The following is a 143,669-nucleotide window of genomic DNA, read 5'->3' as shown; positions in this document are numbered from 1 at the left end:
ATAAGCCCATTAGAGTGTGAATTTTACCAATCAAATTGGAGTGTCTAGTACTAACAAATGCTAGCATTGGATTTTATTGCCGTTTGAGCCCTCCTGGTGCAAGCCTTATGGACTATGTGGTCAAGCTGTTAACCATTACATTGACAGGCATGCACACGTTTCTACATCTGGCCCTCTGCAGCTCTAACACACCAAGCCAATTACATGTTGTTGTTCTTTTTGACATATAATGTTTTTCGTAATCAGATAATTGCTCTACCCTTCAAAACTCCCCCTTCAGAGTGTTTTTTCTCTCTCTCTCTCTCTGCATGCATGCTGCTGCTGAAATGCTGTGCCAAAACTGCTTCTTCAAAAAAACAATGTCAAGAAGGAGGAGGCTTTTCTACATGTGCTGCATTCAAGCAACATTGCTTTCAGGACGGTGTTCAAGACTTTGCAAGGACTAAAAGTGAATTGATGGGAGACGGAAAAATAACAATTACTGGAAACCCTCAACTCAAAATTGTACATGGTTCCACTTTGAAAAGTGAGCACACATGGAGAGGAGGTTTCCTGAAACATGTACTCCATGACTAGAATCTGCCAGTTTCTAAATACTTGCATGTGAAACGGCCACAAAGTATGCTGAAGGTGTCAAAACCTTGATGAAGGGAGGAGATCTCCTGATTGAGTCATGTGGTTGCATATTATCCCTCAAATCAACCAGCATGTGCTCTGCACTCACATCTGCACAGAGCACTCAAATGTACTGCCCACCACAACTCTGCCATTTAGCCCAAAATACTGTACTTCACACCCTCTTAAGGATATAAACGTTATTGTTGGAAGACCTATAAATGAAATGTGATCTAACAGTCTTTAACATCAGACCTGCCATCCATTTTAACTGTCTGAAACATTATGCATTTATGGAAACATTTGCAGAAACCTCAGGAATCTGCCCTCCCATGATTAAGACATTTCCATAAAACTACATGCAATCATGCCTTGTCTTTACGCAGCTGCAATGCATATGCAGAAATGCAGAATTTTACGAAAAAAAAATCTATATAATAGCAATTTAATACAGATCCCTCTATCGTGCATATATTCTGCTTTGTTGAAGTCCGCTCATTATGAGCAATTGCCATCTGCACATAGAGCTACCCAGTGTCTGGGATAATTGTACTGCTAATTGTCATGTGGTGTCTGCTCGTTGCCAAGAATAGACAGTGCCATGTGGCCCTGTGTCTTGGGGTTTGTTTCTGGCCTTGATAACTTGATAGGGAAGATGGGAGGGCATTGGTCTCACAGAATTGAATTAAACAGTAAATAATGTTTGTGTTTTTGTCACGATTTCCTGTTTGTTAGTTGTCCCATTCAGGGTTTATCTTGGAGCGTTTTCTCTCTCACACACCTCTACCACTCTGTCTCTCTTAGCACTCTCCTTCCCTCACACACACACACACACACACACACACACACACACACACAGGAAAGAAACACTGTCTATTTTATGCTCTACAGATGAAACGCATTAGCGAATGCATGGCAAGGGACACTGAGGGAGGGGCAAAAAAGCCTCCTCAGTTCCAACGACATCAGCATTTTTCTGCAAATTTGCAATTAGTCTTAAGGGCCAGTGTAAATTAGGTCTCCTGACAAATGAGCTACCGGGACAGGACATGAAGTTTCAATAAATCTGAGGGGCTGCTCAGGGCATTGGTGTCCTTTTACTCTAGCATCAAGAAAGAGTCCCAACAGACAGCAGGGGGAGATCCATGGAATAAGCCCAAAGAGTACTCCCCACAGGGATTCATATGCCCAAACTTCTGACTCTCCCCTCTCAAAGCTCCACGAGGGAGACCACTCCATGGGAAAGAAAAGTATTTCATGATGGAGATGTGAGAAGGGGATGGGTCTCGAAAGCCCCGATAAGGAGCCTCTTAATGTGGGTAAACTAGCGCCGGTGCCTGTGTCTACACCCATAACTTCATGGATGAGACCACTTTACGCTGAGACACTGAGAGTGAGAGTGCCGTGGTCCCATTCAGGGGAGTCTAGAGTTGCGTCTCATCAGTGTTTAAACATATTAGAGCGGGGCCTGCACGGTTGCTGATTTGATCTGCTGCCTCAGAGGGAAGACGTAAAATATAAGGTTTTACTTTTTAAAGACTGAGCAGTTCTCTCACCATGGTTATTGATGATGAATCAACTTACGCATTTGGCCATTGCACAGGAGGCCTTCTGGACAAGTATGACAGTTAATGGAGTTGGCTGAGGAAGCTTGAGCAAGGATCAGGTTCAAACGGATTCCTAGTTACAGTCCGTTTAATCCAATTGGACAAAATAACACGCCACAATAAAGTGCTGCTTAAGGTCGAGAAATGCGTTTAAACGAGAGGCAAACTGATGACAAAGCGAGGGAATGTAGGATGGGACTGTGAATAGCATTAAAGCCCCATTTGTCTGCATTACCTGTATGGAAGGGAGTTGAGACTTCCTCGAGAAGGAACAGTGATGGGAGAGTACAATAATGTGGTTGCAGGAGGGACTGCTTACTAGGTTACACGCAGATGAAGCCCGAGATTGAATTGGGACACTTGGAAAGTACAGATTGAGACATCTGCCTCATGTTACAGTGCGATGCGTACAGTATCACATTATGTGACCATGTACTGGCTATTAGATCGGTTTCATGGTGCTGGGGAAGGAGAGGTAGCAGTGCCTCAAGCATTGGGACTACTGAACAACATACTAGTGGTTTTGTCAGGCATTTTAAGTAACATCTTATCGAATTCACCGCTCAGAATAGGACACCATTCAAGTCAAGTCACTGTATTGAGTTCACCTCAATTCGCCACAATTCATTTTTTTAATTTAGCTCACTATTGCTTCGTCTCCCAAGTGAACAGAAAAATGAGAAACCTTTTTTTGAAGTTGTGGGCTCAGTCCCATTCTGGCCACTTGGCCTTGCCCTACACTCTCTGCCTCTGTTTGCATGTTTGCTTGGAGGGTTCGGCAAAGTAAGTGGCATCCCATCAGTTTCTGGGTTATGGAAGTGAACTGTGAAATACTCCAAGAACGCATCTGCTCCGGTCCTTCTTATGATACCCCAACTACCCTCAAACAGAAGTGCAAACATCCGCGAATCAACAAAAACAAAAACTTTGTCGAATAATATTTAAGTCCTACACAGATATAGTAAGGTTTGGAGAAGATCCAGATATCCTCAGTCATAATAAATCTGTATTCCACAATAAACACTGCAACACGACAATAAAGCCTTACTATGCAGCAGTAGATTGTGTCACATTCAGAGGAAAATTGGGACAGATTAAGTCAGTATCTGAACAAAGGGAAGCAACAAGGGAGGTAGGTAGTGAGATGAGAGGAAACACGGGGACAATATGTTGAATCAAAGATAAGTATGTTCTTCCTCTCCAGAGGAAATTATCTGCAGACCTGCACTTCTTGGCTGCTGCTGAGCCGGTTGTGTTTTGCAGACACTATTGACACAAAGCAAAGCTGATAATTAAATTACATGTGTTGTGGCAGTCCTGAGATACTCTGAATCATTAGCACATGTAGGGGGAGGAACGAGGCAGTCGCGAGAGGCAGCGTGCACGCTCGGATCAAGTTTGCCGGATTCTACGTTTCTGTCATGGGCTATGTAATAAAGCTCAACGACAAACAAAGCGTTAATGATGGTAGTGTGAAACAGAAAGGAAGCTGGTGATTCCAGTAAGCCTTCCCTTCTGATTCGCTGACATCCTTCCTGGACTTGGTCCCACACATCACTTTCAGGAGGGAGAAATAAAAGAGGCAAGGGAAAAGATCAAGAGTTTTCCAGTTTGGCGTCTGCCCATCCATTACAACTATAAAGTCTTTCACACAATCCCTTTGATGCGCATCACTGATACGTGCTTCGGGGGGCTTGTACTGCTTGCATGGGAACAGTCTATCTCAGTGACAGCTACACAAGCTCTCTACGATCACACCAGCACACATGAGCATGCACACACAAACATACACACCGAGTTAGGCAGCTGCTTAAAAACATTACATCTCGTTTGATGTGGAGATAGAAAATGTTTCCAGACAGCAAATGTCTTCAGTGGATCTGTATGATGCCATGTCCTCTTAATTTACAAAAGACATTTAAATGGAACTAACAATCCATTTCTGCAGCACATTAACCTGCAGCTTAGGGATGAAATCTCTCTCTCTGACTGTGGGCTCACCAGTCCAGTCCCTGTCCTAATTGAGTCAGCGCTCCTCTGCTGCTTGGACCTTATCGTATCACGCTTTATAATTGACCTGCGCTGCTTCATAAGACAATGCGCCAGGAGCTTGACAAAAGTTATTAATTTTCACTTTGTCCAAGGCTCTGTCCCAATTAGGTCCCCTGGCTGGGGCCGACAGGGCGGCTAACGTGATTACAGGACAAGCTTATTAGTCTGCAGCAGCATCGAGGAGCGGGAGGAAGACCCTAAATGAGAACACACAATGCAGTGGGCGATTACTAGAAGGCAGCAGCCCACTGGGATTGTTCTATTCTGATCTAATACGCACCTTCATACTCACCATATTGAATATTTTAGAATGTATCCTTTTAATATCATGTAATCGTTAATTTACAACATTTTGGTAAGATCATAACATGGATCTTAAATAAAGAATCTATGAAATATATTTCTTAGTCTACCCGGTCCTTTCCGAAGGTAAGCAGCTGTAACCGGGAGCTAGGCTGCATTAAGCTGCGGTATAGTCACAGTGAGTCTAGGGGTTGGTTAAGGAGAAACCATGCGAGCCAGTGCTCAGTGAAAGTTCACCAGATGCCAGGAGCAATGGCATCACTCCAGTCCTGACTCCCAGCCAAATCACTCTCAACTGGGAAATGAGTGGACAAGCTGAAAGGGAACCAATCGGACCCAATTAAGTATAATTGCTCCAAGTCCATCACAGCTTGGTCTGAAGCTTCTACTTTTGTTTTCTCCACCACCTCAAACACAAGGGACCAAATGAAAATAGTAGCTACTAAATTCAACAACAACAAAAAAGACAGAATAAAATGGTGGACTTTGCTGTTGTGTTCTGTTTGATACACCTATTCATGTATGGTATCTATGTGTCCAATAAGTGCAAGAAAGAAGAAGACATCAAGGATTTCAGCAAATTCTGGTTCCTCAAGCGTCCTGAAAAGTAGCTGATGCTACTTCCAAAGAAAAGTCACAACAGCAGCATGTATTCTGAGCCCCCTTTCAAGTTTAGTTACAGTGCTGTCATGTTCAATCAAACGAGGCTTAAGACGGGAGAGATTTGAAGCCTGCTTGTTGAAAAGTGAAAAATAAAGGAGTAAATCTTTAGATGGCGACTGCAATAGCCCTGAGTGGAAAATTACTACCGCACAACCATGCCCGTGGGGGCCATTTTAATGACAGCTCACAAAAGATTGGCTTCACCCACCACGATTAAGGTTACCCTTCATGATCAGAGGCAGAGCAATACAAACAGTTAGTCCAGGAAAACAAGAGAGAGGTTTCACACAGAGACACCTGCCCACTCAGCAACTCCTTGTACAGTTTCAACCATGGGGCCTCGCCTGTAGCTACCTGGCTAACAAGTCCAAAGTCCTGTGTATGATAGGAGAGTGACAGCGTCCTGGCAAGCTATACCTCTCTCTGATTAATATTTCATCTTGGAGCTTTGGCCCTAAGATGTATCATGGTTGTCTGAGTCTTCGATGACTAAGTGCTGAGACTACAAATCTAAGGACTTCAACGCTATTTAAAATCTGTCTCTTGCTACTTTTTTTTGACAGCTTGTCAAATGTTTTCACCAACAAGGAAAAGTGCTTTTGCTGCGGTGGTCACTGTGTTTTAAACCTGATGGTCATATCTCATATTCATTTTATTTTTAAGCAACTGTATGTATTCAAATTAAAAAATGTAGAGGTGTGTCCATAATATTGTATTAAAATAATATTAGTTGAAAAACAACCGAATAACACAGTATAGTGGAGAGATAGAAATCACAAATTTGACCCACTTATAATTTGACTGAAGATTCTGGGCCACAAATGTCACGTCTGCAAAATGAATGTTTCGCTCTGCCCTTTGCTCATTCATCATTGGAGGTTTACTGGCAGAACTCTCGGGGTAAATATTTCTCTTATCAGATTTTCCTGGCAAGCGTGCCTGGTACAGAGAACAATTTATCATATCCACCAACAGCACAACATAATGAGGCATAATAAACAAGGCGAACCTTCATTTGATTATTTTCATCTTGTGGAAAAACACATTTCTGAGGGTTCGAAAAAATGTCCTGTTCAGGGACGCAGCGGTGAAAACTGTGTCTCTGTTTAGTGTCCTGGCCTGGCTCGAAAGAAATACGATTAAATGAGTGTGAAATCAAAAACACTGACACACGTGGCTGGGCTCTGCCGTGTGCATGCTATTATTTGGCGGTCTCTAAATGTGTATCTCATTCTCAGACATGGGACATGTCTTTGTGAAGTGTCTAGCAATTTTTTTTCACCCAAATGTTTTATGAAAATATTTACCCCTGCTGCTCTGTCACTTGGAGAAAATGAGAAGACGAGGATGCGCAATCAATAAGCAGCAAAGGCAAAGTCCAATTATGTAAAAGTGTAAATTATAGATTTGGTGTGATGCCAGGGACATGGACACTCTATTGCTCTCTTGCTCATACGCGCTCTCTCTCTCTTTCACATGCAAACAGAAGCAACCAAGAAGAAAATATGAAATTCTAATGTTTTGTGCCACAAGCTATTTCAAGTGCAGTGTGACTACATGGTGTACTGTACATGTGAGACCGTATTCAAATTTGGACTCTTCAGCATTGGGGCGCACATTTTTGCTGAAGGTTTATGAAAAATGCATCTATTAATTCATTATTTCGATTGAACCTGTATTATAAAACCCAACACTGAAACACAACAGTGATTCTGTCTGCCTCAAGTTTCTATTTCCATAATTTAATTGAGGTCACAAAAGCAGCTTTGAAGAAAGTCAAAAGTTATGGGGCAAAAGCTTTGCCATATGTTTGCATTGACCTTTAATTTTGTGAAATATGTGTTACACAATCCTCAGCTTCCATGGGTCAACCTCAATGATTATTCACAGCGAAAAAGTAGCAGCTGTTGACTCTGACAGCCACATTCCTCTCTAGCCTCCTGCGTTTCAATTTGTCTTACAGCAAAAAGCCCTTCCGTTTTTAAATACCAAGCAGGCCTTTTTCCCACACAGGTCCTGCTGAGGTGAAGAATCCCACTCCTGCCACCACAACAGCAGATACGCCAGGGTCTTCTGAGAGGTTAAAACATTCTGCCGATGTTGGAGGAGGAGAGATGAAGAGAAGGGGGAGGGAGGAGGAGAGGGTCTCTCTGACAGTCAGAAAACAGTCAGAAAACAGTCCCTCACAGCGTTCGCCCCAGCCTCTGCTACAAAAAAAAAACACTTGAATTCCTAACAGCGAGTGCCAGGTGGTCACAAGATGAATTCATCAGGGCAATGCATAACGCAAAAGGCAGAGATTATCACATTGCAGCAGCCCTAGGGCCATGGCAGCGCAGGCTGATTGGAGACATGGAAGGAGGCCCAAGAGAGGCGCTGGTCTTCCCTCTGGCCAGCGGAGAGGTGTCGGTCCACTCCTAGGAGAGATGGAGGAGTAAGGGAGAGAGGAGGGAGGGGGTGGGTGGTTCAGAGTGATGGTTCACCTCGCTACAGGCAGCCCTCCCATTGGGGCAGGAGCAGGCTAGGAGAGGCCTGAAGGCCACACACACACACACACACACACACACACACACACACTATCATTCTGCTTTTCAAAAGACGCAAACACACAATGATCTTTTCTACCAGATCCTTGGCAAGATTTTTTTCTAGTCATGGGACTTGCAGTCCCAAAAAGATAAGGGTTAATATCAAACAAGAGTGCTTGTGTGCTTTGCAACTGTAACCCTGCATTGTTGAATAGTTAAGTCTGAGTAACTATACTGGTAACTCTGTGTGTGTGTGTGTGTGTGTGTGTGGGTGTGTGTGTGTGTGTGCGGGGTTGTCAAAGGTGATGGAAATCAAGAATCATCTACACTGTCCAACAACACAATGTAAAAACAGATACTACTGTCATTCAAGAGCTCATCAAAATGGCCATAAGGGAGATGTGTAAAATCTAAAAGCATCAACACTATGTCAGGGTGAGAGTAATATATTCGGTTATCTGCAGGGAAGAAGCGTTATGTGCAAAGAGTCAAACTGTTTCACATTCATATTGAATGTTGTACATGATAGTCCGTGGTAAATGGTTGCATGTCAGTCATTTTACATTATCATTATATGATTTGTAAAATGCCGTCTGAACATTTGTTTCAGCAGACACCAGTACCAGTAACTCAGACCAGCTCCACAGAACTGTTTTTAAAACTGCACAATAAAAGCATTGATCATATTTAACAGGTTGAAGTACTATTTATTTCTTGTTCAAAGCAAAATGAAAAGAAGAATATATATACTAAAAAGCATTTGGGTCACCTGTGTCTACCATATGCACTGCATTATGAATGTAGAGAGAGAAAGTGCGACAATGGATGAGTCTAATTATTAGTCAAGTAGAAATAAGCTGGTGTTATTTGAATAGTTGGTTTTTGGAAATTGTGTTACGTGATGGCAACAAAAAAACAACAACTGATTCACAGGCTGAATCTCATCATATTGTGACCAGTCTGACATTAATTGTACTTTGACAGTGCCAAAGTACCATAAACATGAACATAACATACTATATCACAATAGCCACAGGATATGATTCGCCACATATCAATCAGGGCCTGTATGTTATTGTAAAAAAAAAAACATTTATGTTGTAATTTCCACAGCTGCTAAAAATACATTTTCAAGATTTAGGCAAGTGGAACAAGCGACACTATGAAAACACTGAAAGGACTGTAAATTAAACGTCATATCATGGCTGTTATAGCGCAGCATCGGGCCAATTAAATCAAACATTTTCTTCTCTTTTTTCTCAAAATGGTTGATTTCTTATTTGTTGTAGTTACATGAAGGATCATTAGGTACCCTAACTGAAGTGACGATTAAGTGAAATATCATGAAATGTTGCGTCATATTAGACTAGCCAAATAGTCTGATTATAAAAATGGCTCAGCCTAAAGGAACATGATTTTAAAGCAGCTCTTTTTTTTTTTTTTTTTTACATGGAACTGTTGTGGCTGTTCATTTGAGGTAATTAAATACCATAATGTGTATACTGTACATGCATAGTTACACCGCACAATAGTAAACAAATAAATGTGTCAAGTGTGCCTCTCAAATATCCAATATTTATGGAACGTAATGTACATCATTTAACAAGCTGCTTATGTATCGACGGAAGTTATAAAAGAAAAAAAACTGACCTAAGCGACTGACCTTTTCAAAGCAACAATCAAATCCACCAGCTATTTGTATGTCGCTGACACTTCCACACTGTGTTGTTCACTTTTCTGTTCGTGTTTCTTTCTCTTTTCTTATTCTACATAAATTATTGACTGGCTAATTTGGTCTGCTGGCCCTGTGAGACACTGCAGCATCGGCATGACAGCTTTATCTATTAGACTGAGCCCAATGACAGCCTTGTTCCGGCTGCGTGTGTGTGTTTGCGTGTCTGTGTGTGCATGTGTATTGTGCCTGTTCATCCATATTCGTGTGTGTGTGTGTGTGTGTGTGTGTGTCATGTGTCTGTGTGTCAGTGTTGCAAGTGGGGTGGGGGGTCAGGCTCATTCTCAGTTGCATTAGCACAGGAGCAGGACTGGGACACATCAACATCTTAATCAATATGCGAGAGTCAATTACTGAGGAAGCGCGTGCTTAAGCAAGATCTGATTATTGGGTTCATGTTCAGTCCACCAAATGGACCGAATCAATGCGATGCGATATGTGCTATATATCCCCCCCCCCCCCACACACACTCTCTCTCTTTCTCATCCCTCCTCCTGTCACCTCACCCTGTGCTCCCGCTCCACCCGCTGTCCCCCACCCTATCACATTCCTCACGGACACTTGAGGAAAGGAAGGGGAGGCTGATCAAAGTGACAAAGAGGAAGGATTTATGCTCTGTTGCGGCATCTAACAGGACTGCGCTGAACTTGTCCAGAAAGCACAAGTGTATTAAGATGAAAAGGCTGGCGGAGCTTCAAGCTCCCAACGACCCTTTAAATAAGTCATATTTGGACAAGATTTATGAAGATAGAAGAGGGTAAAAAAAAACCCTGTGAGGATCATCTTAGGAGGATATTTGAATGTGCTCACTCCTCTGTACTAAACCAAAGCACACTTTATGGTGAACGTGGGTTTCAACACGCTGCATCACTGAAAACTTAATCACACACTTTTTTTTGTGTATTGTTTCAACTGTGAATTTTGTTTCAAGTGTGGATTTGAATTTGTCTGCTTTTGATGCTTGCTGCTGATTTTTTTGGGAGCGTGGTGGTTTCTGTTGCTTTTCATCATGTCATTCCAGCGCTTTGTAATGATATCGAGCATTCTGCAACTCCTCTCAACCACCCCAGTTCAATAACGAGTGAAACACTAGTGCGGAGAGATCTGCCTTTCACTGTAGTATTTTCAAGGGCTTTGTCTCTGAGTTTTAGATATGGGTGGGTGTGTTTCTTTTCTCTTTTCAACATTTGGCTGTCATATTTGCTTTTATTGAGGATTCCGTTTGGTGTGCTGCTCCTGTCCATAGCCCGTCAACCTATCAAGACGGATCACACAGTGGGTTTGCCGTGCTTCCCCACACTTGCCACACCTCAGGCCCCTCCATGGCCGGGAACCCCACCTCACTGCCGGACCACTTCCTTATTTACCCGACTGAAAAATGACACCTGGAAGACTGAGGACACAACAAAGAAAAGAGTGTGGAAAGAAAAGAGTGCGATGAGAAGCTGGGTGGTAGAGAGAGGACCAACAAGGCAAGAAATCAATAGCCCAGAGATTTTTAACTAAGGTTTTTTTTTTTCTCTCACTCTCTGTCTTTTTTTATCTCGTAAGCTGCCAAACATCACCAGTGAAACTTGCACGAGGCAGTCGTTGCCAGAGGGTGAATCATAGCAATATTGATTTGATTATGTAAAAGCTCGGTGGAACCTCAAGCCAGATGCAGAAATAACTCCTCACCTAGGTCCTGTGGGAGAGTACACACACTGGTTTGGAGGAAAAAAGAGAGAGACAGAGAGTTGAGGATGAGAAAAGAAAAAATATATATTGTTGAGGATAAAAGCATAATTACTGCCCTCATAGCTCAAATACATCTCTTACTTTCCAAATTGCTCTTCCTTTTGTGGCCCCCTGCCTCCTGTTCTGCAGTCTTGCTGAATGATAATTAAAACTGCTCTACTGTACTGAATTAGGAGCTGACAGTTATGAACTCTGCAGAAGAATAGGCAGCGTGCTACCCTAGTTGATCACATTTGTGTGTGTGTTAGCGTGTGTGAGTTTTCCCAGACAGCACCACAGCTGATAGAAAAGAAGGCTAAAGAAAATGCAGAGCGTCCTTGGATTCTGATCTATGGCACCCTCTTCTGGACCCACTATCTCTGACTTTCCTCTCCACAGAGAACACAACAAAACTTAATGATCTGCAATACTTTTCCTATGTTCTTTATGTAGAAATAAGTTAAATATATTTCTCTATTTTTAATAAGAGATGGTCTAAAATTCTGCTCAGACCTAGGCACGCATGTAATCTCATATAATGTGCAGTGTAATCTTTCAGTATAACAAGCAACAATCATTTTGTAAACATGACCATGAATTTGCTGTTAAAGGAAATTCAAGGAAATAACATTTTACAGACAAAACTTCTATAATGATAATAGAGTTGTGAAGGGCTGCGAAGGATTAAGAAACTCCCATACAGGATTTGGCGACTAATTGCTGGCATACATAAAGCTAGGTTGGACTGAAAACGCTCTTGGGCAGGCACTAATTGGGCCACCTTTTTTACAGTGATGGGAGCCACTGATCCAGCGGTCTGTCTATAACTGCCCTAAATTATGATTCCTGGAATCATAATTTCCTGGACTGGAACATTGTGGTCAGCTTCATAATTGGCCTGGGCTGGTATCTCATGTAAAATACTAATCAGATCACATGAGTGGTGGGAGTGTCTTTAAAGGGAGATGGGGTTTCACAGAATCTATTTGAGCGTGTGATTAGGTGGGTACAAAATGGGCCAGAATAACAGATCTCATTAGACTGGACTGTATGCCTACCCTCGCTTTTTTTCCACCTTCCTGAGCATTTTACTCGTCTGGACTTCCTGTGAATTTTAAAAAGCTGCGCTTGTTGATACTGTAATGCAAAGCAGAAAGGTCTGAAATGCTATTGTACCCTATCGTCCTGCGCTCTCTGAGGGCTCGTACAGTACAAGATAAAAACGAGGCACAGACACAAAAGAGCTGTTGTTTGCTTCCACTGTTAAAGAACAATCACTGTGTCTTCAATACGATTTAATGGTCATTTTAAAACCTTTAAAAAAGACAGATTATTTTAGACTTTTTCATGGGTTTATTTTGACATAAAATCATTTCAGAGTTCATTTTATGAGTCATGGAAATGACATGTTTTCTGAGGTCGAAGTGACTCGGTACTCACCTTACTGTACTCATGTACAAGGTCTTCTATATTTTACTCTTTGATGTACCGTGACTTTTTCTTGTACACTGGCACTTCTCACAAGCTCCCGGTACTGTATGCTCTGAGTGCATCGACCATCCCTCTCTCATATATTACGCTACTTTTATACCAGCAACGTAATATGTAAATGTGTGGATTGGACTTAATCCCGGCCTTGGCCATTTTCACACAGTAGTAAGCCTGCTGTGAGTATCAAAGCTTGCACGTTTTTTCCCACCTCAAGCACTGCATGTTCTCTTCTTTTTACACATTATTATCTTCAATAAAGGTCCCAAACAGTATAATAATAATAAAAAAAATATGGTCAATAGCATAATGAGTATGAAGACTTCAACTGACCAACATGGCACATCACACCATATCATTTGTCTTATTTTGACTTTCAATTACTGTAAACAAAAACAATTAAAACAAAATCTGATTGTATTTATTTTTTAACATTTTTGCAGGGCCTCTTTACTCTAAAAATATACACCTGAATCCAACATGGTTTTGGGTTTTTAAAGAAAATTGGAAAAGCTAGTAATTTAAACTGAGTTTGCCACCAATTGAATTTCTCCCTCATTCTGGATGATTAGGTATTAATGTGATTTAGTGTGAAGGAATGCATGGTTTCATACCTAACTGGTATCGACTGCATTAAGGGTAAACATCAATTCCAAATGCACATAATCATATTACCTGACTAATCAGCATTGATTTTCACTCGGATCAAGACAATAGAAAAAGGTTGCATGCAAATACAATAAAAAGCATTTTAACCATGAGAAACAGTGGAGAAAGGGAATCTGAAGGACAGATTGCACTTGAGGTTTGAAGTTCAGAAATGTGAAAATCTTCCTTTGTTCAAGCTGATAGTAATGCCCAGACTCCTCGCTCTAATCTATCTATTACTGTATTCAGGTAACTTTTGTGAGAAAGGAATCCTCCTGTAGCAGCGACTCCTTGCTATTGCTTGATAATAAACTTGCAGCTCTTAATTAAGGTCTGTTTCAGTGAGAAGCCCTCGCTCCAGTAAGCCCCCTCTTCAGAATAAGGATAATTCCCATTCATTTGGAGGATCTCTTAATGATCACTCCCACACCAAACCCAACCTCCAAATAATACCATGCCTCAATCAGCATATTCCACAATCAATTCTAAATGGATTTCCTTTGCTGCTGATTACTTTAATAACTTCAACGTATCTATTAGCAAATGGGCATGTGAATCTTTGTGATGATTATCATTTAGCTATGAAAGGGGAGGGGTGTAATTGAATTAGGGTCGAATATTGCTTCGCTCAATTATGGTCCATGTTCCTTTTTATTATCCAAATTGTTGTTTTAATATAGTCCAAAAAAATGGGAGAAAAATCACTTACAGATTACAATGTCAGAATATGTTGTTTGTGCTGCTTTGCCCACAAAGAAAAGACCACTTTAATGTGTTATGTGAACCAATCTCTAATTAGATCAGTGGTGCTCCTAAGATTTGAGCTCTGCGAGGGCTCGCTTACTCCAGTGGGTAACACACTGTTCTAATGAGTTCTGAGCCCAGCATATAGACATATTTTACAAGAAGCTGAAACCTTGGAGGGAGAAATGTCTTGGATATAATCTCACCCATCTCAGATGTGTTACAAGCTCTGAATACCTGTGTGACATATCAATTGGAAAAATGGTTCTCAGTGTTCAAATTCACTGTTTTAAAATCAAGAGTTGATGTTGAATTTGAGTGTTGTCGGCGTACTATTTCAATGCAAGCGTTACACAAATTGCATATATTGCTGACAAAATATCAACTTTCGGATAAATAAAGGCCTTCAAATCTTCAACAAAACATGTGAAATAAAAATTAAAGTCGGTGTAGATGGAAAAAATCATCATCATCATTACTAGAAAAGGACACTTACCGAGGACTCAACATTAACGCATCAACCTCACCACATACATACACAGTAGTTGCATTCGTCATTCCTTCTAAGCAACTGGAGAGTGTCATAAAATGTGCATTTGTCATGGCACATACTGATTTGTCAGGGGACCATCATTCATAGTTCATAATGCTCGCCCTCCGTCTGCCTATCCAGCAACGTTAATGTTGTTTAAATGCCCAATGGAGCTGCACTACACCAGATAGCATCCATCTCCACCAATCAGTCAATCAGTACCTGGGCGAGCCCCAGAGAGCCTCTGGATTAGGTCAGTTAGGATGCTCTCTGGTCTAGTTAGTGGATTAAGCCCCTCTCTCAAAAGGCTCAATAGAGCGAGTCACACAAGAAAGGTAGCGTAGCTGAAAAGTAGTATTTCCTCTGTAACGTATTTGTGTCTTGTGGTCTACAATGTGTTCTTAATTCCTAGGACAGATGTAATTGTTGTACTGTTGGCTGACAATTACAATTGCTCCACACAGGACCAGATGTAATTCTGGTCCTGTGTGGAGCAAGTCTGTGTTGTGTTACACTTCATCACAGAAAAGATGGGAGAAATAAGTTGGATTTTAAAAATGTACCACTGCTGCTCTTGGACAAAATATTCTAACCCTTGAACCTGAACTGTTATAATTTCTGAGATCTTTATCATATCAACTCACAAGTTACCCCGTCTGCTTCACTTCCCTGTGGAATAAACAATTATTGTCATGAAGCCACTTGGCTTTCTTTCAAGGGTACATTTGTACCATTTAGGAGTATAGCATTTTCAAGAACCTTATTGTCTACTGCTCCACGTATCATGAGCTTTGTGGAGAATCCCGGAAGAAGAACGTTTCTAGATAGGACACGCAATTCTTCTGGAGAAACTCATGGGGTCATTGACGGTGCACAGGCTTTTTCCCCTGACGCATACATACAGAAATTAAAAACACTGCAAGGAAAAACAACGCTGCAATTAAAGGCCAATTCCCCTCATTTAAAGCAAAATAAAAGCACTGTACAAATGGCAATAAAATGCAGATAATGACCTCAGGATGCCAAAGTAATATTTTTTTTCCCCTTTTTAATTGTAGTTGTATTCGCCCTCACCGTTTCATGTTATGGGGTCGGGCTTTTTAAACTTTTCACAGCTGTGTGGAAGGGTAGGGGACAGCATCCCGAGGCGCTTTCAGGCCCTGGTGAGGGGAGTCACCGTGCCAGCTCCCAAGACTTGGATTCATTAGCCGCTTTAGCAGCGCAAACATTACCTTAAATGGTGAGGCCATGTGCTGGCAAGGACCCACTCTCGCCTTGTTTCAATTACATGGAATCAAACATTGCAGGTATGCTAGGCACAGGGTCTTTGTTGAAAGAGAGAAAGGGAGGGAGAAAGTGGTTTACAAAGCCCTTGCCCTCCTTCGCCTGTGAAAAGCGGCCTTGTTTTATTTGAAAACTATTGTACAACAAAAGAAAGTGGTAGTTTGGCAAAGAGTTGTGTTTTCAGTAACAATGTGATTTCTTTTTTTCTTTAACAAAGCTGTGCTAACTATTATAATGCAGAGTTTTATAGTGAGGTCCCTTTGATTTTACGTGACTTGTTAAAACTTCTGAAAAGATTAGAGTTGGATTATACGTGTCACTCCCAACATGTATGTGTTCCATTATTAATCTCGGACTGATGCTCAATATGCAGAGCAGCATTCTGGCTGCATTGTTCTTGGGACTCCTGGAGTGCCCACAGCTGGTGCCAAGATAAAGCCTTGAACCTTTTTCCACCCTACACCACTAAACAGCTCTAATGTGCTCACACATGTACTAGGAGTCTTTACAGGTAATGAGGTCACTGCATTGGAAAGGGATCATGAAAACATTTCTATAATGTGACCCAACTGGAGAAAATTAGATGGTATGGCAAGTCGGCACACTGAAAAACAAGAAAACTCCCATTCACATAGAGGGTAAGGTGCAAAGCTGAGGTGTTCCAAATATATAAAAATGGCAGCCAGGTTTATGATAAGGTAGTTAGACCACTACAGCACATACAGTTAGAATATTATGTGTTTGCACAGCCAATCTAATGTAACAATCTGCAAAACAAAGCACTCTATAAAGCAAGATGAAAGATTTCTTTTATCTGTTATACATTAACTTGGACTGTCTTTGGAATGAACTACTCCATGACCATGCCAAAGTCAAGAATACTCCCTACTGCTCAAGCATTACTCTTAATCTGCCTGCGTCACCCGCAATATGCAGTCCCAAATAGGACGAAAGCCAATTTAACAAAAGATACACAGACGAGCATTTATCTTTTCCAAATAATACTGTAAAACATTGCTACGTGCAGATGGGTAAAACACACTCAATTCCAACCTGGTATCACTCTCCAATCGATTGACAGGACGTTAAATACAAGGTGTAAAAGCGAACTTTTTACAAAATTGTATGCAAATACATTAAAATTGTTGTGAGCCTTAGTGTGGCTGTAGCAAAAATGGCCCAAAAGTTGTAAACCACTCATTGTGCTTGGAGGAGGCTGTGCGCAGATTCGCCCAATGCGGGCACTCCTCACGCATGCCAGGCATACATAGTACTGCGTGGATTGCGCGAAGTATGTATTTTCTGTGTTTTGGAAACAATCTCTGTGGCTCTGCGCAAGCCTTTTAGCAGACGTTTAAACTGGCATAAGCAGCCATTTGTTTGGATAAGCGGGTGTAAAAACAAAATAATCACTGACTAGGGGTCTTCCCTCGCCGACACATCATTTTTACGCATCCCAACATCTGATTGAGTAATTTCATAACTTACTCACTGGGCTGTCATTGATGTATACTTCTAATTTTAAAGCTGTGGCCTTTCCAGAAATTCCTTCTATGTGAAGAAAACTATGACAATAGACAAAATATGTAAATGTGCTGCTTTTATGTGGAAGTCACAGCAGTGCTGTAAAGACGAGAAAAGCTGAAGTAAAATCTGGCAGCAGTGCTGAAGATTCACATTTGTGATTCCCTGCATTGCAGACATATGCTGTACGACATTATATTCAAACGTGTTAATTTTATGTGAGCAAAGCACGGCTATGACACTGTTATAAAAGTTTATAGAGCGTCTTGTCAGCTCTTTAGCAACATCACTTATACCTCACCATGCCATCCAAAATCAATACAATATTTTTCTCCCAATAAATAATGTAGGCCAGAAAAAGGTCCAAATGCACGCATCGACAGTTGGCTGCAATTAGGGGGCGGCGGCAGCAGTAACTGATGACAGTCCCTCCCTCCCTCCCTCCGGCTCACACGAGATCAGCAGAAAATGAAGACGCGGAGACCACTTTGTCACCGGCTGAGGGTGGACCTGGAAATGACTCCTAATGGAAAAAGGGCTCCCTGAGCCGCCACTGCATCTGCTGCTCCAAGCACTTTCTACGGGCCGATGGGCCAGCCCCAACCAGTTTCCAGCTCCCTTTATCTAAGCCTTTAATATTCTCTGGGCAGCCAGCAGCGACCGCAAGCTGAGGTCAGGAGGCAATGGTAGCTGAGTGTATGTTTGTGTCTAGTCTCTACACATTTGTGTGTGTGTGCGTGTGTGTGTGTGTGTGTGTGTGTGTGTGTGTGTGTGTGTGTGTGTGCATGCTGTGAGAGTGGACGATAGCAGAAAATACTATTGATACCAGACTATTAAGATTACGGGAAATGATAAAAGTATACTGTTGTGATGTCAACACCAAACAACATAAATGCAGAAGGAGGAGCAAGATAGTAGATGAATTTAAAAGAAACAAGACTAAAAGACTAGCCATGCCACACGTCCCTGTATGGCTGCAATGCTTATTTATCCTCTGTATGGACTTGAATCAACTTTCATCAACCAGCATGCTAACGTGCTAAACTTTGAATGCTACAATGCAAGTTAACAAGTGAGTTAACCACTCAAAGCGCTTTAACACTACATGTCACTCACCCCATTCACACCCATTCATGAACTGATGGCAGCAGCTAACATGCAGGGTGCCACCTGCCCATCAGGACCAGCTAACTCATTCATACCTGACACATGCACCGCAGGGACAGCCTACGGGGGTTACGTGTCTTGCTCAAGGACACATCAACATGGACTAGCTCGAACCGCCGATCTTCTGGTTGAAGGACGACCCTCTCTACCTCTGAGTCGGCCCTAAAGTGGGAATGGTCGATAACACAGCAGTGGTGTGTGTTCACTTCGGCCTAACAGAATTTCCTCATTACACTAGCCCACAGTGCTGGGTATAAGAACATGATTAACTCTTAGCTTTTGCCTATGACCTAAATTACCCTACTTCTCACTTGATTTATTACCTCGGTAAACATTGTTAAAAATTACTTTATGGTCTCAATTGCTAGTTTCAAGTCTTCTTCAACACAGCGTAATATTCATTTAGTAAATTGTGGTCCCATTTAGAGTAAAAAAAGACGATAAAGCTGGCTTTGCTTTAGGGCACGGCTACATTGTGATTGACAAGTTGCTACCACGGTGTTGGCCAGCCTGGTTGATTTTGTCTTAAAACTTTAACCCTTTCACGGTGTGTTGTCAGTTCATGAAAGTTAATTATAACTGTTTTGGTTGCCTAAAAAGTAGTTTTTCAGCTTTCCGTTGTACTTAGCTCCAGCCTCTCATGTCACTTCGGGTTGCCGAAGGGGGATAAAAATAAGATAGCAGCTGCCATAAACCAAGATGGCGGCTTCCAAAATGCCGAACTAGAGGCTTCAAGACCGCAGTCCACAAACCAATGCCTGATGTCACGGTAACTATGTCCACTTCTTAAACTTCCAAACTACAAAATCATAAATCTGGAGTTTAAAGGTTGGCATGTTAGCCTGCTATGTTGGCATTAATCTGAGAAATAGAAACAACATTATTCGTTTTATAGGTATATTGAGTATTGAATAGGTTACGGTTTTGACTTGTTGGTGGCGCTAGATGAAAAGTCAGGGATCAGCTAAACTATTAGGATTCAACTGCTGTGGACCATGAATGTCTGTACAATATTTCATGAAAATCCATAAGGACATTTTATTCTGGACTGTTAAACAAACAGGCCGACGAATGTACAAATCAACCGACCTATGTTTCCATCCCAGAAGCCATGCCAGTAGCCTGGCACAAAAATGAAGGTACTGCCGGATAAAACTGCTCCTGTCACTTGGGATGCTGTGTATACTTTTTCAGTTTTCAAGACATTTTATCTTACTCCTCTGGCTCCCAAGCATATTACTCTCAAAGGACTTTTTTTTAGCTCTTCAATTACTTCAAGAAATTCTGTGAGAGATAAAAGTAAGTACCGAAGCTGCCAGAGATTATGAGGCGCACTTGTAGCACCGTACACGCTACATTCTGGGACTAACTTTCTAAACAGGCTGCTCTGAGGGGGTGACAGAGATAGTAGAACAGAGCCTCCCTTTGTGTCACTGTGCCCCGGACTGCAGGTGTCTCCAAGTGATGGAGAGGGCTCTGGGAAACATTTATATCTCAAATCCACTTTATCGACCGCGCCCCTGCCAGAGTGGAGCTAGCAGCAGTGGTAGGGGGGTTGGAGGAGAACAAGTGGCTCTTAGCACACATGCTGACACCGAAGGAGCCTCCAGCACTCACTCTTTTGCTGTGAGTCTGGAACCTCTTTATGGTGATTGTTTTATCAGCGTTCCTGTCCGTCCCCCAGGAGGCTGGGGCCCAGAGAGGATGACCCTCATTTTCTGAAAGCAAAGTGTTCAGTATTGATCAGTAGGAATGAGCAGCCCGTGACATGGGTTAATTTACTGGACCTAGGAAGGTTCATTGTTTCCTGTCATTCCTGAACTCATCGCACTGACCTTTACCGCCCTGTCCTGCCAGGCGCAGTGTGTGTGTACACATGGACACGGACACACACACACACACACACACACACATACACACACAAACAACTTCACTGCTCACTGCCTCACGGCAAAAAAAGAGAAAAAGTAAGACGGACACATTGACAAACAGATAGACGGATGAAGACATAAAACAACCACCACTTCAACAGAAAAAGGTAACTTTGAATTCATAAAAGTTTTGCTTTTTTTTCTGTAAAAAAGGAATAGAAGACCCGTATTTTCACCTCTCTCATCTGAAAATGAATGAGGCTGATAGACAAGTCTCAAGTCACACGTTTGAAACTAGACGTAATGCCGCTGTGTCAGAAATGTATTCCGTAGATAATTCACTGAATATGTAATCCCCCATTCAATCCACGATGAATTGAAAAGGGCTCAATACCTGAGCATCTTAAGGACAAGACATAATCAATACTCAACTCATAACCTGTGCACGGAGTATTGAGAATGACAAAGGTCAAAGGTGAATGTCTGTGGGTGAAAAGGCCAGTTTGGTTACATCAAAAGGTCAAAGCCTTAATGTAATGCTCAATTGCAAAACTTATTAGGGGCATGGCCTAACAACCAGACTTCAAAGTGTGGGGTTACATCACTTTGGATTATGTAAATTGAACATAAACAATAGAACAAAAGAGGGAAGATCTTTTGATAAAAGGTCCAGAGCAAAACAGTAAAATGGAGGGGGATGTAAAATGTTTAGCTTCTTTTATAAATTCTTATTCTTACCATATGACTTTTAAACTATTTGTATTAACAATATAGTAATAATCATAAGGGGAATGAATTTACTTCAAAACTAAAATGATTTGTATGTAAATAAATTGTTTGTCATTGCAGCATTAATTGGCAGCTATATTGATAATCAGTTGTTAAAAACAAATGTTCCTTACCATACTAAAATATTCTGCTCCTGCTTATCAGCTGTTAAAATCGTCTCCTTTTCCTTCCTTCCTTTAAGTGATCATAAACTAAACATCTTTGAAATAATCAATTAATTGAGACGGTAATCAGATTAATGAATGAAATTATTTTCATATAATGAAAATAATCATTAACTGCAGCCCATATAGTCCTGTCCATAGTTCAAATTTATTCTTCTGTGCTGTATCATTTACTCATTTTACTGAAGTGAATCACATTTTAAACCCGGAGGCAAAGTAAAGAAAATCTAAATGATAAAGAAATAGTAACAATGAATCGAGGATAATAATTCATATATACAAAGCGGCAACATACAAACAGCTTCAGCACAAAGGCAACACTCAAGAGGTGTCTCTGAATTCAGGATTTCCAAGCTTGCATTTGCCATGTTTGGTTAACATGGTGGTTAGCTGTATTTATTTGGCCCATTTTATGCAGGATTCACCCAGCTCAGGATGCAGATGGGGAGGTAATAAATCCGTGAGGTGTCATCTCACTCCCCTCCCCTTTGCCTGGCATCTGCGAGTGCTATGCCACTTCTGATTAGTGCCGCCTTTCCCTCCCAGGAAGCCAGCAGACAGGAACAAACTGATTACTGCCCATCTTCAGGGGATTGGAGACACCTAACAGGAGGATTACATTAACATATTAACGGACGCCCCTCACCTGCAGCCCTCCTAATATCACTTCCATGCGCCTCTATTTTTTGGGGAGGGAGTGTGGTGTATTTCATCTTCAGATGGAGAGCAAATAAATAAAGAAAGATAGCGATTCCCTCTCTCTCCCAGGGTGCGCTATCTGTCATTGATGATAGGTGAAGAGGAGAGGGGCGCCTTTGAAGTTTTTCGACATAAAAGGCGCAAATAAACGCAAACACATCCTTTCAGCTACTCACATGAAATTAGGACCTGCTGAAGACAGGGGTAGGAAGCTGGCCTCCGCAGCCACACCTAATCACTCTGACGGCAGCAAAGACTTCAGTCTCTGCTCTACTGGGAACATCGGAATTAAGTATGAGGAAAAAAAAGTTTAAAAAAAGAAAAAAAGAGTGCTTTAATCTGCCTCAGCTACTTTTCCACTGTTTTAAACAATGTTGTGCTGAAACAAAACAACAAACAACGAGCAGAAAAAGAGAAAAGTTTTCCCGCCCTCTGAAATAAATATGAGGAAACTTTGAGTTGGTTGACAGAAGTGCGGATGAAGTTGACTCCGGCTGTGATATCTTCAATCTTTGATATTTTCACTGTGGAAAAATCATTGCGTGATCATATGAATCAATTACAAGGGCGGACGGGATAGTCCCTCCTATAAACTACCTCAGAGTACAGCGTAACAGCACAGACAGTGATAGTTATCAGAACTGTAAGTGTGAGGGGGGCTCTTTCCACATTACTATTTGAAGCGCTAACTGCCAAAAGAGATAAAGGGATTTAGAGATTCAAAAGAATAGAGATTTAAAAATGAATGGCGGAAAGGATTTGCCTTCATGTTTCTACAACTTGTAAGCAGAACATGACTTATAAAGAGTCATGGAGACAAATTGCTTTTAAGAATAAAGTGATGGTGAAAGGGAAAAAAACAAGCAGTGAATATTTAATAGGTACCACAGCCTCTTCACAAACAAATCAATATGGTGATAGTAAACATAAGGAGGCTCATACTGTGGCTTGCAGCCCAGGAAAGGAGGGAGGACAGGTGTCAGCAGGCCCAGCCACATAGTTTAGGTTTATCTTGACATTTCTGAAGGTTAAAGGATTGTAACTGTCTATCTGTGTCAATCACTTGGCTCAAAGGTCACAGTTAGTCTATTTTTCATTAATTATACCCTCAGATGTCTTCAGAACACCTAACAATCCCAACTCCCTAAACAACGGCCACCGAAAGGTTGTAAGAGAGGAATACATACATAAATTTATAATTCAACATTTACACTGAAGGCTTGGTTAGATTTGATTTCAAGCTGATGATTTCTATTTGTTCTCTACAATTAAAAAGGACAGTGATCATCCTTTCTACTGTATCTATATTACACAACAAATTAGTAGTATAATGCCTTACTGACCAGAATCACAGCATTCTGTCACTCTATCTGTGATTAGAAAGGGTGTAGCGGATGTTGCCTTGCTGCTAGTCGGATTTTTCAACTGACTTTTAGTGGTCAACATGCCCAAAGCAGCAATTTATTCAATTTCAGCTCTGCAGATTCGCAGGACAGAGTGCATAAAGCCTGGGAAGCTGTCTGATGGTCTGATGAGCCATCTTTATCAATTGAATAAACACTGAAAGAAAGCCAAAGATGTCTGCAAACTTTAACATGATAATGGCTCCATGATGACGTTAACTGCCATCTACCAGGGGGCAGTAGGCCGAATGATTGTGTTGTAAAATATAACTCTTTTTACATCACAATGCCTTTTTCTCTCAGTGTTCACATATTCCAAGATATAAATCATAAGGGTGGTCTAATGGCCTGGCCCCTATAGGCAAGTAATCAGATGTAAGCATCAACACTTGTATCAGATGCTCTGATGGGCATGATATGACATGTACGTACTTGGGAGAGACTGAGTCTCCAGAATTCCCCGAATTGCGCCAACATCTCCATGAAAAGTTGACAATATGGACAATCCAAGGCCTACTTGATGGGGATGAGGACTGCTTTCTCTGGACCAAATCACAAGGATGACTGAGGACAGGACAAGTTTGAGAAGTTACCTGCAGTTAATAAGTAAATAGGTAACTTAGGACTTTATTTACATAGAAGTCTTCCATCGTGGCTTGTATTGTCATCATTTCCTGACATTAGGGTATTAGTCCAACCTTAACTGACAGTATTGTGCTTTGGAATCTTTGAGTCTATTTTGTTAGTGGCTGCATGAAACTCAGACAACAGTAATCAGATTAACTAACCAACCAGAAACTAGAAGTCTTTAGGTAGGTATGTGTACTGGGACCGAGGAAACCTTAAGGAATCTTGCTACACCTGTTTCTGTGAAGAGCCTTGCCCCCTCTTACACAAAGCCTTTGGCCTTTGTAATACTTCAAGGCTTTTGAACACAGCTCTAAAATGTACTGGGCGTTTAAGTACTTACCGTTTTCATATCGCGGCTGTAATTTAGACTTCTGTGTTACTTATTGTGAGCAGGCCTTGTGAACAGGGTTTCACAGTTTGCTTGTCCATTACTCTGCCTGTCACCTTTGACCTCCTCTGGAGCACTAAATGCTTTTCTTGTCTTACCATGCGAAACAAGGCTGAAATAACAACGCTTCTCTTCCGCTCAGGGGGCATGTAAGAAAATGGCACACAACCTGAAGTGAACAATAGTATGTGCACTCAGAGCACCTCTCAGAGCATTCCCTGAGCAGGATGCTCCACTGCTGTGACCAAGCCCTAAAGTGAGCGCTGGACTCTTCCGAGGCATGAAATAATAATAACATCGCACTTCCGTCTCCCTGCTAGAGAGGAGGGGAGGAAAGTATATGAGGGCCTGCTATTGTCACCGCTCACTAGAGAGATACCAGTATCCCCGAGACTTTAATGGGAAAGACAATAGGGCTGGCCTAAAAAGGCTTCCCATTAAAATTTAATCGGGGACTTTTGTCTCTCACTATATGTGACGATGTGTGTGTGTGTGTGTGTGTGTGTGTGTGTGAGTGTAAACGACTACAGGGACAGGTAACAGCACTCACAGCCCATCTTCACCCCCTCTCGTGTTGTTTGTTTCAAGTTCATCCCTTTCTTGTACCTTGGGAGACTTATTTCATTTTCTCCCAGGTGTGTCACTATATCCTCCTTTAACCACCCAACCACATGGCAACTGCTCGAAAAAATGTTAAGGGCAAATTGGATTAACACCACGGTCTATGGTCTGGGCACTTAACAAACACAGATGCACTTAAGGGAGCCCACAGAATGATTTGTGACTGAACAAAGAACTGGAGAGATGGAGCCTGGGCATGACCACAGGACTGGTGTAATATGTCATCTACCGGAAGAGCTATCAGCTCAGCCTACTGGAAAAGGAGTAAACTCCCAAGTGCTGAAGGTAAATTATATAGTGTCAAGTGCTTCTCTCCTACTTTTGGAGCTGAGACAAACAGGTTTTTTCGTCATCATATCACAGGGTTTTTGCCTACTGAAGAACTGTAAAGTTAAAGGCATCTTCTTTTGTTTGCAGTTTAGTATTCTCTTTTATAGAGACACCGTTTATGTGAGATATATGTCTCATTTTGATTATAAAGGTAGACTGAGATAGAAACTTTTTTTATTTGAGGAATAAAAGTTGCCTCATCCTTGAATCTTATCCAAACCCTCGATAATTACTATTTCTTTCATTTTTTACTTTTTTAGCATTATCCAACCAGTGCAACAAATCAATAGTGGAGGTTAACGTATTAGTATGAGCAACGTGTTGACTTGAAATATGCAGGCCTGACCCCAATAAACCTTGAATAAATTCCAACATTATGCAGCTGTGGCCTGTTGCATTAAAATGATTCAGAAGAAAAAGCAAGTTCATTACTTTTGCTGTCTATCTAGTTGTAGGTGTTTAGAGAATGCAGAATGGCATATGATTGTGTTTGACGGTTCATTATCATTTTTATGTTTTAAATGGATGATTAGAAGACACATTGTATAAACAGCAGAGGGTTAAAGGGTAAAAAAATAAGTGCTGTTAGACACCAGCTGTTAAGGCGAATTGATGATTCATTAAGGTTCTGCACAAATTAAGTTTATTTTACATACATAAATAGCCATATTGGAAGGTGCCACTATTCAATGTCTTTTGTGCTATCTTTACTTGTACTTTATTTTCTTCATACTTTTGAAAAAAAAAAAAATCCATTAATAAATGGTAATACCACAAGGCCATATCAGCTTCATCTGGTGACATTTCATGCCGAGGTTTAGCCATTGATTACCTCTCTATGCTTTGTAATTGTTTCTTCAAGGTACTGTGATCCTGTGTGCAAGTGAAGTTCCATGTATGGATTTCTTTCCAATTAAGGTTGGAATTATTCACAGGGGGCTCACCCTTGACGGCCTGCAAACAATGACATAACATTGGAAAAACATTTTTGAACCGATCGATGAGAAACAACCAAATGATGTTGGCTGAATGATAAACAGCTCTTCTCCCTGGACCTACACCACCAGGGCTCTTAAGATGTCTGATGTCGAGTAGAGTGACAAACACACATCCGCACACATAAACACACTTCGGAAACAGGCCTGATCTTGTAGTCTCAGAGCGCAGCGCGTTCTGCAAGGATTCTGCACCGCCTGGAGATGGAGAATGAGCCGGGAGGGAGTTGAGACCTATGGGGAACACTGTTCCAAAGGAATGGCTTTATGGAAATGAGGGTTAAAGGGAGCATCGTCCGCCCTCTGATAGGGAGCCTATGAAGCGCTGACACATACACCCCCACCCCCCCACCCCCGCCAGTCTTCAACATAAAACCATGTTATATGAGAGGGGGTCACCGTTCACCCTAATCACGGCCGTGACATGACATGCTGTAGGTTGCCCCTCAGTGTTAAATATTTATGTCAGCACCGCCGTTTTGCCTTGATGGCTGTCAAGACTTTGACACATGCTCTCTCTCTTCCTCTATCTCTGTGTGTGTCTCTCTCTCTCTCTCCTCCCGTTTTTATTAAAATGCAACAAAAACAGAAAAACAGCAGAAAAACACAAAGGCATAAGCTAAAGGTAGAGGCTTTTATGTATCTATAACTGCAACTGTCCGTTAGAATTGACACTTTACTGTATATGCAAAGGCATGCACTATTTTCATGCGCGTCTTTGCTTCATTCACAACTCTATGCATCAGTGTGCATGGATGGAAATGTCAAATTGGAGACTGTCCCAAAGACTGCAGGAAAATTATCACAATTTACCAGAATCCTTGTAAGTTTGTGTTTTAATTAAAGTTGTCCCAGTTAAATAAACCATAGTAAACAGTGTAGGCAAAGCCAACACGTGGCTTTATGTCGTCTCTGGATTAACTTCCATCGTTTAAGCGCAGAGTGATTTCCCTCACATGACCCAATGTAAAAGGTTTTGGGGGTGACTGTGATCACTGGAGACAGTGCTCTCCTCCTCTAGCCTTGCCGGCTCCCCCATGATAGGTGTCAAAGATATTCTAATGAATGTCAGAGTACATTTCAGGGGGCCATGCTCCGTACAAACCACTGGAGTGGCCCATCTTATGGGGCTGCCAAACCCCCTCCACCCTAAGCTCCCCACCACTCTCTTCATGTTCAAGAGGTTTAAGAAGATTAATCAATGTCAATGTCTTTTCCCTTTTGAAGCCAATAAGGTGCACACTGTCTGGCCATGCCCAACAGAACATCACTTTGTTCCGTCGCACAGCCGCCCCTTCGCTGCCCTCACTGACCCCCCAGCAGTCCCACTTGTCAAAGTCAAGGGGGCGTTTGGCGTTTGGTAGAGACTGGCCTTCCGCATAGCACTCAGCTCCGCCCTGCTTGACCTATTCTCTGATATTTGACCACTCGGTTGCAAGACACTTGCTCTTTCGAGCTGAAATGTCACTGGGGCATCTTGTCAGCTCACAGACACCTCGGCCTGACAAGCGATTTTACTTTGGTGTGCTACAAGGCAGAAAATACAGGGCCGTGGCCTTGACGCACACAAACTGTCAGCTAGCCAGCAGGGCTACTTGATACTGACTTACTGGCCTAGTGTTAAACACAGGAATTGTAAAAAAAAAAAAAAAAAGAGTGGCTGGGACATTACATCAATATCTTGAAAATGATGCTGGTCATGCATAAGAAATGAAAGCTGTACTTCTATATTCTCTGGGTATAACAGTATGAGTTAGGGGAACTGTACAAGTTTGAATTAAGTGTTTGGTTTAATTAATATGATGACAACAAACCTAACAAAGCAGGTATCCTGGGAACTAGACATACGACACAAAAGGTCAACTGATAACCTTTGACTTCCTCTGCACCAATGCCTCGTCTTACCCCCTCTCCTCTCCTACCCATCCTCTCTTTTCTTGTCATTTCGACCCCTCTCTGTTCTATTCACCTTTACGGTTTTTACTAAATCAGCATGTTCTCCAGTTAAATGAGGGAGAGCACACTCCTTTCCCCTTTCTTTTGACCGCCAGTGGCATTGCAGCATGAAAGAGAAGGATGGGGATTGGAAGTAGCAGTCACATCATTTCTGGTTTGCGCAACCTGCTCAAAGTTTGCAACTAAATGCTTGTCTTCAGTCGAGCTGACAGGGGAGAAGTGGGCGCTCAGTGAACCATGGCCGGGCTGCCATGAAATGACAGGAATCATTGGCATACATTTCAAACAGCCTCGCGCTATCCTATTAAAGTGCCACATCCCCACTTTAAAACAGACAAGAAGGAATCCGCTTTGATAGATAGAGACTAAAATGGCTTATTGATTTTCTCACCCTTTTTTCGCTGTTAGGAACTTTTAAAAATTAGACCCCAAACTTATGTTTTTTTTTTTTTAATTACAATAGATTGGGAAAATAGGTAAATGGTCTCTTGTGACATCCCAGCTTCTGTATAATTATATTAATTAAAATGTTTAAATTGTTTTTAAATTGAGAAAATACTACAGCACAGTATTCCACCTATGGCTTGTCCTGTAATTACTGTATAGTATTTTATATTTCATTTTCATATATCATTTTAAAATAAATGTTGGGCAGTGTGATGAAATAACAACCGTATTATTAATAATGACGGTATGGCAAAAAAAAAGAAGCTATTTAATATTGTTAATGTAAAATTAGGGTAACCTGAACATTATAAACCTTAGTTTTTAATCGTTTATTATAGTTCATCACATTGTTACATGGCAGCAACCTTATGTATGGTTTCAGTTGTGTTTTGGTTTAAGTATTACCAAATTTAGAGTAGATAATAATTATTTTTATCAAGCCAGAATTAGTTCAAAAACCCAAAGACAAGGAGTGATCCAGTTTATCATTAGCCGGAAAAAAATCAAATGAGTAACTGAGCAACAAGGCCAACACTTGAAGTTAGAATAAGCCTATAAAATATGTAGTTTTATGTGACAATTATCACTTATAATGAGCATTATCATGCAAAGTCAATGACTAATCCAACATAAATATCTACTGTTTGCTGGTGAATAAAATAGTCCATGTACAGTACAAATGAATTTTCTGCATACTGAGGTGACGTTTTGTTTTCATAACGTTGGTTTATAGTTGTTTCTATTAATATCTGAATCATCAAAGATAAAATAGAATACAGAAATGGCAATGAAAAAGTATTTCATCACACAACTTGATGGCTTATAGCCTTTTAACTTAACTGCTTGACTTGACTTCTTATAGCACATTTAACCCATTATGACAGAGGAAGTAAGGAGACTTAATGGTCCTTTAAGCAGTTTACAAAGCTGTTATTGGAGGAGTAGGGAGTCATGAAGTAGAATCAGACAGGGGGCGAACAGTTGGACAATGGTAGAAATGTTTGAGGAATTGAATTTTAAGAGTGTATCTGATTGCATTAAGCTGCTGCTCAGGTTTTAGGTGATACTCCTGAGGTTTACACTGTAAGGATAACCATGCGGTTTATATGACACACTCAGTAAGTGCTAAAGACCAATTTGAGAATTTCTCCAATGAAGCTTATCCAACTATTTTGATTCAAATAATATTTTTAGGATAATTCTACCCTTTAAAATGCAGCACCGTGGCTCAATGAGATGTGTTAGTTTGTAAATATTGTACAGTAGGATAATAAGATCAACATAATTGTTTCAGAGCTGCCTGAGGCAAGTGCTGGTTCATTTTGTGTCAAAGGGCTTGTGTCTGGCTGCAGGGTCGGATTCAATCCGTTATATCCCAAACATCCTTTTACTTGAGTCAACTGCCCAAATTTTGATAAAAAAAATAAATTAGGGCTACATTTTGACTTAATTGAAAATTTAGGAACACCTTGACACAGAGCATGTTGATTTAAACTTGGGGGCGGTGATCTGAATGTCTTTTTTATGCTTCTGCACTGCTTGATACAAACACAAATCCGCAGGATTAGCCTAATCGGTGACTGTGGCCGGACAAAGTCCTAACAACCTTGTCAAATGCTTTGTGCGTTTCAGAATGGAGACTGTGTTCTGGCCCATCAGTTTCATAAGGCCTACATTATGGATCGTTGAGTATGTTGAGACACCCATAGCAGGGGATCTGCTGCCATGCTTGATTCCCACACTGCTCAGCACAAATATTTTAGCCATGGACATGACGTGGTGTAAAACACAATGACCGCGGGGCCACGGCCATCTTCCTCTCATCTATCATTCAATCTTCCCTAATTAGAGTATTTTTGTCATACTGAGAGAGGGGCACTGAGTAGCACTTCTGGGGCTGTGAATGGTACAAAAGAGAGGGTCTCATTTCCATCTGACAGTGTGATGGAGATTGAATGTGAGCTTTAGGAAGATAAATGGGCATCCTGCAACCCTCCGACACTATCTGCAAAGCTGCCTTCCCCGGGGAATCGCTTAACGGTGAATATTTGGGGCCTCTTTCGTTAAGTTCTGCTTAGGTTTGTCAATAACTTGTCAGGTCCCTCTACTCATTGCCTTTAAATTAGTGAACACACTGAGGGAAGAGAGGAAAGCAAGCCAGCGAAAATGGGGATAATATACAATAGAGTCCAAGCTATTGGTATTCAATTAAGTTGCTGTACAATAAAAAAAATCAGTTTGTCACATAAAATAGCAATTTGAGTCACAGGTCTAAAATTGTATTGTCAGTAATTATCTGACTCAATAATATTGAGGGGGAATTTAAAGAATGTCAAATGGTATATAGAATCTCCTTAACTACAGTACAAGATATTTTCATTGGAGATATTACAAATACTTCTATTATGTAAATAATGTTATTACAATAATCATAGTCTTTATATATATATATATATATAAATATATATATATAAATATATATATATATATATATATATATAAATATATATACACATATTGTTATGTTTTTCATTTTATCCAAACTTTGCAAAAAAAGCAACTTTTTTTGTCTCAGTCAATTATTATTACACCATCTTCACAGCAATTTGTGATAACTTTAGAAAATCAAGTTAATTCTTCAACTTAAGAAAAGGTAATTATTTCACTTTTTCTAAAATAATCTTCATCTGAGACAGCGTGGGCGTGCACCAGAGGGGATGAGTGAATGTAATTGAGTGTCAATGTGTATGAGTGTGTGTGTGTGTGTAGGTAGGGGTCGGTCTCTCTCCCTAACAGCCCCAGCGGCCCTGCTTTAGGCCCGGTGACAGGGCTCTGTCTCTCAGCCACACTTGACTGGGTCCCGCTGACACTCAACTGTCAAGCCGGCAAGCCCTCAACCACCGCCCTAACATGCTCTACAGCTTCACCCAATTAACTTGCTTTCACTTGACATCGCGGCAAAGAGCTTCATAATAGGTGGTCAAGGTGCAGTGTGTCTGCTTTCGCCCCTCTCTGACGACTAGCAGTGCGGATACACACACATTCAAGCGTTGCCCCCACCCCCCACCCCCCTCTACTACCCCTCAATGCTTTTGTGCCTCCGTAGGTCTGGCAGGCCTCTCTTGGCTGCCTCTGCCTGTTCGCTGCACTGTGACAGCGGGAGAGCATTGATCCAGGAGAGGGGGGATGCAGTGGGGTACAAACGGTCTTGCACGAAAACCTACCTACACTAATCCTGCTGGACACAACTCAGTCTTTTCACTTTCGAATACATATGCAGATCGGCCCATCTGTGTGCATCTATGCCCGCATGAACGCTTGCGAGCACGTGTTAACATGCGTCCATGCATGCTTTGTAGTTTGGTGTGCATGATACCAGTGTGTATTTCAAAATGTGACTGTACGAGTGTGTGTGTGTGTGTGTGTGTGTGTGTGTGTGTTTGTTTGTGAAGCACTGTTTGGCTATCTCCAGCTCTCTCTCTATTAGACATTCAGTAAGTTGGACACCAAGCCAGACTGGGTGAAGGAAGGAAAGCGATTTGACCCCCGACTGCGCGTTTGGGGAAGAGGGTCTTGAAGCATGTCAGCTCCGCTCAGGCTCCACTTCCCCTCTGTGTCCTTCCTATTTTTTCCCTAGTGCCAGGCCCAAACTTTGAAAACATCCACCTTAATAGGACCTAGTCAGCGAGAGCTACTCTTCCGTCTATCAAACTGTGATCCAAGGTGTCAACCCGGGCCGGCTTTGACAGAATGTCTCCAAACGAACAGTACAATGGTGTTTCCCTCCCCAGCACTCGGCTACTCTAGTGTAGCCCTCTTGACTGCCTGGCCTCTCCATCTCACTACACCACCTCTCCCCTAGTTCGCCTGCTTGATTTCACCTCATAGAACACTTTGCAACAGTGGGTTGACTGACAGCCACAAGCCGGCCTAATTGTCTTCTTTTCCAATTTAGAGCACATTGGAACGCTTCAGTCTTATTTCCCTTTTTAAGGAGATGACATTTTTCCTGAAGAGAGAGGAAATATTAAGTAGCCCATCATTATCTAATCACAATGACTTATCAAGCATGTGCTGACGTTTTGCCCCAGAATGCAGTGATAAAAGCAAAAAAAAAAAGAACCCTGATGTAGCTGGCATTGTATGTTTCTAACTTATACGTGGAGTCGTTATAGAATGCAGAAGCTAAAGTTGTATGAGCCTGCAGTGATTTGACCTAAAACACATGCCTCATACCCCAAACTCCAAATCGTGTATGTACAGAAAATAAATATTGGGCTTAAATTCCCACAACATAACAATCCCACTTAATCCATTCTTGACTCTGCCCAAAAATAATACGATTCATTGCTGACAGGCCCTATGGCTACCCAAATTTGAACAGCATCGATCGAGGATATTGACCATTCACCAGAAGCAACTCCCTGTGTTTTAACACGGTGCACTGAAATTATATCTGCCCTTCCTATTAAACAATGAGCTCCCCAGTGGTGCCCATTACTGCATGTTAAGTAAAAACAAATATGAGAGGTGAAAATTAACATTAGTAATTATTAGACATGCATACATTTGTATTACTTATACCCAATAGAAATTATTAAAATATTAGTGAGGATAACTATTCTCAGCAATAGCACCACCTCATTTTGATTTTCAATGCTGCGCCTCTGGGCTTCATGCTCACTGAAGACTTCTGCTAAAAAAAACTGAGCGAGACTCAGAGAGCTGACTGTTACTGAGGCCTAAGTGTTGTTTGGTTTGTGAGTGGATTGTGCTGTTGAGTTTTAACTATCAATACAAAGTCAGGGCTGCATTAGGGTACGCAAGAACCGCAAGAATCTCTCTGACGACTTCCCCGGCTCAGGCTTTGTCCAATAAATTAAGAATAACACAGCCAGCTATGTGTGAATCAGTACTTCTTGTGCACCCCAGACCATTTTAGGTGAGGGAAAATAAAGTCCTTTCTCGAGGCCCAGAGTCGAGGAGAGCAACTAGATAATAAGCATCTGGTTTCATCCAGAGTTTCACAGCACACCTGAGCTGCAGTGTAGCACTGGTCCAAGTCTCTCGCCTCTCCTACACCAAATGCGCCCTTTTGGCTGCCAGTGTAGTTTGTCATTCAAATTGCATGAATCTGCTGCGGATTACCATGACGAGGAGGCAAGCAGCACTCCGGCTATACACTGTGGCCTCTTAAAAGCACCACTTGATGTTGTTTTCTCAGTGTGTGTGTGTGTGTGTGTGTGTGTGCGTGCATGTGCACTTGTGTGTGTGTGTGTGCCGGCTGTGCTCGTGTTAAGATGGCAACACTTGCCCCTTTAACCATCTCTGAGTCAACAATTGAGTCCACATGAGGCACTATTGGAGGAGCTCCCAGTGGTTTCCCAAGTTGCTGCCAGAGCTGGTGGAGACACACATACTTACGCACGCACTTGCCCAGACACGCACACACACACACACACTAAAGAACTAGCTGGTCTCAAGGACACTTGTGCGGTCTGAGATCTAGTCAACCACCCAAACAGACCGTTTTGGTCTTCCACTTCACTTTAGCATCCATGTCCAACAAGACAGCACTGGCACATTATCATCAACACTTAATCATTTCCTCTGAGCTAAATGATTTCTTTATGGTGCTCTGGAAACAGCAACCAGAGTCATGAATTGGGTTTTAATCTGGCAGAATGTCAAAAATGTGTCTTCAGCGAGGACATAGGCGCGCGCGCGCACACACACACACACACACACACAACCGTAATGGTACATACAGTAGTCGCATAATGAAATATGCTCCTGACAGGCTATGCACTCAAGTTTTGACTGTATTTATCCTTTAGCTTTTCTCAGACTCAAACATCTAATACGAGTGAACCTTGCTCAAACAGGTATTAATAATAAAACTGGAACTTAGTGTAAATATTTCTGCATCGGCCCCTCAAGTATAACGGCCTGTTTTATGTTTCATGCTTCAAATGCATGCCATGGCTGCTTCCTTTAGTGAATATTCAATTCATATCAGGATAAGCAGTCTGTTCTCAGGAGTACCATTAGAATACGATAAGTATTTAGCTTCAAGGAAAAACCCTTTTAAAAGAAGCCCTCGCTGTAATAGTAGCAGTAGCCACATATCTGAGAGAGGAAGACTCATTATTTGTTGCAGCTGGATGTGGCGAAGAACAATTTCAGGACAGATTTGGCATTCAGCGTTTATGGTCCCAGTGTTTCCTGTGAATCACATTGTTCAGTTCATCCACTGCATTAAATGCCGAAATGCTGAATTAACATCATTTAACATTGAAGAAAAATATGAGCATCTACATGGCTTAACTGCAACTTGGCTGTAACCCCTGTTTTCAAGGAAGAAATAACAGTCTGGAAAAGAATTAAGTACGAGTGGGAGTAAGAAACAGAGACGGACGTGTGTGAATGGGAAAAGAGGAGGGGGGGGGGGGGGGGGGGGGCAGTATTTTAATGCCTGGTGTCACCACGTAATGTCCTCACTACGACAAAATGCTGAACCAGAGAAACCGGAGAAGACTTTTATAAAATCCCCCTGCTGCCTCCAACATATCACTGGGATATTCCAAGAGCAAAACATATAAATCTGGGTCTTTCCACATCCAAGTCCCTCACACACGTACAAACACACACACACACTGAGACGAACCAAGTCCCTCAGGACCTATGACTGCAGTTTGAATACATACTGCACAATACCGGGCCCTTGTCGGAGCCGGCCTTGGCTGGGTTATATTGAGACTATAACAACATTCTTTTAGTAAGACAAGGTGTTGGTCCTCTTAAAATTGTCCTGTTACCAAGTTAAATTAAGAACCTTGTTTCATCTTTACTGCTGCGAGACTCAGCAGAATGAGTCAGACCTCTCAATTATTTGCAGGAGGGTTAAATCTGGACTACCCCTGATAATAGTTTAACACAGATGAGGGGGCCAGAGAATCCCATGGCCATTGTTTAGTTAGTTGTCTCCGCCGTGCGCCAGTTGCATTCCATAGGCATGCCATGATTTGTTTTTAATTTACTTTCTCTTCCCACAGCTTACATTTTCGCTCCATCTCTCATCTTGTTATGTGCTTGAGGAGCGTGCACAGACGGTTTGTGAATGAATGTGTGTCCTCGCAGAGTTATTTATTTGTTTCGGTCAACCACAAGCCGGAGAGCTGAAGAGGAACCGTCATTTTGCGTAAACAGTCACGAAACACTAGGGAGGGGAACAAGGAGGAGAGAGAGAGGGAGAGGGGAGCGGGGGGGGGGGGGATTGGAGGAACAAAAGAAAGACAGAGGTGTAGCATGTTTTGGGAAAGACAGCGACTCTCCTGCAGGGCCTGGGGGCACAGCGACGGCATGCGTGGCCTATTCCCCACCTGGAGCTTGTCGACAGGAATTTAATGCCGGCTCTAACGTCTGAACCGCACAGCAGGAAGAGGGGGAGGAGGGAGTTGTGGGATAGGAAATACTCTCCCCACCTTCTTCATGTCAAACACAAGTCTGTGTGTGACTGTGCTGTTGCTGCCACCTGAGGGACACATTAACATCCTCCCTGCTCCCCGCCAGCCTCATTCCCCTCCTCAAGTCACACGCATACACATACAGAGACACCATTACACAAATATAAACAGACTCTCTTTCACAAACTCACTGACTGTCTTTGTTGCCTGCCCCCGGGGTCAATTAGGTCGCAGGGCCAGGCCTGTCCCCATATGGAGTCTTTTGGTCCCACGCCCAGTTTGATTTCCCCTCTGCCTCGCTGATTAAATCAAGCTGGACATTTCTGTGGACGTTGGAGAGAAGGAGGGAGAGTAACAAGGGAGGTAGAGAGAAACTACAGCCAAACTTTAGCCAAGCAGCGACCCGCTGTTCCAGATAAGTCACACAGACTTGTCTTCCTCTTTCTCCGTCCATCTTTCCCTCCCTCGCCTCTATCCTTTCTTCCATTTCCTCAAGCATTCCGGGTTTGAAAAATGAATCAATGTATATGCTATATGACGCAGAGAAGCAAAAATGTCATTTGTAGAGGAAGGGAATAGCAAAGTCTTTAAAAAGGACATAAATCTAAATTAGCCTGAAGGACGTGGTGAGAGGACTCAGTAGTTGCTAACACATTCATGGTCACCAAGCTGGGCGAAGCAGCAGGGGTGCAAGAATGTAGGACAAAATTTGCCAGCTGGCTACAGACTGCAAGATGTTCAGAAAACTCCACTCAATGTCCAGTTCAATATGCCATCTTTGGTGGCTTGTCATTTTACGTTATGTTTATTGATGTTAAAATGTTTTTGAATTTCAAAATGAAGACAAGGGCAACTATAATGCTAACACGGAGATACTGTTGATAATCAATATAGGCAACTTCAAAAGGGATCCATCTACCGAGGTTTGTTTCTCTGTACAGTCCATCAGATGAGCCCGTTGTCAAGTCAGTGAGTGATGAGTCAGAAAGCTAGTTTTTTTTTGTGGGGATGTAGGAAAACAACAACAACAAGCCGGGCTAGCCCGGTATAGTGTGTCTAAGTTTGATGACATCATGACTCAGTGAGTAGGAGGTAAAGAGCAAAACAATAATCATTCATCCCCATCAACTTCTGGCACTCTTACATAACCCCTCATTGATCTTCCTTCCCACTTTCTGATAGCCACACTGGAATACGATTTTATTTTTTTTAAACAGGTAATGCTGTTAATGCACACATACCTAGATGTCTTGTCATCAAACATACACAGATCAAGAAAAGTGCATACAGATGTAAAACACAAATAATTAGCTCAGCAACATTAGGGATATTTGCAACACATGGGTATGTACTGTATTTTGAGTCTGTGTGTGTACTTGCAAAGAAAAGACAAAAATCTTAACAGCCTCTGTTGTCTGGCTTTTTTTTTTTTTTATTTACTCTGGAGGCCTCAAACCAATTTAGACACCAACCCCTTCCACCTCCTCACATACAGCCCCATGATGTTTAGATTAAATTGAGGGTGGGGGGGGTGGGGGGGGGGGTGGGGGGAATGGGAAGCAGTGTAAAGGAGAGAGAGAAAAAAAAGTTTCCTGAACATAGTAGAAAATTATTTTCTCTGGACAGTTTTAAGAGTCGACATCCTGTGCTGGAGTTCTCTAATCATCACCAGCGCAATTTACAATCAGAACACACAGCAAGCCAGTTCAGACCAGCTCATCTGTTGACTTTGGCATCAGCTGAGCTCCATGTCCTGCTCTGTGTGTGTGTGTGTGTGTGTGTGTGTGTGTGTGTGTGTGTGTGTGTGTGTGTGTGTGTGTGTGTGTGTGTGGGGTGTGTGTGCGCACGCTGTTGCCATTTGAGACTTGGGTGACTCGGCACTGGGCCCTGACAAGGGTGGGGTGAACGTCTGTGGGGCTGAGGTGACCGCACACATGCACATGTTCCCTCTCTCTTTCACATACACATTTGCACGCTGTGCATTTTTGCACAAAGGCACACACCATAAAACGTCGACTGAACAAACATGGATCTGCACTTGAGCACACATGCTTGCATAAGTAATATTTGGGCATAACTGTGCACTTGATAAACACAGATATGCAAGCCACCAGGAGACTATTGCAACACACACGGCCTCAAAAACAATTTAGACATATGTATTCCCACAAAAACTCCCACACACACATATATAGTTCAACACATACATCACGAAAAAAATTGCTCCCCTCCAAAAACAATCATTCAGTGTGGCCGTGGTTCACAACACAGCCCTGTACATCTGTGTGTATGTGTGTGCATGAGTGTGTCACACTCAGGATGCTCTCCCACCCACAGTTCCCTTGGCTGGCCTCCACCTAGCCCAGGCCCAGTGCGGTGCTGCTGCCTTGCCGCAGGGCTGAACACAGCTCACTGTGTGTCTGCCCCCTCACAGCCCCAGACTGTCCCGACCAATGTGCTTCTGATTAGGTGGCTTAATTACAGCTGTAAAAACAATGTTGATATAAGCCTCAAAATTGCAGTGTGTCAGATACTATTAGCCAACCTTGGACTCCGGCCATTGTTATCCAACTCTTCCAGCGACCCTCCCTCCCTCTCCCCCCCACCCTCTGGCTCCTCCCATGCTTTTCCTCACCCTTTTTCCTCTCCCCTTCCCATTTTCTTCGCTCTTTCATGTCCCAGGCTGCAACACAGGCCGCAACAGAGGCCAAATGGCCTGCAAATAAACAGCAGTGGTGTGCCCATTGACCTTGACACCGCCAGGAAAGTGAGAGAAACCTCTCTGGTAAACCAACATGTTGGAAACACGTGACAGTAAAAGGAAGAAATAGAGAGAACCTCCACTTTAGTTGATCAGGTGTGAATTACACTTTATTTGTTTAGTTGGCTCTTTGATGGGGTGCTTGAACTTTTTTTTAGTGGTCTGTGGTTGTTCAAAATAAGGGCTCTGGCTCTGCAGCAGAGTAAGAAGATATTCTATTAGCAAACATTGCAAGGCAGCGAAGGCTTCCAGAGAGGGGAGGTCAGACAGTCTGGGACAGGACACAGGCCTGTGTGTTGTGCTCTCTTTGTGTTTCAGTGACAGTGACTAAGGAGCGGGAGTGCAAAGTATGCCAGAAGTCTGGTCCAGGGAAAACTCTGCAACACCGTTGGAGTGGAGGCAAGTAAGAAAAGCAAAGTAAAGACCTCAAGTATGCAAATCCTGGGTGGTCCCATCTTTGGACTGGTCTAAGAGAAAGTCCCCTTCTTTCGTCTGTCTCCGTCCTTGAGGCAACTTCAATATCCACTCTCCTGAGAACCAGGTGTTGTGGATGAACGGCAGACATTCATCAGGCTCACTTACAGCTAATCAGCTGAGTTAAGACAACAGGCAGTGGAGAAACCAAAGGGAGTGAGTAACTTGACAAAAAGGCGGTGGAGTGAAGGGAGGGACATGCCAAGGGCGTGTTTCCAAACCCTGCGGGCCTCCATGGTGGCCTGCCTTAGCCCTGTGGCCTTCTCACTCGCTGGCACTTCAAGGTTTCCCAAATGTGTAGTGCCAAGGCCCCAAATTCACATTGGTATAAAGAGCAAGACACTGACATAAAAACGAAGAAGCACACTACCCAGGCCTGTATCGATTCTTGTGGACCAGGCAGGGTGTGTCTCTGCACTTCCCAGCCTTGAAAGGCCGTCTTGTCACTAAAGGTGGAGGCATACAGTATGCCATCGTTTGAATAATTGATGACCGATTCCTAAGTAATCAGTGTCCTCACAAGACAATGCATTCCCTCTCTCCCTGGTGGAGAGAAAGAGCTCGGCCTGTTTTTGTCCCGATGCCTTTAGAAGCAAAAGGTAAAAGCTTTAATGCACTGAAGCCACTGGAAGTGCTCCCTCTGAAGGACTCCCCCTGGAATCAGCTGGGATGGTGTGTCTCTCCTTATGAGGGGGCCTATCTGAGTGGCCTTCCAGTAAAGGGAGGGAGAGAGAGAGAAAGAGAGAGAGAGAAATTAGGAGAGGAAGATAGAGTTATTGAGTGAACGAGTGTGTCGGAACAGGAAGGCATGTGAATGCATTTAGATGTGTGAGTGCACGCTCATGTGTATGTGCTGCAAAATGTATACTAAGTATGAAGTCTGTTTAGGTGGTGCACATAAAAGTATTTGTGCTCATGTACAAGAATGTCTTCATAAGTGCCTGGGTGTGTGTGTGTGTGTGTGTGTGTGTGTGTCCTGGAATGTACAGCCCCTTACTCTAAACAGGAAAGGAGTACAGTTAATAGCATCACCACCCTTTCCCCTCGTACAGAACGGTGGCTAGACCAAACGAACCGTGAGCCAATTTGTCCCTGAACCGTTTTTTTACAGTAATATCCCACACAACCTCTAGTTCCCCCCAAATTGTCTGTCTACAAAGCACCTTGCAGGAGTCATGAAAACATCCCCATCAATATCTCTGCAAACGATTTGCCTGCCATATCTTCAAGATATGTGAACGTGGCAACAGGAAACAGAAGAAGCAGAGAGTTGTGGGAAGGACGAGCCAATAACTCTACCACTGCTTATCTCGACAATGGCAGGTAATTAGTGATTTGGTGTGTTGTTTCTTCAGAAGAGCCGGGCCGTGAGGTCTCTCTCACTGGGCCTGTGAGCATTCACCATGTGGGCTCCTTGTGATACAAAGACACTTCTATCCACACACACACACACACACACACATACATAGAGCTACGCTGTGACTCCTAAGAACCACACATAAGGACATGTACAATGTAACCACTGTATTTGTCTTGTTTAAGTGCACTGAAGAAATATTATTGAATTCATGGTTTTACAAACTCCTGCATGAATCCACTTTAGTAAATCCCCCAGACAGCGTTTTTTCTCTGTATTCCATGATTCACTTGTAAGGTTGGTTATCAAAACTGCATATTTTTGTGGGACCAGAATGTATGTGTAACACAGAGTATCAAAAACTGTCCGGAAGCTGGAATCAAATGTTTGCTGAGATTCGTATAAGTCCTCTGATCACATAGTTTTCAGGTTAATTGTTTAATAATGCCAATAATTTGATCGTTCCAGCTTCACAAACGTGATAATTCTTGTTTTACATTATAGTGTATTTGTTGAAAAAAAGAGACATCTGAAGGTGTCGCCTTGGGCTTTGGGAAATTGAGATGGGCATTTTCTAACTATTTTCTGATGTTTAAAAAAAACAACTATTAATCAAGAATATCTGAAAGATGAATCTGTAATAAAATGAATCAATTACTGCAGCCTTATATTGCTTTGGTATCAGTATCAGTTACTTATTATGTTGTTTATTCCTACTGTTAAGTTTTGATCTAATGTGAGTGAACTGGTCTTGTCTTTAACTTGTTTTAACGATTGACGATACAATTGTATTATTTTGTTTAGATGATTTTTAGCTATAATAGTTGTTTTTTAACAAAAGAAAACATCAACTCTGGGTCAAACCATAGCTCATGACTGTGGTGAGGTAAATGTAATTGCATTACAGTGAGAAAGTGCACACACAGTTCCATTTCATCTGCTGAAATGTTTGTAGGAAAGCAGTGAGATCATTTCAATATCAAAGGCACATGTTTGCTTAATTTGCATTAAACAGGGGAGGGTGGAAGCACATTTGGAGCTAAAAGGAGGTCCTTACCCCAATCAATCAAGACATGTTACTTGTACAAAAATCACATAATAAAAAATGCACAAATATCATAACTTCTCAAAAATATCCAATTACGATTTCTTTTCATCCCATAGCACATGCCTCTACCGTTTTCATTATGTTGTTGGCAGCAAAGTGAAACGTTGTTTAATATTTAGTGATGAAACAGGCAAGAAACTCTCTCCTCTAACGCGTGCTACAGAAACAAAATTAAAGAGACGGTGAGACTCTCAGAGAAATATGCTGAAAGTGTCAATGCTGCTGCTTGAATATGGCAAAAAATTGCTTATTTTCAGATTCAGCCACATCAAGCAGTTTTTTTTCCCCTGGCTGTTTGTGAAAGAGTTTGCATATTCATGGCCCGCCTGTTTTGAGAACCTGTCACTGAGCCTGTTATGTAGCTCTCCCTGCCTTCCTGTTCAGGATGGCTTCAGAGGCAAAAACACTCCATCAGACTTAACACTGTCCAGCTGACACAGTCAGACAGTAAAACTGACAGCCAATGGAGTCTGGCCTAGCAAATGAACCGGACATAATAAACCACTGGCACAGGGGTCACCTTCTGTCACTGGCTACGTATCCACACATTCTCATTCTCTCTCTCACATTCTCACACACACATATATAGAAAAGCACATATACACATCAAAAGGACAATGCGCCCTACATCCTATTGCTATTAAATACCCATACACTCTCACACGCAGTTACAGACCATCATTACATTACATTACATTACAGTCATTTAGCAGACGCTTTTATCCAAAGCGACTTACAATAAGTGTATTCAACATCGGTTTTCGAGAGAACAACTAGTCACCAGAAGTAATAAGTGCATGTCCCTACCTCAAACAAGCATCTAAGAGCATAAACCAGAGCCAACGTACAGTGCAGAAACAAAGGAATGCAATAAGTGCCACAAGCTAATATAAAAACAATAAGTGCAATAAGCTAGTATGAATACAGTAGATGCTAGGTAAGTGCTAAGCGGAAGGGTAGGCCTTCTTGAAGAGGTGAGTTTTCAGCCTGCGCCGAAAGATGGGCAGCGACTCTGCCGTCCTGACGTCAGTGGGGAGTTCATTCCACCACTGTGGGGCCAGGACAGAAAACAGCCGCGACCGGGTCGATCGGCCGCAGGGACCTCTGAGCAACCAGTTGCCCCGAGGTAGCACCATCACTTGCATCCTCCCACTTCTCTCCTTTGGCTGGGTTAAATCCAGCAAAACCCCAGCCTTGTGTTTGACCTGCCTCCCACCTCAGCTGTAAAAGAGCGAGTGCAAGGAGGAGCTGGTGAGCAGCGGGCTTCCCACTTCTCAGACAAGAGCAACTATGGATTTCTGACTTAAACTTGGTTAGTTAGAAGGTCAATATAATATTGAAATGCATGGGAATAATTCCCCTCCTGCATGGACAGCTAGCTTCATAAATCTGAAGGATTAATAAAACAACTGGGTGAGTGTTTTTTGCTGCTATGGACGTTCTCACTGACAGTTTATCCCCTCACGGCTCTGTGAAACAGAATAGGTGTTCGATGGGAGGTATATCAGCATGGCTAACACTCTTCATGTTCAAATCATCCTCTGGCAACATTGTATGTGCATACAGTAGGTGTTTGTGTTGCTGTGCATGTAGGTATATATATTTTTTTTTTATTTCCATGTGAAAATAGTATGGTGGAAGTGGTGGTGTGTGTATCAATCCAGCTTCCTCCTCCCACGCTATATGACTGTGTTCCCCCCTCCTCCAAACCCTTCCCTCTGCTGCACAGCCTCTGTACACGGAGAGCTCTGCACAGTCCCCATGGAATCTCCCGTGTCAGTACATTACCTTATAAGTGGAGGCATTGACTGTGGGGACTCTTTGATACACACTCAAATACAGTACAAACACAATTGATCTTCAGCGGAGCATTGGAGGGGGTGATGCTGAAGAAAGATCTACACACGTATAAGAGATCACACAGGCCTTCTTGTGGAATAAGAACTGTGTGAGCAAGAAGGAACAAAACGCTTCTTTGATAAGGATGTGACAAGGAGCAATCTTTCCCTGGAGCCAGCCGCTGAGCACTGAACACTATCAGCAAACTGGGAAAGGCTCAGAGTGCCACAGTAAAAATGTAATATCATCCTATCCGTGCAGCCTCACATTGGGCATAATTCAACTGGCTGTATTAATTATACATTTCTTTTTCTTTTTGCATGAGCAGATTTTCCCCTCGGAGATGCTAAAATAATGACTCCATCTTTTGACAACATTTGCAGCTCAATTAAAAAGTGTTTATGTCAATCTTCCCCTGTGTGGGCGCTACCGGTTCACCATGTACACTGCAGTAGGGGGATGTTGTCATCTGCTAGCCATGAAGTGTCAGAGACCTCAGGTTGTCCTGACAATACACATGGGTCAAACTTCAGCGCTGACTTTCTTCTCAAGGCAAAATAAATGTTCCATCCAACATTTGCACTTATTGGTGAAAAGGAATTATTTGCTCGTTTTATGTTTTTTCAGTCAATGAAGAAAACATGCAAAAATCAGCGACCGACTAATCAATTCCTCCTGCATTTATATTTAAAATTGTTGAAGAGAGGGGCGTTTGTTCGGTTCAAATAAATACTTTCTCTTAGATGTGGATGCGAGCTCGGAGAGCAGTCAATGATATGTTTGAAATAAAAATAAATGAATTGACGTGTTTTTGCTCTCAGTGAGAAGAGAGCCCTAATTAGAGTGATCACAGATGCCAAGACCAAACACTTCAAACAAAGGCAGCTTGTTCTTTCATACATGAACTAAAAAAACCTTTAAAGATATTCTCTTTAAAGACAAAACTAAACAAAGAGACTGACAGAAAGAAAAAGTGGAATTATGTTATATGGTGAAGAAAGTCTGAACTGAACAATCAAAACCTATTTGCTATCTTTCTGGGAAATAGTCACAATTACATAATTTGTAAGTGTAAAAGCTGAGGAATTTAGAAAATGACCAACAATAATTTGCTGTAATTGTGGGTCTCCCCTCGCACTACTTACTCCGCAGCCTCACACTACTGTCATAGTTGCCTTAGCTGTCCATATTTAGATGAGTTGTGAATATAAACAAGTGAGTGAGTGAAAAGTCCTTCTGAGTCTATTTAAACGCTCCCCCGCAGGCAACAGTATTTACAAGGAAACGGTTATCATTTAGTCTCTGTTGCGGATCAAAATGTCAAGCTCCACAGAGAATCTCAGCAGTGCTGTTAGGGCCAAAAGTGCAGTTTTAGAGCCCCAGGATCTGAAAGAAAAAAATGATTTACAAATGCCCAAATATGTCTAATTGACCTGAAATATAGCCTCTTTGAAATCAATACCAAGAGCGAAAAGAATATCCTTGAAGGAACATTTCAGAAGATCACACCGTAGTCTTTCGGAGCAGCATTATGAAGTATGCAAGAATTATGAAAACAATCAAGAAGTCACGAAAGGTCATGTGAATTAATATTGCAGTGTTCGCAGCAAATTAAGAGAGAGTGAGGAGCAGCGTTCCTTCACCTAGCAGACCAGTGTAATAGTACACTGAGCGCTACTGTAGATTATATGAATATTCTGTGGACGTGAAAGCCCTTTGTGAGTGAATTTACACATAATGTATTCCCTCTGTATTTGTTTATAGTGTGTGTTTAGTGGAGTAAATCAATAGGCAGTATTCCCAGCCTTGATTGGATTCGCAATTAGCCTGAGACTCCTTGACAGTGGGTATGTTAGATTCAGCACAGCCAACCAACCTGATTGTCTTTCCCTCACACCTACCGCCACTCCACGGCATCCTCTCTGCTGTCTAGGTGCCTCGTTGGTAACGGTGAGGACTGGAGGGAAGTTCGTCCTGTGTGGCGGGCTGGCCGTGACAGCTCCGAGATGCTCTCTGACCTGAGAGGAAGGGAAAACAACATCAATGGTAATTCCCCTTCAAACACATTAACTGGGATGAACTGGGTCCCACCGAGCCCCTCTGAGTGGACTCGCATTGATCGCAGAAATCCATGAATAAATTTAGCACTAATTGATTTTTTTTCCTCCTTAGAAAATAAATCTCTAATTCTGAGCAGAGGCAGTGAATGTAGCAGATTGTGCAACCACCTTGCTTTTTTTTTTTTTTTTAATCTGTAGGAAATACATCTCGAGAACTGACTTAACGAGCTACAAAAATATTCAGTGTCCTCTCATACCATCTGATCCCGGACGCCTGTTGTTTTCAGTGCAGCCACGGAGTTTTATCATTTTGTGACAAGAGTTAGTAAAAAAAAGTCCATCTTGAGCTCAGTTGCTAAACAAACAAAGACAATGCATTGTGGTGGATTGCTGAAGTAACAAGCCAAGAAATTAACCCATTAGGTCCTCTGGATTTCAGCTACCTTTTAATTGCTTTCAGTGGGGATTGAAGTTATAGTTGGACTGGAAATGGTGTCACATATGCATTTACAGGCGTTCCGTAAGCCTTCGACCCTGCCAGTTGGAAGAGTGATGCCATCAATTTCAGGAGAAAGCATTTACAAAATATTTTAAGCATACAGTAAGTGTTAATTCTGCACTGGGTTCACAGAGTGGAAGAAGATGTTGAAAACGAAGGTGAACTGCCAATTGCTCAATTCAAATCGATAGAAGGAAACCGGTTTAAGATCAGTGAACATCTCTATATTACAAAAGGGGAAGCTAAAGGAAATTCCCTTACTGTTTTTGACTAAAAACAGAACAAAAAAATTGTCTATTTAGAAGAATATTTTACAATAAAAATCACCCAAAAATTCGAGACTAAATAAAACAAGTATTCTCAGTATCATAAACTATAAGTATCTCATTAAGCTATATTTTGAAAGACAAGCTACTTAGCCTAAGGACAGCCGTAGTTTTTAAGCACAGCACTTATTTTAGTCAGAGTGGAAAAACTCTGGAGCAAGCCGTTCAGAGTTTAATCAATGAATCCTAAAGTTCAGGTTGATCTTTTAGTCCGATGCTTACAGTTATTTATTTTATATCACATCTTTTTTTTCCCCTTTGCTTTTCAGATTTGTTGCTAAAGATGAACTCACTACTCAGTAAAATAGCATATCTTTGTTTGATGCAAAAACGTGGACGCTTGCTTTTATGCTGTGACAAAATCAGACCATGAATTGAAATATTTAATCTGTAATAGTAGTAGATAATAATAATAGTGGTCAGATTTACCACATTATATATATATATATATATATTTAGCAGATTTTATTGTTCATTTCAAGTTGTCAATTGAATGCTTATTCTTAGTAATGATTGAGGAGTCTTGATTTGAGAAGTTGTAGATTCAGGTATCATACTGCCACCTACTGGTTGAGACTTTTTTCAGAGACGTTCAGTTAGTCAGAAAGAACTTAAATGAGTTCCACATGATTAATATTATTCAGTGATTTCAGGAAGGACAACTTCTACTCCAATGACATCTACGGAAATTATATATTACATTTAGTTTTACTTCAAATGATGGATAATATCATCAGACATCTGCATTAACTGGGAGAGGAAATGTCCCATGGGTGCCCTGACTAAACATTGTGCCCTGGGTCTTTTAAAGCACATGTAGCTGAAGATGTGATCATGGTCTATGAAGACTCCTTTCACTGACAAACCTTAACTGCTCAGTCGTGCAAATAAAAATAAAAATGTTCCAGAAAAGTTCCATTTTATTTGATGGATGGGTTGTACGTGTAATGGCTGGGCATTACCTCTGCAAATAAACCAGACTTGACATTGCCCTGCGCAGGAACATCTGGGACGCCCCAGAGACAGGATCAAAGGCCCTGCGCGTCCTTGGACTCTATCTGTGCCAAACATACAGAGCAAGCTCAAGAACGGGTATCCAGCGCATTTCAGTCATCATCATCTGTACTGGCTGCGTTTGTTAGTAATCAGCTATTTCTGTTTCATTTGTTACAGTCGTATTCCTCAGTGTTTTCGTCATGGTAACAGCAGGAGCTGAATGCAGCGCAGCTAGAAAATACAGTAAATCAGTTTATGAGCTTATTATCCCACAACAAAATGATATATTTAGCTAAGTGGAAACATGAACGTGATGTTGAAAATCAAGTAGACTGATTGATCTTTCTAGCACTTTCCAACTGACACGTCAGACTGAAGAGCATATCAACGCGGCTCTCATCTGCACTATACTATGGGGGGCTGGCAGTGCTACAACACAATCCACATTACGTGGGCCTTGTTTGGAGAGAGCCAGCCAACTGCATAACCTTAATTAGTCAAGCTGTATTCATTCAAGTGATTACAATGGCCTGCACAGTAGTGAAGAGAAGCATCTGTCACTAAAACTCAAATGATTTCTCAATCTTTCCACTCAGTAAAATACATTCATCGTAGGTGTTTCAGTGTAGAACACATTCCGATAAGTATTTTGTGGCAAAAATGAAATACAATTTTGTTGAGGCATGTCGCTAAAACTGATTTTCTTTATTGATGTTTAGTTGTTTTATTTATTGATTGTTTATTCTACAAAATGTTTGAAAAAAAGTGAAATTATATGTCAATCTTTCCACTCAGTAAATTACATTTATCGTAGCTGTATCAGTATAGAACACATTCTGACAATTATTCTGTGCCAAAAATAAAATACAATCTTGTCTAGGCATGTCACTAAATATTATTTTCTTTATTTTTTCTTTATTGATTGTTTAGTCTACAAAATGTTTGGAAAAAAAGTAATAAACGCCCAAAACAAGTCTTGAATTGCTTGTTTTAGTCCCAATAGTGCAAATATGAAATATCAAGTGTATAATAATCTAAAACAGAGAAAAACAGCAAATCCTCACATTTAAGAGGCTTGAACAAGCAAATATTTTAATCTTTTCATGTTCAGATACTTACTCAATAACAAGGTTATTACAATTGTTGGCGATTTACTATTTATGTTGATTAACTAATAAATACATTTGTTATTTTTTTAGCACTAATTTTGTCCACTATAACTTCACATTCACAATGCACAGCAGTTCTGCCATGGCAAAAGAAAAGACAAAATGAGCTTTATCTGGGATTACTTTTTTTCCCAGGTGCATGAGTTTCATTGTGTTTGCCATTTCTAAAACTCCCCAAGGCTGTGCATCTGCTGCTCTCCAGCCTGCACAACTGGGGGGGAAAGCAGGATGTCACTTTTATGAACTATCAGCTGTGGAAAAGAGAGAAAATGACGCAATCAACAGAGAAGTGGTTTTGGGTGGTGAAGCAGGGGCCTTTCAAGGGGCAGGTTGCAGGGATCGCCTGCACCTCGGCAGATGTGCCTTGGTGTCACTCCACATCCGCAGCCGAATGAATCACCCAACAGATGTTTAACGTCAAGGCCAGGCTGTCACGCCAGCCAAACACGCACATGCAAACACCAGCCATGCAAAGATATGCATACACACAGTACAATTTATTACTACATTAGGAAGTGGCTCCACAAGGGGTCAGACCAAGGCGCTGATGTTCCCCCTTGATGTGACTTTGACAAAAAACTAAAAACAGAGATTTCCCTAAACCTACAGAGACATTTTGTAAGGTGGAAAAAAACGCTGTGATTTGCACTAAATACACACAATGCACTGACTGAAATATAGTTCGGCTCAAACTCACTCAGCCTTATGACATGTTTCTACAGAATAATGTATTTTCAGACAATCTTTTTGATCTGTGTCTTGTAGCATACGAACCCAACCTGTCAATATTGAAAGATAGAAGTTGGGTTTTTTTTATAACTCTACCAACATCCTCCCACTCCATTTTTTTTTCCTTTGTGCGACCTGTCATGATAGAATAAAGATATTTTGTCAAAACAAATTTCCACCAGCATACTACACACGTTTGTTTTTAAATAATGTTTTTGGGTTTGTTTCAGGAGTTGTTTTGGGGTTGGGGATGACGAATAAACTGTTAACGTTATAAAACAGATGCTTTCCACCTTTGTAACGTCGCACAAATGTATGATGTAACAAAACACATTTCCACATGTGAGGTTACTGACGAATGGCAGAATTACGGTTAATAAGACTACGTATTTAATTTCATATATTCACAACAAATTATTTTTTTCTCCAGAACAGGTCCCATACCCACTGTCATTTAAGGTGAACAATAACTCAAGGATTGGACTGATCTTGAAAATCAATAATTATGTGTGCCATGGATGCATTTTTAAAAAAAAGTGTGCCTTGGTAGCAAGAACATTGAGAGTCGCTGTGTTAGAAAAGAGCAATTGAAGGTAAGGAGCTTTTAAGAAAGTGTTGCTGGATCTTTGAGAACATTCTTGAGGCCCTTTTCCCCTCTTTTGGAGAAACCCAGGCAGATAAAAGGAAACACTCGGGTGGATTAAAGTGTTCAGAATGTATCAGCATCAAACCACTCGAGTTTTTGCCCTCTACATTTTTCAAACACAGTCAATAGATCTAAATATTTTACTGTGCCCTGGCCGATTTATTGTTTGATGTTTAAAAACTTGTGTGGAATGAAAGAAAATTCATTAAAGAAGATGGCCCCAGAACGAGGCCCTACAATCAGCTTTGAAAGTCTAGTTTAACTGGTATATTGATCATTCTCTTTCTTCTGTGACAAAGGCCACCAGGGACGCTGGAGGTGTCGGTGGATGAAGGCGCGCTGCCAATAACACCAGACGTGTGTGTATGCACTGTAGGTGAAGCTGGGAATAACACTACTGACACCGAAAAAATCCAATAACTCGAGAATGACCAAACAACATCACACATTTGATTTCTTGCTGGTCAAACGTAGATTCAGTGTGGTTTGGAGCAATGTGCACTTGATGGTTTTGATTTTTTGAAATACATGATAGATGAGACCACACTATTCGTGAACTTAATTATACAGCTTTGAGGGGCCACTGGTGATGGAAAAGTGTTTCTCTGTTTCATTGAGCATCCCTAAATTCATTAAGGACTTTAATCTGATCACAAGAAATGCCTTGTGTCCCGTCATAATGTAGAAGGAGCTGTGCCATTTATTGACTATTGAATGTTCTTCTCAAGAAAAACTGATTCAAATTCACAAATTAAAACCATCATAAAAGTAATGTACTGACATCAACCAATTAGCAAATTTAACATTGTGTTTCTTTTGTTATATATTGCCTTTATACTGTATAATGCAACACAAAATAATGTCTGCTTTTCAGGTTTGGCATGAGCAATTGTGTTCGTCCCTCGTTTTGCACAAAATAACTCCCTTTTAAAAACTGAATCAGTTTTTGGCACCGCTGTGATACAACATGGCCAGTCTAAATAAAAATGCACGTCTTCTTTTTCCAACCATCAGTTACTGATTTCCAACCCATCTGTTTTCCTGCTCCGACCGTAGCTCTGATCACAATGTCTGTGTGCCTCAGTGCACCAACAACTGCTGTAAGACTAGAACTCCCGCAATCTAAACTGGACTAAACCACTGATGTCCACTTAATGGGTAGATTTCTCCACTTGCGTTTGCTGACCACTGTATTCAGCAGCGTTTATCTCAATCTCACTCTGTTTTCCACAATCTCTTGCATTTGTCTTCCTCCGCCTTATCAACCATGACGTTATTGAGTGGAATTACCATTCTGCAGCTGAATCAGCACCTCAGTAAATATGGAGTAAATAAATACATTGACCGGAGGTGAAGCAGGTCCTTACATTCAAATGCATGCAGACCTGCTGGGCCGGCAACTCCCAAGACCAAGTCAAGCCGCTCATTTACCGGAGATGCTAGTTTCTTCCATGGCACGTGTAGGAACTGAATAAAGAGCAGAGTTTGAGGAATGTCAGTATCTCCATCATTAGCAACATATTTGTCACAGCAAAAGCAGGTAGTTAAAGTATATGATAGATGGCGCTGACTCTTAACGATATTATGAACTACTGAGCTGTTGGCAAATTTAAGAGTAGCCGACAGGGAAATAAACATTGATGAATTCCCTTCCTGCACTCCTGCTCCTGAGCACACATTGCTTTGACATTTCTACCTGAAAGTTGCAACGTACTGGATTCAGAGCATTAATATACCAGCAAACAACGATTTGCTATGTAAAGATAGAGTTGAGTAATGTCTACCGGAGCAGAGAATGGAGTCGCTCACCCTCAAAGCAATCACCCTCCCTTCGGTTACCCCCCCCCCCCCCCCCGGTAAACACTGTTAGCACTGTAGCACCGCTAGCTGCGAGCCACCGGCTAAGCCATCACCATGTTAAGAGCTGTTGATAGGCAATAGAAATGCTCCTTGTAAATTATTAAGTAGCAAACAGCTGTTTCAAGGTATGTCGTATTTTCTACATTCTTCATGTTAGATGTTACCTGCAAAAGCACTTGATTGAAGTATGATGGACGCTTGGGTTGCAAGACTAGGGGCGAGTTTCCAAGGCAACACGTTCACCGGGTGGTATTAGTTCATCAGCAGGAGCAGTGCTTGTGTCTTTTTATTACCACCTTCACAAATTTCTCTAATTAGTTGCCAACCCTGGCTGGTATTAATCTATACCCTCAACTGTTCAACTTGCATGCCTTCTCCTAAGTTTTATCAGAGACATTTACCAGAAACGCTCAAGTTTGGAGAGTGAAAATATTGACACAAAAACCAAAAACATTAATGGCAGAATCATCACTCTACAGTCCCAATTTGAATGATTCACTGTGATAAAGGGTTTTTCATCCCAGATTTTACACGTGTGCCCTGATTTATTTATAATTACATTAGGTAGTTTTAAAGACGTACGAACTGTGTTGCCCATTTTCAAATAAAACTAGTCAAATTCATTATTAGTGAATAATCTTTTTATTGCCTCAGTGAAAATGTCTATCAGCACTTCTGTCCAAGTGTGTAACTCTCCTTTGAAAAGACACAGGACACAGCAGGAGGGGAGATGTGATGTTCTCTCTTTTTATTGACTGACATGGCTGATGAGGGCCCATCCTGCACTTTGGCAGGAGGGTAGGCAAGCATGCGGAGGTGGCGCCCACCAGGGTGCAAGGAGGGGACGACATGGTCGTCCTTCATAGATATTCCATGCATGGCTTTACCCTCAGCTGCCCTGTCAAGGTCTGTGTATGCCCCTCTGAGGGGGCTGAGACAGGGTCATGGATGACACCCGCCTCTATGCCAGACGTGACAGCACAGCTGGGCCGCTTAATGACAGAGGGGCCTGGCCCAGCACACACCTGCCCATCCTGGGCAGGGCAGGCGACCTCACGGGGAGAAAGAAGAGACGCTGCCACGTTCGATGGGCAGATGTTCTGGAGGGGAGACAGCAGAGACAGCTGCACTACAGGGACCCCTCCGTTTCTCTCCTCTCTCCATAATTGAAAATCATGTAAAAGGTCAATTGTGTGATACTGGCTGTCCCTCTCTGCAAGTTGTTCCTTTCAGCCAGAACATGACAAAAACAACACTGACTGGATGACAGCTTTTGCCACAATTACTGCCTATTTAGCTATGGATGTCCATGTAATGACGATATCTGTAAACATTCCCAGTGAATAAATCTCCATATACAAAGAGGTGTGGACCATCTGTTGGAGGCCATGGATAGGGGTCCCAGAGAGAAATCTAATCATTGGGTACATTACACAGACACTGTTATGACATTTGGACTCCAAATGAAGGAGGACTGTAAGCGGGGGATGTAAATAAATCTAATTTCAAACTCTGTCAACATTTGCTGAATAGCAGGCCAGCAGCATCTGTGTAAAGAGTCCACTGTGGTACGGGGGCGTCAGTGCCTGTCCTGAATATCGACAGAGAGTGACCCTTTTTCTGGGGTTCACTCTGATGAGAAGTGGCAAGGTTCTAACCTCCACAGAATTGCTCTCCGTTTGTGGCCGCCTTAAACAGAACCAGCCACAGAACTGTCACACACCATCAGCCTCTCTGGAATTCAGCAGAGATTTCTAGACCTTCATAAACAGATTAATGATCAAAATAGACAATGCCCACTCATCAAGTAACACCAAACAGGGAAATAAGATCAACTTTAGCCGCTTTTGCAAGAAATATGGTGTTTGACTTGAAGTAATAGAACCGCAGCAATATATTTGAGAAGTTTCTTTTTACTTGACCTAGATACATGTAGGTTTTATGGGAACTGGAGATGGTACAAAATGTGTAGATTCTCAGACTGGGAAGCGCAGTTTTTTAAGTGTGTGTGTCAGTGTTGGACAAAGAATGTGCCATCTCATCCCACATATATTTCAATAATTCAAGTTTGAAAAAGCCGTTACTTTTAATGAGGAACATGTTCGGGCTCACCCACAAACATGTGGTTTTGAGGGAACTCTAACAAAAACAAGTGCTGTGACTTGAGTTCCAGCACAAACAGGAAGGAAACAATATATTCCATAAACTCCCCCAAATGAGAACGTTATCAATAACACTTGTGTCTGGAGGAAAAACAAAATGAAGCTCTTCAAGATGCATGTTTCTGGTTTGACTGACCCTAGCCCTGTGCCAATAACAATGTTATCCGCAATCACGATCAAAACCACACACCCTTGGCACGGCACACTGTCACAAATTATGTTTTTATTCTGATCAAATGCAACAGCTTCCTGTCTAGTGCTGTTTTCTCTTACTGTCCATTTTATTATCTTGAACCAAATACCAACTAAGGGAAGCTGTTTTTACTGCAGATAGGATATAGTAACATATCTGAATTGTTGGATGTTGCAGATCCTCATCCAGGAAACAATGACTATGACCTCAGAACCAGTGTTCCCATCAATTACCCAGAATGTGGCGGCCAGCCAGAGTCTATATTGTCCCACCACAGTTTCATAATGAACTGGAAATATGTTTACACTTCTCAAAAGGCGGGCTGGCTTGAAACATGGACCCGGTCTCATTCAATATGCTTTGTGGGTGTGACTGTTCACACTTATACGACCGATATTCTAATTAATAAATGATTGACTGTAGCACAGTGTAAAAATACTCTGTTACAAGTAAAAGTCCTGCCTTCAAAGTTCTACTTAAGGTAAAGTACAAAAGTATACTTATTATGCAGACTGGCCCATTATATATATGTATATATATATATATTACCAGCTGCAATATTACAGTGATGAACACATTAATGTATCAATAATTGTAATCCAATGATTAATATATTAATCATTGGATTACAAGGTGGAGCTCATTTTAACTATATACTATAGTTAATAATTAGGCTATATACAATTTAAGTCTGTGATTGATTTATATTTTGTATTTAGAATCTGCATAGCCTAACTAGTAAAAAAAAAAGCCAATAATAAATGTAGTTTTAAGTTAACAGTATTTCCCTCTAAGATGTAGTCAACTAAATGTGTAAACTTACAATACACTTTACTTACAAGTAAAGTGCAAGAACCTCAAAATTGTACTTAAATACAGTATTGACGAGTCTGAATGCACTTAGTTACATTCAACCACTGCTAGAACAAGCAAACAACAATCTGGTGCACTTTGAGAGCTAACTCAAGATGCATTTAACATAGTTTCACAAAATCCTGTGGAAAACACTGCAGAACTTTAAAGAAACAAACACTATCTGCTCACTAAACCCAATGAAACTCTGTTTTACACATTGTTATTCCATCATAGACTTTACTAGGGTTGCCACCTGAAAGTAGATGAGTCGCATCATGCGTTGGTGTCTGTCATTTATTTTGTTTGTTTTGTTTGCAGAGCTTTGAGCTCTTGTAAACAATTAAATCATCACAAATTGACTGTAAAGATATGAATGGTAATGACAAAGCGAAAAAAAGTATCACCCGAAAAGCACGGTAAACAAGACGGGGTCCGTGTTTTAAATCTGGTTGGGTGGGTTGCCGAGAGAGGGCGCAGCGAGCAATAAGTCAAAACCCCGGGGAAGCAGAAAGGTCTACAAATATTCTTACACTGTCATTATTCCAAATCGCATCCTTTTTCTTTTTTTAAACAGTGCAGCTGCCCTTACAAAGTATGTACTGTTACATGTAGTATGCATTCAATTGGGACACACTACTTCCTCATAACATGGCCTCTTGAACTGTGACCCTCTTGCTCATACATCTGCTGTGCAGAGGACAGTGGGTCAGAATAGCCTGAAAAGCATGCTGGCTTGCACACTGCAAAATGCAACCAAATGCAGTAAGACATCCTGGAATTTTTTGCATACTGGATTTGACATACTATGTATTGGGGCATACTAAATCATTTACTGGTATACTAAATAGTATGGTTTTATGGGTATGGTAACACACAGTTTCAGGTGAATACACACTACTGAAAGCATAATAATGAATATTATATTCCATTTCTGCGAATAGATACCTCAAATTCTACATACTGCTCTTTTAAACGGATGAGTGTGATTGTGTTTGTGTGTATGCCACTTGTATGAGAGTTTAATTGTGCAACTGCATGCGTGTAGCACACCAGAATGCACATTTCAAAGGCAAGACAGCTCCTGGGCTTGCTGAACTTTTGCTTGTTATCAGGAGCTGAGAGTGAAATGGAGAGAATTGATCTTTTGTCTACTGGAGGTGCACTCCCTTGGGCTGGGCCGCTCGCTTGCTCACTCGCTTGGCTGCCATGCAGAGGGCTCTCTTTCTCATCCTCCCCCCCCCCCCCCCACCACCACCACCACCACCACCACCAGCATCCCCGCACCCCTCACTCTCTCTCTCTCTCTGCGTGGAGGCTGCCTCTCCTCCAGCTGACACTTGTCCTGCCGTTACTGGGAGAGATGTGCGCTGAGCTGCTGACACCAGGATTGATCTTCCTCCTTTTCCCCATAAGCTCCTTATCAAGCTCCTGGAGACTCTGGAGGAGACAAAAAAATGGGCGGAGGGATGGGGAGGAAGGCAGAGGAGGGAGAATATTGTCAACTCACATCACCTCTTCAAACTAACAATGTTTGGTGCTGCGAAGGAATAGAGAACACAAAGTTGACAGTATTATTGGTGGTGGAAGGAAGTTCACTCTTTTTGCTAAATTGTTGCTCAAAGTGACACTACACCGCCAACAACAAGATTTCCTAACACTACTAACAGCAGTTATTTTTCATGGACAAGTCTCAATGGTAAACCATTTCCTAAAGCTAAAAAGAAGTTGTACTAAAAATAAAGCAGTTAAAGCAGCATAATTCTGTAAATAGGCCTCAACACTTGCCAGGACTACCACACCACATTCTTATAACTGAAATCCTCAGCAGTGTGTGCTGCCCAGATGTCTGTCTGAGTCAAAAGGGTAGATTACTGGGCACACAAGATGATTTTGAGGTCACACTTGACATAGGGCTGGGCACAGTGCAATTTTGAAGCATGAAGAATAACTGTATACATAATGTATATTTGTTTTCCCTAAAATGTCAATAAAAATGCATCTGGAGTAGAGCACTGGTATGGACACTGCATGGCATAATTGCAACCATCCCAAAGTCAATGTACTCTCTAAATGTTCATTTTACTCTGATATTGTCATCTATAGTGGTTATTTTCAGAACTCACCCAATTCAAATAGGAAATAAATTATAGTATTTTTTAATTAAAATACTTAAGTACTGATGGTCACTGCTGCAGAACGCGTCTCTCCCTAACACACTCCAGCTTAACACGGAGCTAACTGCTAACGTTAACGGTGGCTGCTTTGACCATTCAGTAAACACGAGTATTGGGCAAAGGTAAATGATGACGCTATTTAGATGTGCTCAAATGTAATCTTGTAAAATAGAGTGTTTGGAGAGGAATGCAGTTGTTTGAAGATGTTTTCACAGCAATACAAAACAGATATTAGGGAAATGTGAACCGTTTAACTTCTTAACACTAGCTTTAAGCAGCTTATAAAATATAATTAAAAGTACTAATGCCAGGATGTTTTTTTATAATTCAAACAATTATTTAAATTAAAATACAGTAATTAATTAGCGGATTATCATTTCAAGTGTGTTTTTATGTAAATAACCATAATAGATGATAATAAAAATAGGTAAAAGGATGACAGAATTTACACTGAAATCGGGGCATTTAAAAATATTTTTCAGGACGATTCCAGGAAGGTGGTGAGAAAAGTTAGTCCAAGCATTGCTGTCAATTGTGGTTCTTAGAAAGAAAATTGGAATCTGCAAATAATTGGCTGCTCAGACTTCTGAAAAAAAATCTGAATCGTCTAAGAAAATTGCAATCGGTGCCTCTTTATTAGTGTATAATTATGTTGCGTTTCTGAAAAGATTATACTTACCCTTAGATTCTTGTGTTATGCCTATATTTTATTATATGTATTGTGTTTACACAGCCCATGTGCAATTATTAAAAAATAAACAGGAAAAAAGCATTTTATTGGCAACAGAACCCAGCTAAACTATAATGGTAAATAACCTCAAGATCCTGCCTATCAAAAGGATATGATTGCATCTTCTACCAGCTGCACTTTATTAATGCACAACAAGCGTTAAATATCATAGTTGCAACAAAATTAATTACATAAAATTTGAGGAGTGTCCAGATCCTTGTTAACGGCAAATAGCTGTTGTGGTCCTACACTTAGTCAAAATAATGTACTTTAGTTGATTTTTTATTCATTCTAATGACACACTACCTACAATGGTCTCAAATAAAATAAAAAAAGTTTTTGATTACCCTATAAAGCACAGAAGTTGCTGGCAGAGGTAATGTAAGGTCTGACCTTTCCCTATACCAAAACCAAAACCTGACACATTTAATGACGCAGTAAAGGATGGACCCAAATGGAGGGAGACACAGGGAAACAGAGGGTTGAATATAGGTGTTTTTAATAGTAAAACAAAATGTTCAATACAACATTTGCAGAACCGGGGAGTCCAAAAATAAGTAACAAAATAGTCCAATAAAACAAATCTTAAAAAACAGGGAACATGGTAGGGAAGAGCAGAGATGAATCAGGGAACATACCAGGGTAGATCAGCAGAGCCAATAACACCACGGACCAGGATACACCACAGACGAACCAACAAAGAGACAGGGGACTCACAGGGTTTAAATACACAGGGAAGGTGCAGGTGATGAAACACAGCAGGGTTCAATTAAGGGCGGGGCAGACAATCACAAAGGCGGGAAATAGACAAAGACAGGAAGCGAAGTGAACACAGGACACAAAAGGCAGGGACAGTCAAAATAAAACGGAAGAAACAACTAAACAAAATCCAAAACCGTGACAAAAACCTGGTCTACATTGGTCTCAGTTTTATGATATGAAGAAACTTCAAAGCATCAAAATCAATCATCAAAACACTCATAATGTTGACAACAATCAGATACAGTTGCCACATCTTTCCAAAATATAGTTTGTGATTAAATAGAAAAAATGTTACAAAACGCCCATCCTTTGGCAAAATTCCTGGATCTGCGACTGCATCTGGATTTCCACCAAAAGCAAATCACTTCTTCCCTGGCTCATGGCCTAACCTTCATCCAAGTTTCATTGATATCCGCTTATAGATTTTTCCAATTCCCCGCTAACTAACAAACAAACCAAACAACAAAAGACCCTTGGCATATGTAAAAATTACAGCATCGGAAATTGAAAGGTTTAAAATGAATCCGGACTCATAGTTAAACTGAAAAATAAAAAACTGTGTTATAAGCAACACGATCAAACATTAAACACTTTGATCAAACATTGTGGGCAGCCATACAGTAAAGGATGTATTCTCAGTGGCTCTTGTGGACTTCTGTTGTGATTGTAAGTTTAGGCATCTGAGTGGATTTGACTGGGGATCTTTACAGTTATTACTGTGTGTTATTAGCATCGTGAGGAGAGGAGACCTGGGAGGAAGGGTTCAGGGTGGAGGGGGCAGATGGGGGAAGTCTAGCAGCAAACATGATAATTTGCAGGTTAGCCAATTTCAGGAGGCTGGATGGCCTGATACCCTTGGTAAGCATCCGAGACCAGCGGAGACCAGAGTGGAGCAGGGCAGAAGGAAGATGAATCAAGTTTAATAACAAAGGGTTCTAATTGCCCCCCACAACCCCGCACCCCCACCTCGGAGCTGAACTCTAATTACGGTGAGAACACAGTGCACTGTCACCCAATATTAAGTTGTTGAAGAGCGGGACGAGATAATCGATAAACACTTTAGTTGTGGAGGGGGGGGGGGGGGGGGGGCAGAGAGAAGAGAGAGAATGAAAAAAGTAAGATGCCCCTTCCATTCAGTGGGAACCAGCAGCACCCAAAGCCCTCCTGGCTCATGAGAACACCGTTGGGATGGTCCAAGAATGATTGCAGAGCAATAATCCTGAGCGTACACCCCCCCCCCCCCCCCCCCCACCTCAACACCCCCTTACAAACACACATACCCTAAAACTCACGCAGACACACACATGCACGTCCATGTGAACATACAGCACAATGTAGAGCCCCACCTTCCCCATGGGCTGCCTGAGCACCCGTGCGTCTGAGAGGAAAGGTGAACACGGTCACCCTAATTACAGGGGTCCCAGCTCTCTCACACACTAACACACACTCACCAGGCATAGCTAAAGACAGGCCAATTAGGGCGAGAGGGAGATAAGGGAAGTTTTATTTGTATACTAATTAAGCCCCTGATGAAATTCAAAAGGGAGGTGGTGAAGGGGATTGGGGGATGGAGCGGACGGGTAATTGTGTGTTTGAGAAAAGGTTGCTTTAGGTGCGGTTATCTGAGAAGCACAGCCTTGAGATAGTTGCCCCCTAATCCCATGCTGAGCCTCGGCACTGCACTGCAAGGTCTCTCATAATTTGATCTGTTACATATGAAATGGCAGGCTCTGACAGCGAGATCATCAGCAGCGTTTATTGTCTATTTGGTCCTTGTTTCAGCTTAACATGAAAGAAGTTGTCATGCCAAAGAGACTGTTTTAAGGCCTTTTTCCTTTTTTTGCTCTACTTTGAGCTTAAGAAAATCTCCAGACAGTGTGGATGAACAGCCAGTTTATGTGTTAAACGTATTCAGAGTTGTTATTATGCCAAGCAATAGTTGAGGTTATAACCGCTGAACACCGAAGTATGAATTAAAGAGGCTAAAACGTGAATTATCCTTAATAGACCCTTTTCTGTAGATATTGACTTGTCCCAGCAGGTAAAACACATGTTACCAATAAAATTAACATAGCTCTATTCAAATGTCCCAGTAAACAATCTTTGTGAAACAGCATGCAAAATACCAGGACCCTGAAGCAATCTCAATAAAATGGAATTCAGCCATTGTTAAAGTTATTACGTGTGGGTTTTCCTGCTATGAATAGACAAATCTTCCAAAACAAAGCTCTGATTTATCATGATCAGTCAACTCTCACATGTGCATTTGGAAAGCAGTTCACAACATAAAAAAGTAAAATAACAGTATCTAACTTTTAATGAATTTCAAGCGCCGACTGACGTGACCGAGGTTCTGCAGATGACGGCACACTTGACCGCAGTGTGAATACCGTCCTTCATAGCCCCAAATAAAAATGTATAAATCTTCAGCTTTTATTGTCTGTTAGCATTTACGTTTAATGCTGCATGGGGGACGGGTTGCTCACCCGGAAGCTGGTTCCACCAGTATTATTATATGAATTAAAATGTATTTATGGCAAGATATCATTTATTGCTTGTCGTCCTGGATTAGAGACCCAACATGTTCAATATCAAATAATGTTTTTAATTTCAAAATGTACTTCCAATTTATTTAAAAATAACTGTTTTCCAATTACCTTTTTTATTTCACTCTGCCTTTTTTTAAAACAAAGTCTGTCAATCAAGACAACAGGAAGGAGCCAATAATGTTTATATATTTATGAGATACTTTCTCATGAAATCAAAAGATAAGCCACAATTGCTTTACAAAAGAAGGGGTGTAGGCTGTTGCTTTGGTCTAAATACATTGGCAGCCAATTACCACTTTTTTGTAATATTTATTAAATCTAGTTTGTATTTTCCAAATACTATATTATGAGAGTGTTTCTCATAAATTTGACACTAAGTTATATTTGGCTTCGCATAGACAAATCAATTAAGGATTTTATAAAACGTAAATCTTAAAATATGGATACATAAATAAATGAAATAAAAAATCTCGGTGAAAGGGAGCCGATCCACGAGTAGAGGTCCATGATTAACACTTCTACTTCAACCATCTTAAGACATCGTCATTAACAGTCAATCTTCAAGCAGTTATCTAAAGATCAACCTGGCATTCAGCCGCTTCATCAGAAGCAACGTTTCATCCCTTATTAGAGATAAGCTTCACAGAGACCCCCTGTAATGTGTTGTCACAGTAAGCCATGTTGGGTTGGGTATCAAAGTGGGTGCCCCACGGAGCTTAAGCAGAGCTCCCTCTTTATTTGCCTCAAAAAGAAGTCCACATGTGGCAAGATCTTCAAAAAGTCAAGCAATCTGGATGATTTGACAGTTCACACAGCAGGTGGCTGTGTTTCTCATTTCTGAGACCAATTCATCACTGTTTCTCCACCATTTTTGCAAAGCTCTCAAGCATCAAATTGAATTTGCCAATCAGCACATGAAAATATTAATAATGTAAAAATTCGAAACCGAAATTCTGCATAAAGTGTGTGCTATATACCGTGTGATGTTGAGTGATAAAGGGAATGAGATATGACCCTAATCAGTGAATTAAAGACACTGATTATGTTTGGGTAAACCACAAGTGTAAACAACAAAGTTTGTACTTATTGTCTCAACAGAGAGTACAATTCAAACAGTGAAGGCGTTTTAAGACAGACTTTGAAGATGACTGAAATATATTCTCACTGTCACATCCTACCATCAAGTGAAGTACACTTTTAATTTCAAGGCATCATTTAGACTTAATATCACAGTCCAGCGCGAAAAATAGTTTGCAACTCTCTGGACTTCTATTGACTCTCGAGAGTCCAATTAGTTATAGAAAATTTGGATCAACTTTCAGAAGACAGATTGCACTGAAAAATGGACTAATACAGATTTAGAAGAGTGATAACATTTAGCCCTGATCATTTGTGCATTGTGGATTCACTTGCCAGAGAGAGGCATTGGGTGAAGATTTGAATAATTCATCCAAGTTAAACCCATTAAGAATATCCATGTGGACATTTTTTTGATGTTAAAGATCGTGTATGATCTTAGGCTGCTTTCAAACTATATCGGGCTTTACTTGTGGTGTCTGTTTTCCCCTGAAGCGACAAAGATGAACTGGCTCTTGGGTTATTCTGTTGGAGTTTATAGTACAGAGGTCTTCGCTGCAGAGTTGGCAGGCTAGCTCCCCTATCAGTGTTTGTAGCTCTGCACGCAACCCGAATAAGGTCTCCCTAAAACTAGAGCGTGACAAATTACTCAGTGCATTTTTGTACAAGGCCTGAAGGAGGTCTTCCTGTCAAATGACTTTGAGTCATCGGCTCAAAACTTTGATTAATAGCTTACTTTTACCTCAAACGTTTATCAGCTTGATGAGAGCATGACTTGAAAATAAAACCATAAGAGAATTGCCACTTTCCACTTTCTTATTAATTCATATGAAATTAATGTTGTTTACCGATTTTCTGCAAACACATCAGTCCAATATTCATCCATCTGATAGGTTTCCCCTCTTGAGTTTCACACAAATATTTGGAGGTGATGCAAAACCCAGCAACAACCACAGGGTTAAAAGAGGGTTGTGAGATCTCTGGGAAACATAAATCATCAAAAATCTCCCAGAGTACTCCACTGTGAGCGCCACACAAAGAGCGTGCGTGTGAGCATTTGAATGAAGGGTAATCCAACACGGTGCTTGTCATGGATCGCAAAGAAAACAACATCTAGCGATCACCTCCTGCAGCATGAGAGCTGTCAGAGCCTTTTTTTGTTTTTGCCCAGTGGTCACTCCACTTTTCAAGGCAGAGGGCTTGTGTAATCCCCCCCACAGTGAGGGTGAGAATCAGAGAGTAGGAGGTTTGGTGTGTGAAGCAGGTGAGACAGAGGCTCACCTTTGGGCCCAGACTCTTTCTCCCAACCTCGACATCGTGCTTTGCTCTCAGGCAGGACCTCTGCAGGCCTAAGGCATATCTGGAGTGTACCTTTCGGATGTACATCTTGCAGTTTGAGCCTCCACAAACTCCCCCCAATAATTGACTGCTTGTCAAGCATGTAGCGGTCGAATTGGTCCATTTATGTTCGCATATTCCTAGCTGTGCGAGGTATCCAACAGGGATTAAAACACGACAGAGCCAAGGCTTGTGACCTCGTGGTGATTCGTTCAGCGGTTATTAGCCAGGGGCCACTAAGGAGAGCTCTGGAGAGCTTCCCACACAAGAGCCAGCGACAGGCCCTGCACAGAAAAACTGCCAGCCAAGCACAATAAAGATAATTAGCAATGAGACCACTAGCCGCCCATAGCCCCACCACCACCACCAGCCCCGTATCCCCTTGATATCTCACCCCCTTCATCCTCAAACTGTGCTTAACTCATCCCCTCCATCTCCTCTCCTCCATTTAACCATGTTCAGTATCTGTCAGTCCAATAAGCATCTGAGTGGTAATGTCTCCAGCTAGTGGAGCAGTGGAGGGGTTTACAGATTACTGTTAAAAGAATTGTTGGATATTTTGGGAAGACAGCTTATTTGCTTCATTGTTAAGAGTTAGATGAAACTCTCATATCTATTGACGTTTTAATTTAAACCCCCTTATTTCTTTCATTTCTATTTTTCATTCATGTTGTAGTTCTTTATGTCTTATTGCTTAGCTTGTCTCTTTGTCTATGTAACATATGAATTTCCTGCTGGGATCAATAAAATCTCCTTAAATGCTGGAGTTAGCAGCTGGTTAGCTTAGCACAAAAACAGGAAAACTACTTGTTTTTACACTTTTGTTTTTGTACAGATTGAGCAAACAAGTCTGAATGTGTTAATTGGTGAGCTTTAGAAGTGGTGGGAGACGGATTTTCTTATCTTTGGACAGAGTCAGGCTAGCTGTTTCCTCCTGTCTTCATGCTAAGCTAAGCCTGCTGACTGTATACTTCATATTTACAGGGCACACATAAGAGCGGTATCAATCTTCTCATCCAGCTCTCGGCAACAAAGCAAATAAGTGAATTTCCAAAAATTGTCAAACTTAGCTTACAATAAAACAGTGTGCAACATTACACTTTAAGCATTAGCTCTTGAGTTCCAGACCTCAGCACTGAACCCTCAGTCTGAGCTTTGTAAGATGCAGAGAGTAAAATCTGTATTAAAAAAAAAAAGCAAGGTCGTCTGGTGTTTATCAACCCATTACTGGACCCACGGCACTCCACCATTATCCCAGCCCTTCAGCCATGTTACTTCTGTCTGAAAACAAGGTAGTGTAATTTAGAATGCATTTCAGGGCAATTAAAATTTCTCAGGCACAATTACTTATTCCCCCAGTGGGGCTGCCTCAATCAGTCTATGTGTGTAATGGGTTTACGGCCTTGACGCGGCAAACATGTCCTGCCTATCTGCCTCGTGCTCTTCTCAAGGCTGTGGTTATTAATTGTGGCTAAAGTTGATAAATAAAATCACCAGTGCTCTTAATGCTAATTAGTGTTTGAGATAATATTTATGATTTCATAAGCACATATTTCTCCAAAGGCTCAGGCATTGTGCCCCCTATCCATCGGTCATAGGCTGTCTTGGATGTAATCTATCTTTGGGGAAAGGAGAGGCCGAAAGAGGGGCCAGAGGAAACACAGGCAGTAAATACTAATAGTACTTAGTGGGTACTTTGGGAGCAGGAGTATTTCAGGCTACTTATTGAGCTGGGCTCCTAAAGCATAGATACAGGTTTTTATAGAGAGAAATATATGACAAATGAATTGCAGCAGGGTAAACAAATATTTAAAGCAGCATGTCATCAGTGTTTTAATATTACATAATATATACTCTATCAAAGGACTACTTGTATGTGAAGGGGGTCGCTCATCTGTGACAACCCAAAAAAAAAGTGAGTTATCATCTGTCTCTGCCGTTTCCCTGAGGTTTGTCTTTAAGCTCATTATTTCGGTTTTACAGACCACAACTTCACTGATTTGGTTCAATCTCACCGCTCTGGTGATGCAAATGTAGCTTCTTTTTTTTTTGTGGAAACGCTACCAGTGACTATGGGAGAGATAGTGGAGCGATTTACCAGCTAAAGAGCCAGATGTTTCCCTCAGGAGTTAGTAGAAACCAAAACAGATCTTAAAGGAGACCATCCTCCTCTGGTGGCCAGAAAAAGAGTAAGAGACAGAGTCGACTTATTAAGGCTGTTAAAGACAGCAGACAGCTAGTTGGAAAAATGAAACCGATGCAGTTACGATGCAGTACCAACGCTGTTGCAGAGCTTTTTACATTTATATGCAGAATCTGTAGGCAATAGGACAAGTCTTTGGTATCGCAGTTTTATAAGTGTTTCTGGTTTCTGATTGTAGTCCGTATAGTATTGACTCATCACATCGGAGCAGGCTTTTTGTTGAATGCAGGTAAACAGTCTGTGTGGAGAGCAAAAGAAGAGAAACGTGTTGGCTGTAATGCAATCTGGGAACCCACTTGCAATCGTGTGATGACGATTTGGATTTTTAGTGGTTTAAAATTAGCTTATAATTAGTTGCTGCTCAACTCCAACCCCAGTCTCACAGTTGCTCTTTCAGAAATATGATGAGAGAAATGCTCAATGAAAGATAGTACTGAGTAACAAACGCTACAGGAACAGAGAATAACCTGAATGTGACGTCGTGAATTTATTAATGCAAATGTTGCTCCGTCACTGTTGGATGTGTAAATTGGCAACTATTTGCTTATATGTTTGCCAACAACGATATGAGATAAAGACATGCCGCGTTTATAGCCTGGTACAGTGTCCAAAAGAAATCTGTTATTGCAGGGTTAAGGATTAATTATATAGCATGTAGATTATGACTTTAAACAAGTGTGGAGTAAGTTCTTCTTCTGAAAATGTACAGATGAGACTTAAAGTTATTTTTATCTGTTTTCTTTTTTGTTTTTTTATTCACTGAGCAGCTTTGTATGGCTTGTTCCATTGTGGCTTTCCAGTACTTTGTAGCCTGCAGTGTGCTGCTGAGATGATCTTGACAGGAACCGCTTCCTCTCACTTGCGCGGCGCACAGGCATTGAGAAGCACTTCAGCTACTTTCTAACATCACAACATGCTGGTGCCAGTGGCTCACTGGTCTGACTATTGATCCAAGTCACCACATCAAGGTGCACATCAGTGCTGCGGAGTCCATTGTGGGACCTCATCCTGAAAGAGCAGAGCTGTCCGCAGCTCTAGGCGATGCCCGAAAGAGTGACAAGTGCTGAAACCACTTCAAGGGGGCTAACAGTGCCCTCAGCCCTTTCTAGTCCCCGCTTCAAAGCCGAGAGCAGCCTCTGGCAGTTCACCCCCTCCTCTTCCTCCCTCCCTCTCCACGGTCCTCTGGGGTAGCTGGTCCTCGTCTCCTCTCCCAGGGCCGTCAATGTCAAAGCATGAGTGAGTCCAGTCAAAGCTAGTCGCCCCCCTTCAACACGCACACACTTGTTTTGTTTCCCCCCCCCCCCCCCTTTCTCCCTTTAAGTTTTCTCTTTCCCTCTGATGCACAGGTCCCATCCCCTCTGCATGACTGGCCCTCACTGACAAGTGGAAATCACAGAGATCCTGCTGGCAAAAGATGGAGAGTGAAAAAGACTTCAGAGACGCGTACCCTACAGCTATCAGTGTCCTGAACTCCAGAATGAAGACACCAAGCACATCTTCTCTGCTATATACTATCAAAACTATAGTGAGATCATGCTCACAAAAAAATGTTAAGGGGGGTTAGTAAAAAGGGTTTGCTGCATGGTTATTTTTTTCTTTTTTCTTTTTATGACTTTCTAAGATAAATAAGTGATAGAAAAGACGGAAGAGAAGGAGCTTTACTTTGCCAAAAGGGACCTTCGGTTTTGCCCTGTGGGCATGGCAGCTTTCATTTTCCTTTTTCCACCATTCATATTCCCAGTCGGTTTCCGGAGTTATGATTGAGTTTCACATATTGGAGTTATATCTGGCAGCCAGACCTGTTTATCTGCTGAGGCTGATAACTGCACTGGCCTGAGTATGAAGCAGAAAGCAAAGGGGAGGGAGTAAGAGAGTGGGAGGGAGATACAGACAGACAGACCACTCATATATTCTCATCTCCTCTAGTCTTCTCTCATTGATTTAGCATGTCTTCATCAACAGTCGGACCCAGGTACTTTCTTTATCTCACCCTCCAGCTTAGACCTCTGGTATGGACTTGACGGGAGCACCCGCCTAGCGTGCGTCAGTCAAAGCAGCGGAAAGTGGACTAAACAGGGCCCAGGCGATCATTTATAGGGATATATAAATGTCATATTGAAATGTTTTCATAGATTTGCTATCAAAAATCAGCATTTCAGATGTCTGTTCTTTCTGAGATTGAAAAGTTAGACTTAATAATATGCTGTCTCTCTCTCTAATATCCATTTATTCTTAATAGGAGTTAAAGATTCAGCACAAACAGACATTGAAGGGGCCAGCTGGATGAAATCAGAAGGGAGACCAGGTTTTTACAGCAAGAGAACTAACTGGAAAACAGAAAGTCATGGATGACAGAGGGCAACACACAATTTGGCTCAGTTATAATCTTACTAAAACTTCAGTGTCACAACAGCTTGAAGACGGAGTTTGTCAAGGACTGACTGTTGATTCCAGTGGAAAGGAAAGTGAGACAAAGAGATTTCGGGAGAGGTTGAGAGAGGGGGGAGAGAGAGAGAAAAAAGAGGACTGAGGGAAAGCGAAAGAGAGAGAGCGAGCAGTGCTTGCTGGACCCTGACTGCGTGCGAGGCCTCAATTATTCATGCGGCAGTGCACATGTCAAGAGCCCACAGACAAGCACAACAGCAAGGCCGAGCGCAAATCAAACAGCGCATCCGTGGGCAATGCCCACAATGCACCTGGAGGAACACACCTCGGCGCATTTCTCTGTTGTTCTTGGATAAACAGAGAACAAGGCTACCTGAGCACTGCCTGATTCTCCTCAAGAGCCAAGAGCTGCTGGAATAGTCTTTTTTTTGGTTTGTTTTTTGTATATTTACTCGCTTCTTTTTTTGGCAGAGATGTTGGTGCCAGTGGGTTCCATCTTTTCATGGCTCATTAGCCCACTGTTTCGTTCACTTTATTTCTCTGAACTAGCTATTATGCCCTCAGTGTTGTTTAAGTCCACTGCCTCTCTTTGCTGGTCCCCAACATGTCTACATTAACTACGGCTGAGGTTTGTCTCCTCAATTGCCGGAGGTTAACGGATGGCTCCAGACTTTCATTCTCATCTTGTCTTAGTTTATCGACCACTGCCTCGCTGACTATTCTATTATTTTCTCTCCGTATACTCCCAAGCCTGCTCCCGACACTCGTGCAGACTTTTTTCAATATTATTGTTTTGTTTAAGGCAAAAAAAAAAAAAGACATGCGGCACCAAAAATTGCAGTTAATCATTCAAGAAATACTCCAAACCTTACTGTCTTGGCTTCATTGAAGTGCAGTACGCTGCATGTTTATTGACGATGTATCGACAATGTAATTGTAATAATGTTTTAAAATAGCGTGATCACCAAACTAAATTACTTTTTTGTTGTTATTACTGAAATTTTATTTACAACAACCTGTATAGCTGTATTGACCTCAGCCAAGGTTTACGTTTTTGCTGCTTTTCTTTTTACAGATTTACCTAATAAAGTAAATGTGTGTTTTGTTTTTTTTCATTTTGTATACGGCCTTGTACATCCTTCAATGTATTTGTATTGTACACTTGTGTGAGACAAAGGGAGACAACTCCTCTGTTGTCAACTCGTTCTCAAAACACTACTGACTGCCAGATTTCTACAATACTTACTAATAATTGGTCCAATCCCCCTGCGTTTGTATCCTGAACCAAATTTTCCCTGGCCTGACAGACGTGAAATGTGCATGGCATAGATTTAAAGAGCGCAGGGAAAAACAATCCCTTTCTCGAGACATCATTTTACTGGTCAGTGAATCCCATTTCTTCCTTCATAGGGGACTCTAACCTGCAGTAAATGCAATAATCTAACATGTTTCCTCTGGACCTGCACTGCTCAACATCAATTTAGAAGTATTTTCAAGGGAGGACACACAAGCTCTTTGGGCCGTTCTGATTATACTGTGAATTTCCCTTCCCCTTCCCTTGTTTTTTTGCTTGGTCATGCAACATTGATATATTTTTATGGGTGAAATGGCCTTTTGTTTTTAGAGGGTCAACTAGAAGCGGCACCAAAAGGACACTTGAGAAGAGGACTGTAAGGATGCAAACACTTGTGCAAACATAACACAAGGGATTTTTTTCTTTTATATTACATGTTTAACTGTAAAACAAGAGTCACAGGAAATTACCTGCAATAGCGTGCCTCCGGGGTTTGCAATAAAGCCACAAACGAACGCAGTCACCATGTTTCCAGTGTGGATAGCTGTGTTTGTGTAATGAAACAGCAAACATCTGGGACTGCTGGGGGAGTTGTATTGAATGAAGGCCTCGCTATGTTCACTGTCCAAGAGGACAAGCTTCTGCCTGACAGGTGAGTGTCTCTGTGTACACAAATACAGATATTTACTGTTCCTTAAAGCCAAAGAACATAACTCACTTTCCCTTCACCTGCATTGTGTTCCCATGCTCTCCGTCAGGGGAGAGTGAGGACAATACAGCCGCCAAATAAATAAGCACTAATACTTTTCTGGATTGGATGCATACTGCATCCTTACTCAGAGATTCATCAGTGGGTTGAATCTCTTCCCTCAAATCCCCAGCAGTTTAACATTTTTAACAATGAGTTGAAAAATGTGAACCTATCCTTTCGTATTACACATCGCACTGTAAATAAAGTGCATGAGGCCGTTCTGGGTAAGATATGATGTGATTGTACAGAAGGCCAGAGACCTACCTAATTTTCAGTCGCCTTTGGTTGCTCTTAGTGTTTTTAAGGTTTTAATATTTTACAATCTTTTTTTTATAAATTGTGGTTACAAGTTTTATTTTTAGATTTGTTTCTGGTTTAGATTTTTTGCAGCGGCATTTTCCATTGCAATCTATTATTGTTGGGTTTTTTTGCGTTTGAGGATGATATTTTACTCGCATTTCTCTTTAACTTGAAAAGCACTTTGGTCAACTTTTATTTAAACGTGCTATATAAATAAACTTGACTTGACTCAGTATTTTGCAGTCTAACTTAATATCTGGTTTGTGTAAAAGTGAAGAGGTTTTTTTTATAGGTGGTAGGTTATGCACTAGATCATTTCGTGGCTGTGCACAGTGACTTCTTGGAGTCTTGTTTTCACCTTGAGGCTGCCAGGTAGTCATTGCATCACACAATATATAACTGACAGACATATCTCCATAACAAGCACATATATATATATATAATGTGAATCACAAGAAATATCTGCTTTCCCTTTGCTCACTAAAAATAAATGTCTAAAATGCCTATCAATGAAAAACTGAAGATGGAAGGATGGCGGGTCTGCAGTGATATTATTCAAATGTGTGGAGCAGTAATTAGTACAGCCTCTGTGAACGACGAGAGTTAATCACACCCTCACTGAGGTGGCATTGGCCAGAGATTAACACACACACACACACACATCTCTTTCCCACATCTCTACAAGCAAGCAAAACAGACTCCGTCTACAAAATAAACACAGTCGGCCACGTCGGTCTACTGTGTGGACAGCGAAAGCCAGCGCAGCGGCGTGCTGCCCTGCGATGGCACCAGCGACTGCTTTATCAGCATCCCATCATTTATGTTGTGTTAATTAGGTCCCTGTGGCTGTGGCTGGCTGGTAGCAGTGGCTGTTCCCATGAAGGGAGAAAAGGATGGAGGCGAGAAAGAAAAGGAAAGGGTTGTCCTCACAGACATAGCCACATTAACATGCCTTCAGCGAAGGCACCAAACTGAGATACAGGCATGTCATAATTAATGTTAGTGAATTATTCATGCGGCTCTACTCGATATGTTTCTGTGTGCAAGCTCTTGGGATTTTGCATGTTTACCCGCTGCCTCCTGTGATTTTGAGAGTGAAACATTCACACGGAGCTGCCTCCTTCAAAGTCTTTATGCGATGGGGACAAATGGCATCATCTGGAACCCGAAGGCAATGCTCAGCTGCTGTAAGCATCCCGACCCCCACAGCTCAGCCGTCCTACCTGCTCATTAGCTCAGGACGAGGTCAGCGGGTCAGGCAGGAGAGAGCTGCAGCACGCCGGCGGCACGGTGCACATGGGCCAACACACAGGTGGTCCTGCAGGCCCCGCTCCCGCTGCCGTGTTATTAGCTCACAGTCCTGCTGTAGAGGGCCGGTGCAGGTCGCACACTATGCTCCACCGCAGCTCCTGTGAGGATCCAACACGCACACAAGTACACAAGCGTATACACACACGCTGAGCTGTGAGCAGTAGAATACAAAACATGGTACAACACAGAGAGTGCTTCCCAGAAAATGATGAAAATTTGCACACACAGACACACACACAAAATGGAAAGGCTGAGTGGTATTAAGATCCATATTGACAGAGTGGAATCCCATAAGCACCTCAGTTCTCTCCATATGTCAAATATTCCTCTAGGTGTGGATCATTCCGTTTTATTACCTTGCTTTAAAATTCAATTGCACAAGAGATTTAAGTCTTTCAGTGGAATAAACACACACACACACACACATACAGGACATACATACATACATACATACATACATACATACATACATACATACCAACATGCATTCTCTGGAGACATTGCCGCATTACTGACGAAGTGAAACACAGATTAAGGAGCAATCCTTAGTTTTTGTGACCGTAGCAATTTGAGTTTATTCCTCTCATATATCTGAGGAGTTTGATCAATAGATCGTAAAATATAAGGTACTTGTACTTAATTTGAGTATTTATATTTCATATACCTACTTCTACTCTTCTACAGGGAAATATTGTACTTTTTCCTTCACTACATATCTTGAACAGCCAGAGAGTTTACAAATAACGATTTTTAAATACAAAACATGTGGTGAGTTTATAAAATATGATGCATTATTATAGATTAAACTATCCATGCATCAGTAATGTTTATCGAGTAAAACACTATCTATTATTTAACACTTATGGGCACCAATCTCTGCATCAAGGGCTTTTCCTTTTGATATTAAAGTTCATTTAGCTGATAACACTTATGTAGCTTTACGTAGATTTTGGATGCAGGACTGTTATCTGTTATGTATATTGTTACTCCTCCACCACTGAAGTGTGCAAACATAGTGATTAAAACAATCCTTAACAGCATCAGAAAACAGTAACTGAGATTTAGTTGTTAAGAAAACAATGTCAACTCAAATACCATTTAGAGGTTTTTTTCGGAACACTTTCAGGACATCTCACTGGTGCTACCTTGGATCTGAGGTTCAAAGTTCACTATTGATCTTGGAAGTAGTAGTTTTTGAAAAGGCCTGACGATAAAAGTGGGAGCGTTATATGGGTTTCTGTCTTTTGGAGCTGCCGTTTTGATTACTTTTGGATTGTGCCCTTAATGTCACATTAAAGTAAGAAGCAGTGATTTACTAATATATGTTGGTCATATTTTATGTAGACAATGAATTCATTTTGCTGGTCAGCGGAGGAAAACAAGTTATGTTCAAATATTTGAAGTTAAACAAATGTTTTTAAAACTGTGCAATGTGAACAGAGGGAGCCGTGGTCACCACTTTTGAGATCCCGCATTCCTTTAACTTGTGTAATTTCATCTGATCTTGCATTGAGTATTGCAGCACTTGTGATGTATTTCAGAAAATAAAACAGTTTCACACCCAGTCAACAACATCATTTATGCATCTGAAGCAATGAGGGAATATGCCTTTTGAACACACATTACAGAGGCATGGCCTGACAAGCAGTTTTATTTTTCCTTTTACATTCCCTATATAGAACGTAATAACCCCCCCGCCCCCCCTCAAGATTTTTAAATTGCCAATCACCACATATCTTTAATATCATACGAACAATAAATAATTTAGACAAATGTCCATTCGGCCTAATTCATTAAGTCTTGCTCAAATCCCTCTTTATTTCCAATCTGTCCGACCTTGAAACACTTTAATCCGACGATTTTAAACGAGATGAGAATGAAATCATAATTATGGCAGCAGTGGCTGCTCTTTTAAACCAGATCAAGGACAAGAGGGACTGCAGGGATGGAGGGATGTAGCATGGATAGCCATGTAGGAGGAGGAGAGAGCAGGAAATGGGCCAAATCCTCCCAGACCCTTGGCTCATTGTGCAGGGTGTATTTTAAACACATACACCGTGAATGTCTTTATGAACTAAAAATTAACCAGTTAATGGCCAGAGAGGGAAATAATAAAAGTAAATATGGGCTAGTAGGGACCCTTTCAAGTGAGTTGAAACAGATACAGACCATTCACACTGTCAGGCTAAGAGGCTTTTTGTGTTTTACTGTAACACCAACATTCATACAATTTGTCTGATAGTACCGCTGCAGCCGAACGCAACCCAACGCAACACTGTTTACCATTTGTTCATTGGTGTTTGCCACTGTCCAAGCATTGGAGCGCTTTGCGTCACTCTTGCATCAGTGAGCTTTGAATAAAGAAATAAAGTTTTTCTTCTCTCCTGCGTGTGTCTTGAGCTACACATGTAAGAAAGAAGTTAAGTCAACTGTTCGTATCAAAAACAATGCGCCTTGGAGTATCTATATCGGTGTGGTCAGGAGCGAAGGAGTCACTGATGGAGAGGAAACTGTTATTTGATAGTGTGGGTCCACATGACTTTGGCTGGGTGTGGACGCCATGAAGAGGTGTGCTCGTGTGTGTGTGTGTGTGTGTGTGTGGTGGTGGATGGTGGCCAGAATAACTGCCGTCTGTGTTTGTGCAGCAGCGGGCCAAGAGGAGCGCGTCTGCGCCGTAGCCACAACCTTCAGTGCCCTGCCCCGTGCAAAGCCACTTTAGCACAGCTGCAGAAGTACAGGAAAACCGCTGCAGGAATAACAAGTCCAAGATGTTGGATAACATAAAGTCCTCTATCCACAAAAGTCAGGAATCAACATGAAGAATGTCAATGTTTGCACAGAAAGAGAGAGCGAGAGAGAGAAAAAAGGCCATCTCAAAATATACATTTATTCAGAGCCTGTGCAAGATCAAACAGTAAAATTTATCTGCACTTCCTTCAACCCTTGCTCCACACCCTCCCCTCTATCTCACCAAGTATCGACTTTCCATACGGGCCATCGCCATGACGACTCCAGCCTGGCCTGCTGTCACCTCTCCTCAGGGCAGAAGCCTGACTATTATGGAATACGGTTCATTTGACTGCCTTGGGCAAATATGTGCTTGGAGGAGAACACAGAGCCCCGTTCACATACACACAATCATAAACTTCTCAACTGGGCCCTATTGTCTCACAGCAGCGTGCCACCATGTCCCAGGGGCCCCAGGGGCCCCCCTTCAGACCACAAACTACAGTCCAGTCAAGACGATGAACATGAGCCAAACTGATAAATTCTCCAGGATCCTCTTGCAACGATTCATCAGTAAATCAGATTACTCACTGTGACCCATCATGTTTAATTAATCAGTCACTTCCTTTAAATTGCTTCTTTACTGACTCTTTTTTACAGCAAAAGAAACATCAGGAACCTTCTAAAAACGCTGAAGGATTTTTAAAGGTAGACAGCGACCCAAATTGAATGTGACATCCTATCCTGTAACATTAATGTGGCTGCAATGGTGCGAACGGTTTTGAGACAGGTTTGCAAAAGAAAAGGGAACATGGAAAACATGGAAGTTCATTTTATTCAGCAGCTGAGTAGAGTTTAGAGTCCAAAGCCCAAAATACAATTCATTTGATACCATAAGTGAAGGAGTGCTGTTGTGGCTGGACTGACGCTGGGTGTGGTCCAGTGGTGCAGATATGGATGCAACAGCTCCTGTGGAGGCAGATCTCAAATTGGTTAGAGAGGAGGATCAATACCACCAGGAACGGATAGAGAGAATGTTGGGCATCCCAGGCATCTCACTGAAGTAAATTACATTAGAAACTGAGACACTGATTCATGAAGAAAAAAAGTAGAGGAAGGAGGAAAAAACAGCCAGAGGGAGTTTTTTCAGGAGAAGTCAGCTCTTAAATTTATGGACACTCAGTTCCAGAAATATCAGGTTATCGTTTGTAGCCTGAAGTCAATTTTTTAGTTCAGGATTTTCCAGTTTTGTTTTTTTGGGGGAGTAGAGTATTTTGGAAATTATTTTTGCAGCCATTACTTTGTTTGAAATAGTGCTTAATGCGACAAATGTTTAACCTGTCATCCTAAACCACCAGAACAACATTTAAAATCCCTTCAGTGTGATAATATTAAAATAACATATTTACAGGAAGGAATTAAGAAGGAAGTATTCAAATCCTTTCCTTAAGTGTGTTCGTATTATCAGCAAAATGTATTTAAAGTATCAAAAGTAATAGTACTCAAAATGCAGAAAATTGTGTGAGTGTCATACTATTACATGTTATTGTATTATCAATTCTGATGCATTAATGTGTAAGCATCATAAGCTCAGCATATGTTCAGGTGTAAAATTCTCTAAAGCTAAAGTGGCACTAAATGGAAACACTCAAGTAAAGTTCCGGCGCCTCAAATTTGTACTTAACCACAATACTTCCCAAGAAGTGAATGAGCTCCACACAAAGTGGTTTGTGGAATATGGGCCACAAATTTAATAAAAGACTGTCCGGAGAGTGTCTGTGCTCCAATTCTTTGACCTAAAGCTCCTCCTCTGGTCGGAGCTCATCAACACTGGATTTCTTTTTTAAAAGCCGTCTGCTGGCGATCATGATCTCTGCCTCTCTGTACTCTGTCATGTTGGGTATCCACCCCCAGCCTCTCGTGTGATGTGACAGTGTAGAAGTAGGTGACCAGTGGGTGGCCGCCGTGAGAGCCAGCCCAGAGGTCAGCCGGTCACTGTCCCTACGAGGCAGCCCTGCAGCGGGTCACCTGCTGCCCGCTTTCTCCTCGTTATTTATCTCTCCCCGACAGTTCATTCCTCTTCCTGTCAAAGCCCCTCCTCTTCCATCTCCCCATTTTCTTCTCTCCTCTGCTGAGTTTGGCACCGGTCCCCCGATCCTTTCGCCAATACCGGCTACCCGGGCCAAGGCGTGCTGAGACGACCCCTTCGCATCACCCCCGTTCGGGTCATATGACATCCAGCTTCAGGGGCCTCCCTAACGATGGGGGCCGGGCTGCAAGCCCATACGTGAAAGTCCACAGAGTGTGAGATGCTCTGGCCGGCTGTAGGGGCTCCTCTCAGCGGTTCACCAGAGGGGTAATTACTTCCCCAAGTTGGACTTGGAACTGGACTTCTTGCCCCCTGAAGTCTCTGTGGACTGACCGGGACGCAGCACCCCCTTTCATTAGCAGAGCAGCTTATGGTGGGAGAGCCTCGAAAACAGACAAAGTGAAGGCCCTCCTTTGGCCAATGATAAATTGGTTTGCCTCGCAGACGGAGGGGAGGGGAATGACACTCAGAGGACATGAAGGGGATGAAGAAGTCACAAATACTGTGCAGGAGAAGAGGGATTTTACAGATAAAAATATCTTAAACTGAAGGTACTGAAGAGATGAGACGCGCGAGCTGTGCAGTTTGGCCTCTATTCTGGATGTATTAGCTGGGGAGAGCACATCAAGGACAGAGCCCAAAGTGTGAGCAAGTGGTGGGCATTAACATCAATGTAGCGCATGGTAATCAGAGGAAAATAATTGCTGTCATCTTTGCTCAGTCACTTAGCCGTGATTATCCCAAAGCCAGTTACAGGTTTCTGTACCTTCCGCTGCCTCCCAGTGATCATAGTGTAAAGTGACACGGTACGGAGGAAAAAGAGCGATGCGAACATGTAATTAGCGAGTGGTTTCATGTAAGTGCTCTTTGATTTATAATTCAGCATAGCGAGAACCCCTGCTACCCAAGGCTAGTGCTCCTCTGAATTAGCCCTGCGACTGGGAGAGGCTGCAGCGAGAGGGGGGGGGGGGGGGGGGGGGGGAGGAGAACCTGACTAATTTGTGCTCTGTTTGAGGTGGGTTTAAAAAGAGAAGGAGACGTGAGGTCCATACCTGGACCTGCTACGCGTCAGATCATAGAGTATGGCAGAGGGAGGTTTGAGGATGAACTGTTATGTAGGCATCCCTCTCTCTCTCTGATGAGATGAAATGGTTGTCAGAGTTGTAAATGTCTTTGCGGCTGAACTTTGGAGAGAAAAGTTTGATATGATGAAAGCTGCTCATTTGTAATGTGACTCAGCTGTAAAGTACTCGCATGGCATTAAGATTTATTTGCGAATGACAACATGTACTTGAAGATAGTTTGAGAGTTTTCAAGCCAAACCTGTGTACGAAGTTATTTTCTATGGGAATTGAGCAACATTATTCCCACTCTAACGGCATCTTTGATAAGAGAGGCTTTCCTGTGAGCAGTGGCCTCATTTTTCCTCCGCTCAGCTCGGTACATACTGGATTCTCTTTGGTCCCCCACGGGTCCAATGATCCCCTGATCATCCTATGTACTGACGCCCTTATAAAGCTAATGTGCTGATTTTACGTTTTCAACCTGCTATGATCCCCCACAATCCCCTCTGTTCCCTCCGGTTGCGCTTTCACACTCAAGTGAGGATCCGCTGCCGCTTTGATCACATGCAGTCCCCGGTTAAAGGTTTAAAACGTCTCAATTCCTGACAATTGTTGGGGCCTCTGTGGTTTACGTTAAGCATTTCCCCATGCCCCCTGTCCAACTTCACCACTCCTAAATGAGGTACCCACTCTCCCAGCTTCCCATCCCAGCGCTGCTTTCAAGTTCCCCCGATTGGGTGCCGCAGCTGTAAGCCCTAGATTTTGTCTCCTCCATCTTTGTCAAGCCCATTTGCCAAATACAAAAAAGACCCAATAAGCTAGGTCTTCATTGCTGCTCTCCAAAGTAATCCCTAGATCTCCCACTCTCTCGAAAATCAATGCAAAGGTTGAGATGAGGTGAAACTCCCTTCTTAAGTCATCGGGCTGGGAAGTGATAAAGTCTTAGGATCACTTTTTTTGTAATCACTGTGGCTCCATGATGAAACTAATTGTCCTATTTCGTGCATCCTCGCAGCTTTTCAGAATGTCCTTTGTCAACATACTTAGAAAACAGTAGAAGACGGTGCTGATGCTGTGCTGCTAGTCGTGAAATATATCACTGTTTCCAAAGACACTTGAAAACAAAGTTAGAGCAACACTGTTAAGTGCTGTTAATTAATGTGACAGAAAACTGTTACTTAACTTATAACTGGTCCACAATAACACCCCACTAGAGCCCTGTTTGTTTTCGCACCTGTGGAATATCAGCCCAATATTCACTCACCTTTTCAGCTCCTGAGAAACATATCTGGGTCACACTGTGCTTTTGGATGTTTGACTTTCTTCACCAGACGCTCATTTATTTTGTCTCTCTGCTATTTCATGCAGGGCAGGTATCATACAGTTGGCTTGTGTGAGCTTGTTTGCTGAAACAGGTTCCCACAATTCATATGGATGGTTTGGTGAAAGCCAGTGAAATTGGATTGCACAGCAAAACAAAAACAAGAATTTAAAGTGAGTAAAACTTTGTCGTCTTATCTGAATCACTTGGGTAATTAACATTACATATATTGTGCGTGCCTGCAATAGGTTTGAAGTCATGGGTCTGGCCACCTATTGAATGTTAGTCCAATATTCACTCTCCTTTCAGCACTGTTTTTTGGTCTCTCCTGAGAGAAACATGCGGCTAAATGCTCCTCTGTGTTCACCAGAGTCCCCACATTTGTCTGGTCGCAATTGGTGTTTGGCAGGCAGAATACAGTGGGTTTAGCAGAGTGTTTTTTCTTTTGATGAAAACAGCTGATGAGAGTGGTGATAGCAAACCAAGACAATCAAGTTTAGGGGCTGTACAATCAGAACAATGAAAGCACTTAGAAAGCTTTGTAGAGCTGAACGGAACTGCAGCGAAAAGGTGATAATTCTCTCTCAGCGGCAACCTCCGGGTCTGAAAACTAAAGCCAACGCAGAAGTGCCTCAAACGTGCATTGTTTCTAATAGCCAGCATGGGGCTACAAAAAGAAGTCCAGAGGTATGGAAGTCTTTGAGAAAATGACCCTACTTCTCACTTGAGTTATTACCTCAGTAAACATTGTAAACATGAGTTTATGCTCTCAATCGCTTGTGTCAAGTCTTCTTCAATACAGCACGATGTTCATTTAGTATTGTGGTCCCATTTAGAATGAAATAGACCATTAGCAGGCTATGCGTTAGGCCATGGCTACCTTGTGATTGACAGGTCTGGGAGTTGCGTGTTTTCAGTTCCTGGTAGTTATTCGTAACCTTTTTGGTCACCTAAAAATGCCATATTCAGTGTTCTGTTGTACTTGGCTCCGCCCTCTCGTGTCACTTCTGGTTGCAAAAAAACAAGATGGCGACGGTCAAAACGCTGAGCTCGAGGCTTCAAAGCGGTAGTCCAAAAAAAAAACATGCGACTTCCCAGTGACTACTTCTTAGTCAATGGTGACCCCATTCAAAGCATAGTCATTTGATTCCTTGACGAATTTAAAATGTTGATAAGAGCAGCTGTAATGGAGCTTTAAACACTAACATCTGGTTTTCAATGCAAATAAACTGTTGCTTTAGAATATCACCTCAAACACAATATTGAGCCGGGTGAGATTGAAGCGATCCAAAGTGCTGCCTCTGCATCAGTGAGGTCTGGTTGAAAGAGAGGGCTGGTGCTGGGACAGCAGTAAATCTGCCAGCCAGTCTTGGCTAACGTCAGCCTGATGGAGGCTCCAGACCAGTGGGGTGGGATGTTCCACTACAACCCTCTGCCCTATGGTCTACCTTCATAATTAATATGTTGTTGTATCAAAGTTGAAGCATTTGCCTCCGAAATGTCCCGTGCCCAGCCCCCTTATTAAAGACCTGACCTCCAAGCAGCTGAAGGTTGCTCATGCAAACTTGGCACACCCCCGAGTGAAAACATCTGCTTTCCTCACAGGCAGGACCGCCACGGACCCCATGTCTCAGCTGGATCCCCACAGCTCGGAGAGAGAGCCCCTTCCCCTGTCCTCGCGCACTGACCCCCACATTTATAACCCCCCCCCCCCCCCCACCACCACCACCGCTGAGACCTCCTCAAGCCTTGGGCCCAGGCCTGGGCCTCTCCATCACCTCACCCTCTCCCCCGTCCACATGTAGCACCGTGCCAGTGTGGTCACTTTACTGCTGAGAGGACTGCTCCTGTCTTGTTATCCCCACATCACAGCCTGTCGAGAGGAAGGGAGGGAGGGATGAGAGGGAAGGAAGGCATCTGCGCTGCTCCCACAAAGCGGCGACTGTTGGAACGCTGACAGAAGCATCTGTCATCCCCTGCCTTCACACACTCACCTGCTGTCCGAGGGCCTGACTCTTCCTCCTTCTCTCCCTCCCTCTCTCTCTCTCTCTCTCTCTCTCTCTCTCTCTCTCTCTCTCTCTCCGCTCCTGCCTCTTTGAGCTTTCCCAGTGAATGTGTGAAGCTCTTGGACGCCTCCTTTAGAGATCCTACAAACTCGACACTAAGAAACTTGCAGATTTCTGTTAAATATGCGCTGGTGTTGTTTTAAAGTTGTTTTTTTTAACACAAGTTTGCTAACCGTATAATAATGCAAAAGGAAACCCTCCAACGTGTACTATGAGAGGAAGGCCTCTGTGCGACTATGCAGACGTGTGAGATTCGCCAAGTCCTTGCCGAATTCTGCGGTATTTATCAACAAACATTGGTGTGGTGTTAATGAATGTACTGACCCGTTTTGCGACTACTTTATCATTCTCCAGTGGCACCCCCGTCCGTTCCCCTAACATGCTGAAGGGTTGCCAGCAGTAAGGGGAAAGATGCCAATCCATGTGTATGACACGCACATAAAAAACACACACACACACACACAAGCTCAAGGACACCATCGCTCATTCAAGTCCAGGGTAGGTGCCCTTCAGATGATGCCACACGGGAAAGTGTAGAAACCCCAAATCAATGGTTTTGCACAAAGTTTGAAGCAGAGACTTTTTAAATTTTCCATCAGTATTGATGACACTGAGTAATGGCAGATGAGGTTATTTACGTAGGGTGAGGTCTCTTCTTTTTTCCCCGTTAAAGAGTTTAGGAGAGTTTTTTCTTGTTCAAAAAGAGGGTTTAAAGATTGATTATGTTGTATTTTGTACAGATTGTGAAACCCTTTAAGGCAAATTGTTGATTTTAGGCAATGTAATTATTATAGGTTGTTTCCCAGCAGCATATCTGCATATTGTCATTTCAATCAATATTTAAAATGTGTTACTATGTTTACTTTTAACATTGATAGTTACATTTTCAATATGCACATTTGTAAGTGTGTGTGTGTGTGTGTGTGTGTGTGTGTGTGTGTGTGTGTGTGTGTGTGTGTGTGTGCACTTGCTCAAATACATGTACACACACATAAAAACACACACAAAACTGGATTCTTCATAGAGATTGTTATATATAATAGGTTTTTGCCCATGTAACTCACCCAAAACAGAACTTGTATTTTGTGTATTTTTGACTCTTGATTAAAATATATATATATTTGAAATTGACATATGATAGTTTCATTCTACTTTTTGCTAATCTGTTTCAACCAACTGTCTGCTCTACGTTGTTTCATCTCGCCTAAGATTCTGTGGCTCCTCTTTTTCAGTCTATTGATTCGGCCACACAGTCATGGAAGAAGTATTCAGACCCTTTACTTCAGTAAAAGCAGAAATACCTAAATTTGAAAATACTCCACTACATTTAAAAGTCCTGCTCTGAAAACGTATCTCAAGTAAAAGTGTGTAACTTTAAACAGAAAAATGTACGTAAAGTTTTGAGGAAAAGTACTCATCATGCTGAAAAAGTACCACTTTGTGTGTTGTACTTTTACATATTATATAATATGATTAGTATTACTGATGCATTAATTCGGCTAACTTTTTTCCATTAACGTTTAATCTGCCAATAATTCCTCGCTATTACTTTACTGTTTTGTCTATAAAATGAAATGGCTGCTGTAATTTCCCACTGATCAAGGTGATGTCCCAAAGGTACTCAGATTACTATCGTGTATGACAACGAATATTTGAGAAGGTGAAACCAGCCAATGAGCTCACCTGAGACACCTGCCTGTGTGTCTCTGTGCCAGGTCAAGCAGCTGCTATACGGCGTCTATCTGTGCAGCAGTCTTTTTTGTAGATGCTATAGGTGATGTAGAACATGAAAGGAGAACTACTGCCTTTCCTGAAAACCTGAACCCATTTCTGGGTTGTCTCGTTGCCGCGATGTGCCAGAGGGCAACGAGTAAAGTACAGGGGGAGGTGATTTTGAATGGCACTGGTCATACATAAAGTAGCTTCTCTCAGCATGTGAGCGAGGATGCCGCAAAGAAGAGAGGCAGGTTTAACAAATGAGTGAGGAAGGATAGCAGGACTTTGTGGCCCTCGGAGACTGAGTGGGTTGGGATGTTCTGCCAACACCTCGTCTGCCAGGGTGAAGGATACACACTCGCATTCATGTCCACACACACACACACACACACACACACACACTGTCATCTCTCTATAGCTCCATCCATGGCCTGTGTTACAGCCGTGTGTCTGAGCAGGAACCCCACTAAGCTGGCTGGGTTCCAACACCAAGGTCTCTCACCTCGCAGGCTGGGCAGGGGGGCCTGGTAGCTCCTGTGAGTTATTCCTGGGCATGGACCCGGGTTCCACCTCTCTCTTCTCCTTTTGTCTCATCCTGCTCGCCTCTGGCCCATCCTGGCCTCCTCTTCTCCCTTATCCCCCTCTCTGGGTCCCTGTGGCTGATGAGCCTGTCCTTCAACTATCAACATCTTCTATTGTCTTTAACACACACACACACACACACACACACACACACACACAGTAGACTTTGGATTTATGTAAGCTTGCTTGTGCCACAAATTTTGAGGTCACCTTCATATACTTTCACCATCTGCAGTGTTTTGTTAATATAAAGCTCTTCAGGGCCCAGTGGCTGTTTTATGTATAGATTTTTTGTTTTCTTAAATCCTTGATTATCCCTTCAATAAAAAGTTTTTTCAGCCGGACTAAAAAAAAAAAACCTGAGGAGCTTGGTTCGTGATTAGCACTGAAACTATTTGAATAAATAGTTCAAGTTTAGGTTGGGTTTTTTTTCAAGCAAAACCTCAAATATTGTCAAGTTCCAGCTCCTCATATGGGAATTTGCAGTTTTTCTGTGAAATTCAATATTGTTGGGTTTGTTGACTGTTGGTCGACAAAAATAAGGAATTTGGAGATATCAATTCAGGATCCAGAAAATTGTGACCACCATTATCCAGTAGTGTCTGACATTGAATAGACTTAATGATTAATCAAGGAAACAATTGTCATATTGAAAAAAAGTTCCCTTCCCTCTGGTGGTTTGTTAGATGCACTGTAGTAAATCACCGTTAAATACGGTCAAATAAGTTTTTAATGAGCATTCACACCAAACTCCATATCAAATGAAATAAAAAATCAAGAAGAGCAGAACGTGAGCTTGCTGTTTCTAATTCTTGCACTCTTGATAAACTTAATATGTTATTCCTTCATCTCGCCACTAGAGGTCCCTGAAGACCATCCAATTGGATTCCTAAATAATTCCATATTTTGTCCATAATGTTGTCCGTCAATCTTGTGAAATGTATGTCAATTATTAACACAGTCATACATAGATTACACAATTCATTGATTAAGAATTTGAGATTGAAGTGTAACAGAAGTGAACAAAGAAAATGCATTTCTTTACCAGGGATATCAGCCATGTTCTACATGTTGTTCTCACTGTCAGGCTGCACCATAGACTGTATATATGAATATATCACCGTATATATATACATATATATATATATATACATATATATATATATATACATATATATATATATATATATATATACATATGTATATATATGTATACATATGTATATATATGTATATATATATATATATATATATATATATATATATATATATATATATATGTATATGTATATAATACCCCCGGGCCTCAGCATCAGTACCAAGAGAGAGGAGCAGCTGCAGATCTCCCACTCTGATGCTTTTTTTAGGTACCAAGAACGTCCACGATTTGAGAGCGCATGCGTGGAAGTTGACGCCCCCTTTTTTCAAACACGTACGTAAACCAAAATGCCCGAGTAGACGAGCTTTGTATGTCAAGATGCTCAGCGCGGTTATTTTATTATAAATACTCACACACACGCACATATAAAATCCCCTTTGGCGTAATTATGACTCACTATAACTTCGCATGTATTTAGCATGTTCTTAAAGCGCCTTAAATAGTGTGGTTCTGCTTCGTAAAAAGTAAACAACACAAGTAACGAAGTGTTATTAGAATAGACTCCCCCCCCCGTCCTGCCATATAATGGTACAGTCTGTCGACGTCCTGCGCGGGAGCGGAAAACGTGCATCTGAGTGTTGGGGGAAAGGAGCGTTGTGTTTTCCTGGTAAGAATTTGTTCTGCAATAACACTTTACTGAAACATTATAATATAATATGCACCTTTATAGACGCCTGCACGAACTAGAGGTCGGTGAAGGGGGTTGTTGCACTGAATGGGTGTGTCCACGTTTTACATGCCTGAGTAGATGCTATTGATCAAGTGAATTGCAGAGCAAACGTGTGCATTGACTTCATTTTGTCTTCTTCTTGCAGCTTGGTAATACGTTCAGCATGACTCGAGATTGGAACCCTGGCGATCTGATCTTTGCCAAGATGAAGGGCTATCCACACTGGCCTGCCAGGGTAAGTCTCGATCTTAGGCAAATGTATTCATGTATAAAAAAAACCCATTTGATTACAATTAAACTTCTCAATAAAAACTCACGTGCAAAAACACCCGTCCAATAACTCCATAGACTTAAGAGGCACACAGACAGCAACTAAGCACACACCTGAGAAACGCTTTCAGTTTGCTTTCCTGTGTGGTTCTTTGTGTCGTTCGTGGCAGTAAGTCACTTTAAACTGTGTTCCTCATCCCTCTGCCAGATTGATGAAGTCCCAGACGGTGCTGTGAAGCCATCCAATATCAAGTTCCCCATCTTCTTCTTTGGCACCCATGAAACGTTAGTAACCGACTGCTAACAACCTTTCTTTCCTTTTTAGTTCGATGGGCTCGCAAAGAGAAAGTATTGCAGGAAATGAAGACAAACTTATATCCATTGTTTATATGTATTGTCTACTGTATTGCCATTATAAAATAAAATGATGTCCTAAATTCGTGTTGCACACGATACCGGCCCTCCGATACATGTGAACGTTTCATCGTTGTTCTAATTCCTCATGGGCTTGGCAGGAAGTGGTGAATGAAGCAGTTTGTTTCATTAGTTCAAGTGTAATTCTTTTGTATTATTTTAGAGTTTTTCGATCATATGCACTCTCATACAGTGAGTTCATAGCATTAGAATTATTTATAATAGTAAATGGCTGCTTATATGGATACAGTTTTCCCTATTGAGTTGTCATTGTGCTCTGTTGAAGGTGTTTCTCTAAATACATAAATGTCTGATGAGTGGCTGAATAGAGTTCCCTTTCTGTTGTGTCTGTGTGCTGCTGCTGCTCCATCTCACAGTAAACACACACGCACTGCACTTTTAATGGTTACAACATTCTGGATTATCTTCTTTCAAACAGAGCATTTCTTGGCCCAAAAGATATCTTTCCGTACCAGCTCAACAAAGAGAAGTATGCCAAGCCCAACAAGAGGAAAGGCTTCAATGAAGGATTGTGGGAGGTTGAGAACAACCCAAAAGTTGAGCTCACTGCACCCAAGGTACATGTCCCCTCCAAACACATTTTTCTGTACCGGTTATTTAGCCTCCAGATGTTGCCGTTAGCTTGGATTGACTGAACCTCAGATCCTGATATACCAGAGTTTGACAGTTTTATTGTGAGCGCGCTTGTCTTTACTTTTATCACTGATATTGTAGCCCAGGGCCACCAAAATGTTTTATATTTTTATTACTTTTAGCTACCTGAGAGAAGTTGGGCTGAACAAAAAAAAGAAGAAAAAAAAACTGGTTTGGCACTTCCAGTTATTGTGAATTTGTTTCATTTAACCAGTTGTTTGTGTTTGTTTTGAAGCCGCTGCCCTTTGAATCTTTCACTGGAAAGGATTCGGACAGCAGCCCAGAGGGAGAAGAGGAATCTGATGACAAGGGGATGAAACCCAAAGTAAGCTGCTCTTCTAATCTGTCATTCAGCAGTAAATATATTTACACAGTGGCTTCACTGCATTGACGTGCTACTGCTGTGTTGCTGTGCTGTCAGCTTCGGTCTTCTGTTGCTGTTTTACCTCTTTCTCCGATGTGTGTCTGCTTCATACTGAATTACATGTCACTGCAGTGTTGAAGTGTTGTTTTGTGTTAATACGTTAAAAAAAAAGGCTTGTGCGCTAAGAGTAGTGTGTGTGTGTGTGTGTGTGTGTGTGTGTGGAAGAGCAGGATACTCGCTAACCTTTCTCCCTTTCAAGACTTGTTTACACCACCACACTGCGTCCTATGCTGTGTCTTGGGTGCATTCAGGTTCCAGGAAGTGAGGCTGAGCAGGAGAATGAGAATGATGATGAGGAGGAGGAGGAGGAAGGGTCTCTGATCTCTGAGCAGGGTCCTCAGAACCAGGATGTACGTACTTTGCATGCTGGGAAAGGCGGCGCAGGTCGCCTCCCCCCTCTCCCTGTGGGAAAGCATGCGAGACTTGGTGGTTTTGTTCAATTGGTGGTTTGTTTCTGTTTGACTTCTTGTCGGCGGCCACAAACTTGAATGGGTGCTTGATGTTTTGATTAGAGTGCCTGGTCTGGGTTTTCTGTGTTGATGTCACTGAGGTGATTATTTCTGTCCGTCTCTGTGTTGCGTCTGTTAGGTCCGAACTTCTGGCCACAGAGAGAAATCGCCCCCCCCCCCCCCCCTCCTTCCTGCAGCCATGTGCTCTCAATCGCCTCCAAAACACAACAGCAGGTTTAAGTCAAAATCAAATGGATTTATTATCCAAGAAGCATAAAACAGATACAAACCGAATCACACTATTGATAACAAAACAAACATATAAAATGAAAGTGAGGCCCCGGCCGGGCCACACGACATACATGTCTGCCCCATGCTCAGGAGGAGGTCTGAATCTCTCCTGCCATTTCGAAGAGCCTTTGTCCCTCCAAAGTTACATTTCTCAGCTCATCGATCAGCTCATTGATTGGCTGAAGTCCAACAAGCCCCTCCTGGGCCGATGCCCCATTGTCACTCTTAACACCTCAGCCAGCCACTTTCACACAACCCCCCCCCCTCCCCCCGCTCCAGCACATTCCTCAAACCTGATCACACAGACACTCAAACACACTATTTGGTTCAAACTCCTACAAGTAAATACACTGTATCACATAATATCCATCATTAGGAGCTTTTAAAACTTAAATCCCTCACACTTCTAAACGCTATTTATGAATAACATCCGGTAGGCACAGCTTTGTCCTGGTCAAATTGATTTAGGTTTAGGACATGAACTGTTTGTGTGACGATGACAAAAAATATTTGGGGGGCGTGGGGTTTCTTCTCTGTTTTATCTCACCGAGACCACCCTGAAAACTTGTGTTATTGCTTTCCATTTCCAGCCTTTGCCTGTCCACACACTCACAAAGCTACTGTTTGCAATTGGTTGATGTTTTATTTTTGCATGGCTTTCTCTGTGCTTTGGAGAAAGGTAAGTTGTGACTCGTATGTATTTTGCTCAGGATGAGACGGACTCTTTTTCTTTTTTTTGTTTTACATTTTCCCCCCTTTTGTCTCTGCAATATTTAAATATTTCTTAAGTCATAAGCAGTGTCCCAATTCCTAACAATATACACAAAGTATACACAAAACTCAAGTATGAATTCTAAAAAGTGTGCTTTTTTTGTTAATGCAATTTCCCCAATGCGTAAACCAAATGGAACTGCTCACAGCTGCAAAGAAATTAAAATAAATTCAGAAACGGCTTCACAAAGACTTCAGAAACACAAAGTATTATCGTTACATTTTTGTCAGTATTGACGGTTAAGTATACAGATTTTTTTCTGTATAATAACTTCATACCCTGTATACTATAAATAGTATGTACCATGTTCGGAATTTGGTCACAGCCATTGTTAATGAAACACTGGCACATGTAATAACTGTGTAATATCACAGTTATTACACTAGATGGTGCTATTGAACCAGACATTTAAATTCAGCTTGTTAAGCAGAAGGTAAAAACACAGATCAAATTGTCCAAGAACGACTGAATTTATGCAAAGCTGACTGCTTTCATTTTAGCAGATGTTGTACCGAAGAGAACTATAAAGACAGAAGTCAAGATCATAGTGTGTGATGACGTTAACAAAAGGTGTCTCATTTTAGGGCTCGGCACAGAAAGAATCTACCGCTGTTCCTAAACCCAAGAGAGGGAGAAAGAAAAAGGTTGGTAGTGTGTATTAATGTGTTTACCTTCAGTGAGTATACAAGCTATGAAAATGCATTTCATAAGATGGTATGTTATCATCTTTCTTTTCTTTTTTTCCAGAGTGATGCTGAGCAGGAGACTGAAAAACACGATGCTCCTGTTAGTCCTGTTAGTCCCTCAGGTAGGCCGTATTTGCACTGTATCTGATTTTGAATTTTTGTCATTCAGCTCTGCATGTGCATAAACTGGATTTAGAATGTGTGTGTGTTTTTGTGACCAGGTGCAGAAGTTCCTAAACGAAGAGGCAGGAAACCCAAAAGTGAGAAGTTACTTTTGCTCCAGCAGCAGCAGGACCAGCAAGGCTCAGGAAGTGAAATGTAACTACATGAAAATGAACATAAAACGTACACACAATGGAAAATGCTCACATACGTGTGTGTTTCTTGTACTCCACCTTTGCTCGGGTGGCGGGCCTTGAATTATCTGATCCTACAAGGAAGAATGAATGCTTATATTCTTTAGTTTTGATCACAAGTTTGTCAAATTGGCACTGTAGAGGGAGCTGACCCTTAGCCTCTTATCAGACCCTTTCTCTCACATTTAGGGACACTGCCGAGTCAGAGAGAAAGAGAAAGAGGGCAGCAGAGGACAAGTCCAAGAGTGGAGACGAGGAGAAGAGAAAGAAGGAGGACAGCAAAGGAAAGGAAGCAGAGGTGAAGGAGCCTGAAGCCAAGAAGAAGAAGAAGGACGACAGCTCCTCAGGCTCCGACGATGAAGAGGCAGGCGTCGAGTCCAGCACGATTCCTCCTTTTCAGAAATTTGTGTGAACAGTCGGTGTGATGCTTTCATGCGCATGATTTTGATATCTTTTAATCTCAGAAAAACAAAGGCAGAAAGAAACACCAAAACTCCGAAATGGACAAAGATGTGCGACGACGGAAAGCCGATGAATTAAGAGAGTACGTATTCATACGAAACCCAATATAGAAAAAAAAACATGAATAACAAAGTACAATCATCAGCTTATCATGTTGACTCTATTTATAACACTATTTAAGATGTAAACTTAGCATTAGCAGAGGCATAGATATATGTCTGACATGGTTTGGTTATTCTGTCTTGCAGGCCAAACAAAGATGATGGGAAGAAAAATGAGGAGAGGACAGGAGTCAAGAAAAAGGGTGAGTGCTGTAGTTCAAACATCAAAATGCAATCCTGAAATCTCCCTGTTAGAATTTAATTACATAACAGGTATTCAGATTACGGTCGTCTGTGCAGCTGAAAACAGGGGAAAAGTCTGAGCTTTATTCACAATACAACGCTGTAGCCCAAAAACCCAAATTTAAAAAGCTGTTGCGTTTCCCGAAACATGTTTTTGAAACGGAAATCATTCTTAAATCCACACTTACGTTGGATTAAGAACGTTTAGTTAAGCGAGACCATTTCCATCATAATGTTTTCTTTTCCACAGAAATGTCAACTGAGTTGAAGCTCCAGAGACTCCACAGTGAAATCAAGATCGCACTGAAAATAGACAACCCTGTAAGTCGGATCATAAACGCATCACGTCAACGTTCTCCTCTGACAACTTTGCAAATCAATGTTTTCTTCATATTCCCCTTCATGCACTAAACTAACAAAACCGTCTTTGCATTTTGCTTCGGATTGTTTCATCCACGTTTGTCCATTCATCTAAATGTAAACTTCTAAATGCCTTCACGTCTTTTTATTTTTACTTTTTCTTGCTTCACTCTTGTCCACGGCCCTCCTGCTCCCGCCTCACCAGGACGTGAAGAAGTGCTTGGACGCATTAGACGACATCGGTGCGCTTCAAGTGACAACCCAGCACCTGCAGAAGCACAGTGAACTCATCGCCACCCTCAAGAAGGTACGCCGTCCACAATCCAGCTAAAGTACGACTGTTTTCAAGTTGAACCAATCAAAACCCACGCTCGTTGTTTAATCCGTCTTCTAGATCCGCAGATTCAAGGCCAGCCAGGACATCATGGACAAGGCCACCATGTTGTACAACAAGTTCAAGAGCATGTTTCTGGTTGGAGAAGGCGACTGTGTGCTCAGCCAGGTGCTCAACAAGTCTTTAGCTGAACAACGGCAGCACGAGGAGGCCAAGAAAGGAGCGCTGAAGAGAGTGGAGCAAGCCAAGGAAAACAACTCGGGTACTTTTTTTTTTTTTTACTATCGTACGGCAAGTACTTTTGGTGTACAAATACCATTTGTTCAGTAAGTTTAAGAACAAATTCGAAATTTCAGACGTAATAGTTTTCTCCGTGAAGAAATGACTGTGGGTACATACGATACACTTAAGACCTCTTATCACCTAAAATGATGACACACTGATAATTGTCAGATGTTCCGGATTTAGTTTTTATGCCAATGTAACAAGCTATTATTAATTCTGCTTAAACTCGGGTTATTTAAGGGACCTTTGCTATTTTACTCGAGCTGCTTGTTTCTAGTGCTGGTCACATGGGTGAGTGGTTCAACAAAAAAGGGTGAACGAGTAAAGAGTTTGATCACCAGAAGTATTTGTGAATCCTTGAGACTTCGGCTCCCTCTGTATGCGTTGTTCACCGCTGCTGCAGTATAACCTGTTAAAATGAATTTTCATCAGGACACACTTTGTGTCTGTGGTGTTACAGAATCTTTCTAAACCGGCTTTAGTATTTTTCTGGTCAGAGTTTCAGTCCATACAGCTATTTACCCAGCTGTTCATGATTTCATTGGACACATTTAGGTCGGTGTAAATGTCAATCCCGAGCCATGTTAAAGAAATGTACTTCACCCAGAAAGTACCTCCATGGTGATCAGAGGATCAGAAATCGGAGAGAGGTTTTGAATAATTGCAGTAAACGGAGGCCGCCTTGAACCGCAAAACTATATCAAAACACTCTCTAATCCGAGTCTCATCCGAGCTGAGTACTTCCCAAACACTTCTCTAAAACCTTACTATTAAAAACACTTCTCTCACGCTCCAGACTTGCAAGGTGCAAGCGTGCTGGTTATCATAATTTATGATATTTATAATATTCATATGTAAAACAAAATAGAGCTGGCAGTACTTCAGCACATGGCAGCTGGTACAGTGAGAGATGGCTCGGTCAGGTGATAGAAGTTATGTCATAATGCGTGCCTGCTGGTTATTGGTTATATTACCAACCGAGTCAAATATGAAAACCAGACAACAGAGACATTGAAGCTTTTAGTTTCCTCTATCCTCCCAGGAGGACATCATAGGATCACTGTGGTTAACATTCTTAGTAGAAACACGTCCATGCTCTATTGACTCACTTTATCTGTGTACGTGCTACACTTTCACTTAAAATCGTCTCTGTGAAAGGTCTCTTTCTACAGCAAGCCATGCCAAATGGATGGAAAATCATGTTGATGCCATTTAGGACCGGAGCTCAGCATGTGCCATCACATGCTCCTGCGAGTTCTCCTCTCTGCAGTGTTTTAGGTCTGGGGTGATGTTCTGTCTGACTGAGCCTGTGTCTCTCTCTCTCTCTCTGTCTGTCTGTCTGTCTGTGTCTCTGTCTGTCTCTGTCTGTCTGTGTGTGCACCACAAAAGACAAGATGACAAATGGTGATATCGGCCCCGAAGAGAAGAGGCAGGACGCAGAGAGAGAGAGGCCTCTTGAGGACACCTCGGTGGGAGAAAATCACAGGTAGTTCACCCAACACATGCACACCTGCGACATCGGTGCAAATCTATTTTGTTCTATCTCTGTTTTTATGCCTCTGTGCCGCCGACCACATTATGCTTTACGGGTAGTCCGTCCCATTCTGATACAACTGCGAAGCTATAATTCCAGTTTTAATATATGAAGAAAATAACAGTTGCAGTATAAAAGCAAGAACATACAGGCATAGAGAAGAAACAATATCTTTAAGTATAATGCTGGCTTTACGCTATGTTTTTCTTATTGTTTGCAAATCCCATATTAGTCTGTCACTCAGTTGCCACAAGCCCACCATGAATCTTATTTTAAAGATTTTAAGTTACATATTTTGAAAGGGTCAGTCATTTTCTAAAAGCTCTGGGTATTGTAGTTTTCAGCAAATGTTACTCAAACTGCAGTAAACCGTGCTTTTGTTAGGGACTATTTTACGGTGTGGATTAATACACATTTGGTGCTCTAGGGAGTAGTTAAGTGTCGGGACACAATGTATGTGGCCATGTGGGATTGACTCAAGGTGAACTACAGCAACCATGTTCATTGAACTGAAAGTGTGGCTCATTAATGTTTTTTTAATATCTTTCGGACAACAGCAGCAGCTTAGTAAAAGAAGCTGCTACACCACACTGCTGATACTGCCTTAACCCATTTCTTCATTTTCTGACTGTAGTGCCCCAAAGGCTCAGGAAGAGTCCGCTTGAGTGTCCTACGTGCCCGGAGGAAAGAAGACATTTGCTGCTTTGTTCAAACCGGGCTGACCAACGGTCCAGCTCCTTTTGATGACTAATAGTGATCACTGGTTTCCACTCCCCAGATAGACTGACTGCCATTTTTACTTTGTGTAATATTTACCTTTTTAAGACACAATCTGTCACACCTGTTGAATTTGAGTAATGACTGTGTAAAGAGTTAGAAATAGATCTGCAGCACTTTGACCTTAGAGACATGATTAGTACCAACTGGTCCTATTTCTCACTGGTGGAGTAGATGGCTTTTCATGTCCTCGATCATTGCATATGCATTTAAATAGTTTGACATTAAGAGAATCTACAGTTCGATCTTAACTTCACTTACAGTGTATTGAAGTACAGATGCTTAGTTGTAGTTAGAAGTGCCATTCCCGTGTTCAATAATATTGGCTACATTAACATTTTTAAAGATTTCCAGTTTGCCAAAGTTTTCTCAAACATGTTCAAGTGTCTTGTTTTAAAAGTTTCATTTTTAACGTAGATGTAAATAAGAGTATTTTTGTGCCCGTCTGTTTCAGCATCCAATAAAAAAGTAGTGCAGAAAATAATCCTTTTGTCTTTTTAATCTTATATTCTCAATGATTGCATGAAGATCATGTGGCAGTCTTAAACATTGCTGTTGTGGTTGTACAGAACAACTCAAAGATCTTTCTCTATTGATGAAGTTAGATTTTTATAATTAATAAATGTTAGTTGATTTCAAACAGTCAGTAAAAATGTTTATTTTGAAACAATATATACATTTCTCTTTGAGATATAAAACATTCTATTACGCAGCATAAATAAGTGATCTGATCCAAAGAAAAGAAATTAGTTGAATGCACCACGGTCCACATAGGGATAGGCCATGAAATCTCCCATCTTGTTGCCTTGAGCGTCATAGTGCAGCATTCGGAAGCACTTGTCACAGAAGAGACACGGGTCACTCGCAGCAAACTGGTCGTTGGTTGTGAGCCACCTGGAAAGAGTCGGGGATGGTAAACTCGTGTTCACAGTTTGAGAATACCAGAGCACTTTTTTGACCCACCTGCCGATGTAGACGTGGCACACGGCACACTTCTGGGTGGTGACCCTGTGCTTGTGTGAGAGAAGTGGGTACAGCTTCTTGTCCAGGCAGTCGTTGGCATGGGTCAGTCTGCAACGTGTACAAAAAGAGGGAACATTCGTTTAGAGCCTGAGATGTGACACATCTGTGTCCTGTGTGATATTAAGAGCGGCTTTCATGAAAACAGTAAATCACCTCGGATAATTACGATTTCTTTTTAAATCGAGCTAGAAAGTCTTGTGAGAGCAGTCAGATCCTGTCCGACAACGAAGGGCTTCATTTCAAAAGGTTGCAGTCCTAAAGCAGACATTCAGAGAGGGTCGTGTTGCAGGCCATGTATAATTGTTGTGGCGGTGAAGTTTATTTAGGTAGAGGGCATGTTCAGTGGCTTGATCATGCCATTTCCCATACCAGCATGTGCTTCCAATGCAAAACAAGCAGCCAATTCATGTCATGGCAGCAAGAAAAAAAGGTTCTTGGACTGTCAGTGAAGACAACAAATACTTGTACAAGTGTCTAGGTGTATCTCATAATGGCATTAGATATTGTCAATTTTAACATTGTTGTGATGAGCAAGCAGCACAAGTTAATCAAGGTGGACAGAAGTATGCGTTAAGTTTGACTAATGAACATGGTATTTATGTCAATATTCCCACGTGACCGATGAGAGAGCGTGCATTAAAGCGGTCACGACGTAGGCTGTAGAACAAGATGTCAACAGTCTCCAGCCGTGCTAGAGGTTGTAGACTAAACAGATGTCAACCTGCGGGTGGCACTCGAGTAAAAATTCCTCAAAGTCATTAGGTTTCATTGACGATGAAATATAAATTAATCTTGTATATGTAGAGATATTTCACTGGGGCCACTCAGAGGGAAATCATTTTAAAGGAACAGTATGTAGCATTTAGGAGGATCTATTGGAAGTAATGCAATATAATAATAAGTGTTTTCTTTAGTGTGTAATCACCTGAAAATAAGAATTGTTATGTTTTCATTACATCAGAATGATGTAATGACGTTTATATCTACACACAGCGCAGGTCCTCTTCACAGAGCCGGCCGCCATGTTTCTACAGTAGCCCAGAACGGACAAACCAAACAGTGGCTCTAGAAAGAGCCATTCACGTTTTCGTGTCTGCCAACCGTGGTTCTGCTACACGTTTGGCACAAGGGAGAAGATTCAGTTGGATGAAAGTTGCAACCTCACTGCTAGATGCCGCCAAATCCTACACACTACACACCATTAAAACTAACTTCATAACCAAAATTGAAGGAAAAAAAAACACATCAATTACTTCGTGTTGTGGAGACGAGGGCACAGAAACTGGAATAGAACTGGGAAATATCAGGCGTCGGTTGGAGGGTTGTGTTTCTTAGGCTGTGTGTCCATTAGGGCTGCACAATTATGGCCAAAATCATAATCACGATGATTTTGATCAATATTGCGATCACGATTATTTATCACGATTATTCATTAATTTTAGGGACATCTTTTTATTGCACTTTCACGTTTAAATGAACAAGAACACTGCTTCCACTTCCATTGTTGTGCTACATTCTGGCTAATGCATCAGGCACAGTGCATCTCGTAGAAGGAAAATATAAATAAAATAGTATCAACACTTTTCACCCAAAATTAAATCAACAGAGCACTGCTTTCACTTCCATGTTGTGCTACATTCCAGCTAATGTACGTCTTTGCATCAAAATAACACTTATACGGTTCTTATTCACCTGAAGAAAATTTTTACCCAAAATAACTAACTAAAAATAAATATGCCATCGCAGAAATAATTGCGCGAGGGGATCACGTATCTCTTGTCTAGTGTCTTGACCATTTTTCTGAAGCCTTCATTGCGCACAGTATTTATTGTACACATGTCTTTGGCCAAATGAAATGCGATTGCATCCGTTATTTCAGTGTGTCTTTGGGAGGTGGATGGATACGCTGTCGCACTATGCAGGGTCGCTGTTATGGTTTTCTGGGTTGACGTTGGACATGGACGGAGATTCAGTGAGGTAACGTTAGCTTTGGCCTTAATGCATTCGTCGTACTGTGGTTTGTGGTGATTTTTCAGGTGGTTGAACAAGTTAGTTGTATTGCTATGCGGCGCAGACACAACTCTAACGCACTCTGTGCATATGATTTGTTCTTGGTTAACATCACTTGCCCTAAATCCAAAAAACTTCCAGACAACGGATGATAATCCTTGTCGAGAGGCTAGCTCCTCGCCTTCTGCTCCTGACATTTGATTGACCTTTCACACGACACCCGTGACCGTCTGCTCTCTGTTCTGTTGTCTGTCTCTCTACTCTTCTACTAATACCGGAGTCGACTGCAGACAGAACTTTCTTTCAGGCTGCCGCTGCAGCGTGCGCGCATGACACCTCCCATCTCGTTCTCCCCCTAGTGGTTGGCTGACTGTTAGTTGAGGAAGCGCTTGATTCGATATGTAACAGAGCACGCATTTAAACGTCAATATCGCTGACGATCATGCTCATTTAATTGTGGCAGCCAAAATCGTGATCGCGATTCAAATTCGATTAATCGTGCTGCCCTAGTGTCCATATAGCGTTTTTCTGCTATACATTTTAGACGAGCACATAAACTCTCTCCACATTAAGATCGAATGCAAAAAGACTCAGCCTCCCTCTGCATGGAGGATTCCACTGCCTTGATTCTCATCGTGCAGAGTCTCAAACACTTCCTGCTCAAAATACACCGAGCCTTTTGTCAGTGTTGTTGGTGCCGCTATCCTGATCTGCGTGACGTTATTGCATTCAGTAAATTATTTTAACAAGTAGCTGTTACTAATTATTTACAGATTTTAAATTGATTTGGAAAGATTCATAAAATCATACTTCCCATGTCTTAGCATTTTTAAGACTTCTGAACGACTGATTTCAGGCATTTTAATACCAATGGAGGCCTTATTTGTAGATGAATGTATTCAATGCCTTTTAAGACTTTTTAAGGATCCGCGGGAATCGTGAAAAATCCGGAAAGCACAGCACTGACCTGACGTCTGTGATGATGACGAGATGTTCGCAGTCTCCCTGATGACAGTAGAGGTACGGGAAGCCCACTTTGACTTTCAAACCGGCAAATCTCGTGTCTTCCATCTTGGCTTGGCTGTAGGGTGGGAAGTTGTGGGACTTTGCCCATTCAATGACAGTCCTGTAGCATAAACACCCAGAAGGGACATTATCAAAGACAGGTCTGTTTATTTTAAAGTTACATCAAAACTTCCAGTATCTGGTATCTTTTGAGCTGTTCATTTGGAGAATATGTTTTTGTTGTTTTATGGTCACACATTATTTCTCCAACAATGCTTTCCCTAGTGAGGATGGAAGTTCAATGTTCTGCCCCAAATATTACTGACCACTCCCTTTGATCTACTTGTGAGCATGATTCATAATTTTAGTAAATGTGGCTGTAACTCTGGTAAACAAGGGGCCACGGCTTCAATGAAAACCCTCTAAACCAAGATGTCCGTGTTCAATCAGAAGCTGATCGCATGAGCTGCAGTGTTAACAGCGCCACAGTGTTATTTACAAAGAACATATTTTTGTTGAACTTTTGTCGATTTCACTCATGGCCTGCAGATAGATATGGTGTTATTGCACACAGGCTATTAACTAAAACACAGCAGGACCTTTTGATGAGGGTTCACAGGTTCTAGAATCACTAAACGGAAAAGGTTAACAGAAAGCCACATTCCTCTTGCACGCTAAGGTCGCAACAACACACTAAAATGAAATAAATCAAATATTATGCTATTACATACTGGGCCTATAATGTTAGACACCAAAATACGATAATACTCCATTCACTGGAAATTGATTTTGGGAAGAAAGTCTGCACTTGTGTGTCGGTGTATCCTTAAAACTTTGGAGAGAGCCAGGCTAGCTCCAGTCTTTATGCTAAGCTAGCTAATCACTGTAACTCCTGCTTGAACCACAAATATGAGAGCAGTATCAAATCTTCTCCTCTTGGAAATAAAGGGATTCTCAAGGACCAGTGTGTTGAATTTGGTGGCATCTAGGTGTAAGGTTGCATTATCTTGGATTTTTTTTTTTTCAACCGATGATGATATTAGGCTCGTTCGAGATGAACTGCACCTCGCCTGGAAAGTGGACGAGAGCAGGCAGCAGCAGCAGCAGCAGCAGCAGCATTGAATGTTTACAATAAGGCGGATCTAGCCTGCATTTTATCAGAGGTGGTGAAGTTAACTTTTTTGTGAACAAGCCACACGATGGTGACATGTATGCCTGACCAGAAGTGTTTTCTGTTCATTTTGGTTTTATAGGGCAGGTCGATTTTTTTTTTCTCTTTAAATATTATAACTTTATTCTCATTAAACTGCGACTTTATTCAAGTAATATTACAACTTTTTTCTCTCAAAATCTCACGACTTAATCTTCGACATCTTGAGAAAACAATGTGCAGGAAGTTTTAAACGTCAGCAGAAATCTTGCTGAAACAATATTAAAGTCCAGGGGTTTATAAATCAATAATATCATTGACATGAATAGGTGCCACATGCATATTTAAAAGAGGTTAAAGACACAAAAAGAAAACAGAAGAGAAAATTACGCCTACATCTGTGTTGACTCAGCAGAGAGGACAATAAATGAGAATTGATCTACAGGAGAATAAATATTGGAAAGCAACACAGAATGCCCGAGGGCCTTACTGCATTATATTAAATTATATTTTGAATTGTCTCCTGACTTTTGTTTTCACATTTCCACCATAAATTGGCGGAAAAACTTACATGCTGATGTCCTGACACTCGGGGTATCGCATGTCGGTATAGAAAACTCCTTCGAAGAAGAAGAAAGCTGACTTGTAAAGATCCTGAAATAGAAAACATGAAAATAGATACGTCTAATGTAAAGTTCTTATACAGAGAGGTTCAGATATTGCTTGTGATTTCAGATGAACTGTACACGTGCTCACTTTGCTGATGAACTCTGGAGCCATGTCCGGCGTGTTGCTGAACTCTCCACACACTTGCAAGTCGCTGACACAGCAGATGGCATCCCTGAGCTCTGCCAAGCTGTGGGAGCCCGTCATCAGCAGAGTTATGTGGGGTCTGGCAGTGCTAAACTGGGGGGGTGGTGGAAGGAAAATGTCAGTACCAAGGAGAATAACATTGTCATATTTGGAGGTGAGAGCGGTAAAAGCTCACGTTCTCAAAAGTAACCGAGTAGTAGACGTTGATAGTTAGAATGACTTCCCCTTCAGGCACCACGTCAACCACGGCCTCTGGTTTCCTACCGACAGTTAAACGCTCCTGTAAAACACAGAGAGAGTATATTATATGAAGATGACACGTGTCGGTGCGGTGCAATATCTCGTTTCCTGCAGTGGACCCACCAGTTCATCCGCGTAGAGGTCGTGTCTGTTCTTGCTGACTTTTAGAGAAGCTCTGTAATCTTGTCTTTTTTTTCTTTGTCTGTTAAAAACAAATCACAGAGCACTCCATTATTTTTTTTTGTTTTACCTGCTCGTTGGTTTATCCGAGACACAATATAAACAGTGACGGTTGAGGGAGAATCATACTCGAGTGTTCTCAGCGTTGAGTCCGGAGGAACAACTTCTGTGTCCGGCTGCTGATCCTCAGGATGGCAGCGAAGTGAATCGGGACTTGAAAGGAAAAACATGAGAGAGCTTCATGTAATGAAATACTGCCAAAGGAAGCCTTTAATTAAGGCATTAGTAATAATAACTCAATAATAGTATATCACTATATAACCACACAATAAGCAAGCACAGTGACAGTCGACACACAAACGGTAACTGTCTCATTGCATCCGTCTTCTCTATTTAAGGAGCAAAGCTATGGAAGGTCTACCAGCTATATTGTTTTTAGTAGACGTACTAAATGGCTAAAAGAGAAACAGCACTGTTCTCACACCTAACACCCCTGTAGACACACCTGTATTTTGTATGTTTGTGTTCGTATTTCAACTTTTTTTAAGTCCCCTGTGTAGCAGGTGTTGCTAATTGGCGTTTCGCGACAAGCCGTAAACAAAGTGCAGCTGGTCCTTCTTAGTAAGTTACCATTCTAATGCTACCGTGATGTCCACATAAAATAAACACATTACTCTGAAATGGGACATTGTGCATAAATGTGTTTAAATGTTTCAACATTGTGCTTTCGTTTTTGATACTTTTAGTATACGTTGATGTTAACACTGTGGTATTTGTACTTGTAGAGAGACGGGAAAAGGGAAGAGCCGCTGGGAGAAACATTTTCATGAGACACAACACGTGTTCTCTCTTTGTAAACTGTTGCTAAATGTGAGCTAACGAGGCTCACCGTGGAGCTTACGTTGGTGTGACTACCTGCAGATGGACTTGAGGTCGCTCAGGGTCTCCGCACTGATCCCCATCTCCGCAGCGAAGTTGGCGTCAAACGTGTCCTCGTCTTCCTGCTGATAGGAGTAGTTACTCGGCTTCAGTCTGTTCAGCCACTCGTTTCTGAAAGAACCTATGTGAAATATTTTGGTGTTAACGTCAGCGTATTCGTATTCTGGGATGTTTGTGTTCGGGTCTGTCGATGGATCGGGCGCCGCCATTTTTTCCCTGAATGACTAGATTATGAGCGTTGAGGATTATGGGTAATGTAGTTTTTACGAGAAGCAGCATCAGGGCAGTGTGGAGGCTTCAAAAATAAAAACGGCAATTAAAAAAAAAAAGAGAATTGCAATACATTTCCTTTGGCCCTTCTTGTGCTAATTTCACAAAATGCAGTTATGTACTCACTCAGAAAAAGAGCAAGTAATTAGAATTAAATATATTGTAGCGACCCTGTACAGTAACACAGTGATTTTCAACCGCTGTGCCGCGGCACACCAGTGTGCAGTGAGAGATCGCCAGGTGTGCCGTGGGAAAATGTCCAATTTCACTTAATGAGTCCAAAAAAATATTATTTAGTTGTTGCAAATGCTTTGCCATTGTTGAGCGTCTGAGCTGCAATATAGTGGCTGACTAAGTAATAAATACTCTTCCATGTCAGTGGGTGGCAGTAGGTAGCGCAGTAATGGCCGTGTTCATTTAGGACGGTAGAATGAAATGACGCGCGGGAGAGGATGCGGTGACAAGACGGAACAGCGATGGAGAAATATTTGAAAAGGAAAAATGCAGACTCTGAACTGGGCCCTGGACAAAATAACCCAGATGAAAAGCCTAGTAAGGATCAACACATTTAGAGACTTGTCATTAAATTGTCAGCATATTTTGCTAACTCCAGATATTAATGAACTGGCAGCCAAGAAAAGATGCCAGACATCTGGCTCTGGTAGCCTACATATGCATAAAATAATGTAGCCTACCTGTAAGAGCCAAATTCAGCAAATTCAGCGCTTTTACATCACTCCGCGAGCAGAATTCACTCTCGCGCGAGCAAAAGTCGCTCGCGAAGCTTAAACCTGCTCGCTCGCGAAGCTTAAACCTGCTCGCTCGCGAAGCTTAAACCTGCTCGCTCGCGAAGCTTAAACCTGCTCGCTCGCGAAGCTTAAACCTGCTCGCTCGCGAAGCTTAAACCTGCTCGCTCGCGAAGCTTAAACCTGCTCGCTCGCGAAGCTTAAACCTGCTCGCTCGCGAAGCTTTAGCCTGCTCGCGAAGCTTTTGCCTGCTCGCTCGCGAAGCTTTAGCCTGCTCGCTCGTGAAGCTTAAACAGGCACCACTGGTGTGCCGAGACTGGGTCCGCCCACTTACTGTCAAAAAGAAAAACTACTCACAAGCGAGCAGGAAAAAGACTCGCGACTTTTGCTCGCGCAAGAGTCAAAGATTAGGTACTCAAACGGCTGACTGATAGCTGGAATCGGCTCCAGTGGAGCCAGTTTAGTGACCCGATTTGGCCTACCAGTCATCTGACACATAGTACGGGTTTTAATATGCATAGAAACATCCTTTTTCATTCGTGGCCAGAAGAAATGGCGAAAAACCTGGTCATAGGTTTTCCGGACACCCAAATGCCCTGACCCATCATGAGCAAGTCTTAACACATGACCACGAAGCTTGGCTGGAATGACAACTTGAAAAATGGGATCCCCAACAAAATCCTCACCATGGGGCACCCACTTCCTCACTAAAATACCATCCTGAAGAAGGTAGCCCCTGGAAACATGTTTCACCTCACCAACTGACAGCACTGATCCAAACAACTCCTTCAAGGCTGGATCTGCTCTCTGTTCATTCTGCAGATCACTACGAGACACAGACAAAGGAAAATCAGGTAAACACGGCAAATTTTTCTCCACTTCTCCATCTACCTCCTTTGATTCAGCACAACTCATCAATCGAGTAACCGCACATGCAGAGAAAACTTCGGGGAAGTTTACAGCACTCTCATCAGGCTGTTCTGAGGCTGAAGGAAAGGGAGTGACTATCAGAGGAGGAGGCACATCTGCCCACACACGACTGTCAGCCAGGTCGTTACCCAAAAAGATGTCAATCCCTTCCACTGGTAACGCTGGTCTCACCCCAATAGGAACTCTGCCCTGCACCAAGCCACAGTCTAGATTCAGCATATGCACCGGGACAAGCAACACCCTCAACCCCATTCCTCGCATCAGGATTTTATCCCCTGTATCTGTCTCATCTGAAAACGAAAAAATGGAGTCTCGAACATAGGAGTTGACAGCACCCGTATCCCTCAAAATCTTAACATGCACCTTAATGTCACTACCAGTCTGTGTTACAAACCCTTCTGAGACAAAAGGCCAATAGGACTCATCTGGGCCTCCAACCACGCCAGATTCTGCATGCCCACCATGCCACACTCCCACAGGACCAGGAACGCTTACAACCAGTGCAGCAGGTTTTAGCCGCCCACCTCCAGCCTGCTGCCTCCTATCCCTAAGTATTGGACATTCCTGTTTCCAGTGGCCTGCCTCACGGCAGTAATTGCACATATTTTCTCCCATTTCAGGCGCTCCGTGAGGTGCCCCACCTGGAAAACCCCCGAAGCAACCAGATGACTTAACACCTCCATCATCCTCCCACACAGGCTCACCGAGCCAGCTTTTATGAATGAGCGCATACTCATCAGCCAATCCCCGCAGCCTGGGCAGCAGTTGTAACCTTACGCTCAGTAAGATATGTGGCAACACGGCTGGGCAGAGAGTTCTTAAACTGTTCCAAGACGACCAAATTACACAAACTTTCAAAATCACTAAGATCAGAAGATGTACACCAACGATTGAAATTATTTGTCAGCTCCCTCACAAACTCCATATGAGACTGGTTGAACCTTTTTTCCAACATCCTAAAACGCTGTCGATATGCTTCAGGAACCAACTCATATGCCTTCAGTACAGCATTCTTGACTGATTTATAAGTTAGATCATTATCTAAAGGAGTTCTCGCACCAGTGGTGTTGCCAGCAAAGAAAATCCTTCAGGAACTGAGTCGGATGAAAATGGGCTGGGATGACGACTTACCAGAAAAGGTCAAACAACAGTGGACAGATTGGTTGGCAAAACTTCCCAATCTAAAGGACTTCAAAGTCAACCGGTGCATCAAACCACCAGCATTTGGAAATCCTACATACGCACAGTTGCACCACTTTGCGGATGCAAGTGAGGAAGCTTACGGGACGGCTAGCTACTTACTGTTGTGGAACGAGAGAAATCAAGTTCACTGCACATTCATGATGGGGAAGGCCAGAGTGGCTCCTTTAAAGCAACCTACCATCCCACGGATAGAGCTGACGGCAGCAACAGTCGCTGTGAAAATGGACAAGCTGGGGAGAAAAGAGCTACAGTCGGAGGTATCCAATTCTGTATGTTGGAGCAGGGAATACTCGCCACAGCTCCAGGAACGGCAAAGATGGTCAAGAGCATCGAGAAACTTCACTCTGGGAGACATCGTTCTTCTAGTGGATGACTCTGCTCCAAGAAACTCTTGGGTCATGGGGAAGGTCATTAAGGCACTTCCATTACATTACATTACAGTCATTTAGCAGACGCTTTTATCCAAAGCGACTTACAATAAGTGTATTCAACATCGGTTTTCGAGAGAACAACTAGTCACCAGAAGTAATAAGTGCATGTCCTTTCCTCAAACAAGCATCTAAGAGCATAAACCAGAGCCAACGTACAGTGCAGAAACAAATGAATGCAATAAGTGCCACAAACTAATATAAAAACAATAAGTGCAATAAGCTAGTATGAATACAATAGATGATTCCAGACCACAAAGGACTTGTTCGTCAGGTCTGCATAAAGACAAGGACTAGTGTTTTACACAGGCCCATTACAAAGCTGTGTCTGCTTTTGGAAGACGAACAGTGCTAAAGACTGAGCAACAGTGTAGGAGTCTGTTATCTGCCTTATATCGTTATTTTGTGAGAATGTTCCTTTACAGTACATGGCTCTCTTAATTTAAGTTAGGTAATTGTTAAAATGTTAAATCTTGAGAACAATTAGGGGCCGGTGTGTAAGAGCCAAATTCAGTTTGCTGTTAAATATTCACTTGTATTTACATGTTTAACTTTAATCACATCTGTTTCAACTTTGAATGTTACAAGGATGTTGTTATAATTTGTTATAGTAAGAAATACATGTAAGTGACAGACTACTGTCACTTTAAGGACACTTTGCGACAGTTAGTTATACGGTTAGGAGTAATACCTGAAGCAGAGTGGAGCCGCACAGTTTTCCGACCGTGTTATGAAACGTGTTGTGAAACGTGTTATGGACTGTGTTATGAAACGTGTTATATGAAACGTGCTATGTGGATTAACCTGTGGATCATTAAAGTGTGTCGAGGTAATCAGGGTACTTTTAGGAATAAAGGAAGTCGTTTCACTAACTTGTACGAAGGAAATTGGATCAATAAAAACACATATTGCTTTCATCTACGAGCGGTGTCGGTGTGAGCTATGTGCTAAGGACCAGAAACTCGCGTCAACTTAAGGTTTACATTGTGCTAAAGATTTGGACGCTACACTACCTAAACATGTATTCTTTTTGCACTTTGTCCAATATCCCTTCTATCCTGTTTATTAAATGGTGACTCTATTTGGCCCTCAACGTAGTCACAATTTCTTATTTTGGCCCTCTCTGTGATTGAGTTTGATACCCCTGGCATATATGCTATATTATGCTAAAAGGTGTAATTTTGTAACTTTTTTGGTTGTTGGTTGCAGGCTGTCACTTCCCTCTCTCTGGCCAATCACGGGACGCACTGTACACGTTGGTCAAGGTGCGTGCCTGTGATTGGTAGAGCAGAGGGGAGGAGGGGGTTACCTGTTCTGTTCGGGAGCTACCTGTTCTGTGTTGGGAGCTAGTCAAAGTCGTTAGACCGCAACCAACAAAGAAGAGAGTTGTTGAGACCTGTAAAAAGACCGTTAATGCTCGCTGGAGTTGCTCGGCACTATTGTTGACGGTTTGTGTTAATAAACCTCTTGCAAGGACTTCACTCTGTCTCCGAATCGTAAGTGGAACATTACAATATTATAATATGACTTTAAAGTCACACAATAACCACATGCACATCATATTAATTGTTTGAGTGATGTAAATGTTTTCAATTTGCTGGTGAAAGCTTTTTACAACTCATTCAGATCCTTTTTATGACATTCAATAATAGTAATAGCGTCATAAAGAAGCTTCATAGACACTTGAGAGTGCAGAGCAGCTACGGAAACAACCAAACCACCGGAATTAAAGAGTTAGACAGGGACATCACATGCATGCAAGTAACCAGAAATGTTAACCAAATCTACGTAAAACATGCCTTGTGCTGTCAGAATGAAGTTAACCCAGTATGCACTGGACATGGAGCAGCGCGAGGAATTTATCCCAGAAGGCATCTGGTAATTTGTGATGGTAAATCCTTTCCTCTGCCTCCGCTCCCAATTGTTCCTCCAAGTGGAAGTAACTACATTTAGTGACGAACTTAAGTACATTTATTTATCTTAAGTACAATTTTGACAAACTTACTTGATTATTTCCATTTACTGATTACTTTATTATTCTACTTCACTTCGCTTTAAAGGAAAATATTGTACCTTCACACCAGTACATTTATCTGACAGCGGAAATTAGTTACTCTTCAGATTAAGATCTTTCTTACAAGTATAAGGAGCTAATAAAATACAGCGAATGAATGAATGACCACACACACACACACACATACACACACACACACACACACACATACACACACAAATGCTGTGAATTGGGACCCATAGTTACATTTTTGACATGAAATATAACAAAGTGAGATTTCCTCTAAACTTTTGAAATGGCTTTATTTTAAGTCCAAAGAGGTACAATTATCAGTTATTTCACACTGAAAAGAAAAAAGTCTGCAAAATGACTTCGCATTTGTGCAGCAGAACATGCTTTTTAAATAAATGATTTATCTCTCGACCCAGCAGATTTATTGTGTAACTTTTGCCTTAATACATGTCTGAGTACTTAATCCACCGCTAGTCCATCAGGTAATACCTTTGTTCTGCGCACCTTTCTCGAGTCATCAGTGCAGCTGCATTGACATGTTTTACACATCGTTACATAAAAACGAGCTCATCTCGTTGTCTCAAATGTGCGCTCTTTGGCTTCTTATGTGCACCAGTTCGTTTGATCATTGAACTAGAGTATCTGATAAAATCTGGATAAAAGTAGTTAATATTAAGATTGTAAAGATAGTGTCAACTTCCGACAGATTTGTGGGCTGGCCTTGCAAATCTAGGCCACTCCACACCCTATAAATATCGCAGGAGGCCAAATGATCTCTTTATGTGCAAGTGAAGAGAGGGCTTTCACCGCAGAGGGAAAAAAGACACCTGAGTAACTTCTTCTTGTCTGACTTAAATTCCAGCATCAAATGGAGATGGAAAAACACGATTCACTGCAACAGGTAGATAACATTGCAATGCAACGTCTATGTCTAATGACCGAATTTGACCAGAGTTTTTTTACTTTTATTTATTCGTTAATTCTAAAACTGTTTTGTCTCTTCGGTTTGATTTTATCAGTCAAGACAGGAGGGGAGGAGGGAAGTTGAGTTGTTGAAAGTTGTTTTTCCTTTAATGCATCATCTTCAAAGGGTCTGAAGGGAGCATGTTGACTGACATCACATTTTACTGTAACAAATAAACGCCAAATGGCCTGTTAGGGTGGAGTAAACGTCTCTCTCATCACACTGTTTTCAACTTAAAAATGGATTTAAAATTAGAATTTTCTTTTTTTCAGATGGACCTGAACCAAATCAGTGAGGATTCAATGTAAGTGAAATTATGCTTTTATTTTATAGGTTTTACAGGAGTGTGTGCATGTTTTTCAAAGATTGGCACATGTTGAAAATAATTATCCTATAGAAAATATAATGTATCCTTGCAAATGGGTTTGCTATTTAATTAAATCTATTTGTTGTAATGCCCAACTCACAACAACTAGAGGTCACTATATATCTTATATCGTAACTTAGTGATACTTTATCATGTATTCATTCTTCAAACTGTGCATACATATACTTTAAACCCCTTTGTTCCACACACTCAAATTGCCAACATGCTATACATTTCGCATCTTATCTCGCAAGACCAAAGTGCCACTTGTCTGGGCTCCCAGATACTTATGCAAGACTTGTTTTCAGATGCATGTCTGTTGAGATGTAGAAGCCTAAATTAATTTGTCATTCTTTCATTTAGATCCCCTGAAATGGATTTGGAGGCCGCACTGATGGAATGCTCTGATGCCCTCAACCTTTTCCTGAACAACAGGTTTTCTGATGCTTTGGCTGTCTTAAAACCCCGGTTAGTCACTGACTCTTAAACTAGTCTCCAGCTGACTCTGCATCTTTGTAGACAGCTGTTTCACACTGCTGGTTGTACGATAACATTTAGTTATAGGCATTTGGTTACTTTTAAAAATATTCTAATTTCACAATTAGAATATGCAGGGTTCTTTTTTAATAATCATTGCATTTGTCCCCTTCAGGAAGAGTCAGAGCATGTACCACGCAATGGGCTACAGCAGCATTTTGGTGATGCAGGCAGGCATGACCTTTGACCCAAAGGACATGAATGCTGCCATGGCGTCACTGGGTGAATCCCTGCAGACGTGCCAAAGGTACGGCTGAACACTTTCATAAAAGTTTAGGATTTAAGTTCAACGGTGTGTACAAAATGTGGTGCATTTCTGAGTAAAAAAATGAGTCGTATAGGGAAGAATTCATTCATCACCTTGTCTTAAAAGCGTTGAGACACCGTCCTGATTAATTTGTCACCATACTGTGTATTCCTTAACTTAGATTTCGGAAGAAAACTGGAATAGTGGAGACTTTAACCAACCTGTGGAATAGGCAACCAGCTGACAACCTGACAGAAGGTGAGTGATACGCTTACAGACTCATTGGATCTGTGATTAGGAGGTGAAATGAGCCATGTTTAAGTACTCTTTTAGTGTTTTTATTAGAAATAAAGAAAATGTAATTGTATACAGAAGGTGAACATGGGGTGTGGAGGGTGATTGCATCAGTAGCGGGTGGGGGGGAAATTCAAAACGTGGAGGATGTGGAGTTTAGAGACAGTGAGAATCTAAACATTTAAGAAGGATAACAATCCCTCCCTGACTGCAGGAGAAGACAAGTTAGTGCAGTGCAGACAGAGAGGGAGGACAGTTTAGTGCATTTTATAAACAAAATGACAATGTGTATTGTGTTTTTAACATTTTTGCAGGTCTGGAAAGTTGTTTTCACCCATCATGTGACATTTGATTCTTGTTAACAGAGGAGATGCATGCAGAGCTGTGCTATGCTGAAGTTCTGCTGCAGAAAGCATCTCTCACCTTCCTGGATGAGACTATACTCGGCTTCATCAAAGGAGGGATGAGAATCCGAAACAGTTATCAGATTTTCAAGTAAGAAGCTTGAATGGGGGGGGGGGGGGGGGGGGGCATAATGCCATAACCAGACATTGAGAAAAAGAAAATAATGTACATCATCATATTTGAGTATGCTTTTAAATGATATTTTGTCTCCCAAACCAGGGATTGCCAGGCCTTGGCCAGTGTCACAAAAGACATGGAAAAACAGAAGAGCACCCACATACATTTTAGGGGCGGTGTCAGCATGGGCATTGGATCATTTAATCTGGTGAGTCATGCAGTAGAACAAAGTGTTTTTGCCACATTATATAGCTGCAGTTTTGCTAAATGAACAAAGTATTGTTGTTAAGTTGTATCAAGCCTAACCAACATTGAACCTATTTTTTTGGTAGATGTTGTCTCTGCTCCCATCCAAAGTCCTCAGACTGATGGAGTTTTTGGGCTTCTCAGGAGACCGGGTAAGTACCCTCAGTCCTTTATTTTAATTTTATTTTTTTCTCCAGCAAAATATACAGATAGCGTCATTTGCCAATTTTCTTACAGGAAATGGGTTTGTCAGAGTTGAGGGAGGGAGCAGCCGGCAACAGCCTGCGCTCCATCCTCAGCACCCTGACGCTGCTGATGTTTCATCTCTACATTACTGTGATTCTGGGTAATTTTCTTCCAGGAATAAGCTGCATTCTGTCATTATATTATGATTTGTGATGGTCAGAAAGTTCTTATTCTGCTCATGTTCTTTCCCCAGGTACTGGTGAAGCAAACCTTACTGAGGCTGAGGCCCTGCTGGAGCCCTACATTGAAAAGTTCCCCAATGTGAGCAGTGATTATTGCTGATTGTAACTCACGGCAGATGTCACTACTGTCATTCAGTGAAATGGCATCATTTTTGATTTAATTTGTCTGTGTGTCATCCACAGGGAGCTCTCATTCTTTTCTACACTGCAAGGATTGCTTTGCTCAAAGGAAACTTCACTTTTGTGAGTACTGGTCTAACTGTTAAATGCAGCTCATGTTGTTGTTGAAGAAAACTGAAAGCCCATGTGTCTGGGGTTTTCTGCAGGCCCAGGAAAAGTTCCTGGCGTGTATTGCAGCACAGGAAGAGTGGCGTCAGATTCACCACCTGTGTTACTGGGAGCTGATGTGGGCTTACTCATTCGAACAAAACTGGAGGGAGGCGTATCGATACGCTGACCTGCTCTGCAAAGAGAGCAAGTGGTCCCAGGTGACGAATACAACTTATTCTCCCTTTTGACCCGGTGCTAAACTGCTCATGTATTGACATTGTTTTTATCTCTTGTTATAAGCTGATTGCTCTTCTCTTGCAGGCCACCTATACATTCCAGAAAGCTGCCATCTTGAGCATGCTACCAGAGGAAGAAGTGACTGAACTGCGAGAAAATGTGATGGTGTTATTCAGGTGTGTGATAGAGACGACCATCATTTCTGTATAGGATTCTGTTATAAGTTCTGTAATAGTTAGTGAGACATGCTTTTGTTTGTAGGCAGGTGGAGGGTCTCAGACTGAGGATTGCTGGGAAGTCGATCCCAACAGAGAAGTTTGCAGCAAGCAAAGCATGCCGATACTCTTCTTCTGCGCCTGTGAAACTAGTCGTGCCTGCTTTGGTGAGGATGCATGTGCACTCCTACTTTTAGTGACTTAAAACTAAAACTGAGAACTGGATTGACAAGGCGTCTTTTCCCACAGGAAATGATGTACGTGTGGAATGGTTTCACAGTGGTGGGCAAAAGACCAGAGTTGACTAAAAGCATCTTGACCACCTTAGAGAAAGCAGAGGAGCAGCTCAGAGATGATCCAAGTGAGGGGAACAGCAGAACTTCAATCCACATTAACTATTAGATTTCAACGGGACACTAATAGCATTTTATCTCATGTGTAGACCCATCAGTGTATCACCTGGATGACCAGTGTGTTGTTCAGCTGCTGAAGGGCCTGTGTCTAAGACAGCTGGGGCATCTGGTCCAGGCTGAGCTCTGCTTCGAACAAGTCATTTCCAGGTGAGGCCATCTTAATGACATTGCAACACACTCTCTCAGGAAAAGTAGGTTGGAAAATAAACTGAAATGTAGTCACAAATCACACACAACACACTGGTCACTGGTTGTTTGTCCATTTCACTTCATGAAAGGAGTTTTATTAATCTTCCTTTACTGTCCCCTGGCTTCAGTTTGCGTCTGAACAGACTCCCTAAAGATGTTTATGTAAATCCTACATATGTAACGTCTTGTCAGGATGTATTTCAGTCAAATGATTTGAATTGCATGAGCTGTATTTTGTATTTATCCATATATACCTTGTCTTGAAGAACATGATGCATAAAATATTTGACCTCTGTGTGGTGTTGAGACTTCAGAACTCAAATTTGGCCACTGTTGAATAGACCCACTGAACTGACTTTGATTTTATAAAAAAATTTCGGGCAGTGAAAAGGATATCGAGCACGACAACTACCTGGTGCCATTCACCATGTATGAGCTCGGCCTGTTGCACAAGCAGAAAGGTGACATCAACACAGCCATCACAATGATGGAAAATGTCAAGTAAGTGTTTTTAACTCTTCTACTGTCGTGGGTTACAGTTAGTTCTGCATGTGCATTTATAAAAACACATCTGGATGTTTTCTCTTAAAGTCAGAATGGCAATTCCCAAAATGCCTTGACGAAATATGTCTGCCCAATAAAGTGACATTCCATACTGCCATATTATACAAAAAAAGCTTATAAGTGATCTTATTTGCAGGATTAACTACAAAGACTACAACATGGAGTCGAGGCTACACTTCCGCATCCACGCAGCACTCAACACCATGGGCTCTTTCTCAACCAAACTTCCCCCTTCACGCACGGCAGCTTAAGAGACTCCACGAAAAACACAGACCAACACGTCTGACTCAAAGTCTCGACCCTGTGTGTTGCCCTCAGCTCTGTCACTTGAAATCCTCTAGATGGGCATCTTACTGTCAGCTCCTTTTAAAAATGGTAGTGTTCATCCAAACTTACAGTTACAACCCTGTGCAGTTTGTTTATTTAATCTAGAGCTTTCACTGTGAGATCTACTCTGCTGGCAGCTTGTATGAGTGGCTTGAAGGGCTTGAAGATGACTTTGTTATTTCAAATGAATTGCCCGACAGTTTGTCAGATCCAGGGCTGTGTAAAGAATAGAAAAAAATGTGGATTTAACACTTTTTGCCCTTTGAATAATGTAATATCTAATTGAAGACCGTTTCTTTTGTCTTGCTTGTTTTCATTAATGACGTTAAATGCGTTTTATGGATGTTGATGTTTTGGTACAATCTGGTACAATTCAGCTAATAATTGTCTTGTAAATAACAGTTCAGTCTTTTTTTCTGTGCAGTATGAATAAGTCTGCTGTAAAGTTATCTAAATACAACTTATGAATTCAATGATGTCCTATATTTAATGCTGGCACAAAATGTAAGGCACATAACAAATGTTGATAAATTTGATCACTGAACTCTGAATAAATACATTACCAAATATCAACTTCACTGTGTGTGTGCGTGTGTATACGGCGAAATGTGCTGGTAACTATCCTTTCTTGTTTTTATGGAAACTGCATGTTAGGTTAAATATGGAGAATGGTCTAATATTTGCCACAGCACCCTGGAAAATAATGTCATTCTGATCACCTCTACTGTATTTTGAGTGATGGTGGACATCTTTTATATGATTTTCATCCTGCCCAGTGTCCATCACTGTATCGGCTTGCTAGTGAGAATATTTAAGTACATCAGGCATATATGCAGTGGTTGGCTGCTATGGAGGTTTTGCCAGTTCCACTGGTTAGTTCATAGTACTTTAGATTTTTGAGTACATTTAACTTTTACTTCTGTGTGTTTACTTAAGGATTTTGAATGAATAACTTAAATTTAATAATTTAAGACTTTAATTATTTGGCCTTTGGAGATATTGGCCATTTAAAATATTTTAAAAATGTGTTAATTTGTGATTGTTACATTACCTCTTATTATAATATTCCTGTCTCTTGCATAATCATGAAAAAAGTATACATTTGAGAATGTTCCGGGTCAGGTCAGTAACAAAAAATCTGTTATAATCATACCAATTTTGATTCAACAAGTGTTTTCCTATTAATTGTAATAGTTCTGTTGTTCCACAAGGTGGAGCCATGCGGAGTCAAATTATGGGTAAACATCATCTTCCAGCATTACAGTACTTCTCTATGAAATTCTGACATCTACAAAGACAACTTTGTAATTTCAAAATGACATTTTAGCAAAATTCCAAACCTACAATAATAAAAAAAAAAATGTTTGTGGATGTGAAACTATATTTAAAAAATAGGTTTTTAACACTTCTGCCATTTATTAAAATGTTTTAATCCTCCCTCATTACATTCTTTGACCAGTTATTAAGATAATGTGGCATGTATAACGTTACATCTGGACTCGGCTGTCAGTGCTGGGCACCACGTGGTGAGTGAGACGATCAGCTGACTCGGTCGGAGGAGGAAGAGGGATGAAGATGGAAGGGAACAGAGACGAAGCTGAAAAATGTATAAACATAGCGACGAAAGCCCTCACAGCCGGAGATAGAGAGAAAGCGTCCAAGTATCTGCACAAAGCAGAGAAGCTGTATCCGACGGACAGAGCCAAAGGTAGGGCTGCTGCTGACTGACCGGTCAAAGGCTAACCTAGCGAAGGAACAACTACACTGACAACCACCAAGTGTTAGCTAGCATAGCTGACGTTTGTTAACGTCTGAAGCTCACAACAACTCACTATTTGTACTATTGTTCAACGCGTGTTTGCATGATTAGTCAACGTTAGTCACGAATAAACGGTTTATTTAAGACGGGACATAAAGCAACACATATCCGAGTTAGCGTTATCTAACGAAGTTGTGGGCCTAGCATTGTGTTAGCTAAACTAGCCACCGCTTCGCTACAGCGGACCTCTCGGTTAATGTGGATTATATATGGTGACGGTACGTGGATAAGTGTTAGCCTCTAACGTTAGCAGCTATCAGTGGAGCAATGGTAGTCGTGTAACGTCGATCCACGATCAAGCCGTCGTTGGCTCAGTGGTTGAACGTTAATGCTAGCTGTCATTCATTGCAACATCTTGAAGACTAGCTGACCTTTAGAGCATTTGTGTTGACTGTTAGCTGTCATTTCACATTCACTTCAAGTGAATAGACGCTGGCCTAACCTACGTTAACCTAACGGTATTATTGCTGTGTGCGTAAAGGCCGTGGGTTCGTTTGCATGTCGATGAACAAGCAAGTGGAGACTGGAGAGGGAGGATGTAGTCACGGCTACGACTGCAGGCTGGCCAGCCCGACTGCCAATCCTTTAATTGAATGATTGAGTCTAGGCTCATCCGGGACACACACACACACCTGTCTGTAAGAGGAAACAGGTGTTGGGCTAAGTCAGGATGGGGCTGACAGAAGTCTACGTTCGCTCTAAAAAGGCTCTTCTATATGCAGTATTGTGAGTGACTGGAACAGGGTATAGATCAACTTTAACATTGATGACCAGGAGCTTCTGAGTTGTTAAATTGTAACTTGGTTAAAAGTAACGTTCATGTCTTTGTTGGCACAATGATGTGCCTGCACCGTCAGGTTAAAGTGTGTGTGTTTTAAAGCAGAATGTATAATGACGAGGCTTTAGAAAATGTGCCAAAGATGATGTGGAAGGAGCTGAAATATATATTCTATAGAAAAGGTATATGTGTATTGAGAGGAGTAAGGGGACTGTGGGGGTTCTCTAAAGTTCACAATCCTGATCGCTTGGGGGAAGAAGCTCTTTCTGTGTCTTTGGTGTGAGTGATCAGGGAGTGTGTTTCCTAATGTTGCAATCCAGGGCATCCCACATAAAGGGTTGACAGAAGAAGGCACACCAAGACTGCACCTGTACACCAGCATTCCTCACGTGGAGGCGGGGTTGTACCCATATCCCAGTCATGTTCATATTTGCCCTGCTCTCTTTGAGTTATCTGGCCATCATTAGGCTGGTTATCAACTGGCTCCGTGAACCCAGCATGTGAAGGTGTTCACATTAAAGAGGGACGGTTGTAACGCTGTCAATATAATAACATATCACAATATGGCACCAGGAGGAGTGTATTTGGTCAAATGAATATTGATCGGTGTGGGCAAATAAGGTTGTTGCCGCTGCAAAACCATACGAGTCAGCATGACCAAAGCATGCTGAGTAATATGCAAAGAAATGCAGTGATTATGACTTTGTCTTTGTCAACATGTGAAGTAGTCTAGAGTGCTATGGGAAGCGGATCATGGTTGTGTGCTTGTTCTGTTACAGGTGACTGCATAATGATGATTAATGAACAATAAGGAACATTAGAACATGTTAAAAGCATTTGAGAGAGAAAGAGACATGATTGAGCTGCTCTACTGTTGCTCTACTGTCTTTGAGAATGTGTTTTTGTATCACTGACCATATTATCTTCATGGATGGCAAACTTGACCCTTAAGTGCCTTTCACTCAGGACGTGGTTTGCGCTGCGCTCAGCGCTCACACTTTGCTCAATGCAGCAAAACAAGCCGCTGTGGAGCTGCGCAAACCATTGGAAATAATGGCTTTCAGATTGCAGTGGCGCCGTCGTCGCTTTCTGTGTGAAAGGCCCAACGACTGAAAGGACACTCGAAAATGTGTGAATATAAAGGCTGAAACAGAAGAACAGTGGAATCAAGCTCCTTATGAAACACTGAATAAAATACAGCATTCTTTATGAATTGGAAGTCTCATCACTGCCTGCCATTACGGCACAGTGGGCATATTTTGTATTAATACAATCGTCATCTTAATCTGGTTATAAATGAGCTGCTGACAGTGTAATGCCAGGTTTCATCCATAGCATGTTGCAACACATGCTGATAATGCACACTCCTGTCTCTATAACACATACCATAGTGCTAATTAAATGAGAAACCATCTTCATGCCCTTTTGTTCACTGCACCCCAATAGGTGGCTGGAACTGGTCCGCAATGTTGACTTTAACATGACTCTTCCTCTTGGTTTTGATGTACTTGCAAGTTATGTATTCTCCATCCATGTACTTGAAAAGCGTCTTCATTCGGTGACTGAAGCCAGTGCCTCCTTGTACTGTCCCTTACTGAAGAGATGCCTTTTCTTTCACTGACTAATCTTTAAAGTAAGACCTATTGAAAGGTCTGATTGGGCATCTGACAGAGTGCTGTATTTTTAACTACTTGAGCTACTTGAACATTTTTCAACTGTAAGTAACTGTAGTACTTTGTGATTTTGTGTGTAAAGCTGTGCAGTGTATATATGTGATATAATTTACAGTGTTGTATCAAAGTTGTCTTGAATCTTGACACCAAATCGGAAATGCTTGGAGACTCATAAGATACCGACGGTAATAATTTGTCATTTAATAATCTTAAGCCTCTTCTGGTCTTCTTTAGCTTTGTTGGACGCATTAACAAAGAATGGGAGCTCAGCGGGTAACGGTGCATATCGTAGGAGACCAGGAGAAGGCACCGGTGCACAGCCAGGCGGGGAAGGCCAAGAGTCTGGAGGAGGCGAGTCTTCTAAAGGCTTCAACAAAGAGCAGGTGGAAGGTGTGCAAAGGTGAGAACTGAAGGATTCACTGGCTCTTCTCTTTCATGCTGTGTTTCTGTGCACACTAAGTGGTCCTGCAATCCGTCCTACATGTGGCCCAGTGACGGCAGCACTGTTTCCATCATACTTGATTAGCCCTTTCATCTGTGGCTGCAGGAGGACACTGTAGTCTCTCACTGCAGTGTTGTGCACACACGGCTAATTGCCATGGGAACCTCGTCGGTTCGGTGTCTCGCACATGAGGGAAAGTGAGAGACGTTTCGCGGTGTGAGCCGACTCCAGGTAACCGCTAACGGTCTATCGTTTTAGACCACGAGGACTACAGAGAGCCTATGGCCTCAATCATATTCTAGAAAGTTGCAAATAGCTACTTGAGTGCATTTAGAGGATAAACCTGCTGCTTGTCATTATGTAATCCTGCCAGTGTATTGCACTTGAACATATGTAAGCATTCTATTCCCTCGTGTTTTTTCAGACAGAATCCTTTGGGGAAGCTTCAGTGGGTTAAAAATTGCATCATGTCTTCTAAGAAAAATAACACCAGTTTACTTTAAAAATGTCTCCCGTGTGACCTCATTAGTGATCCTAATCCAGTCATGATAACTTAATATTATCGACTTATATCGTGATTATGTGAGCATATCATTAACATTCTGTTTTACAGCAGATTGTAATCATAAACTAACAAAATGACTTATTGTCTTTTCATTTATTTATTTTTACACACGTTGTAAAGAGTTATGTCTGATGTATAACAGTGGAATAATTGAACATCGGTTTAATTATTTAATTCTCTTTTAAGCTTGAGGACAAAGAACATTTTGCTCATCTGTCAGAACAGATCCACTGAATTGTTTTCAGCTGCTCCACTTTGTGTCCCTCTCCTCCAGAATCAAGCGGTGTAAGGACTACTATGAAGTGCTGGGTGTCAGTAAAGAAGTCAACGAGGACGAGCTGAAGAAAGCCTACAGGAAACTAGCACTCAAGTTCCATCCGGACAAAAACCACGCACCTGGAGCAACAGAGGCCTTTAAAAGTACATCATTACTATTTACTGATCTTAGAAAAACACAGTTTGAAATAATGTACGTCAATAATTTCTTCCCCTCCTTGATACATCATTTGGGTCCTCCTCCAGAGATCGGTAATTCATACGCAGTGCTGAGCAACCCAGACAAAAGACGGCAGTATGACCTGACGGGAGGAGAGGAGCCGAGCAGCCCGGGTCACTCACATGGAGGAGGAGGAGGCTTTGACTTCCACAGGGGCTTCGAGGCCGACATCACTCCTGAGGACCTCTTCAACATGTTCTTTGGAGGTGGCTTCCCTTCCTGTAAGTGTCAATTTATTCCTTTCATTAATGTAGAACAGCATGAACATATGGTTTTGAATACTGATCTTTGTGTGCAGGTGTAATTGGTGACATGGTCCATATTCTTTCTACCCGACCTCAGTCATAATGTTTTTTGTCTACAGCAGCTGCACACACCTTCACCAACAGCAGAACAAGCTATAGCCAACAGACGGACAACCGGCAAGAGAGAACAGAAGAAAGGAACGATGTATGTACATGGGTTCAGATTTTCTCCCTTTTTATATATAAAAAAGTGTATTAAACATTTTATGTACGTTTTATAATTTGAAATAATGTGCACCAATAGAAACTGCATGCTGTCCCAGTACATTAGTGTGTGTTGTTGAAACTGAAGGATTCATTGAACTGTGTTTGCCTCCAGGGTGGTTTCTCAATGTTTATCCAGCTGATGCCCATCGTGGTCCTGATTTTAGTGTCAATACTGAGCCAGATGATGGTTTCCCCTCCACCCTACAGCCTCTACTCTAGACCGTACGTGTACACACGCACAAACATTTTCTGTTTTTCACCGCTGAGGCAAACTTGCTTGTTGCTTGCAATTATAGGCCGCTAATAACAACCTTATGTCACATTCACTTCCCATCAGTAGTACAGATGACAACATGTAATATCATAACATTTGACAACTAGAAAGTATCCACCTTTATGACTTTTTTTTAAATGTGCTATGAAAGGTTGACACAAGCGGCTCATCGTGGTGCCGCAGTAAACCTGGTCCTATAAAACACCTTCAGGGAACAAAATGCATTTCAGTATTTTTCACAACAACTTGCATCTCCTCCAGGTCCACGGGTCAGACGGTAAAACGGCAGACAGAAAACCTGCACGTCGACTACTACGTCGCTCGAGATTTCAGGTCGGAGTTTAAGGGCTCGGCGCTGCACCAGATTGAGAAAAGCGTGGAGGACGATTATGTATCTAATGTCAGAAATAACTGTTGGAAGGAGAGACAGACAAGTGAGTAACCAATGCACCCTCAGAACTAGCTTACTGAATTCAATAGTAGTTTCTGCTTTGCACTATTTTTTTTTTCCTCACGTTGGTTTTTTCTGCGTGTCTCATCCAGAAACAGACCTGCTGTACGCTGCTAAGGTCTACAGGGACGACAGAATGCGCAAGAAGGCAGAACTTATGACCATGGACAACTGCAGGGAGCTGGACAGACTAAACAACCTATTCAGAGGAGGTTGAGATGAATGCTTTTAGATCGTGTACATGTAAATTAATAGATGTGTATGTTCATGTTTTTTTAAGAAAGAGTCTTTACACTAGAAGCAAAAACTTACTGAAATGATTTAGCTCTATTGTTGAAGTTTTGAAATGTCCCTCTCCTTATACCCCCCCCCCCCCCCCCCCCACACACACACACACCACCTTCCTCACTCCAGCCTGACCCCAGGAACCGCCTTGTTACCAATCTACACACACTGTAGAAAGCCCCAGAACTGTTTTTTCTTCTCTTTTTTTTTTTTTAACTCTGCTTTTCTCGTAATTTCCTGGAAACAAGATGGACAAGGACACTTGATTGTAAAGGCATGTGCTTTGAGTAGTGAGAACCCCCCAAAAAAAATCACGGTTTTAAGATCAACAAACGGCTTTTGGCATCATCTGCTTGACATAAATATAATCTGAGAGACTTTTTAGGTTTGTTTGGAGGTGCTTGTCCTCCAGCCAAATTCATTTTCGTGAAGAACAAATGAAGAAAAGAAAATAACGCACTGCTACTTCTAGCTTCCCACTCACCCCCGGGTGTGGATGGAGGTCAATGGATCCCGAGGAGATTTCCTGTGATTTTGCTACTAGAGAACATTTTATGTCGTCATCTTCAAAATGTGAAGTGGGTTTGGACTAAACTTGGAAGGACATTGAAACTGTTATTCATAAATGGTTGTACATTTTCATTTTTGAATGTTTGAAATGTATGCAGTTATTTAAGAAACTATGGAAGAAAGTGATTTTCTTCAATGCTCGCCTAATCATTTAAATAAAGTAAAATTATTACCATTGACTGGATGTATATGTGTCTCTGATTCAAATGCCAAAGGGTCAATTCCCCAAAAGTAAAAAAAAAAAAAAAAAAAAAATGGACACTTTCTCACTTACAGTTTTATTTGCCAAAGTTTAGTCAGTTGTGGCCTTTCTGCTGCTACAGTGGAGGTGAATGGAAAATGTGAAACAGACTATTTATTTTGTACAGTCTTGAGTAACAAGACATCGGTGACACGTCGCACAGTGATGGAATGTAACACAAGTACATTTACACAAGTGTCATTTTGTGATTATAGAGAATATACTGGAGACCTCTGTATGTGTGTCCCTTGTAATACACTTCTATAGTCTTGTGAAAGACCCAACACACGAGAAATGTATTAAGACATGTACTAATCCCAAAACATTAACTCATAAAACAATGGAATTTACATTGACAAGAGAAATCAAGAGATATGGGCTAGTTTGAAAATGCATTTCAGAGCATACACACATAATCACATAAGAGAAGTGTTTCACTCTTGATGAATGTACAGAACTTAACAGAAAATGTATGTGGACCCACATATCTAGTCTACACGGGCGACTTTAATGGAGCATTTGCTCCTTGAGTCAGCTGTTAAATTTCAATTTCAGCAGTCGGCACATAAATATAATTGATTGTTATTAGACTGACTTTAAAAAAAATAAATGTATCTGCATGCATATGCTGCACGTGCTGTGGATACCGAGGTGTGCTACGTGGAACTGAGTAAACTACTGATTTCGCAGTTCTGACTATTAGAATCGTTAATACCGCTAAACGTGACGTGGCGACTTGTGACATCATCGCCATTGGTTTATTAGTCGTCACGTGACAGCGTCAAACCCGGAAACGACATTCACAGCTGCGGGCAGGTGGGCTCTTTACCTGCTAGGTGCCAGTTAAGAAACTCAAACAACCAGAAGTGAAACTTGAGATGTTATCAAGACAACATTTGGAGGAATAAACCAGCCTTAATTCAAACCTACGCGCCGGGAAACGCTGGTTTCTGGCTCGGACGTTACGTGGACGATGCACTACCACAGCCACATATGTGTGTTTCTCTTGAGTTTGTACCATTGTGGATGTCTCACAGGTGTGTCCGCGTGCAATCAAGAGCCAGAGACTCCAGACTGGAGGATGACTCTGAAAACAATCCGTAACGGAATACACAAGATTGACACGTACCTGAATGCAGCACTGGACTTGTTTGGTGGCGATGACGGGTTGTGTCATTATAAGTGTACTGATGGTAAGCCAGCTTCTTTATTTATTATTCAACCCTGAGCTTTTCCTTGCTATGTCAAGTCAAAAAAAAAAAAGAACTATGGATAAATACTAGGCGACAATAAATGTTGTGAGTTCATGCAACACTTGGGAGCCAGGAGATACACATTATTGCACAGTAAACCATTTGATCATGGTGGACTGATGTGGTTATCTCTGACAAGCAAGATAACTGACGGAACAAGACACATCTCCACCTTTGCTCCTCTCTCACAGGTTACAAGCCGTCACCTCGTCCCGGATACAAGAAACCACCACCCAACGGATGTGGCTCCCCCCTGTTTGGATTTCAGGTAGTCTGACAGAGAGTTATGGAGGTTCCTTACTTGTTTTGGACAAGCACACTTATCGTGTTATTCCTGATGTTCCAGATGTTTTTATATTGCAAACAAATCAGGTCGATGTCAGAAATGAACAACTCTTTAATAACCAAATTTCAGGGGTTCTTGTATAAAATGACCATTAGTGTTGTGCGGTAATGTAAAAAAATAAAACAAATAGTCAATATCTGTATTGGATTTTCTACAAGATACTAAATGGTGAACAAATGACCTACTTTATTTTACTCGTCTTTTCCACATATTTGAGCAATGGTTGTGTGATTGTGTTATGTTAAATTTTCTTACTTGCTGCGTGAATTGTGCTTTTTTTTTTTTGTCATTGCTGAAACTTAATTTTTCATATTTTACTGAACCATTATCGCATATTTTGAATTGAGGGAAATGCATGCCTCCTACTGGCAGCAACATTTGAGTGTCATTCTAAAATACATTATAAAGAGAGACAAACGTGTTGTTGTTTTTTTGCAGTTTGACATTGGCATCCCGTCCATGACCAAATGTTGTAACCAACATGACCGCTGCTACGACACCTGCGGCAGTGAGAAGCACGACTGCGACGAGCAGTTCCAGGACTGCCTGGAGACCATCTGCAGGAATGTGCAAAGAACTCTGGGATTGGCCCAGAGTGTCCAAGGTAAGACGTTGAGCCGATGGACTCGTCTCATTTCTAGATGTTGTGCACACTTCACTTGCATTCATAGTTAAATTGTAATGATGTTGCTGATTAAAAGCGAGTATTAACATGTCGCAGTAGGAAAAGCATGGGTGTAAGTAATACAATAAAGAAAGTGTTGGACTACGGCAAACCGTTTGCACAAAATGTATGCTTCAGCGGTAGACAATTGCAAAAAATTTCATTCACATCTTATGAAATCAACAAATTCATTATCAGCTGTAGTTTAAGGATAAATAGGGAAGTTACAGAGCTGGCGCAAGTTAAGTGTACACTGTGTAAAACACAGCATGTCCAGCAGAGGGTAAGATAGTTACTGTTTAAGCACACTGTGAGTCTTGACTCATAACTACAACATCACGCTCGCCCTGTCGTTATTAATTTGTACATTTGAATCGGTCTGATCTTGACTATGGTTCTGAAAATGTCTCAAATGCTATATTTTAGGATTGAGATTAAATTCTAATCCAACCTGTCGTCCTAACTTCCTCTCTATGCTGCCGTGAGTGTGAATAAGATATTGCTATGTGTCATTTTATTTTCACAACAAAAGTAAATATTAAATGTATCTTTAGTCTACAATAAAATCTGTATTTGATCAGTAATGTATGCTGTATTTAAATACACACAAACATGTCTGACTCACTTGCAGTAAGGTGTTAACCTGTTATTAAACTAGCTCACCTGTTGTGTATTAGCTCATGATCTTCTTTTTGTTTCTTTTCTGTCCTTCTTGGCAGCTTGTGAGTCAGCAGTGACTCTGCTGTTTGACGCTGTTATGCACATGGGATGTAAGCCATACCTGGACAGCCAGAGAGAGTCTTGTGTGTGTCAGTATGAAGTGAAGAAGGAGCTGTGACATCGCCACAGGACCAAGACTGTGGAAAGGACTGATTCAAAGCGCAGCACTGACAGAAGGAGCCCAGCAATAAAGTTGTCTTTCAGATTTGCTCAGGGATGGAGCTTCTTTGGCCCGCACTGACTTGTGTCCATCGTCTCCCTTTTATTGGAGTTTTGAAATGTAGACATCTATTAGACAAAGTGAATGTGAAAATACCTAGTGAACATGTAATATCTATATCTATGCAGTTTATTATTTTGTTAATACGGTGTAATGTGTTTGTTATTTGATGGACTGGAGACAGCGTGGTCAGAGTTTCCCTGGCTCTTCGATGTTTGGGTAGCAGCCAACGCTGTATTTTATGGGTTAGTAAATTCCTAATAATTCCCAAAGGTTTGTGGTATTAAGAAAAATAAAACAATATATTTTGGCACTTATTATGGGTAAAACAGAGTGATGTAAATTGAGCTGTTCTTACAAGGAAGTTCCTAAACTGACTAAATTAACAGTTTCAGACCTTTGTCTTTATTTCCCCTGTAATACACAGCAAATGTATTTAGTTCCAGGTCAACTTTCAATAAATTATTTAACATATAATACTTTTAAATATACCATTACCGCACATTTCCCCCTCCCATAACCCAAATAGGAACATGTGATGAATAAGAAGTCTGTCCCTTGTGTATGTGTAAAATGTTTTGTCTGTATCACATGATGGGAATTGCACCAATGTGATAACACTGTGGATTAAATGTGTCATAAATATGAAGAAACATGCTTTTTTTGATAATTCTGTGTGTCACTTGTCGTCATAGACATTATTGTAGAAACTGTTTCTTGTAAACAGCATTCAGAGTGGAGTCGATTGATGCCTCATCAAAGAGAAAAGACATTATTTTTAATAATGTGAGATAATTCTATTTAACAATAGTCTGGATTAGAAATGTAGCCCCTCGTAATTTCTTCGGCTGCTCTAACCCTAATCTAATTTATGACCTGAATCAGACTTCATGACGTAGTTAATCCCTGTATTTATACGTTTGATTAGTCGCCGTTGCAGTGTGGCGAGCACGTAACCTCTGTCTTGTTCAACTTTGACTGACGGGCGTGAGAGCCAATCGCATTCTCCGGTTGTCACTTTCAGCCAATGAGATTTAAAAAGGGGAGGGGCTATATATCCCGGCTCATCGGGTTGCTTTGACGAAGCGATTCATTTTTCTGCGGTGCCAGTTGGAGCGGAGTCAAAGCAGGGACCATGTCAAACACGACAGAAGACAGATGTAAAGGTAACACATTTACACGAACGTTTGTTATTAACAGTAGACATCAGTTGTAGACATTTTAAAAGTTATAAAAGTAAATACAACGACTTTTCTTGTTCGATGTAAAAGGCTCAGTATCATGATTGAAGCTCGCTTTACTACTTTCTATGTTCCATCATAAGAGTTGTCACGCCTTTACTGCCGGTCACAATGTTAGTACAACAGGTTTTTATTTTAGGAAAACATTCTGAACTGTGTACTTAATTGCTCTTTCTCTCGCCTTCCCAGGAAGTGTAAAACACTACAAAGCAGCAGCACCAGACAGGGCGGGTGAGTGTTTCACACACTTCTACTGTTTGTTTTTGTCAAGTTTGTGCACTATTATATAAGTTTCTTGTGAATTTGCTTTGCTCTTTCCGAAGCAAAAGTGAAACAAACGAGGTTTTATTACCAGTGAAGCCGAAGTGCAGTTCACTTAATAAGGGTGAGATTAATCATTAACTCAAACTGCCTCGATTACTACATATCACGTTGACCGGATATCATTGCCCCATACATCCTGATATCCTTTGTCATTTAGAAACTGATCTGTTGGTTTTTTGGGGAAATAGAGCCTACAATTGTCCACCCAACGTGTTTGTCAATGAGGGTACACTAAATATTAGAAACACTGCTCCATGTACAGCATCCGAAATGGCCATTAAGTCAAATCTACACAGAGTGTTATACCCTTTATGAAGGTAGGATTTTATTGCAACACTGTTGTATTAGACTGCAGCAGATGACATACAGATAGTCACATACTACCTTCCAAGTGCTGCCTTTAGCACACACAGTGTGACCCACATATCTGTAGGGTCTCTTTTTGGCCTCTGTTCTTTTAGCAGCCTTTGCCATCTTTCTTCACCGGTCACCCAGCTATTGAGGGCCACGAGGACTCTTAAACTGATGAAACAATGGCTGCTTGACCCCCATACCGCCAGCAGTGGAGCAATGCATGCACCTGTAGTTGTGCTGCTGAACAAAGAAGCCTGAAAAGCAGCAAAGTATTTGTGATATCTAAAAAAAAAAAAAAAAAAAAAAAAAAAAAGCTGTAAAGCCAGACTTTTCAGTGCAACGTCGTGTGGCGATTACAGTATATTCTCCATTGTTGTGTGGGTATTCATGTATGTGTTGTGTTTTATAGCGAGCATGGAGAATGTAACCGAGACTGATGCCTTCATCAGAAGGTAAACGGTTTCTTCCTGTTAGTTACTATGGCTCTTGTTTGCACTATACTATATGCTGCTAAAATTGACACCAGTATGCACCTAATGTTGCCTTTGTTCCTGGGCTCTTTGTCATTGTGAAACAGCTCTTTAGCTCTGGACCCTGCAGAGGAGTACAAGATGGACAACGGAAAACGAGGCCTCGCGCTCGTCTTTAACCAGGAGCGCTTCTTCTGGCGCCTTGGGTTAAGTGACAGGCACGGAACCAACGCCGACCGCTACAACTTGGAGAAAAGGTATCGCTACGCCGACAGCTGCTAGAGAAGGAAATGTTGTATTCCGCAACTGTGTGCTTAAGAACTTGTCTGTATTTATTGAGCGACTGTAAGACTTTTCTTCACCTCTCTTTTTAGACTGAAGGACCTGAACTTTGAAGTGAGGGCTTATGATAACTTCAAACAGGTGGAAGTTTTAGATAAAATCAGTGAAGGTAAGCACATGCCTGATCACTTAATTACTAATTCATACCTGCTTCCTTGTTGTCCTTTTTTAATATGCAAACTTCAGATCCAGCATGTGGTATCCTCTTGCGTTTTACTTGTTCGGTAGCGAGTTTAACAAATACCTGATGTCCCACCAGCCGCCGAGGAAAACCATTCAGACGCCGACTGCTTTCTGCTGGTCTTCCTGAGCCACGGAGAGAACGATCACGTGTACACCCACGACGGCAAGATCAGCATTCAGCACATCACATCCCTGTTCAAAGGAGACAAGTGCAAGAGCCTCGTAGGAAAGCCAAAGATCTTTATACTACAGGTACGTGCACACGAAACCCAGTTGAATGTGGCATAAAAAACGGCTGTTTTAGTTTGAAATCCGAGGTTCTGTGAGAGTGAAGGTGACTTTGTATGTCATTAGGCGTGCCGCGGAGACAAGCACGATGATCCAGTGACTGCCTGTGATGCCGTGGACAACGAGGGGATGACGAATGAAGTGGTGGTGGACGCCAGCGCTGTGCACACCCTCCCTGCTGGGGCCGATTTCATCATGTGCTACTCTGTGGCTGAAGGTGAGCCCGTGGGAATGTCTAGAACTCCTGATCGGCTCTTTGGCGGCACGATGGGATGATCCACACTTGGTTTCATTGTGTTTTTGAGCGTGTTAAACAGTGAATTATTTAAGCCATCTATACAGGGTCCTGAGAGCTCAGGGCACTTTGCAAATCCTAATCTTTTCTTACAACACATGTGCAGCATTTAGGGAATAAAATGCTGCAAATGGATAAAAACACAACCAAGAACAGAAATGTGCTGCAAGTAGCAAAGACAAACAACAGGAAGTGTTTCTAAGGGACACAGAAAAAGCTGCGACACGGTTGTTGCTTCCGTGGGTTTGTGACTCACGAAGTTAAGAAAAAATTGCTAAAATGTAGTTATGATATTTTAACATAGTGATCGCATGAGTTAGACACTATTGCAGATATCTGTTAAGCGTTGCCAATTTAAATAATTCGACGAAATACGTACAATTTGTTTTGAAACAGGCTGATAGTTATTTTAAAAATATTGCAAATTGTTGAATTAATACATTTTATAAAACAAGTCAACATAAGTTGCAGTTTGGCGACATTTATAAATGTATACATTCCCTTTCCGTCAGCAGTTTACGGAATTGTTAACGGATAAACAAATAAAACTAAATGATTCAGTGGTTTCATTTCAAATGGAATAAGTCATGTCAGCAGAATATCCCGAGTCTCACTTGCTTGTCCCGTTACGAGACTTGAAAGTAACTATTAACGTTTTAGCCAAAACATTAGCCCGTTTCACAATGAGTTGTATTTTGTCAGGTCAATAAATTCACGGACGAGTCCCAGCCATGTGCATCACTTTTCACTTTCCGTTGTTGTCCGTGCTATTTGCTTTGCAACTCTGTTTTGGGGGGTTTTCTCGATTTGCAGCATTTTTTCTAAATGTGCATGTGTCGTCAAATTGGTGACGATGTTTTCTTAGTGTGCTTGTTGTTTCGTTTATTTGCGTGCATTTTGTTAAAGCGCGTTGAGCTCTCAGGGCCACCATACATCACTTTGAATGTCCTTTTTTGCTGATTAGTAATTAACCATCATGTCCTATCACCTGTGTCGTTTGTTAAGGCTACTACTCCCACCGGGAGACCATCAACGGCTCCTGGTATGTCCAGGATCTGTGTGAGCTGCTTCAAAAGTACGGGGACTCCCTTGAATTCACTGAATTGCTGACGCTGGTCAACAGGAAGGTGTCGATGAGGAGTGTTGGGAACAGTAATGACCGCACTGCCATTGGGAAGAAACAAGTGCCTTGCTTTGCTTCCATGCTCACCAAGAAACTGTACTTCCGGCAAAAAAAGTAACAGTTTCAGACCTCAATCAAAACGGTGTCTCTTGGGAGATTTGACAGAATTTTACTGTTTTAAAAAAATATATTTTTGATGTGAACACTATTATTCACACATGCGTTGAACAATCAGCTAATTGGTAGTATTTACAATGGAATCAGTAGTTATAAAATAACAGGAACAACTTCTATTCACTCCACTTCTGAAACCTCACGTCATTCCAAATAGTTTTCTTTTATCAAGTTTCTTCTGAAGAAACCAGACTTCTTGGGTGGGTCAAACCTTGACCTGGTTTATAAAAGGTGTTGGAGGTTCTTTTTGCATTTTCAAGATTCTCTTTAGCTTAACTTTTTTTTTTTTTTTGCAATCGTGACAGAAAAGTGTAGAGGATAGTTTTTCAGACTGTGTGTGGTCTTGTTGTATTGGATTGCATTATGTTTTACGGTGTTCCTGTTATTTTGTCCAACCCATGTAGATCAGTACACTTTTTTTGCACTCAAGAAATTGCTTTTCAACTGCAGAATTACTATGATCCACAATCTGTGTTCTTTTCCTCAGCCTTTTGTCACATTTCCGCTTGCTTTAATCTGGTTTAAACTACTCCGGTACCACACCAACGTTGCCTTATCCCACAGCTGACTTTTAGTTTTTCCTAAATAGCAGAGAAGACGGTAGAAGCTGACATTCCCGGCGGCCTTGGACAGGGATTCTTTCCTCAGACTCTGAGGAAGCTGGAAATGTCAGATGAGTGTTTGTCTCGACTGTAAAGTCAGCTGCAGGAATGTCTAGAAGCCAGACCAATACTTCCCAACGTTCTGTATCTTGGGAGGCAGGTGACAGCATGACAACCAGGTCACTCATGATTTTGTTCACATCAGGGTTTAATACTTCCTCATCTCTCTATAAGCACCAATGAACAGGTACTATCGCTCATATCCAGGCACCACATAAACATGCCGTTTTGTCTTCAAGCTCGCTCCATCAAAAAGGGAATTCATGTTTGTGCCGTTCTGTGTTGTATCAATTTACAGTACTACATTTAATAATGCGTATTTGCACCCAACATGGCAACAATCACCTGTGTGTAAAGTACCTCAGGGAGGAGAGGTGTTTTTAAAGCTGTACTGTGGATCTGAAACACTTGCATCACATGAACTATGACTCAGGAAAAAAACAAAGCTACCAGCATTCATTGGTCCTGGATTATTGTTGTGACTTTGTGTATTCAAATCGCTTATGACATTTCAGCTACTGTTTTGCTCCCCATTGAGTGAAAACATTTTATAAAACTTTCAGTCTTTTTGTGGCAAAACGTGTATTCGTGTGATGTCTTTATTTCCCCTGAAGTCTCCATCCATTAAAAGAACTTGGAGTTATGACTTGTCTTCTAGCAGCGAGTACATCCACAACAGCACAGATCAGACAGGACATGCTCACAATGTTTGGGAATACTTTATATTTCATTAGTCCTCAGTGTTTGTACTTTTCTCAAAGACATAATTGGCATCATTACCAAGACTAAACAAAACACAATGACATGGATTTCCGGTAGAAAGGCACCATTATCAAAATAAAGCAGAAAATTCGTTTTTACTCTGGAGCGTTACGGTCTAAGTGACCGTTATTCATCATGGCTTTGTTCACGGCTTAGGCTGGAGCTGTTCAAGTGGAAGCTGAAATTCAGTGGGATATCTCAGACGTCTCAGGTCCTCCTCCACCTGACGCACAGAAAACACAGACCACTCGTCACTAATGGCTGAGTCAGCAGGATTCCCACAAGGCAGTGGATTATCCTTTTTACAGTTTCTGGAAACAATGAATGCTTAAGAGTACAATTTTCATTTCGTTAGAACATCCTGATGTTTCCCCATCAATCTCAGCTGTACTTTGTGTTTAGTGCTAACTCACAAAGACTCTAAACTATGGTGACGTAACATCAGTAACATTAGAATAGCTAAACATCAGCATGTTAGTATCGTCATGTGAGCGAGTTAGCATGCAGATGTTAGCATTTAGCTCAAAGCACTAGCCTCAAGGAGCTGCTAGCAGGGCCGTAGACTGAGCTTAAAAACAATTCTCTAATTTCTGCTCCTACATCTTTATATTTTAGCACATGTTCTTCCTACATTTGTATGTGTCCAAAATGTGTTGGTGAGGTAGGTTGTGACTCTAAAGTGTCTGCGTCTGCAGGATTGTAAAGAGTGAACCAATCGACCAACCTCAGCCATCTCGTCCTTCAGTTCATTGTATTTTTCGACGTTGAAGTTGTTCTGGCTGGCCGCCTTATAAAAGTAACGCAGGAACTGTCGGTCTTTAGCGTCTGGGTATAAATAATCCTGAGGGAAAGAATATTTGTTATTAATGTGACGAGGAAAAACATACCTGCACACATAAGCATGATTTTGTAGAACAGAGCTTCATGTTTGAATAACGATCTTAAAAGGAGTAGAGTTAGATATGGCAGTGATGTTAATATTTTAACTGTCTGTTAAATATGAATATATAACAATTAGGCATTTAGCTCGGCATAAAGACTGGAAACGGGGAAACAGTTAGCCTGGTTCTGTCTGTAGATATCAACAATTTGTGGGGTTATGGTTTGCGGTTAGGTACCGAACCATGGATGTATGAAGAGAACTGGATACAGCGTTGGGGGCGGGGCCCTGTTCATACCTATAGAAGTTGCTCAGTAGCACATGAAGACTAGAAAATTACCCCATTCCTACATTGTCTGGTGCTGGTCTGCGGATCTCCACACCTTCAGACAGAACCAGGCTAGTGGTTTTCAGTCTCTATGCTAAGCTAACTGCTGGTTTCCTGTTTAATGGATGGACATAAAAGTCTTATTGAGACTTGCCTGTTTGGTAAGGACGTAATAGGTGAAGACTCCGATGCTGGTGGCGTAGGTGATGAAGTAAGTGACCGGCTCCATGACGTCCCATGAATAGACCCACCATGTGAGCCAGGTCAGAGCGCCACCCTGCACAGATAACAAGGCCATGCCGGTCCAGATGACCCTGGAGCTCCGGAAATCTGCTGTGTGGGACAGCTGTGCCCTCATCTGTTGTGGTCAGGCAATAATACAAGAAAGGGATGGGTTACCAGCCAACAAAACCCAACAGGACAGTCATCTGGTCCTTTCAAAACGGCAATAAAAAGAGTCGGTCGAGGCGATGTAATGAGGGAGAAAGAGCGGTTCGGTGGCATACAGATGTTGAGACACGTCTACTAACCTTCTCCAGAGGGGACAGCTCCTGTTTGAGGTTGTCCAGTCTCTCCAGCAGCTGCCTCTCTTTCAGCAGGTGGTGTTCAGGCAGGTGGAGCGCCGTGTGCAGCAGATGCACGACATGCTTCATGTCCTTCAACTCCAAGGCATGCTCACTGGTACCCACTGCAGAAGAATAAGGAAACAGTGAGATGAGTCATGCCTGGAGAGATAACCACTGCTATTTATCAGCAGGCCTCAGTATCAATTGCGGAGAAGACGACGTGAGGAACATTTATGACCGGACAGAAATGTGTTGTACCCTTTTCAGGAGCGCAGACATTATGAACGGCATCATTGATGACGAGCTGGAAGTCCTTGTCCAACAGGGCGTCTATCAGCATAGTGTTTGATATCGGCTCTCCATCTGTTAGAGGAGGGCAATCGTTTAGTACTTTTATTGCAATCCTATAACTTTATATTCTCATGGCTCAGTAAAACAAATGTTTTCCAACAGGCTGGCCATTTAAGCTAAAAAAAAAAAGTCAAAATTAGATTTTCACACGTAGTACTCAAACTACAATAACCCACTTACTCGATAATTTATTCAAAAGTCAATGAATTTTTTTCCTCACTCATAAATAGTAGGTTATTTAGTAGGCTTGAGGGAAATAGGCTGGGAGCCACTGCACTACATAAAGCTCATAAAAGGAGGCAGTCGATCATTTACAGCCCACACCGAGTTACTCATCACGGCTGAACCAAAGGTCTTCTCAAAGGAAGGAGACATATGGGAGAAAATAAGGAGGACGCCAATGTTGCATAATGTAATATCTGTGCACCTTAGTTCCAACATGCCCTATTTCCTGAAATGATACATCATCTACACGCCACCCTGCCTCAGGTATTTGCAGGACACCTTTCAGCAGCTTCTGTACAAAGTGCCTGCATGTGTTGCATTCAGGTGGTGTAGATGGACGGAGCGATTGCTCAGGAAAACAGCCTGTTCTTCCAGTCAGGAGAATGTGAGTCGCACCCTTTACTTAAAATGCACTGCAGGGGTGTTGCATTATGGACCGACAGGGACAGTTCAAATACAGTGCTTCCTTGTAACTGCCCTTTACAGTTAGCTGCATATCACCTATTGCAGTGGATAAAGGGAAGAGTAAGAAAACTAATGTTTCTGTTGAAGAAAACTCTTCATTTTCTAACTTTTCTGCTTTTGTTTTGGTGAAATACTGGCTGCTTGTACCTCTTTATGTCTCTAAAAATCCTTTCAGATGAAAGAAAATCACTCGTTGGTTGAGCTGCTCATGAGTGACACTTAACATTAACATTTAGTCAGTGGAGATAATGGTTTGTGCAAACTGCAAACATTGTGTGAAACCAGTCCACTCACACCACTTTCACTCTCAACACAGAACCTGTCAAACCACCTGACTGACTAAAGCCGCAAGAATGTGACCGGGCTGGTGCATAGCTAAGCTAAGCTAACGCGTGTGGAGGCCTACCCTTGGAGAAAACTGAAGTTGTGGCTCCGGGGTCTTCTCGATGCAGATCTGCCACCAGGTCTCCTACGCTCATTAGCATGGGCCTGAGGAAGAACAGACACTTCTCTTGCCTGGAGGGCAAGGGGACCTCCAGAACCAAACGGCCATATTTGTACCTCAAAGACACATCTGCAACACAACGAGGAGGAAATCATCTTTATACTATATGTCTTGTGCACAGATCATCAAGTCAAGCTTCCCCCCCCCCTACCCCAGCTGGAGAGGATGTAGTAACTGTGTATTACCACTGGAGGGTGCGAGGGTACTGTAGAAAAGAGCTCGACAGTCTCCAAGTACAGACGGCCTTTTTTGAACCTGAAAAAGAAAAGAAGGAAATAAATAAATAAAGACAAAACACAACAGAGACAGAAAGAACACAGAGAGCATTAGAAGCTTGTTCCGATTGTTCTGTCTTTAAACGCTTGAGCACAGAGAACAATCGGAACAAGCTGCCCCGGTAAACTGACATTAAAGAGTAAAACGGATCCAGAGCGGCGTGACATGAAGGATCTTGAAAAAGAGCCACTCAAAAAGTAAGAATTTCTTCAATAACTAGGTGTCTTTGAACCTCCCTTTCTAACCGGTGTGTAATCTATCTGACGAGCCTAAAGTACAGATTCTACTGATTAAACCAGCTCTTCATTAAAGGCTGCAGCCTTTAGCGCTTAATGAAATGCCAGTTTGTTTCTCAATAAAAAAAAAAGTACAATTGTATTCTGGAACTGCTGCAGATAATAGAGAGGGCCTCAATAGGGTACTGCTCATTATTATTCTCCACCACCACTCTACCACTCCGTACTTGACATTCCTGGGGTGTAGTCTTTTTTTTAGTTTACATGTAAACATGTATTTTTTAACGTTTAAAGCCTCTGGGACGTGCTACAAAGCAGACACAAAGAACTTCACAGTAGACAATCAGCTGAATATCTCCATAATATCAAACCAACATGATTGTACTAAATGTGACAATTATATGTTCAGATTCTGGATAGTAGTGATACATATTTCGTCTTTCACTTTCCTACTAAGAGCAGTGAACACTAGCTTCCTGGTGTTGAAAGACTTGGGCCGCCTGAACCTCAACAACAGATTCCTCTGCAGCGTTTCCTATTCAGCCGAGAGTCAAGACGGGTCCAGCTGACATTTAGGGATGTGGCAGCCACTCTCTCCCATCGCCTTTGTCCTCCAGCTGGGAATTTGTTCGATCAATATCCCATTAAAGAGGATCGGCCCGTTTTCATGGACTGACACAGCAGCCAGGCCTTGAGGCACAGTGATTGAGTGGAGGCCAGATGTGCAGAAGTCCTTCACACTCCGCTGGTTAGGAAACGGGACTTTAACAGGAAAACAACATTCACAGACCGAAATGAGTAACTGTGTTCATGACCAGAGGCTTTTGTGTGTGTGTGTGTGTGTGTGTGTGTGTGTGTGTGTGTGTGTGTGTGAACCACGAAGACAACAACCCATTCTGGACTATAGTGGCAGAAAGCCAGGAGGTGAAACAGAGAGAAATGTAGGCAAGCTTAAAACGGTTCTTGTTATCTGGAGATTACGTACACATTTCCAGTGTTTGTCAGCTTGGTAATGATGCTGTGCACCACACTGTGAAGGACAACATGCTTTTATAAATACTCTGTCCCAAAAAGAGCAAAACCAAGTGATCCCAATGGGACACAATTGAAGCTGTTCAGCTTGTGTGAGATCTCCAGATGCTATTGCACAGCTGAAAGCTGTCACAAAGCTTTACCACCTACGCATCAGCACACCAGCTCCCAATGGACCATGGGAAAACTTATTTTTAGGGGATATATATATATACGTGTGAATTATTACGTACCAGTGAAACTTAACAGTTGGCTTGAAAGAAGCATAGTTAAGTGTTAATAGCTTTTCTCATTGTTGAAACTGTTTTAAGTGGTGATACATTCAGCGCAGTACAGATGCATATAATCTATCTTTGTGTAGTTTTATATTTTGACACACCGGTCATTTTCTGGAAAATCTGAAATAATTTATAGGACGTTTCTGGCTTCCCATAAGCCAATTTGCAAATGAAATATCTGAAAGGCCAGGTGCTTCATCACGCTGAAGCATAAATCACCAGAAACACAAATCCATACTGTCCATTCAGCAGTCCCACTTATGGATTTGCAACATTGGCCTCATGTGGTTGCCCAACCTGGGGTCTTAAATAAAATGTTTTTTTTCTGACTTTACTATATTACTATCTAGCAAACGGGCACTGCCTTCGTATACTTAAGCCCTATAAAATCTTTCTAATACAACAATCTGAGAAAGAAATATTGCTCTTAGGTTAAACTGCTCACCTCCACATTGAGGCCATAACGTGTAATGTGGGTTTGCAAGTAGACACGGTTTTGTTTTAGGGCGGCACGAGCCAAAAGAATTGGGAACCACTGGCCCTAATACAACCAGAGAAATTAAAGGGATAGCTGGAATAAATGGTATATAGATGAATCTCTTGACAGTTGACAAAAAGTCTAAGTTATTCTGAGACTCCTCACAGTTAACCTCAGACAGCAACGCACATTGCCAGTATGTTAAACAGCCTGGATCCACGTCTTATAAGCCGCCTCTACCACCTTCTGCAGCCATAGCGCCTCATTAAACTGAGTGGTGCAGGCGCTGGCTGCCAACACATACAGTGGGTGCACCAGAATAAAATGCCTATTCCTCGTCGCTCTCGTTAGCTAACACTTCACGTCAAAAGTAGTTTATTTTGAGCAACAACTGTGCTCACATTGCTGATGTGTAAACAGTGGAGCTGGAGCTATATGCATCAAGGGCGAGGCTGGACTGTTTGTCTCTTTACGTCGTGTGTGTGTGTGTGAGATCATATGGAGACAATTTAATGGCTGACTGAGTCCAGGCAGTTTGTATGCTATGTGCACACATACCAATCCCATTCTAAATCAACAGAACGTGGCCGCGGTGGCAGATAATGCAGCTTGAGAGCCATGTGATGAATAGTCCCTTTCTACAGCCATGCTGCTGGCCCCGTGTTATTACTTTCTGCAGCACATAGCGCTACAACGACATTACAGAACTATTTGGAACGTGTATTTATAGCACAGACGACCCCGAGAGTTAGGTTTTTTTGTATCAGACTATTAGTGGACGTGCCCCCCCCTGGCCTTATTACAGCTAATGAAAGAGACAAGGAGCAAGTGCAATAACGTTTTTTATGTTCCTTGTGGGGACAATTTGACTGCTAAATGCCGAGAACTCACAGGCAGACAATATATATATATTTTTTTATTATTCAAGACTGTCTACAGCACAGCAGTGCTTTGAGCTCAATGATGACATTAGCACGCCGATGTTTAGTAGATAGTTTGCAGGGTTAACCATCTTAGCGGGTTAGCAAGCTAACACTAATGCTAATTAGCATTAAACACAACGATAGCGCAGCTGAATATCATTCATTTTGCAGATATTTGATCATAAACCAAAGTACTAGACAAATTAAAATCTCTGCTTCTCCTGACATTGCGCGCACACACACACACACTATATCTTTATAATGCAAATAGTTTGCTGCTATATTAATGACCTGAATATCAAATGTAGCACCTGTATTCATTCACTCTAATTCTCTTACACAACACGTCAGTGCAGGATTATGAAGTGGCGGTAATATTGACACCATTACACAACTTACATCTCTGTGAATTTAAGCTACATTGAGGTCGTACACATTTTGCTGTGATTCTTTCTTTTTGTATGCGGATTAGTTTTATAATTTCTACTTGTTTAGACGTGTAGAATGTGTGGAAGACGGCGATTATAAGCACTAGAATGCAAGAAGCGTCAGCTAGTGTGTTGGAATATAAATAAGTTAAAGTTGTAAGTCAAAAATGGTTTCACAGGGGTTACACCCATGCAAAGAGGCAGACACACCCATAGGTTAAATAAACACATGACAAAGGGTTGTAACAGACTGCAGGTTGAAGACTGTACTGCCTGAACAAGCCTGTACAAACACGAGTAATAGGCGATCACACCCATGTCACAAGACACAGCCTGCAGAAAGGAATGGGCGATGCTACTCCACATGACGACTAACGTCACCACCGTCTCCTCAATTTAACACTTGTTCGCTTGTCAAAACAAAAACAGCCTTCCCATTTACACAGCTAATCAATATTCAGAATGCAGGGCAGTCGCTGTTTATTCATTGTCCTTTCGCACAGTTCGGGAGTCAATTTGCTGCTGCGGGGGGGGGGAACAACCCCGCACACCTGCTTCTCATCTGAAAACAATTTCCTCCAACGATTCTTTTCTGAAAACAATCAGCATGAAGGTATATTTACCCCTTGAGCTGTGCGTTTGTTTATGTATGCCACGCCAACAGGGAGAGAGGGCAGCGAGAGGAGACAAACCGTCATCTCCCTCTTCTGCAGTGAGGCGGGCCGGGGGCTTCTGCTCGAGCAACGATCAGGGTTATCATGGTGACAAGCAGCCTCATTTTCCCTGCAGTCCCCCAGCAGGTCACTCCATGATGAATCCTGTCACAAACGGCCTGATGCATCAAATATATCTCCTCCCACTCTCATTAAGGGACAGGGACGTCGCTTTTCCACACACACACACACACACACACACATGCACACGTGATTATATTTGGCAGGCATGGCTTGAAGCAGGTGGAAAGGAAAATCTGTGACGGTGATAAATGGCTGGAGCGAAAAAGAAAGGCGAGCGAGAAGAGAAAGTGAATTACTCCCCGATGCCATAAGAACAGCAGCACTGTACCATGAAAATGATTTGCATTGAAGCATTTGTCTTCTGCTATCCAGTGATGCAGTGAGTTAAGGGGGGAGGAAATGCAGCGGGATGAAGATAACAGCGGTACGGAGGGCAGGAAGAGGAGAGAGAGTTTGAACAGGACGTTTCATGCCAATATGACAAATACAATGTTGGGTGAACTCAAACGATTAAACGTCCTCTCAAAATATGTAAAAAAAAAAAAGAAAAAGGAGGAAAACATGGATACACGGTAAAACTCCAAATGACAAATTTAATTTATTCAACTCGGAATGTGAAGATGGCCTTTAGTCAAGCAAGTTCCTTACAGCTATTCTACCATGACAAGAGGTTAATTGTTTGTTTGTAAGATCTTTTCATGTGTCTTCACTGAAACTAGAAGGAGTTCAGACTTTCATTGATCTTCTAGACCATTATTTTTATGAGTAGGACTTTTGCTGTTATGGTAGTCTGGCTCACTGCATGTGGACTGTGGGTATAAGCCGCTGCGGCACTCTCCTCTCTATTAGTAAGGCTGCTGTCACTGCATCCTGTGCTTCGCGCCGCCCAAGACGTGGTTTAAAGACGTACAAACAAGCCCCATGCCAGAATGATAATGTGTGGAGCCAGACCTTTCTCTGGTTCTGGGGAGATCTGGTCTGGCTACGCGGGACTACTCTTACAGTTAATCGCTACTCAGCCCCAAACACTCAAACACAGCCGAGCTTAACTCAAAGAAGGAGCTGAACGCCGACAAGAGGGCGACAAATACGGGGACACTGACTTAGACTCCATGTGGTAGATGCTAAGATTTAAAGGGGATGCTACGATAACAATTTCAAACAACAGCAACCTCCTGTCGTGAATTCAAATTCAAAGCTGCCACAAAAATGTGTTGAATCACATTTCCCCTTTGGTCACACGTGGCTGAGTAATGCATCATCACAGGGTCACGCAGGGACAAGAAGTGAACTCCGTGGATTACTAGTTTGTTGGATTCAAAACAACCTTGAACTCGATAAGAAATGTGTTGTTTCACCGATAAGATTCTCACATACGTCTACCATGGACTGTTACCAAGACTGACCAAAACATTAAGTGACATATTTATGTTGTATTTTAACCACCAAGATGATACATGGATTTTTATTGTCGATGCGCATTCCTACAAGGAATAATTAATGACTTGGCTCCAGTAGATTGCAAGTTTAAGCTTTAAAGCCTGTGCCAAACAAAATACATGCACAGGAAACACTGTCAACTTTTATAATATACTAATATATATATATAGCATTACAGTTTCTTAGTGTCAATTTGGAGTTTTGAAAAAGACTGAAAACTCCGACCCCATTCACGCCTGATGTTACCTTGAGATCTGTATCTAGATGGCTGAGTTACTCCTAAAGAGGACATACTGCATTTACATCTGTTATAAATAAGTGTTCGTTATCTCAAGAGCGCCAGGTCAAGGGAAGCAATGGTGCATTCACCCTACTTATTTTTCATTTGCAGAGGAGAGGGGCTTATCCATAGCCTTTTGCCAGTCCTGCTTGAGACAGGACGAAGTGGCACAGTCAAGCTTGATTTATGCTTGCCGCATCCGCATGAGTGACGTCCCGCCATCAGGCACGGCCCCCGTGGGTTTTTTGTTCGGCATGAGTTCGCCTCTCTGTGCACATCCAACACACGGAGGCAGACGGGCAAAGGAAACGGAGAACCTTGACGAGCTTTGAGACCGTTTGCGAAAAGTATAAGACTTTAGGTGACCTTTTACCTTGTTGGGCAGATTTTATTTAATTAAAAATGTGTTGATCTGATTACATGTGAGCCAGACCACCTCCTGATGTGTTCTATCTGAAAGCATTCCAACTGGTTCTGCATGCAATAGGCCTACACTTTACATTAAATGCATTTTCCCCTCATACATCTTTTTAATCATTTTTTTACTGGACAGCTGTTAGAAGAGAAGCAGACAGGAAACATGGGGGGGAAAGCGGTATGACATGCAACGAAAGTCCCCAGATGGAATATAGGGTACGCTTACTTGACCCAGATCACATGTTAATACCAGGTTTAAAATGGAGCTCTGTTGAAGGTATTTCCCATACTGAGCAACACTGGTCCCAAGATCAAGAAGACGTTGATTTACAGAGTGAAACACAAGTCTGAAAGAGATACTTCTGTGGATGCTGCCCGCATAAGGAACAGCCGCTATGCCGGCCTGGCATTGCCCGTCTTCACACTGAGAAGCAGGCAGTCAGGCTTGCTGAGATGAAACTTTCTCCATCTTCCATTATAATGCCATCTCTAGATGATGAAATGTGCAGATGGAGCCAGATGTCAGACAAAAAAAATGGCCGTGACAAAGGTTTCTGTGGTATAGATATTTGTCTCTCCATCAGGCATACATGTACTTATTATTTAATATTTAAATGTATATGTGAAGGAACACAACCATAACACAATGTGTTGCGGTGTTGTCACTCCATGCTTAAAAGGAGTTGGAGTTCGGGAAATAGGTTGGTTTGCAATCACACCTGCTACTGGTAGTCACCCACACATCCAGGAGTCACAAACATGGCAGCCCACTATGAAAACAGCAATGTGACTGTCTGCCTTGATAACATTTCCCCAAGTGGTAATCCTTTGCTGAGGGCACTAGAAAAACGAAAGCAGATGTTGTTTGAGGCTTTATCTCCGGCATACTAGTGGATGATGTCTCATTTTACAAATCCTTTAAATAAAATCAGACGTAAAAGGACACTTTCCCCCGACTGCGGTATCACAAGAGCAGCCGAAAGTGCACACTCAACTGATTTAGCAAACACCGATTCAAGGAGATCTATTTTCAGTTGCTTATCCAACACTGATCCCTTTTATCACTAGCTACTGTTTCCTAGATCATCTCATATATAAACTGCCATCTTGCTTTATGGATTCCTAAAACTGGTTTTATAGGCAGCCGTATTTATACAATCTGTCTTGTCAATGGCTCTCTTACAGCACGTGTTGTACCAGCCTATTCAAAAACAACCCGGTATGCTGCCACTCCTCCAAAGTGGGGGGTGATGGAGGAGTTAAAGACGTTGGCCCTGAAATTGCAAGGACCATTGTTGCATGTAATTAAGCAGGCTAAACTGCTGTATCTTCAGAGGTTCAAAGAGGGGAGTTTGGAACACGCCGAGCACACCGATGAGTTAGAGGAGTTCCGTTTTTGTTTAAATAATGTCGGCGCTCTGTGTGTCTTTGCCCTTAGAGGTCTAAATTGGGTTTGCTGGTCCATGGGTAGCCGGAGCAAGACAGTCTGCCAAAAGGGGGAAATGGGAAAACTGCTGCTGTGATTATATATATGATGCAGTGTAAAAATAGAAATCATCTTGGTCACACTTGCATTGAGGGGTGACTCATGGCAGCTTGCCCATCCAACCGAAATAATGTAATTCTCTTCAATCCCTCAAACTGTAAGTTAATATTCACTCAGCATGGAGACTATCTTGGCATTTAGCAACACAGCGTGCCCCGCTCGTCCTGCACAGATACGGGGCGTCCGCTCAGGAGCTCACGACTCAGCTGACCTCTGCATATTTTTTTGCAATGGATGACAAAAATGGGTCATACATTTGAGATTTAACTGGCCAATTTAACAGTTCATTAATAACAGGAGTAAGTAGACCCACAGACGCCTCTTGGTTATGCTCCATGTGGGGTTTCATTTTCTGCAGCACCACCACTCTCTCTCTCTCAAACTGAGCATTCAAGTGATTCATACAGGAAGACATTTACGCTCCATCTTTGACAATTGCTCGGACATGATGATCAGTGTTGAAAAATAAATGCAGACAAGCCTAATGCACAACTCTAGCATTATGCTAATAATATATTGATCTTGATGCTGAGCATACTGTCAGCTGCAGAGTACAGCAGCGTTAATGGTGTCTCTTGGGATTGTGAAGGGCAAAGCAAGTCTCTACTTAAAGTTTAGAAGTGTATAAATAGCAGCCTAATCATGGTCTCTTTCTCCATTAACAGCTTCCTTAGAGGGGTAATTGAATGAGCACTGCTTTAGTGAGGAGGTGCTGTGATGGTCAGTCGGTCATGTTCCCCTGTAGAGGAAGGTAATGCACATGAATAATTGATTCGTTATTTAAAATAGAAAACAGATAATGAATTACAGACAGGGGCAGATAGTGAGAGAGTTGCCTCTCTCCACAGTTGAAATACCTCAATTAGAGCTAATGTGAAAATGGATCACATTCAAGCACAATAGCAACCAACAGCTCTTATTTTAGTTATAGGTTTACACCAGATTTTAGACAGGTGAAGTTGTTGCAACAGAAAAAAAAAAGAAATCAGTCTTTGAACAATGCCCTCGAATGACTGACGTTAGCTATTAACGTCGACACAGTGTAGCAAAGTACACCGCGTTGTGTTCACAAAGCAGGAAACCAGTCCATCAAACGTGTGTGCGCGCGGTGGTGCAAGTACTCAACGTCGGTGTAAGGGTTGCTTTACCTGGTGAAGAAATGGAAGCGGGCGGGTAGTTTTGAGACCGCAGCGAAGAGGCTGAATACTTCCCAAAAGTCTCGCCGTAACTTTGCCGACCATCCGCACCGAAGCCATCGTCAGCCGTGAAAACGTGTTAGCGGTGCTGTTGGGGCATTCCGGTCAGAGATACTCCCTCAACGTGAGCCTCGCTAGTCCCGGTGTCCCCGGCTGGAAACGGGTTGTTGTCGCTGTAAATGTACACAGATGAGCTGAGACGACCGCTACGGGACAGAGGGAGGAACAGCCCCGCCTGAGCTGTATACTAGTTCCTCCTTACAGCACACACGCAGAAATACCACGTTTTAAACGAGAAACAGGAGAATGGAAAAGCACCGCTGTTTTCACGTTTTTGTTGTCTGAAGCCAAAAAACCAAAATACGAGAGAACCAAAGTCAAACAACGAGCCGATTTAGATTTTTAGTAAATGTCTCTTTTCAAGAGAGACGCAAAGCAAGACAGGTGACCCGGAAGTGCGAAGATTTCAAAATAAAAGTCAAAGCAATATGACCGTATGCGAGCAATTGCTATTTACAGTCGATGATGCAAGCACATACCAGGGTAACATCAGAAGAAAAATAAATTAATGAATATAAATAAATACATCTGGGCCGATGGGGGTATGTTAGCAACAGTAGTGGACTAAAGGTGATTTAATATGCATTTATCCATGTATACAGCAAGAATACACTTTTCGATTAATCAGTGCATTGT

At 41.8% G+C, this 143,669-nt stretch overlaps 7 protein-coding genes across 9 annotated transcripts; 5 read left to right on the top strand and 2 right to left on the bottom strand.

The window, feature by feature from the left end:
- The first annotated feature begins 85,556 nt into the window (after positions 1-85,556).
- Positions 85,557-94,560, top strand: psip1a (PC4 and SFRS1 interacting protein 1a). 2 transcript variants are annotated; one of them, XM_076091344.1, is made up of 17 exons: positions 85,557-85,601; positions 85,810-85,899; positions 86,143-86,219; positions 86,788-86,926; positions 87,238-87,327; positions 87,678-87,776; positions 89,523-89,582; positions 89,686-89,746; positions 89,846-89,942; positions 90,170-90,344; positions 90,445-90,524; positions 90,691-90,746; positions 91,037-91,107; positions 91,352-91,453; positions 91,541-91,742; positions 93,155-93,251; positions 93,934-94,560. In XM_076091344.1, exons 2-17 carry the CDS (start codon positions 85,828-85,830, stop codon positions 93,962-93,964), a joined length of 1,509 nt encoding a protein of 502 aa, XP_075947459.1. In that variant the 5' UTR covers positions 85,557-85,601; positions 85,810-85,827; the 3' UTR covers positions 93,965-94,560. The 2 variants fall into 2 exon arrangements, with proteins under 2 accessions (XP_075947459.1, XP_075947460.1); XM_076091345.1 differs by lacking the exon at positions 87,678-87,776.
- Positions 94,561-94,718: 158 nt separating this feature from the next.
- On the bottom strand, positions 94,719-101,656 carry snapc3 (small nuclear RNA activating complex, polypeptide 3). The gene is made up of 9 exons (XM_076091346.1): positions 101,413-101,656; positions 100,627-100,710; positions 100,441-100,519; positions 100,253-100,357; positions 100,021-100,170; positions 99,836-99,918; positions 98,077-98,235; positions 95,040-95,147; positions 94,719-94,970 (listed from the first exon to the last, which is right to left on the bottom strand). The coding sequence occupies exons 1-9, from the start codon at positions 101,643-101,645 to the stop codon at positions 94,823-94,825; spliced, it is 1,149 nt and encodes a 382-aa protein (XP_075947461.1). The 5' UTR covers positions 101,646-101,656; the 3' UTR covers positions 94,719-94,822.
- Positions 101,657-107,907: 6,251 nt separating this feature from the next.
- Positions 107,908-112,783, top strand: LOC142950008 (tetratricopeptide repeat protein 39B-like). Its single transcript, XM_076091913.1, has 18 exons — positions 107,908-107,940; positions 108,276-108,307; positions 108,734-108,838; positions 109,023-109,154; positions 109,336-109,412; positions 109,814-109,943; positions 110,073-110,178; positions 110,303-110,368; positions 110,454-110,562; positions 110,656-110,723; positions 110,828-110,887; positions 110,971-111,132; positions 111,236-111,327; positions 111,413-111,533; positions 111,616-111,727; positions 111,809-111,926; positions 112,353-112,469; positions 112,669-112,783. The coding sequence occupies exons 1-18, from the start codon at positions 107,908-107,910 to the stop codon at positions 112,781-112,783; spliced, it is 1,755 nt and encodes a 584-aa protein (XP_075948028.1).
- Positions 112,784-114,406: 1,623 nt separating this feature from the next.
- Positions 114,407-120,903, top strand: dnajb14 (DnaJ heat shock protein family (Hsp40) member B14). Of its 2 annotated transcripts, none has more exons than XM_076091342.1 (8): positions 114,407-114,567; positions 117,364-117,529; positions 118,411-118,556; positions 118,659-118,853; positions 119,000-119,082; positions 119,257-119,366; positions 119,680-119,852; positions 119,962-120,903. In XM_076091342.1, the coding sequence occupies exons 1-8, from the start codon at positions 114,429-114,431 to the stop codon at positions 120,084-120,086; spliced, it is 1,137 nt and encodes a 378-aa protein (XP_075947457.1). In that variant the 5' UTR covers positions 114,407-114,428; the 3' UTR covers positions 120,087-120,903. The 2 variants fall into 2 exon arrangements, with proteins under 2 accessions (XP_075947457.1, XP_075947456.1); XM_076091341.1 differs by having other exon boundaries at positions 118,997-119,082.
- Positions 120,904-121,730: 827 nt separating this feature from the next.
- pla2g12a (phospholipase A2, group XIIA) lies at positions 121,731-124,821 on the top strand. Its single transcript, XM_076091343.1, has 4 exons — positions 121,731-122,158; positions 122,410-122,486; positions 123,003-123,168; positions 123,948-124,821. Exons 1-4 carry the CDS (start codon positions 121,939-121,941, stop codon positions 124,064-124,066), a joined length of 582 nt encoding a protein of 193 aa, XP_075947458.1. The 5' UTR covers positions 121,731-121,938; the 3' UTR covers positions 124,067-124,821.
- Positions 124,822-125,271: 450 nt separating this feature from the next.
- On the top strand, positions 125,272-130,207 carry LOC142949609 (caspase-6-like). Its single transcript, XM_076091340.1, has 8 exons — positions 125,272-125,334; positions 125,599-125,640; positions 126,497-126,539; positions 126,665-126,814; positions 126,932-127,008; positions 127,159-127,334; positions 127,437-127,587; positions 128,671-130,207. Exons 1-8 carry the CDS (start codon positions 125,304-125,306, stop codon positions 128,904-128,906), a joined length of 906 nt encoding a protein of 301 aa, XP_075947455.1. The 5' UTR covers positions 125,272-125,303; the 3' UTR covers positions 128,907-130,207.
- A 120-nt stretch (positions 130,208-130,327) lies between these two features.
- Positions 130,328-143,418, bottom strand: LOC142949608 (calcium uniporter regulatory subunit MCUb, mitochondrial-like). Its single transcript, XM_076091339.1, has 8 exons — positions 142,926-143,418; positions 133,892-133,961; positions 133,608-133,775; positions 132,419-132,523; positions 132,125-132,282; positions 131,749-131,952; positions 131,111-131,227; positions 130,328-130,609 (listed from the first exon to the last, which is right to left on the bottom strand). The coding sequence occupies exons 1-8, from the start codon at positions 143,031-143,033 to the stop codon at positions 130,532-130,534; spliced, it is 1,008 nt and encodes a 335-aa protein (XP_075947454.1). The 5' UTR covers positions 143,034-143,418; the 3' UTR covers positions 130,328-130,531.
- Positions 143,419-143,669: the final 251 nt, after the last annotated feature.

This window comes from Anarhichas minor, unplaced genomic scaffold (genome assembly GCF_050575085.1).
Source record: "Anarhichas minor isolate MPS153535 unplaced genomic scaffold, ASM5057508v1 ptg000014l, whole genome shotgun sequence".
Classification (NCBI taxonomy): Eukaryota; Metazoa; Chordata; class Actinopteri; order Perciformes; family Anarhichadidae; genus Anarhichas; species Anarhichas minor.
This window is presented reverse-complemented; position numbering and strand designations above follow the sequence as displayed.

What these genes read in the sequence shown, in the direction of transcription:
- LOC142949608 (XM_076091339.1), bottom strand. Translation starts at nt 143,033, where the DNA reads ATGGCTTCGGTGCGGATGGTCGGCAAAGTTACGGCGAGACTTTTGGGA. An exon ending in AACTTCAGTTTTCTCCAAGG is followed by an intron (nt 132,524 to 133,607) that starts GTAGGCCTCCAC and finishes CTCCTCTAACAG; the next exon opens with ATGGAGAGCCGATATCAAAC. An exon ending in AGCTGTCCCCTCTGGAGAAG is followed by an intron (nt 131,953 to 132,124) that starts GTTAGTAGACGT and finishes TGACCACAACAG; the next exon opens with ATGAGGGCACAGCTGTCCCA.
- LOC142949609 (XM_076091340.1), top strand. Translation starts at nt 125,304, where the DNA reads ATGTCAAACACGACAGAAGACAGATGTAAAG. An exon ending in CGCTACAACTTGGAGAAAAG is followed by an intron (nt 126,815 to 126,931) that starts GTATCGCTACGC and finishes CTCTCTTTTTAG; the next exon opens with ACTGAAGGACCTGAACTTTG. An exon ending in GTGCTACTCTGTGGCTGAAG is followed by an intron (nt 127,588 to 128,670) that starts GTGAGCCCGTGG and finishes TCGTTTGTTAAG; the next exon opens with GCTACTACTCCCACCGGGAG.
- snapc3 (XM_076091346.1), bottom strand. Translation starts at nt 101,645, where the DNA reads ATGGCGGCGCCCGATCCATCGACAGACCCGAACACAAACATCCCAGAA. An exon ending in GACCTCAAGTCCATCTGCAG is followed by an intron (nt 100,711 to 101,412) that starts GTAGTCACACCA and finishes TTTCCTTTCAAG; the next exon opens with TCCCGATTCACTTCGCTGCC. An exon ending in TGCCACGTCTACATCGGCAG is followed by an intron (nt 94,971 to 95,039) that starts GTGGGTCAAAAA and finishes GACTCTTTCCAG; the next exon opens with GTGGCTCACAACCAACGACC.
- psip1a (XM_076091344.1), top strand. Translation starts at nt 85,828, where the DNA reads ATGACTCGAGATTGGAACCCTGGCGATCTGATCTTTGCCAAGATGAAG. An exon ending in ATCCACACTGGCCTGCCAGG is followed by an intron (nt 85,900 to 86,142) that starts GTAAGTCTCGAT and finishes TCCCTCTGCCAG; the next exon opens with ATTGATGAAGTCCCAGACGG. An exon ending in CAAGGCTCAGGAAGTGAAAT is followed by an intron (nt 89,943 to 90,169) that starts GTAACTACATGA and finishes TCTCACATTTAG; the next exon opens with GGACACTGCCGAGTCAGAGA.
- pla2g12a (XM_076091343.1), top strand. Translation starts at nt 121,939, where the DNA reads ATGCACTACCACAGCCACATATGTGTGTTTCTCTTGAGTTTGTACCAT. An exon ending in CCCCCCTGTTTGGATTTCAG is followed by an intron (nt 122,487 to 123,002) that starts GTAGTCTGACAG and finishes GTTTTTTTGCAG; the next exon opens with TTTGACATTGGCATCCCGTC. An exon ending in ATTGGCCCAGAGTGTCCAAG is followed by an intron (nt 123,169 to 123,947) that starts GTAAGACGTTGA and finishes CCTTCTTGGCAG; the next exon opens with CTTGTGAGTCAGCAGTGACT.
- LOC142950008 (XM_076091913.1), top strand. Translation starts at nt 107,908, where the DNA reads ATGGAGATGGAAAAACACGATTCACTGCAACAG. An exon ending in TTGGCTGTCTTAAAACCCCG is followed by an intron (nt 108,839 to 109,022) that starts GTTAGTCACTGA and finishes TGTCCCCTTCAG; the next exon opens with GAAGAGTCAGAGCATGTACC. An exon ending in AGCTGACAACCTGACAGAAG is followed by an intron (nt 109,413 to 109,813) that starts GTGAGTGATACG and finishes TCTTGTTAACAG; the next exon opens with AGGAGATGCATGCAGAGCTG.
- dnajb14 (XM_076091341.1), top strand. Translation starts at nt 114,429, where the DNA reads ATGAAGATGGAAGGGAACAGAGACGAAGCTGAAAAATGTATAAACATA. An exon ending in TCCGACGGACAGAGCCAAAG is followed by an intron (nt 114,568 to 117,363) that starts GTAGGGCTGCTG and finishes GGTCTTCTTTAG; the next exon opens with CTTTGTTGGACGCATTAACA. An exon ending in TGGAGGTGGCTTCCCTTCCT is followed by an intron (nt 118,854 to 118,996) that starts GTAAGTGTCAAT and finishes TTTTGTCTACAG; the next exon opens with CAGCTGCACACACCTTCACC.